The sequence below is a fragment of the Nicotiana tabacum genome, chromosome 8 (genome assembly GCF_000715075.1).
Source record: "Nicotiana tabacum cultivar K326 chromosome 8, ASM71507v2, whole genome shotgun sequence".
Classification (NCBI taxonomy): Eukaryota; Viridiplantae; Streptophyta; class Magnoliopsida; order Solanales; family Solanaceae; genus Nicotiana; species Nicotiana tabacum.
The window spans coordinates 8983607-9119359 of NC_134087.1; the positions used below are offsets into that span (position 1 = coordinate 8983607).

General features: G+C 39.2%; 1 protein-coding gene and 1 pseudogene across 1 annotated transcript; both read left to right on the forward strand.

Annotated features, from left to right (window-relative positions):
• The first annotated feature begins 12630 nt into the window (after positions 1-12630).
• On the forward strand, positions 12631-71784 carry LOC142162962 (cytochrome P450 734A1-like; annotated as a pseudogene).
• A 7934-nt stretch (positions 71785-79718) lies between these two features.
• LOC107781147 (putative cytochrome c oxidase subunit 5b-like) lies at positions 79719-83737 on the forward strand. Its single transcript, XM_016601791.2, has 6 exons — positions 79719-80146; positions 80278-80360; positions 80502-80552; positions 82830-82896; positions 82993-83072; positions 83461-83737. The coding sequence occupies exons 1-6, from the start codon at positions 79984-79986 to the stop codon at positions 83521-83523; spliced, it is 507 nt and encodes a 168-aa protein (XP_016457277.1). The 5' UTR covers positions 79719-79983; the 3' UTR covers positions 83524-83737.
• The last annotated feature ends 52016 nt before the right edge of the window (positions 83738-135753 follow it).

The following is a 135753-nucleotide window of genomic DNA, read 5'->3' on the forward strand; positions in this document are numbered from 1 at the left end:
GAACAAAAACTTAAATCCCCACCGCACCCCATCCCGCCCCGTGTTATTTTTTTTAACTAAAAAAATTAAATTCGCCCCGTAACCGCAAACTCTCAAATCCGCACTGTCCCGCTAATGTTCAAACTCGCCTCGCCCTGCACCCACATCGCCCCATTGCCATCCCTATTAATACCTCTATCGTGATCAAAAGTGCTCGTTTTTACCCTCCATTACTAACAGATACAAATTTCAAAATGTTTAAATTTAAATAATCTTTTCCTCCAATTTAAAATGTCACGAGAAATTAAAAAAACACTCTTCCCCCTCTTTGTTTATACAAACCTCCTCCCCTATCTTCTCCTTCATCAAAGTAACTCTACCACCGGTCCACCATCTTATTTTGCCAACAACCAAAAATAACCAAAAGCATCCAGCATTTATCTCCACCAAACTAAGAGCTCGTTTGGACATAAGATTTTTTTTTCAATTTTTTTTTTATTTTTTTTCGAAATCAACTTTTGTTCATAAAATTTTCAATTTTCACTTAAAGATGCTTTTTGCAAATTTTCGAAAATTTGAAAAACTCCAAAAAATTATTTTTCAAAATTTTCACTCAAATCACTCACAAAACTTCAAAAATAACCAAAATTGCACTAAAAGTGGATGCTTCCGTTTAACGAGTGTTTGAATAAATAACCAAAATTGCACTAAAAGTGGATGCTTCCGTTTAACGAGTGTTTGAATAAATAACCAAAATTGCACTAAAAGTGGATGCTTCCGTTTAACGTGTGTTTGAATCTAAATCTCTCAAGGTGTTAAGTGCATTTGTGTTTTATTATTTTACAATCACTTAATGACTTTGAGTAGAGCTAGATCAATCAGAAGAAAGAAGCATTCAAATAGCAATTGAAAGTGATATTCATTTTATGGAGAACAAATATAATACTAGCAAAAGGCTCTTCACAATAAGATTTTATTTAATATTTTACTAATATAATAATATAACTATAAAAAATTTACATTTATAATTGATAGATAAAGATATATTTGTTATGATAAAAATCAAAATATGGTGGATGTCTACTCTTCCTCCATGATCTTTCTCTCAAATGGTTAATGACATATTCAATGACATATTTTCTATGTTCAATGACATATTCCATGACATATTTTCTTCACTTTTCGTGCCTATAAAAAGGCCTTGTAATAGATAGGAAAATACACCAAAGTGAAAGAAGAAAACACTTCTCCATTCTCTCTATCTCTTCTTGTTTACATTTTACTGCATTGCTTTTATTTTATAACACGTTATCAGCACGAAGCTCTAATTTTATTCTTAACTCCCGCTAAGTTGAGCCATATTTTATTAAGGTATGTATCATTATAATCATTTTATTTATGACAGTATATATCATATGCTCATTGTTTGCAGATTACTTGTGCGCTTGGGCATCTTAAATAGTTTAAGTACATTGCAGCGATAAAATAACTATTTCCTTCCGTGCTCAACTCTTAGAGGACCTCAAAGTCATCAAACTAGCTATGCACTAATGTCATACTTATAATATTCATGGACTCCCTAGATCAAAACATATCTTTAAAGCATTTTGAAGAACTGTGAGAAATAAATTGACAAGCAATAATTTTATAGTTTAATTACTTTATATTTATTGGAACATATAAATAATGTTAGTCACGTTCAGTTCTATTAACACATATATATCAATAATATAAAGTGAAATGAAACAAGTATGTAATTTCTACTTTATGGCAAGAATAAAATGAAATAGTAGATTGTTAACATGATATAGCTCTATTTTCATTTCTTTTACCTTAATCATTTTGTTTTCATTAATTGTTTATTATTATAATTATTTCTCTAACTTATTCATCTTTTATGATAGTTTTCACTATGTCAAATTTATCAAAACTTGAATTTGTGGCACTTGACATCACCGGGAGGAACTATTTATCATGGGTCCTTGATGCTGAAATTCACCTTGACGCTAAAGGTCTTGGAAATACTATTATACAAGGAAATGAAGCATCAAATCAGGATAAAGCGAAGGCCATGATTTTCCTTTGTCATCATCTACATGAAGGGTTAAAAACTGAATATTTAACCGTAAAAGATCCACTTGAATTATGGATTAATTTGAAGGATCGGTATGACCACCTAAAACTTACGGTATTACCGAAAGCTCGGTATGAGTGGATACATTTAAGGTTGCAAGACTTTAAAACCGTAAGTGAGTATAATTCTGCTATCTTTAAAGTAAGTTCTCTATTAAAATTATGTGGAGACACTATCACAGATGAGGACTTATTGGAAAAAACATTTTCTACTTTTCACGCTTCAAATGTGGTGCTACAACAACAATACCGTGAAAAAGGTTTTAAGAAATATTCTGAGTTAATCACATGCCTACTTGTGGTTGAGCAGAATAATACTCTATTAATGAAAAATCATGAAGCTCGTCCCACTGGGTCAGCTCCATTTCCGGAAGTGAATGCTGTAGCAACATATGATAAGTTTGAAAGAAAACAAAATAATTACCGTGGTCGTGGATATGGTCGTAAACGTGGACGTGGCATGGGCGAAACAATTATTGTCATTATGGTGGAAATAAATTAGAGAACAATAAGGGTTCTCAAATTAATCATTCAAAAGGTAAAGCTAGTATGTGTCACCGATGTGGTATGAGAGGTCATTGGGCACGCATTTGTCGTACGCCAGAACATTTTGTCAAACTTTATCAAGCCTCCCTCAAGAAAAAGAAAATAATGTGGAGGCACACTTGATCTTTCAAAATAATGATGATGAAGCAGGTCCCTCAAATAAATATGATTCTAAGGCACATCTTGCATATAAAGATGATGATTTTGAAGGCCTAACAAATATTACTCATTTAGAAGTTGAGGGCTTCTTTGAGGATATTGACTGAAGAACTAATCATCTTACTGGGGAATAAAGTTATAAAAGTTGTTATGTTTATGTTTGCAACTAGTTTATTTTTCTTGAGTGTATTTTCCTAATGCATCATGTGTTGCTAGTTTCTACATTTCTAATGTATTTCTTAATGTTTTTTTTCCTGCTTGTCTTTCATATTTCTTATGATGTATTATTTGTCTTTTTTTATGAAGAATATGAAAATTCCCCAGTCTTCAGTTGGACTCAAGATTAATAAAGATGATATATGTCTTCTGGATAGTGCTACAACACACACTATTTTAAAAGATAAGAGATATTTCTCTTATTTGGTAATGAAAGAAGCGAAAGTTAATACAATATCCGGTAGTACAAGATTAATTGAAGGTTCTGGAAGAGCCAATTTATTACTACCAGGAGGAACAAATTTGGCTATTGATGAAGCACTATATTGTAGTAAATCTCAAAGAAACTTATTAAGCTTCAAAGATATTCTCCAAAATGGCTATCATATTGAGACTACAAATGATGAAAAGATTGAATATCTTTATATTACTACAATAATGTCCGGTAAGAAATATGTGCTTGAAATGTTACCTGCTCTTTCCTCCGGCTTATACTACACAAGTATTAGCAGGATTGAAACACATGCCATAGTAAACGAGAAGTTTACTAATCAAGATAATTTTATTATTTGGCATGACCGGTTGGGCCATCCTGGCTCTAATATGATGCGTAAAATAATTGAGAATTCACATGGACATGCAATGAAGAATCAGAAGATTCTTCAATTTAAGAAATTCTCTTGTGTTGCGTGTTCTCAAGGAAAATTAATTATTAGACCATCAACTATTAAAGTTAGGATGGAATCCCCTGCATTTCTGGAACGTATACAGAGTGATATATGTGGGCCCATTCACCCTTCATGTGGACCATTCAAATATTATATGGTTTTAGTAGATGCATCTACAAGATGGTCACATGTGTGCTTACTATCAACTCGCAATATGGCATTTGCGAGATTGTTAGCTCAAATAATAAAGCTAAGAGCACAATTTCCAGATTATGCAATTAAGACAATTCGTCTTGAAAATGCCGGTGCGTTTACATCCCAAGCCTTTAATGATTATTGTATTTCAACTGGGATAACAATTGAGCATCCGGTTGCTTATGTTCATACACAAAATGGTCTAGCAGAATCATTGATCAAACGCCTCCAATTAATTGCTAGACCAATGCTTATGAGAACAAAACTTCCCATTTCAGTATGGGGTCATGCTATTTTGCACGCAGCAACACTTGTGCGGATAAGGCCCACAAGTTATCATAAAGTCTCTCCATTGCAATTGGCTTTTGGTCAGGAGCCAAATATTTCCCATCTTAGGATCTTTGGTTGTGCGATATATGTTCCAATTGCTCCACCACAACGCACAAAGATGGGTCCTCAAAGAAGGTTGGGGATATATGTTGGATATGAATCTCCTTCTATTATAAAATATCTAGAGCCGATGACTGGAGATTTATTTACGGCAAGATTTTCTGATTGCCATTTTAATGAATCAATATATCCAACATTAGGGGGAGAAAATAAGCAGCTGAAAAAGAAGATAGATTGGAATGCATTATCACTGTCTCATTTAGATCCTCGAACAAATCAATGTGAACAAGAGGTTCAAAAGATTATTCATTTACAAAATATTACAAATCAATTGCGAGATGCATTCACTAACCTACCAAGGGTGACTAAGTCACATATTCCAGCTGCTAATGCTCCAATTCGAGTTGATATCCCGACAGAACAATTAATTAAAGCAAATGAGTCTAATCCATGCTTGAAACGTGGTAGACCAATCGGTTCTAAAGATAAAAATCCTCGAAGAAGAAAATGAGCAAGTGATCAAAGTGAACATAACATAGAGGTAGTGGCTCAAGAAGAGCCCCAAGACGTAACAAATAATAAGACCTTAGGGGAGGTCCAGGTACCTAAAAATAATGAAAATGAAGAGATATCAATAAGTTACGTCTCAACCGGGAAAAGATGGAACCGAAATAATATTGTTATCGATAACATTTTTGCTTATAATGTTGCTGTTGAAATAATGCAACAAGATGAGGATCTTGAACCAAAATCTGTCAACGAATGTAGACAAAGAAATGATTGGCCAAAATGGAAAGACACTATCCAGGCAGACTTAACTTCACTTGGAAAACGTGAAGTCTTCGGACCCATAGTTCGAACACCTGAAGGCATAAAGCCAGTAGGGTATAAATGGGTTTTTGTGCGAAAACGAAATGATAAAAATGAAGTCGTTAGATATAAAGCACGACTTGTGGCACAAGGGTTTTCCCAAAGGCCTGGAATTGATTATATGGAGACATTCTCCTGTAGTGGATGTTATCACCTTCAGGTATCTCATAAATATGACAGTACAAGAAAAACTTGATATGCATCTAATGGATGTTGTTACAGCCTATTTGTATGGATCATTAGACAATGAATTTTTTATGAAAGTACCTGAGGGATTTAAAGTGCCAGAAGCATATAAAAATTTTCGAGAAACTTGTTCAATAAAGCTTCAGAAATCTTTATACGGATTGAAACAATCAGGACGTATGTGGTACAATCGCCTGAGTGAATATCTGTTGAAAGAATGGTACAAGAATGATCCAATTTGTCCCTGTGTCTTTATAAAAAGGTCTGGATCTGAATTTGTTATAATCGCTGTGTATGTTGATGATTTAAATATCATTGGAACTCCTGGGGAGCTTCCAAAAACAGTAGACTGTTTGAAGAAAGAATTTGAAATGAAAGATCTTGGAAAGACAAAATTTTGTCTTGGTCTACAAATTGAGTATATGAAAGATGGAATATTTGTCCATCAATCGACATACACCGAAAAGTTTTTAAAGCGATTCTATATGGATAAAGCACATCCATTGAGTACCCCGATGGTTGTGAGATCACTTGATATAAAGAAAGATCCATTCTGACCTCATGAAAATGATGAAGAGCTTCTTGGTGCCGAAGTACCATATCTTAGTGCAATTGGGGCATTAATGTATCTTGCCAATAATTCCCGACCAGATATAGCTTTCTCAGTAAGCTTATTGGCAAGATTTAGTACTTCGCCAACACAAAGACACTGGAATGGTATTAAACATATATTCAGATACCTCCAAGGGACCATTGATATGGGTTTATTTTATTCAAATGAATCCAAACCATCATTGATTGGTTATGCAGATGCAAGATATTTGTCTGATCCACACAAAGGTCGATCTCAGATAGGTTATTTATTTACAAGTGGAGGTACAGCCATATCATGGCGTTCGACAAAACAAATTATGGTTGCTACTTCTTCAAATCATGCAGAGATAATAGCCATTCACGAAGCAAGTCGAGAATGTGTTTGGTTAAGATCTATAACTCAACACATTCAACAAATATGTGGTCTTTCTTCGAAAGAGAATATTCCAACAATATTGTATGAAGACAATGTTGCATGCATAACTCAATTGAAAGGAGGATATATCAAAGGAGATAGAACAAAACACATTTCACCGAAATTCTTTTTCACTCATGATCTTCACAAGAATGGTGAAATAGATGTACAACAAGTTCGTTCAAGTAATAATTTGGCTGATCTGTTCACTAAGGCATTATCAACCTCAATATTTGAAAAGCTGATATATAAGATTGGAATGCGCCGTCTTCGAGACATTAAGTGATTTCTCATCAGGGGGAGTTAATACGCGTTGTACTCTTTTTCCCTTACAAGGTTTTGTTCCATTGGAATTTCCCTGCAATGTTTTTAACGAGGCAACCAAAAGGTGTATTTCTAAATATGTGTACTTTTTTCCTAATAAGGTTTTAACGAGACACATTATTTATGGACATCCAAGGGGGAGTGTTATGATAAAAATCAAAATATGGTGGATGTCTACTCTTCCTCCATGATCTTTCTCTCAAATGGTTAATGACATATTCAATGACATATTTTCTATGTTCAATGACATATTCCATGACATATTTTCTTCACTTTTCATGCCTATATAAAGGCCTTGTAATAGATAGGAAAATACACCAAAGTGAAAGAAGAAAACACTTCTCCATTCTCTCTATCTCTTCTTGTTTATATTTTACTGCATTGCTTTTTTTTATAACAATATTGTATATATATTCAGATGTTTGAATCAAATATTTTAATCTTAAAATAAAAAAAATATAACAAACGGGTCCCTAGCTTTGATCGTGGGCACCACTAACAAGATAATGCAATTTGGGCCAACAACATGTTTCAAACCACAAACAAAATTTAGAAAAAATGATATTGTATAGCAGCTCTCAAAATAATAGTCAAAAATATTATTTGTTGTATATATAAACATTTTGTAATTGTATGTTATATATAAAAATTATATAAATTTTATACACTTTCCTTGGGTTGTGGACTGTGGAGGTTTGCACCGTTTATGATGGGTATTCTTGTGAGTTATGAGAAGAAGGGGTTATTATGAACCCTTGAAAGTCTATTAGCTTAGTACAATGCGATTAGAATCGGCTTGAGGTCTGTGAATGAATTTAAATATGAACATGGGCTCTATGTCAGGCCAAGTGTGTTCATTTCACCATGGAGCTCCTCCTGAAGGAGTATTCGGACGTTGGATGTTGTTTCGTCGTCGGCTATTTTATGTAATATTATATTATATTATGTCGTGTGAGTTGTGAGGTAGCTTGATAAATTTCGTATGCGTTAAGGTTCCGCGTAGCGATGGTGTTGTGTGAGCAGGATGGCTCTCGAGATTCAGATCATATATTGCACCTTAGTCATGCTTAAGTTTTGTAGAGTATGGCGTTATCTGTCTCCCCAAGGATGGTATTATGCACTTGGCGTTCTTGTGACCGATATTCGAATTTTTTGCAAGTATGAGCGTTTTTGCTCGGTAAGTATATAGATTATGTTATATGGACCGGGTTGCACGCCGCAACAGTATGATGTTGAGTACAATTTTCTATAGCGATTTTTGTGTGCCTTGTTTTCCATATTCCGAGGAAGGTTCATAACACCTTATCGGTGGTCTAATTAGTTACATGGGTTGTGTAGTTTCTTTTAGAGTTCGTTTTCCTTATGTATCACGTTCGAGTTTATAGCTTACTGGCACATTGTGGCGTCACATGAGACTTTTGGGCAGCGTCTGAGGTGGCTTATTGTCTGAATAGCTTATAGTAGGTAAGACGAGATTATTGAATCTATGATCAATGTTATTGGATTATATGAAGTATATTGAAGAGAAAACACCATTGTTTGGTTCATAATGGGGTGATGATTCTAGTCAAGGGGAAAGATTCAATGAGTTGTTGACTCGATAGTTGGTTATAAGTTTCTACATGTCTCTTCTGTCGTGGTGGTATTGCAAGAGTTGGAACAAGAATTATGTATGTCATGAGGTGCATTGTGAGCATCAGATTCGGGGAATGTCAGTTATTATGATTATAGAACGTTATTATGGTCTTGTGAATGATGTGGTGCATGGTGAGAATTCAACAAAGGTATGCAGTCATGTTCTGGTACATCGTGTAGTGATTGATACGGTGTTCGCATGTTGGAAGCATGCCTGGAAGAGAATTCCGGATGCTGGAATTGGGCTTTAAAGCTTATTTGCCTAAATAAAAGAGAATATCTTTAGATTTGCTCGAGCTAATATGCTCAGTTGATCGTGGTAGCACAGGTAGGTGCACGAGGTGTTAAAATAGTAATTTCGGACAACTCCAACGCAGTTCTTAGCACGTTCGAGGACGAACATATGTTTAAGTGGAAGAGAATGTAACGACCCGACTAATCGTTTTGAGCTCTAACGCGTCGTTCAGCGGTTTGAGACCATGAGCAGCTTCACTTAAGGTATTATGACTTACGCACATGATCGGAATCGAATTTCGGGAAGTTCAGAGTTGATTTAGAAAGAAAATTCTCATTTCGAAAGCTTTAAGTTACAAGAATTGATTCATATTGGATTTTTGAGTCAACAAGCTTGGAATCGGGATTTGAAGGTTTCATCAAGTTCATATAATGATTTCAGACTTGGGCGTATGTCCGGATCGAGTTTTGGATGACCTAGGAGCATTTCGACGCGTATTGTGGAAGTTAGTATTTTGGAAGAATTTCATAAATTTGGGTTGCAGTGCATTTTAGTATTATCGATGTCTGTTTGGAATTCGAGTTAGGGAATAGCTCTGTATGGTGATCCTGGTATTGGGGCGCGTCCTAAGTAGATCTGGAGGTCCGTAGGTCATTTTGGAGTCATTTGGCTAAAATTAGAAATTTGAAGGTTTTTGAGAAGTTTGATCGGGAGTGGACTTTCTGATATCGGGGTTGGAAGTCGATTCCGGAAGTTGAAGTAAGTCCGTGATGTTGAATATTACTTGTGTGCAAAATTTGAGGTCAATCGGACAGGCTTTGATAGGTTTCGGCATCGAATTGAAGTTCTAAAGTTCATTAAGCTTGAATTGGGTTGTGATTCATGGTTTTTGCATTGTTTGGTGTGATTTGAGGCCTCGAGCAGGTCCGTGTTATGTTATGGGACTGGTTGGTGTGATTGGATGGGGTCCCGAGGGCCTCAGGTTGATTTCGGATGGTTAACAGATCAAGGTTTGAAGTTGAAGAGCTGCTGAAGTTGAGGACTGCCGGTGTAATCACACCTGCGGAGTGGGCCCCGCAGGTGCGAGCCCGTATAAGCGTAAAGAAGCCGTAGAAGCGAAATTGTACTGGCTTGGCTGGGGCGCAGGTGTGATGCAGCTCCGACAGAAGCAAGACCGCAGGAGCGGTCGGGGCTCTGCAGAAGCGAACCCAGGAGTGGATTCAGCCCGCAGAAGCGGACATGGCTGAGTTTAGTTGAGACCGCACGTGAGACGGAAATTGGCCATTTTTCTCCATTTTTATTTGGTTTGGGTTATTTTGGAGAGCTTCAAGGGGAGATATTCTTCAAGTATCACAAGGTAAGTTGTTCCCACTCATTATAAGTTAAAGACATGATTTAGATACAGATTAAAGTATGGAAATTAGTAGAAATTTGGGGTTTTGGTGGAAAAACCTAGAATCTTGTATATTTGGATTTTGACTACGAATTTGGGCATAAAATTGGAAACAAATTATATATTTAAGTTCATGGGGTTATGGATAAAGTTTATCTTCGAAAAAATTTCGGAATCCGGGCACGTGGGCCCAAGGGTGATTTTTATTGACTTTTCGATCGGAGTTAGAAATTGTTATGAATTGAATTATAATGAGTATTCAAGCGTATATTAATGGGTTTGCATAATTATTGGCTAGTTTTGGAGCGTTGTGCATAGGTTTGAGTCGTCGGAAGGGCTTGGGAGCCAATTATGGAACTTCGGAGTGAGGTAAGTCTCCTTTCTAACCTTGTAAGAGGGAATTAACCCCATAGGTGAACTAAATTATTATGTAGTCCGTACGTAGTTACTAGCTATGCCTATTTCTAGGTAGTTTTAGGCTTACATCATGCCTTGTTAATATTGTTGTTGATTTATATTTATTGTTTGCCTTGAGAAGAAGCGAGATTGAGTTAGCTTATTAAATATTTTTGAAAGGAGTTGAAATTGAGGAAAAGTTGCAAACTTAAAAGTTTTCATTTGAAATTTGTAATTTAAAAAGAATTGAGGAATACCTTAATAACTTAAGAAGTGTAACTGCTACACGTATGATCCGCGAGCGGAGTAATTCCTTAAACTTATATTTGACCGCGTCGCAAGTATGATTCGCGAGCGTAGAAATCACTTAAACTTATATTTGACCGCGTCGCAAATATGATTCGCGAGCAGGGTCTTTCCTTCAACTACTCTCATGGGAGCGGGCCGATCGCCTCGACAGGTTAATAGATGCATCTATGGTTCGCGCCGTTCGACCCTCAGCAGTGCACAATTTACTTTTATATTGGATCGGGCCGTACGCCTCGACATTTCCTATATATATATTATCCACATAGAATCGTGCGTAATATTTGGCTAGAAGACAGTGCATCTGGGTTTTTTTCTCTGGTTTGAATTATGACAACTCCCTTAATGAAATTCACTATATCTATATATATGCTCCGGTTGCGGGGGGAACTTGCTAGCTGAGAGCTTGAGTAAAATTATAAAGAGGGGAATTGTATCACGTATTTTATCATTATTTATTTTATATATTTACTTTGTTTTATGTTTATTCACTTCATTACTGTACCTGACATTGGACCACTAGTAAATATCGAAGTCAACCCCTCATCGCTACTTCTTCGAGGTTAGACTGGATACTTACTGGGTACGTGTTGTTTTCGTACTCATACTACACTTGCTGTGCATTTTAGTTGTACAAGCACATACATCTCTAGTAGCCTAATGGGCGCAACGACATGGTTGATACAGAGACTTAGGTGAGCTGCATCTCTCGAGACAACCCGCAGCCAGCAGAGTCTCTTTCAGAGTATTGTATTATCTTTTCTGTCCAATTTGTTTTCCGAACCGTTATTGTATTGTATTTTATCTCCTAGAAATTGCTCATGCACTAGTGACACCAGGTTCTGGGATGTATATGGGATTATTTTCAGTATTGAAAATTTGTTAAAGACATCATTATTTACTCGGTGAAGTTCATTATTTATTGTTTAATGTAAGGAAAAAAAATGACTTTAGAAATGCTAAAATGAGAATTTAATTAACTTCTTGGTGTTGGCTTGCCTGACAATGATGTCCGGCCGCATCGCGACCCTTAATAAATTTTGGGTCGTGACAACAAGCCTTTTGGGAAGACCTTAATTGCGGAAACACGTGTCGTCATTAAATATGCCAGGCTATGCGAAAATCGTGGATTATTGCAATCAAAATTAAATACTCTCTCAGTTCACTTTTACTTGGTATATTTGGACTTTTCACGCCTCTTAAGAAAGAATAAATAAAGTACATAATTTACCATGATACCCATATTAATTGATGCATATTTTATTGAATTTGAGAAAATGATTTGAAATGAGTAATAAATAATGTGGGTATAACACGAAAAAAAGTTTATCTTCTCTTGATATGCGTAAAGTGATAAGTAAAAAGTAAAATCTATTTTTAGTATACATGTCAAGTAAAAGTGCACGGAGGGAGTATTATGTTGAGATAAAATTAGCTTATAGGAGGAAGCGAAAACATCTGGATTAGGCCGTGAGAATTTCTAAAGCATAATAATAAATTTTTGTTTGACAACTATAAAGCATAAATATTGTGATGTGAAAATCAATGTGTATAGAGCGCTTGGATTTAAGAATTTCCAATCGGCATACTGTAATGTCTCTAATGGGTAAAGGTTGTGGTTTAAAAGAAAATGAAATATCTTGGTCAATCGGTGGGATAAGTTTGCGTTGGCTAATTGAGAGTTATTTATAGCACTTAATTTTTTTAAAATTAAATATTAAATTGTTTAGAGGGGTATTTAAGTAACTTCACTTTAAAATTTATGAGTTCATACTTGTAATATAATATAGATATAGATTATTATAATAACACATATATAGTGTAATAGATTTTGAGATATGGTCAACCATTTATTTTATTTCATTATTAAGATAGTTTAATTACTTAGAATTACTTAGAAGTACTCTGAGATATATATAAATAAAGCAAATATATGAAACCATTTCTGCTAGAAGGGAATTTTGCTGTTAATTGTACGGTAGTAGTGCATATGGAAAACTGTAGTTACTGGTTATGTCTTCTTATACTATTTTCTTTCGTGTTACTGTTAATTGCAGAGAAAGTGGTGGTTAATCTCTGTTGGAAACCAAGAAAAATCCAACATCATTTCTTGAAGCAAGGGATTAAGGGTCCTAATTAAATACCATTTCCTCTTGGGTAATCTCAAAGAAATTGCAAGTTTCAAACCTTCAACTCAGTTCTTTCCTTTTTCCCATGACATTCTTCCTAGAGTTTTCTCCTTCTATCATCATTGGAAGAAACTCTATGGTAAGTTCACATTCTATGCACTTAGGTTATAAAAAAATATTTACACAATCCAGTCATTTATTAGATAATTACAAGTAATTCTATTGATAAGTACGAGTTTTAGTTAGTATAACAACAATAATAACAACATACGAGTATATTTTTATAATAGGGTATAAAAAACGTAATATGTATGTAGAGCTTACCCTACCTTGAGAAGGACGAGCTTTAATTAGTTAGTAATATGATAAAAATGACAACTAATTACCTGCTAAAATAAATTAGAATTCATTTATAATGATTTTTTTTACAGTTTAATTGTATATAACTTAAATCCATTTGTTATAAGGTATGAAACTACATGTATTTGATAGTGAAAAAATATTTGCACTTTAATTTCAGCATATAAAACTTTAAATCCATTTGCATTAACTGTGATTGTATCATTTATATTAGCCTCTTGAAGGAGCTATATTCTGTTTATTACATATAGGGGCAGATCCAGTGCATTAGTTACGAGTTTTCGTAAATTCAGTAACTTTTGTCTAGATTTTATATTTGTATTGAAAAAGTCATTAAATGTATAAGAATATTTAGCTTGGAACGCAATCCACTAATCCAGTTATTATTGTATATTAACTTGAGATTTATATAGGAATCAATAAACTTAAAATCCTGGATCCACACGCTAATTAATGTCTTGCGATTGTAATTAATTGCAGGTGCAGTATTTCTTGTGTGGTTTGGCCCAACAGCTCCTGTCACCATATCTGATCCAGCTCTTATTAGAGATATCATCATACTAAAATCAGACTGCTTTGAGAAAACTGAAACACCTTCATTTGTCAAGAAGCTTGAAGGCGATGGTTTGTTGAATCTCAAAGGACAAAAATGGGCTTACCACAGAAAGATATTAACTCAAATATTTTACACACAAAATCTTAAGGCAAGTTAGTGAATACATATACAGTTTTTGTCGTCTCTTTCTTTTTGAAATGAGTTTAACTTTTATACACAAACATCTTTGTACTATTCTGAAGTATGACTAGTTTACAAGGGTGGTAAAAATTCATCATTTTATTACTGTGACGACCCGGCCAGTCTTCTTAAGAATTTACGCCCCGATTTCCAATTAACCGCTTTCCCCAAGTTTATTTCTGCTAATGTGATTGGCCGGGATGTTCGGTTTTCAGTTTCGGGGAATTTTGGGACAATTAGTCCCTAAATAAGAGCTTAAGTGTTGGAAAGTTGACCGTAGTCGGAACAGTGTGAAGACGGTCTCGGAACAGAAATCCGATGGTTCCGTTAGCTCCGTTGGGTGATTTTGGGGTTAGGTGCGTGTTCGGATTGTGTTTTGGAGGTCCGTAGCTAATTTAGGCTTGAAATGCCGAAAGTTGAAATTTTGGAAGTTTCCAGTTCGATAGTGAGATTTTGATCCGAGGGTCGGAATGGAACTTTGAGAGTTGCAGTAGTTCCGTTATGTCATTTGGGATGTGCGTGCAAAGTTTCAGGTCATTCGGACGAGGTTTGGTAAACTTTTTGATCGAAAATGTGTTTTTAGAGTTTTTGGAATTTTTAAGCTTGAATTCGATGAAAAGTAGATGTTTTGATGTTGTTTTGAGCGTTTCGAGGATTGGAACGAGTTTGAATGATGTTTTAGGATTGGTTGACAGTTTTGATTGAGGTCGCGGGGGCATCGGGTGTGTTTCGGATGCTCAACGGATCATTTTGAGTTGTTAAAAAGTTGCAGAAATTGCAGGTTCAACTGTTGCAGACTTTTCCTCATCGCGATCGCGAAGGCTTAGGCGAGGCTGGGGGAATTTTGCCTTTCGCGTTCGCGTGAAAGGGGATGCGAACGCGTAGTTATGAGGAAGGTTGAATCGCGAACGTGTGGGATAAGCCGCGTTCGCGAAGAAGGAATAAGGCAGCAGAGGTTTGCTCAATCGTTTCTCTACGCGGTCGCGTGGAGTCAACCGCAATCGCGTAGGTTGAGGGAGTTAAAACATCGCGTTCGCGGACGGGGTTCCGTTTTCGCATAGAGTAATATGAGGCGCGTGCCATTTTGTTCTTCGCGATCGCGACTGGCTTTATGCGATCGCGATTAAGGAAATCCCTGGGCAGAATTTAAAATCCAAAATCGAGGGTTTAGACCGTAATTCATATTTTGGACTTGGGAGCTCGGGAGATTTGCGATTTTTGAGGGATTTTCACCTGGGCAATTTGGGTAAATGATTCTTACTCGGTTTGGACTAATTTCCATGAATCTACACTTGAATCCATCTTTTAATTTCAGAATTTTGGTAGAAATTGGGAGAAAAGTTCTTAGACCAAGAGATTGAATTTTGATTGGATATTTGACATCGGATTGGGATAATTTTGATATGCTTAGACTCGTGAGAGTGAGAGGATTCTGAAAATATAAATTTTACCCGATTTCGAGACGTGGGCCCGAGGGGCGTTTTGGTTATTTTTTCTAATTTCGCGTATTAGCTAAGAATTTCTTCGTAGTATCAGTTACTTGAAGTGTTATTTACATTATGCAATTGAATTGAATAGATTTGGGCCATTTGGAGTCGAGTACTTGTGGCAAGAGCGTGGTTTCAGGTTGATTTTGAGCCGGTTCAAGGTAAGTGGCTTGTCTAACCTTGTGTGAGGGACCTTCCCCTTAGGATTGATATATTTGGTAATTGAAATGTCTTGTACGTGAGGTGACGAGTGCGTACTTGTGCTAATTGTTGGAAATCCGATTTTCTTTAAGTAGTTACTAGTATGTTTCCTTTCCTGTTTCTATTACTTACACTATTAAGCCTGTTGTTAGCTTAAGAAAACATGTCTAAGTGACTTAATTGCTTCATTTGGTTTAATCTGCCTTACTTGAATTATGTGCAGCATGCTAGGCTAGAATCACTTATTGCCTTAATATGAATTTTGCTATTTCTGTTCATCTTCCTACTGATGCTGTGTATTTATTTTGGGACTACGGATGTGGGATTTCGACAGCTCCCCCTTGTCTGTTTACTTTGGGACTACAGGTTAGATTTTCGGTAGATCCCCCTGCACATTTACTTTGGGACTATGGGTTAGATTCTCGGTCCCTCTGCACATTTACTTTGGGACTACGGGTTAAATTCCCGGTAGATCCCCCTGCACAGTTACTTTGGGACTATGGGTTAGATTCCCGGTAGATCCCCCTGCACAGTTATATGGAACTACGGGAATGCACCCGGTAGATTCCCCAAGTACTGGGTATTTACATTTGGGACTACGCATCGGGATTCCCCGCGCATTGATAGTTGGACTACGGGACGGGATTCCGGGAGATTATTCGGACATATATATGATGGACTACGGGATGGTATCCCGAGAGATCCACTGTGCATTGATAGTTGGACTACAGGACGAGATCCCGGGAGATCCTTTGGACATATATATGATGGACTATGGGACGGTATCCCGGGAGATCCACTGGACAGTTGTAATTGGGACTACAGGACGGTATCCTGGAAGGTGCCCCAGTTGTTATCTCTGTGTTGAGCTGTATTTCTTTCTGTAGCTTGTTTTGTCTCTGTTCTAGTTGTTGTTCTGTCAATTCTATGTTATTTCTTACTGTTGCACTTATTTATACTGTTTTTATTCCACATTGTTAACCTTTATATTGTATTTACCTTTAGTAGGGCCCTGACCTTCCTTGTCACTACCCCAACCGAGGTTAGGCTTGGCAGTTACTGAGTACCGCTATGGTGTACTTATGCCTCTTCTGCGCATGTTTTTCATGTGCAGATCCATGTACTTCTACTTAGGCCTACCATCCTTGAGGGAGGAGACTACTTAGAGACTTTGAGGTATATCTGCCGCGTCTGCAGACCGAAGAGTCCCTTTCTATTCCGGCCTTTTAGTATTTAGCCCTTCTGTACTTTCTGTTCTTATTAGACAAATTTCGGAGTTAGAGCTATGTAGTATTTCTCTTTTTCTTAGCTTGTGATTCATGGGTTTTCGGGTCTTGGATTTGGATATTGGTTTTGAGATTTATATATGGTGTATGCCGAGCGCCACATTTAAACACTGTTACTACTTTATTTCTGTTTTAAATTGTTTACTTTCGCAAATTTTGGTTTTTCTTCCGCAAATTAGGCTTACCTAGTCGTAGAGACTAAGTGTCGTCATGACGGTTCACGGAGGGCGAACCGGGGTCGTGACAAATTGGTATCAGAGCCCTAGGTCCATAAGAGTCATGGATCACAAGCCGGTTTATTAGAGTCTCGTTGATCGGTACGGAAATGTCTGTACTTATCTACGAGAGGCTATGTAAATGTTAGGAAAATTCCCCTTCATTTGATTTCCTTGTGGTGCGATATTTTTGACATCACAATTCTAAACTTGTATCTTCTATTCTCTCACAGATGGTGAAGACACGTGCTACTCGAGATGATCAGGCACCCGCGCCCCCTACTGCCGCCGCCAGAGGCCGAGGCCGGGGTAGAGGCCGAGGACGCGCATGTGGTACAGCCATAGAACTTATGCGAGCTGTCGCCGAGGTACCACCAACAGTTCCAACCGGAGTCCAGGCACCTGATACGCCTACTGCTACTACCACTCCAGCTCTTCAGGAGACTTTGGCACAGTTCATAAGCATGTACACCACTTTGGCTCAGACAGGGTTGCTTCCCCTTGAAGCAGCTACATCTCAGGCCGGGAGAGGACCACAGACTCCCGTCGCCCACACTCCTGAGCAGCGAGTGCATGTTGAGCAGGTCTCTGAGATTATTCTTGTACCGCATGCAGTGCCAGCTCAGCCCGAGGATAGGGTAGCTGCTTCCGAGGATGAGCAGTTGAGGCTTGAGAGGTTCAAGAAGTACAAGACTCCTGTATTTAGTGGTCTAGCATCGGAGGATGCTCTAGGATTCCTTGATGAGTGTTACGGCATTCTCCGTATCATGGGCATCTCAGGATCGAGCGGGGTTTCTTTCACTACCTTCCAGCTTCGAGGAGCCGCCTATGAGTGGTGGCGCACCTATGAGTTAGACAGTCTAGATGAGGCTACTTCACTGACTTGGGATCAGTTTTCAGATCTGTTCCTGAGGGAGTATGTTCCTAAGAGCCTTAGGGATGCATGGCGCGCAGAGTTTGAGCATTTGAGCTAGGGTGCTATGACTGTTTCAGAGTATGTTGTCAGTTTGGCTAGGCATGCACCAGCTTTGGTTTCTACTGTTCATGAGAGAGTTCGCCGATTTATTGAGGGCCTTATTCCAAGCATCAAATCTAGCATGACTCGTGAGTTGGAGATGGATATTTCTTATCAGCAGGTGGTGAGCATTGCTAGGAGGATTGAGGGAATGCATGCTAGGGAGAAAGAGGAGAGGGAGGCCAAGAGGTCTCGAGAGTCGGGCCATTATTCTGGTGCCCGTACCCCAGCTGCAGGTCGTCATGATGGGGGTTATATGAGTCGCCCTGTTCATTCAGCTCTTCCAGCAGCTAGTGGTATTCCAGCTCCTCCTAGACCTCAGGAACCTTATTATGCAACTCCGGTTTCTAGCGCGCCTCCTGCGCTGGGTGCTTTCAGAGGTCAGTCCAGCAAACCTGGCCCTAGCCAGTCACAACCACCATGTCCTCCCAGAGCTTATTTTGAGTGTGGTGACACACGCCATATGGTGAAGGATTGCCCCAGACTTAGGAGGGGTGCACCTCCACAGACTTCTCAGCCACAACGTGCCCCGCAGAGTTTTCAGGCTATGGTTACAGCTCCAGTTGCTACCCCACCTGCTCAGCCAGCCAGAGGTGGAGGTCGGGGAGGTAGAGGTCGCCCTAGAGGGGGAGGCCATGCAAGATACTATACCCTTCCTTCCCGTACCGAGGCTGTTGCCTTCGATTCTGTCATCACAAGTATTATATTGGTTTGCCACATAGATACATCGGTTCTATTCGATCCAGGCTCTACTTACTTTTATGTCTTTTCTTATTTTGCTCCACATTTGGGTGTATCTCGGGAATCTTTGAGTTCCCCTATTTATGTTTCTACTCATGTGGGAGATTCTCTCATTGTGGACCGTGTTTATCAGTCGTGTTTGGTTGCTCTTAGTGGTTTTGAGACCAGAGCCGATTTATTATTACTCAGTATGATTTACTTCAATATTATCTTGGTCATGGACTGGTTGTCTCCCCATTATGCTATTCTTGATTGTCACGCCAAAACCGCGACGATGGTAATGCCAGGTGTACCACGTGTTGAGTGGAGAGGTACCTTAGATTACACTCCCAATAGAGTTATTTCATTCCTTAAGGCTCAGCGTATGGTTGAAAAGGGGTGTGACGCGTATCTGTGAACACCTAATTTTGACCGTATTTGAATTTTTTCCCACTTATCTCTCCAATACCTCACTTCTCACCCATCTTTCCCACTTTCCCTTGTCCCCTCCACTGGTCCTCCCCACTCTCTTTTATTTCCTCGCATCCATCCCCTTTGTTCCCCACTTCTTGTCCCCCACTTTGTTCTCCACTCAAAATCCCACATCCCCACTCCATTCCACTCATAATTCCACTAAGCCAATTCCCATTTTCCTCCACTCAAAACCCACGTTCTCCACTCCAAATGGGAGGAACAAAAAATTACCAATTTTCTTCTCTATAAAGAGACAACAAAGACTTAGTAAAAGGGGGAGGGGGGGGAAAGAAAAACAATAATTCAAGTAAGAAGAAACGAGAGGAGAAGTTCAAAATATAGAGACGAAAAAAGGGATGACTTCTTCTTACGGAGACAGAGGGTATACACTCGATATATGGTCAGTATATATTCTATATACACTAGAGATACTCTCGATATACACTGGATATACAGAGGCAGCCAACGAAAAGAGGGTCTTCTTCCTCCTAAAATTCTACATCTAGAGCTTAACATCCACCATGAAAGATCCATGAGAGCTCATCTTTTCCGCCTGAAAAACACCCCATAAAGCACCCCAAAGTCCTAGCCAAAACCCAACTAAAATACAATGAAATTCTAGCGTGTAATCACAGTCGAAAAACCCATGTGAAACGTCACTGCTTCAGCAGCATACCCGCCAGATCTCTCACCAGTTTCGTCCGCACTGTCGTCGTTTCCCATCTCTCGTCCATTGCTGCTTCAACCTGAAGCTAGCTCCTAAACCACCCTTTAACGCCACGAAACAGCCCCAAGGTCTTTGAAAATCCAAGTCGTCGTTGAGGCGGTCGCCATCTGAGGTTCCGTCGATGAGATCGATAATGTTTGGTTATAGTTCTAATGATTTGTTGTATAGGTTGGAGGAGTATTGTTATCGTCATATCAAATAAGTACTTTGCTTTGCAATACTACAGGTTCTCTTCCTTTTGTTTATTTTATCTCATATTCATTTTACTTGTTTGGTGAAAGATCTTGATTATATTTTGCTTCTCGGTATTGGTTTTGTTCATGTAATTCGCATGGTATGGGTGTTTCATCTTTTATTTTATGTGTATGGTAGCTTTTAGGAGTGGACGAAATACTCCTAGCTAGGTTGAACAAACATAAAAGGGACTATCTCATGACTGCCATTCATTTTCGTACAGTTTTAGCACTAGTCAATAATTTTTACACTATAAGACTTCCTCGTTGAATGGATTTAACTATTTGTGTTAAGTTAGGAAATGAGTTCTTCTTTTTGGTTGAGTAATAGTAAGTACTACTGTTAGTGAATTATCTTTTTTCTAGTTTTAATCCTTTGTCCATTGTGGTAAATAAATCATCTTTGAAGGAAGTGTATAATTCATTTTACAAGGGGCAATTTTCACAGAGCTGTAGTATAAAGTTGGCTCGAGAATAAAAAGTATATTTTGCAGCCTTGTTTTGTGATTTAATCACTCTTTAATTTACTGTTGTTCTTGATATGTGTATATAAGTAATATAGAGTAAATAATGTTTTTAGTTTGCTTTAGGCACGTTAATTATATAATTATCATGGCTACTAAAATTCGGGAGTACATTTCATGTGGCCCGGTTCTAATTTCCAATAATGTTATATAAAATGTGTCGTGAACCATGGGTGCATTTTATGTAGCGTGGTTTACGATGTATTTTAAATAACTTTGAATTTTTTCCGGAAATATTAAAAGCGGCTAAAATATTAGTAGTATTTTTTGCTTTTTTTTTTTTTTTTGCTTTTTGCTTTTTTGCTTTTAGTACCAATTATGGGCCTGTATGATCCATTTTCACGTTAGGACCATTTTGAAAGATCACTAAATGAAAAAAAGTATTAGAATAAGATTTTAATTTAATCCCAACAATTCATCTCATATATTTTGTTTTAGTAGCCTCTTTGTTAATTAGTTTCACATTGAGACTTTGGTACAAAAGCATCTGCACTATGTTGATCCGTACTTGTTCATTATATTGTAGTAATTCATACGTGGGGATGTATATTTGTATGATCTCAAGAAAAAGAAAAGGAAAATAGTCATACTTAATTACTTACCTAATTGATACCACTACTACTACTGCTTGTAATTCAAAATAAGAAAAAGAAGATTAACGCAATATAAGGTTGATTAGTCATGAATATCGTTGGTTGATTTGTCCCTGTGGTTATCTAATTTAGGAATAATAATAATTCAAGAACATCGTAGTTTGCTTTAGGCTCGATTTAGACTAGTATTGTGATTATGTATACGTTCTCGTAACATAATTGCGATTTAAATTCTAAAAAGTAACTCGAGGGATGCGTTCGCGCAACTTCAACCAAACCTTTCTTAATATAAATAAACCAAGCGTTATTAATTGTGGACACGTTTGCGTGACATGATTTTTTGACGCGCCAAAAGAAAAGAGTATACGTACGCGTAACTCAATTCTTTAATTACAAACAAATCAAGTGATTAAAAGCGGTAAAAGGTAAATGCACATAGGTTTTAAAATAAATAATTAGGCAATTTTAGCCAAGTATAAATCATTAATAGACCGTGCTAGAACCACGGAACTCGGGAATGCCTAACACCTTCTCTCGGGTTAACAGAATTTCTTACCCGAATTTCTGTGTTCGTAGACTATTAAATAAGAGTCAACTTCCTCGATTCGGGATTTTAACCGGTTGTGAGCACGTGATTTTTGCCCTATATATGAATAATTCCCAAAATTCCAACAAAATAATTTTTCCTTATTTGTACAATTTTTTGTGCATTTTGGTATCATTTTCTGATAATGGTTGCATTTTATTTGTGCATGTTAATTCATATAAAACACAAAAATATGCATTTGCATTTAGGATATAATTTTATATTTTTAGGACCGATTAGGGGTTAGTTTGTTTTAGAACCGAACATGAAAAATTACAAAATAGCTCACTTTCGCATTTTAATTATTTTAACCGTAAATTTGGCGTAAAATAGGGTATTTTAATAATTTTAGAATTTAATTAGTCTAGTCTTGAAATATATTAGAACTTTATTTTAATTGTTACGATTTTATAAAATCAGAAAAAATAAGTACAAAATACAAATTGGATAAAAGAAATAAAAGAGAAAGAAAAATAGAGTGTGAAAGGGGTGGACTTTCAAAAGACCTCTGGGCCATTTTTTTGATCCAATGCCCTTAGCCCAATACCCGTTTCCACCGGCCAAACAACCCAGGCCCAATCCCTTACCCGGTCTTCCTCCCAGTCGATGAAACGACGTCGTTTCCCCAGCCCTCAGTCACGACCGTTGGATCTCATCAATCCAACGGTCCGGATCAAACTAGGATGTTTGGTATATAAGTGTCCGAAACGCCCCCCACCCCATTCGTATCGTCTCCTTCACCCTCACAAACCCTAATCCACGCCGCCCCCAAATCCCTCGCCGGCGGTGAACGTCAACTACACCAACGGTCACCCAATTAACATCATCAACTCCCCTCGTCCACCTCTTTCCAGTCCTGTATTTGCTTTTCCTCGAATCCGGCCAGAACTCGTCGAATATCGATTTTAATTTTCCGGCCAGTTCGCAAGTTTGTCCAAACCCGTCCAAAATCATACCACACTATCCCCAGACTTCCCTCAACCCAAATCCATGACTATTTTCCTTCGAATCCTGGTGAAGTAGCTCGGATTTCAAATCTGAAAATTTTGGTCAAAATCCTAACACAAAATCTTGCGATTTTGGACTGTACTATCCTTAACCATGTGTTTATGGTGAAAACACATGGTTAGAGATGTTACGAGTCAAAAATCTGGAAAGATTCGGATGATAGCAATCGGCTTGAATTTCTCGTGCTTCAGTGAGCTTTCTTGTTTCCTTTTTACTTGCATAGTTACAGTTTTTGATTTCATTAAGGTGTTCTGTTAATTTTACAATTTTATTTTGTGTGCATTAGTATAGTTTAAATTTTCTTTGTTCCTTGATCAAGTAAAGTATCTTAGCATTTGTGATTTAGATTGAGGCATGTGTCGTTTATTAGTTAATCATAATTTCAATTGTTAATTAGTTTGGATTCAGTACCATTTTTTTTCTTTCCCATTAATATTGACTGATCCTGTTTCTTTAAGTTGTTTGGGTTTGGTTATTTGAACAATTAGGATTGTTTAGTTCAATTGATTAATGCCTGACTTCTAATTAAGCAGTCCTGGTTAACTTTGAATTAATTCAGAGGATTGGTTAGCTGCTGAGAATATAGGTAGAATCAGTGATTTGGAGAAGCTTTCAGGGGTAGTTTAGGCATGGAAAACGGCAGTTTCTTTGGGAATAGTAATTTCAAAATAGGGGAAAGGGTAGTATAGGTAGTTTAGGGGTAGAAGAGCATCCTAGGGCCTTCTAGAAGGGTATTTTAGTGTAGATTTCCGCCAGCTTAGGATATTAGCCTGGGAAATAAGTCAAGAAATGAGGGACTAAACTGAAAATAGGGGAGGGACCATAAAGAAAACCAAAAATCTGATGAACCCTTTTGGGATCACCTATAAAAAGGCATGAAGTGCCTTGAGGGAGGGGATTGAATTTTCATCCCAAAAAGAATTCCACTAAACATGTTCTTCAGTTTCCTAGATCTGAAATTCTATTAGCAGAATTACAACAGTTTTCCTGGTTTAATTTCGAGTGGTTTTGAAAATCAAACAAGTCAAATTGGGAATCATTTATCTAGGATCTTAAATGGTTGGTATGTTTGAATGTGTTTTGGGTTGATTCATTGAGTTTGCCCTGCATTACAACTCATTTCTGCTGAACTGTTGAATCTGGGTGGGCTGAAATGCTCCTTCACTGACTATGACTGGGTTATTACCTTAGTTTCTGAGCTGCTGAACTGTTACTGCTGCTAATCTCCTCTTCTCTATTTACATTCCAATTTCCAGGTACATTTTCAAAATCCCCTTGATGTAATCACAATTTGGGATGAAATGCAATCATCTTGGTCAATCTGTGTTCGTTGGATGTATATAGATGTAATCAGTTGATTGATAAATGACTATATGTATTTGATTCGTTTGGATTGAGTTGTATTAAGGTTTATTAATTCAGACCATTTCTAGACTGTTCAGACTATGCATTCCATGTTTATGTAATTGTAGCTTTCAGTTTTGCTTAAGCTCCACAGTCTGCTGAAGTTAAATTTGCAAAGTTACAATTAATTTTGAGTTCAATACACGTGATTGGTTTCAATTTTGGTTTTAATCTGAATTGTATATTCAATAGCTTCGTACTGGGCCAATGTTCATTTGGGCCTGGGCGTATTAATAGGCAGCCCAGATCTGTTTTGGTTAGGTGATAACTTGAATTGGGCCTAGGTGCATTAAAACTTAGGCAATTAGTTAAACTAAAAGGTGCCCCCAAGGGCTCGATCCCCGGGCTTTACAAATGCCTATCTTTAGTTTAAAACTTTGACCTGCATTAGGCCTAATGCCTGGAGCTGTAAGATTTTTGAGCTCGCATCATATGAAACTACATGATTTGGGCCTTATGGGCTCAAGACCCATTTCTCTGCATTCCCCTTGGATATTTGAACTTGGATTCGAAAAGTATGACCTTAACCCATCAGGATTTTTAGGGACAAATTAAGTAGATAACAGTATAATTATTTAAATGACTAAGTTTGGAAAGGTTGTTAGCACATTCCAGTGCCTTCCCCCAGAATAATATTATGTTAGAACTTTTAAGCGCGATTTAATTAAATTACTTCTTTAAACTCAGGTGCGCATTGATGCGAAACAAATCCAAATCTCGACGAAGTCGAAATGTGTTGATGACCATGGGTGCATTGATTGTGACGTGGTTTGAAACGTGTTTTTACGACGTCAAAATTCTTTTAAAAAATAATTATAATAAAAGCGGTTCAAAATTAAATAAAAAGCACATAAGCTAGCATGTATTAAAATTAGATAAAATCAAATACAACAGTTAAGCGACCGTGCTAGAACCACGGAACCCGGGAATGCCTAACACCTTCTCCCGGGTTAACAGAATTCCTTACCCGGATTTCTGGTTCGCGGACTATTAAAAGAGTCATATTTTTCATCGGTTCGGGATTCAACCGGTGACTTGGGACGCCACTAATATCCCAAGTGGTGACTCTGAATAATTAATAATTAAATCCCGTTCTGATTGTCCTTTAAATGGAAAAACTCCTTTACGCCCTTGCGGGGGTGTAGGTGGTAAAAAATGAGGTGTGACAGCTCTGGAGACTCTGCTGGGGAACAAAACCAAGAATCTCTGGTTTAGGGTTCAGAATTCGAGCTTAGATAAATTGTTGTAATTTAATTGTATATGATTTTCTACATGTTTTATGCTGAATGTGCTAAATGTTACCGCTTTGATATTATCTGAAATGTATATAAACTGTGCCGATACCCTTCTCTCTTCACCTCCGGGGATGTGCTTACTGGTTGAGACTCCCTATTCTGTTAGTGTCATACCTTGAAATAAGAAAGAGGCCGGACAAGTTACGAAGCCGGATGGCTTTTTGGTTCCCGGTAAGTTGCCCCCTCCTCGATTCGAGTTGTCCGCTCGGGTACACAGTCTAGAACACCGACTCAGGTTTTGAACATAGAATAACGTGACTTTATGCCGGATCCCTAGTAGGAACGCTTATTTGCATCAAGTTGCATTTGACTTAGGGGACTCAACACAGGGGTTGGGTCCGTCTAGGACTAGCAACCTGAAATAAAAAGACCATCCTGATACATTCTCTTGTGCGTGCATTTATTTGTTCCGAACCTGCATGTTGACCGGTTTCTGAATCTCGGGAATGTTGGAAAATTGAGAAAAAAAGAGAAAAGAGAAAAAAAAAATATCAGTTAGGGAGTTAATTGATTATTTTAGAAATAAAAATCAATTACTGGCGAAACTCTGCCGAAATTTTGAAAAAAAAGGGAAATATTTTATTTTGTTTTACTAAAAAAAAGCAAAGAAAAAATAGAAAAAAAGAGTCTTTTATTTTTGGAAAGTTGGTTGTTGAAAAAGAAAAGGATAAGAAAAGTTTTTGTTTTAGTTTGAAAAACATAAGTTGTTTCATTATTTGTTGAAAAAGGAAAGGAAAAAAGAGTCTTTTATTTTTAGTTTGGAAAATAGGTTATTTTATTGTCTGTGGAGAATGAAAAAAGAAAAAAAGAGTCTGTTATTTTTAGCTTGGAAAAATAGGCTGTTTTATTTGTTGAAAAGAAAAAAGAAAAAGAGAGTCTTGTTTCTAAAAATAGTTTTTATTCGCTTATGAAATGCCAAAAATAAAAATGGAAAAGAGTCATGTTTTAAAATAGTTTGGTTAATTTGCCCGAACTACGCATGGTTTGATTCTCACAGGGCATGAGATACGTAGGCAACCCTCATCGGGTCCAACCTCCCCTTTACAAAAATAGCCCAAAAAATGTCAAAATTTTTATTTTCGTCGTAAATAAGTTGGGTGATGCCGTTTTGTCAAAAATAGCCAAATGTTCCCAAACGGAACGCCGGAAGGCTGACTTTGCAAAACGGACATCTTGGTCAATTTCTATTGTTGACCGGTTGACTCTTGCAGCCTTAAAATCTTTGTTCCCGAAGTACCGAAAGGCCGGGTTTGAGAATCGAGTCCTTCATTTTTAAAAAAATCTGAAAAAATATAGATAGTTTTTATTTTGAGTCGAATAAAAGTTTTTCTTTTGCTTAATCGCCTTAATAAATGTGCAGGATGAGCACGATGCTAAATGAACCCTTTTCAATAATGACCAAAATCCCTTTTGAGTTGCAATTATGGTGGAATGATTTAGGCAAAGAAGGGCAAGACGAAGTGAAAAGAAATATTTGAAAGATCTTCCGGATTTATTAGACATTCAGCCTCGGGGGATATTATCAGGGCATTGGTCGCTTATTGGGATTCGGCACATAATGTATTTCATTTCTCGGACTTTGAGCTCACCCCAACATTGGAAGAAATAGCGGGGTATATCGGAAGTGATCAAGCTCCATTGAGGTTCAAATACTTAATTGCTCCCAGGGCCATTACCATACACCGGTTCTTGGATTCCTTGAAAATACCCCGAACAGTTCATCATCCAGATTTTGCAAAGGGTTTCTGCAGTTTCCGCTTCATATATGATAGATATGGCCACGTGGGCGGGTTCAATAATCTAGACTTTAAGCTATGCAGTAGAAGTAACCGACAAAAATGGGAGGAACACAGACGGGTGGCTTTTATGATAGCCTTTTTGGGCCTCATAATATTCCCAAGGAAAGATGGTAATATTGATTTGAAAGTAGCGGGGGTCGTCAGTACCTTGCAAACCATGGGGAAAAGCACTTTAGCACCTATGATCGTGGCTGATATCTTCCGGGCTCTCACTGCGTGCAAAGCTGGGGGCAGATTTTTTGAGGGATGTAACCTGTTGTTACAAATGTGGATGACTGAGCATTTGTGCCCTCGCTCTCAGCTATTGAGTTATGGTTCGTTCGAGAAAACTTGTATAGGAGAATTTTACACAAGAATCAAAGGGGCTAGTCTACCTGAAGGAGTCACGGCCTGGATATCATTATTTCGGAACCTCACTGCCAGCCAGATACAGTGGGTGCTTGGATGGTTTCCTGTCGAAGAAGTCATATATATGCCAGCAGCCCGGCCGCATTTTCTGTTGATGGGACTCAAAAGCATCCAGCCCTATGCACCATATCGGGTTTTGAGGCAACTCGGGAGGTATCAAGTAGTACCGAGAGATGAAGATCTGAGTACCCAAGTGGTCGAAATTAGTCCTGACGGTCGGTTCCCCGAGGAAAAGGTTCGCCAAATCTAGAGTGAGTGTCAATATTTGATGGCGAATACTTGTGTGTCTGATAGGGTTAAACGGGAAGTTGCCCCAGGGTATCATGATTGGTTCAGAGGTAACGTGGCATGTGGGAGACCGGCTAAACGACCTCATCTCGAAGATTTTGCCAAGTCGTCCCAAGAGCAGTGGGACTGGTTAGCAAAGGAAGAAGGCTATCGAGTTGAGATTGGTAAACTGAAGCAGCAAGTTGAGAGTTTGAAATTCGAGAACAGTGTATAGGTTGCCGCGGATCAAGGTGAAAAGAACAGACTGGCTCGAGAAAATGAGGCGCTTAGGGACCAAATCAGGCAATTGAGGATAACCGTCGATAAGCAACCAAGGAGCCGATCAGACGAGCAATTGATAAAAAAGCTGGAAAACGAAGTCAGGGAATGGCGGGATGAATTAGAAAAATCTGAGAATATCATGGCAGAGCTTAAAGCGCAGTGGGCTACAAGAACAGAGGAGCGTCGCCAGTACTTGAATCAATTGAAAAGGGACCATGAGAAAATTGTTGCCAATTTAAAGAGAAAAGTGGTTGCCCTTGAGGGTAAAGCGGTTAGGCAGGCTAGAGATTTTGGAATTGAAAGTGGACACTGTTACGACTTGTTGGACCAAATGGAGGTAGAAGTGCAGCAGTTGCAAGATCAACACCTGCAGGACTCTCGAGCTTTAAAGATGTGTAGCGATCAGATAAGACGCTTGCTTATAGAAAAGAAGCAAACAAAAGACAGGATTAGAGCCATTGCTCATGCCATTTTCAGGAGATGTCGGGTTTGTGAAGACATGACCTATACTACTTTTGTCTCAGCAGTAATGATTTATGTGAAGCGAACCATGAATGAATTAGAGCAGCTTGAAAGGGATTTGGATCCTAGGCTCGCGGCGAGGCCGAACGACGTCCCGCGGACACATAAGTTTGAAGCACTAGAGTATGCATAGTCCGTGTCTGTAATTTTCTACCATTTTGAGTCAGTCTTTCGTATGTCCGTTATCTTTTCAGGTCAAGTATGTCTGCAATCTTAGAGTCTATGCTTGCTTTTAATTTGCGTCTGTTAGTTTCATTCCGAAAAGTGTTTAGTTTGTAATAGTTTGTTTTAGTAATGAAAATTGAAAATTGCAAAAAAAAATTCTTATTTCCATCCTTTATTTTTGCATTTATTTTCACGAACTACGCTTGGTCTGATTCGTGCGAGGTCACGATACGTAGGCAATCTCCATAGGATTCGACCATAATCGTAAGAAAAAGAAAAAAAAGAAGAAAAACCAAAGAAAGAGAGAGAGAAAGAAAAGAGCGGAAAAACAAAAAGAGAAAGCAAGAAATGAGCGAGAACACAAAAGAGAAAGAAATAAAAGAAAGAGAAGAGCACAAGAGAGGGATGAGGTGATGAAATTTGAAAGAAAGGTAAAAAGAAACAAGGAACGAAATGCCGGGATGACGCATGCAATCGAGCAAACGCATAATAGAAATGATTAACTGTATAAGTGCATTCATGCCAATGTGCGGTTGTCAAATCTGTTAAGACTTAATCGCTAACAAAGTGGTTGCTTAAATGTGTGAGTCCAGGCAGGTGGTTAGTTGATTGGCAATTCTGACAACTCACCCGTATAACACCCGGTCGAAAGATAAAGTAAAAATGACAGGGCAGGATTCGGAAATCAGCATCGTAGACCCTTCGAATGAAGTTGAGGTAACAGATGTGGGTGCTATGAAAGAAGAGATGAGGAAACTAAAAGCACAAATGGCTGAAATGCATCGGACATGGTCTTAGGGACATCCGGCACCACTATATCCCGCTAATCCATCTTACATCCCACCCCTGGCTCAGGCTCAGGAGCCTACTACTCCCCACGCATCTTCAGCCTTCCCCTATCATGCCCAGGGCTATGGTACCACTTCATATTCTCCCCCAGCTCCACCCCCAAAACAGAACCCTCCCCCACCCATGGTTCCCGTCTTTGTGGCACCTCCCCCAGCCCCATTACATAGATCGTCCAGTGAGCCGCTATTCCAAGCTCACGACACCCAATATTACCCTCCCGAACCCACTTTCAAAGCGCCTGAGCCATATTCCTATTCTCCCCATTTTGAAATCCCGGGAGAGGTTGAGAAACCAGTTAAGAATACAGAACAGGAGGAAGTGATTTGTAAAGTCAAAAGCCTGGAGCAATCCTTCAGGAACATGCATGGTTTAGGTAACCAAGTCAGCGTTGCATACAAAGATTTGTGCCCTTTACCTGATGTTCAGTTGCCTGCGGGGTTTAAAATGCCGAAGTTTGACTTGTATGAGGGGCACGGTGACCCAGTAGCCCATCTGCGTGGTTTTTGTAGCAAAATGAGAGGTGCTGGGGGGAAGGATGAATTGGTGATAGCATATTTCGGTCAAAGCCTGAGCGGATCCGCACTAGAATGGTACACGAGATAGGACCCCGGCCGCTGGTATACATGGGATGATTTGGCACAAGCATTCATTGGCCATTTTCAATATAACCTTGAGATAGTCCCCGACCGTCTGTCATTGTTGAAACTGAAAAAGAAGCCTGGGGAAAGTTTTAGAGAGTTTGGTTTCCGCTTGAGGGAACAAGCAGCAAGGGTTGATCCTCCAATGAGGGAGAGTGAAATGGTATATTACTTCTTGCAAACATTGGAGCCTACCTATTTTGGTCATCTGGTGACATCTATCAGAAAGTCGTTTAATGAAGTGGTAAAGATGGGAGCCATGATTGAAGAGGGATTGAAATCTAACAAGATCTTGAGCTACTCGGCATTGAAAGCAACCACTCAGGCCATCCAAAGCGGTACTGGTGGTGTGCTTGGAAAGAAGAAGAAGGAAGACGTTGCTACGGTTGAAGCTAGTGCTTGGTCCAGGCCCAATAACCCTCCACCTTACTACAACCAACCCAGACCCCACTACCCAAATTACCAATATACCCCATATGGCCCACCGCAACACTACTATCCACCACCAGAACCACACTTTTCTATCCACCACACCCAGACCTACACTCAGCCTCCGGTGCACTCGCGATGGCGTGCACCGAATCCCCAAAACACACATCCACCCCCACAAAACACCTATCCACCTCCCAGGGCAAACAGACCAGGAACCAACTTCCGCCCAAACCACGCTTTTAAAAGTAAGAAGGCCCCAAACAGAAAAAAATTTACTCCGCTAGGAGAATCTTACACCGCTTTCTTCCATAGATTGAAACAGTTGGGAATGTTGACCCCAATTGAGTCCAAAGCACCAAACCCCCTTCCCAGAAACCTGGACCATTCTGTTAGCTGTGAGTATTGTTTAGGGATGCCGGGGCACGATACTGAAAAATGTTGGAGTTGAAAAACACGATACAAGAACTCATTGATAATCGTCGTATTGAAGTACAAGCTCCAGAGGCCCCAAACATCAATCAAAATCCGTTACCAGCGCATTATGAAGCCAATATGATCGAACTGATACATAAGGGGACAGAGCCTAAAAAACCCTCGCAGGCGGTTATGGTGATTCGTTCTACGGAAGCCAAGGTCAAAGAAAAAACAGTTAGCGCAAGGCTAGTGGTTCAGCTAAAAGCAATAAAAGATAAGCCAGTGTTGGTAATGGAAAAAGGACCATTTGTTGTTGCAAAAAAGCCAGAGATAGTCAAGTTAGTGGTACCAGGGTCATCATCTGCACCCGTGGTTGTTGTGAAAGGGGCCTACATAGAACCAGTTGTCATAAAACCGGTAGTCCAATTACTCGTGGTTGATAGCAAAGTCGTACCGTGGAAATATGACAAGGTAGTGGTGACATACAAAGGAAAGGAAATTGAGGAAGAGAGTTGTGAAGCACAAGGACTAACTCGGTCGGGATGTTGTTTTGCTCCCGAAGAGTTGAGAAAGGCTAAGGGTGCTAAAGACAATCCAGTGCTAGTCAAAAAAGCTGTGACGGAAGAAGAGGCAGAAGAGTTTCTGAAAAAGATGAAAGTGCAAGATTATTCCATTGTTGAACAATTGAGAAAAACACCGGCCCAAATCTCGTTGTTGTCGTTATTGATCCATTCTGACGAGCATTGCCGAGCTTTGATGAAGATATTGAATGAAGCTCATGTGCCCGACAAAATTTCAGTAAAACATCTGGAGACAATTGCCAACAAGATCTTTGAAGTAAACAGGGTGGCATTTTCTGATGATGAATTGCCTATGGAAGGCACAGAGCACAATAAAGCTCTCTACTTGACGGTCAAGTGTGAAAGTTCAATGGTTACTCGGGCACTGATCGATAATGGGTCAAGTGCTAATATTTGTACGTTGTCCACATTGAACAAGTTGAAGATTGATGATGATAGAATCCGCAAAAATAGCATTTGTGTTCGAGGGTTCGACGGAGGGGGAACAAACACAGTAGGGGATATTATACTCGAATTGACTATTGGCCCAGTCGAGTTCACTATGGAATTTCAGGTGTTGGATGCTGCAGTGTCCTACAATCTTTTGTTGGGTCGACCATGGATCCACGCGGCCAAAGTAGTGCCTTCCACACTGCACCAAATGGTCAAGTTCGAGTGGGACAGACAAGAAATTGTATTATATGGGGAAGATCCCACATGCGCCATGAATGATGCCATTGTGCCCTTTATAGAAACTGAAGATGATAGGGGACCATAGGTTTATCAGGTCTTCGACACGGTCCCGGTGAGCAGAGTGCCCGAGGGTAAAAGCATTCCATGTCCCAGGGTGCCAGTTGCGACCGTCATGGTAGTATCAGAAATGCTGAGTAATGGGTTCGTGCCAGGAAAAGGTCTGGGGGCTGAACTTCATGGCATTGTTCAACCTGTTTCTCTGCCCAAAAATCTGGAAACCTTCGGATTGGGGTTCAAACCAACACCGTCAGATGTTAGAAGGGCTCGTAAATTGAAAAAGAAAGATTGGGTTCTTCCCAAACCGATTCCACGCTTGTCCAGGTCCTTCGTCAGGTCGGGTAGCAAGAAGCAGTCATTGGCAAAGGTGTAAGGTTCACTGATTGGGGCAGAGGGGAACTTGGATAAGGTGTTCGAGAGAGTATTTGCTGAAGTAAACATGGTTGAGGCCGGGGAAGGGTCAGGCGGAGCAGATATACAGTACATCGGACCACATGCTAACATCAACAATTGGGAAGCTACTCCTCTTCCAATTCGGAGGGAGTCGTGGTAGTGGGTTTTGTTTTCCTTTTGTCACCTGGATTATTCCAGGGTTTGTAATCCAGTTGCTATGTTCCGTCCGTTTGGATGAGTTAAAACCCTGTTATCTTTACATTCAGTGAAATGCAATTTTCTTCGTTCCTAATTTTGTTTCCATTTTTCTTTTCTTTTGTACAGTTCTTTTTATGCTGATATCAATGATATGACATGCATGAGGAATCTTCGACCTAGTTTTAAAAGCTAATCTAACTCAAAAATAATAATACAAGAAATCGAGTGTGATGATGGGGTGGGTTGTAACAACGATGAAGCTTATGAGGAAATTAGTAAAGAATTAAGTCATTCTGAAGAAAAACCCAAACCGAACCTAAATGACACAGAAGCAGTTAATCTAGGGGACCCAGACAATGTGCGGGAAACTAAAGTAAGTGTTCATCTGGAGCCACAACTCAAGGAGGAGATAATTAAAGTATTGCATGAGTACAAGGATGTTTTTGCATGGTCATATGATGATATGTCAGGTCTAAGCACTGACTTGGTGGTCCACAAATTGCCCACTGATCCGGCATTCCCTCCTGTCAAGTAGAAGTTGAGGAAATTCAAAACGGACATAAGTGTGAAGATCAAAGAGGAAGTTACCAAGTAGTTCGATGCGAAAGTCATTCGGGTCACCCGGTATCTCGCCTGGTTAGCCAATGTTATGCCTGTGCCGAAGAAGGATGGCAAGACCAGGGTGTGTGTTGACTATTGGGATCTTAACAAGGCAAGCCCAAAAGATAATTTCCCATTGCCGAACATCCATATTTTGATTAATAATTGTGCCAAGCATGAGATTGGTTCTTTCGTGGATTGTTATGCGGGTTATCATCAGATTTTAATGGACGAGGAAGATGCAGAAAAGACGGCATTCATCACTCCGTGGCGAACGTACTGCTATCGTGTCATGCCATTTGGTTTGAAAAACGCTGGGGCAACTTATATGAGGTCCATGACAACAATATTCCATGATATGATACATAAGGAAATCGAGGTATACGTGGATGATGTGATCGTGAAGTCTAGATAGCAGTCCGACCATGTCAGAGATTTGAGAAAGTTCTTTCAAAGGCTTCGCAGGTACAATCTTAAGCTCAATTCTGCAAAGTGTGCTTTCGGGGTGCCATCTGGGAAGTTGTTGGGGTTTATAGTCAGCCGGCGGGGTATTGAATTAGACTTGTCAAAAATCAAAGCTATTCAGGAATTGCCACCTCCAAGAAATAAAACTGAGGTGATGAGTTTGTTAGGTAGATTGAATTATATCAGTAGGTTCATTGCTCAGCTCACGACAACTTGTGAGCCGATTTTCAAATTGTTGAAGAAAGACGCTACGATCAAATGGACTGATGAATGTCAGGAGGTTTTTGATAAGATAAAGGGGTATTTGTCGAACCCACCCGTGTTGGTCCCGCCAGAACCAGGGAGGCCTTTAATCCTATATCTGACGGTTTTGGATAATTCATTCGGCTGTGTACTGGGGCAGCATGATGTCACGGGTAGAAAGGAGCAAGCTATCTATTATCTCAGCAAGAAGTTCACATCTTACGAGGTTAAGTATACTCATCTGGAGAGGACATGTTGTGCCCTAACTTGGGTGGCACAGAAATTGAAACATTATTTGTCATCCTACAGCACCTACCTCATATCTCGCTTGGACCCGTTGAAGTATATTTTTCAGAAGCCCATGCCCACAGGGAGGCTTGCAAAGTGGCAGATCCTGCTCACAGAGTTTGACATTATCTATGTGACACGGACTGCGATGAAAGCACAGGCACTAGCCGATCATTTGGCTGAGAACCCCGTCGATGAAGATTATGAACCTTTGAAAACTTATTTCCCTAATGAAGAGGTGATGCACATTGATGAATTAGAACAAGCCGAGAAGCCGGGATGGAAACTTTTCTTTGATGGGTCTGCAAATATGAAAGGCGTGGGAATAGGAGCAGTACTTATTTCTGAAACAGGTCAGCATTACCCTGTTACAGCTCGGCTTCGTTTCTACTGTACGAACAACATGGCAGAATATGAGGCGTGTATATTGGGATTGAGATTAGCTGTAGATATGGGTGTACGTGAAGTCTTGGTCATGGGTGACTCGGACCTACTGGTACACCAAATTCAAGGAGAATGGGAAACACGGGATTTGAAGCTTATACCGTACCGGCAATGTCTGCATGAGCTTTGCCAACGGTTTCAGGCCATAGAATTCAGGCACATTTCAAGGATTCATAATGAGGTTGCCGACGCTTTGGCTACTTTGGCGTCGATGTTGCATCATCCAGACAAGGCTTATAATGATCCGTTGCAGATTCAGGTCCGTGATCAGCATGCTTATTATAATATGATAGAAGAGGAAATCGACGGTGAGCCTTGGTTCCATGATATCAAAGAGTACATCAGGATGGGAGTATATCCGGTACAAGCCAACAGGGATCAGAAAAGAATGATTCGGCGATTAGCAAGCAGGTTTTTCCTTAGTGGAGGAGTGTTGTATAAAGAACTCCAGACCTCGGGTTGTTGAGATGCATGGATGCAAGACAGGCCACATCTATCATGACTGAGGTACATTCCGGAGTTTGTGGACCGCATATGAGTGGGTACGTTCTAGCAAAGAAGATTCTCCGAGCAGGTTATTATTGACTCACTATGAAGCGGGATTGTATCAGTTTTGTGCGTAAATGTCATCAGTGCCAAGTGCATGGAGATTTGATTCATTCTCCACCATCAGAACTACACACGATGTCCGCACCATGGCCTTTTGTTGCATGGGGCATGAATGTTATTGGGCCAATTGATCCAGCAACGTCAAATGGGCACAGGTTTATTCTGGTAGCTATAGACTATTTTACTAAATGGGTGGAAGCTAAGACGTTTAAGTCTGTGACTAAGAAAGCTGTAGTCGATTTTGTGCACTCAAATATCATCTGTCGGTTTGGGATTCCGAAGGTAATCATCACGGATAATGGAGCTAATCTTAATAGCCATTTGATGAAAGAGACATGTGATCAGTTTAAGATTACCCATAGGCATTCTACTCCATACCGTCCCAAGGCAAATGGTGCGGTTGAAGCAGCCAATAAGAATATAAAGAAAATACCCCGGAAGATGGTTGAAGGGTCTAGACAGTGGCATGCGAAATTACCTTTTGCATTGTTAGGATACCGCACCATTGTTCGTACTTCGGTGGGGGCGACTCCTTATTCATTGGTGTATGGCACCGAGACAGTAATACCAGCAGAGGTGGAAATCCCGTCTCTGCGAATCGTTGCGGAGGCTGAGATCGATGATGATGAATGGGTGAAAAGTCGTCTTGAGCAGTTGAGTTTGATTGACGAGAAGAGATTGGCATTAGTGTGTCATGGTCAACTGTACCAAAGAAGAATGGAAAGAGCATACAACAAGAAAGTGCGTCCAAGGAAATTCGAAGTCGGACAGTTAGTACTGAGGCGGGTTTTGCCTTATTGGGCTGAAGCAAAAGGAAAATTTGCCCCAAACTGGCATGGACCATTTGTAGTAACCAGAGTGTTGTCCAATGGGGCATTGTATTTGATAGATGTAGAAGGAAAATGTATAGAAATGGCCATCAATTCCGATGCAGTCAAGAGATATTATGTATGATTTCTTTATTTCTGAATATATCTGTTTGTATTTGGCATATCTTAAAGATTGAAATGACGAAGGCGTTTTGTCCTGCTATCCAAACACTTTTATCCCTTGTCACCCCCTTTGAGCCTTACTTATTTTTCATACCCATCTTTCGGAATCAATGACACTATCAAGGAACACAGGTGCCGAACATAAAAAAAAATGAAAAGTGAAGGAAAAGAGAAAGAAAAGGAGAAGAAAAGAAAGAAAAGAAAAAAAACACACAACCACAAAGGTAACTATGATACAGTGAACTACGTTTGACTTGATCCCGAAAGGGTACGTAGACAGCCTTACTCCGAGGTTCAGTCATACCAAAACAAAAATCCAAAAAAAAAAATCCCCAAGCAAGAAATTGGGGCAGAAGTTGTGTTTTTTTGTGAAAAATTGGATTCCGAAAGTTGTAATTTAAACCCATTTGAATTGTTTTGAGCTTTTTATACCTTTCTTTCTAACCCAATCCAAAAGCCTACACTACGGTCCAAAGAAAGATCTTCTGATCAATTTCTAAGAAATTCCAGGTCGAGCAGGTAGCGGTAATTCGTAGCAGTGGCAACACTCTGGTTCAAGCAAGAAAGAACAAAAGTAAAAAATGAGAGAGTCTTATTGGTGAAAACCTTCACGGGCTCCGTAAGGCGACGGGAGCTGAGAGAAAATAAAATGAGAGAGTCTTAGTGGTGAAAACTTTCACGGGCACCTCAAGGCGAAAGTAAAAAAAGTCTGTTGATGGAAACCGTTGCGTGGTACTGCAGGAAAACAAGGTTAAGGTCTGGGTAATTCAAACAATTGATGGAAGTTCTGAGCAACAAAGTATGGCAATTGAAAGTTGGTTAATTGGACAGATTGGACCGATTAATCAAAAATGCATGTCATGACCATTGGTACCAGTTGTCTCGCTCAGATAAGTTTCTTTTCCTTCTCTTTTTAAACAGCCATCTGGTTTTGGATTCTTCTTATCCTTAACACAAAAAATCATTGCATCTCATTTTCTTTTGAGGGTCTTATCTAGATAAGATGTTTCAGTGCCAGTTTTGTTCAATGCAAGCAAAAAGGACTTCAAAGCTCACTACCATCTTCCGAAAATGGTAAAGCTTAATGTTGTTAGAGCATGGCAACAACAACATGATGTAAAATGGAATATGGGAAGTCGCAGGAAGTTTCATCGGTGGAAGAATTGGGAAATGTTTCGGGAAATGTAAAGGTTCAGACAAAGGGGTCGAGGGTATGGAACAACATCACGGGTACAAAACATTCGGTTTGTCAGAGGTTGGGGAATTCGAAAGCCAGTCAGAAAGTCGGGCGGTTCAGGGTCAGTTCAAAGAAGTCAGTCAACGCAAAGCAAGGCAGTTGAAGGATTTTTTAGCAAGAATGACATCAACTAACCACCGTTTTAAACTAACGACATTTTCTTTGATTGAAACAGGGAAAGAAAAGTTAGTTGTCGAGGAGGAATTCTCCGTGAGGGAAGAGTAGATATTAACCCAGTTTAGTCGCAAGTGTGGCATGGTTAAAATACAAGAAAATAAAGAGTAGCATAGAGAGATGTAAGTTGTTTCAGGTCTGCATTTTAGAGCAAAATGCACAGTGTTGAGGTGGGGAGCCCGCCCCTATAACAGAGGAATACATCTCAGTCTGTAACTTTTAAAAGCATGCAAGTTTTAGTTTTTAACCCTTGTTAGTAGGTGGTAACAAGCCCCAGTTTCCCCAAACTGGGGCAGGAAGTTTTCTTGGTTCGTTTATTTTTGAAATCAAGAGTCCGCCTGGAGAATAGAGACATTCAATTTCAAATTCAGAAATCAGGAGTCTGCCTGGAGAATAGAGACATACCATTCAAATTTTAAGCAATTAGGAGCCCGCCTGAAGAACGGAGGTGATATAATTCAAGTTTTTAGCTTCCCATCAATCTCTTTGTTTATTTTGAAGTCAGGAACCTGCCTGGAGAACAGAGGTACAGAATTCAAAATTCAGAAGTCAGGAGTCCGCCTGGAGAACAGAGATATACAATCAGGGGCCCGCCTGAAGAACAGAGGTGATACAATTTGAATTTTAGTTTTCAATCAAATCTCTTGTCTAATTTGAAAGCAGGAGTCCGCCTGAAGAACGGAGACATACAGTTTAAATTTTAAAAGTCATGAGTCCGCCTGGAGAACAGAGACACATATTTTGAATTTTAGCAATCAGGAGTCCACCTGGAGAATAGAGACATACAATTTAATTTTAGCAATCAGGAGCCCGCCTGAAGAACAGAGGTCACACAATTCAGATTTTAGTTTTCAATCAATTTCTTGGTGTGTTCGAAGTCAGGAGCCCGCCTGGAGAATGGAGGTGTTAAATATTTTAAGCAGTCAAAGTCAGGAGCCCGCCTGAAGCATGGAGGTGTTAAATTTTTAAGTAGTCGAAGTCAGGAGCCCGCCTGGATAATAGAGGAGTAGTTTCAATTTTAAGTTCAGCAGTCAGGAGCCCGGCTGGATAACAGAGGAATACATTCGAGTTCGAGTTTATTCAAGTTCAACAGTTTGGAGAGAGGGAATAACATCTCAATTAACCAGGGGAAATAGCATCAGAGAATTTTATCGAGAAAGCACAAGACAATGAGGCAATAAGACAACACAAGACAACAAGGAAGTATAAGAGCAAGTTTGAAGAATCTAGATAGGACTTTTTGTAATTCATAGAGCATAAATAGTTTAGCTTCTTTTATTTTTACACGGTGTAATAAGGGAAGTCAGCAAGCAACAACAACAGCAATCGTAGTGAAATCACAGCTCCTGGTAGTCCCAGCTACCAACCATTCCCGAACTACACTGACCTGATTCCTGTTTAGCCCAGGATATGTAGGCAACCTCTGAAGCAGGGTGCGGTCAAACTTTTCAAAAATGCTTCAACGGAATATTTGAACGGGCAAAAATCGCTCGTATTTGCTCACTTATCATTGCCGAAAACCTTTCGTGTTTCCGAGCAAAGAGGGGCAGCTGTGAGCACATGATTTTTGCCCTATATATGAATAATTCCCAAAATTCCAACAAAATAATTTTTCCTTATTTGTACAATTTTTTGTGCATTTTGGTATCATTTTCTGATAGTGGTTGCATTTTATTTGTGCATGTTAATTCATATAAAACAGAAAAATATGCATTTGCATTTAGGATATAATTTTATATTTTTAGGACTGATTAGGGGTTAGTTTGTTTTAGAACCGAACATGAAAAATTACAAAATAGCTCACTTTCGCATTTTAATTGTTTTAACCGTAAATTTAGCGTAAAATAGGGTTTTAATAATTTTAGAATTTAATTAGTCTAGTCTTGAAATATATTAGGACTTTATTTTAATTGTTACGATTTTATAAAATCAGAAAAAATAAGTACAAAATACAAATTGGATAAAAGAAATAAAAGAGAAAGAAAAATAGAGTGTGAAAGGGGTGGACTTTCAAAAGACCTCTGGGCCATTTTTTTGATCCAATGCCCTTAGCCCAATACCCGTTTCCACCGGCCAAACAACCCAGGCCCAATCCCTTACCCGGTCTTCCTCCCAGTCGATGAAACGACGTCGTTTCCCCAGCCCTCAGTCACGACCGTTGGATTTCATCAATCCAACGGTCCGGATCTAACTAGGATGTTTGGTATATAAGTGTCTGAAACGCCCCCCACCCCATTCGTATCGTCTCCTTCACCCTCACAAACCCTAATCCACGCCGCCCCCAAATCCCTCGCCGGCGGTGAACGTCAACTACACCAACGGTCACCCAATTAACACCATCAACTCCCCTCTTCCACCTCTTTCCAGTCCTGTATTTGCTTTTCCTCGAATCCGGCCAGAACTCGTCGAATATCGATTTTAATTTTCCGGCCAGTTCGCAAGTTTGTCCAAACCCGTCCAAAATCATACCACACTATCCCCATACTTCCCTCAACCCAAATCCATGACTATTTTCCTTCGAATCCCGGTGAAGTAGCTTGGATTTCAAATCTGAAAATTTTGGTCAAAACCCTAACACAAAATCTTGCGATTTTGGACTGTACTATCCTTAACCATGTGTTTATGGTGAAAACACATGGTTAGGGATGTTACGAGTCAAAAATCTGGAAAGATTCGGATGATAGCAATCGGCTTGAATTTCTCGTGCTTCAGTGAGCTTTCTTGTTTCCTTTTTACTTGCATAGTTACAGTTTTTGATTTCATTAAGGTGTTCTGTTAATTTTACAATTTTATTTTGTGTGCATTAGTATAGTTTAAATTTTCTTTGTTCCTTGATCAAGTAAAGTATCTTAGCATTTGTGATTTAGATTGAGGCATGTGTCGTTTATTAGTTAATCATAATTTCAATTGTTAATTAGTTTGGATTCAGTACCATTTTTTTCTTTCCCATTAATATTGACTGATCCTGTTTCTTTAAGTTGTTTGGGTTTGGTTATTTGAACAATTAGGATTGTTTAGTTCAATTGGTTAATGTCTGACTTCTAATTAAGCAGTCCTGGTTAACTTTGAATTAATTCAGAGGATTGGTTAGCTGCTGAGAATATAGGTAGAATCAGTGATTTGGAGAAGCTTTCAGGGGTAGTTTAGGCATGGAAAAGGGCAGTTTGTTTGGGAATAGTAATTTCAAAATAGGAGAAATGGTAGTATAGGTAGTTTAGGGGTAGAAGAGCATCCTAGGGCCTTCTAGAAGGGTATTTTAGTGTAGATTTCCGCCAGCTTAGGATATTAGCCTGGGAAACAAGTCAAGAAATGAGGGACTAAACTGAAAATAGGGGAGGGACCATAAAGAAAACCAAAAATCTGATGAACCCTTTTGGGATCACCTATAAAAAGGCATGAAGTGCCTTGAGGGAGGGGATTGAATTTTCAGCCCAAAAAGAATTCCACTAAACATGTTCTTCAGTTTCCCAGATCTGAAATTCTATTAGCAGAATTACAACAGTTTTCCTGGTTTAATTTCGAGTGGTTTTGAAAATCAAACAAGTCAAATTGGGAATCATTTATCTAGGATCTTAAATGGTTGGTATGTCTGAATGTGTTTTGGGTTGATTCATTGAGTTTGCCCTGCATTACAACTCATTTCTGCTGAACTGTTGAATCTGGGTGGGCTGAAATGCTCCTTCACTGACTATGACTGGGTTATTACCTTAGTTTCTGAGCTGCTGAACTGTTACTGCTGCTAATCTCCTTTTCTCTATTTACATTCCAATTTCCAGGTACATTTTCAAAATCCCCTTGATGTAATCACAATTTGGGATGAAATGCAATCATCTTGGTCAATCTGTGTTCGTTGGATGTATATAGATGTAATCAGTTGATTGATAAATGACTATATGTATTTGATTCGTTTGGATTGAGTTGTATTAAGGTTTATTAATTCAGACCATTTCTAGACTGTTCAGACTATGCATTCCATGTTTATGTAATTGTAGCTTTCAGTTTTGCTTAAGCTCCACAGTCTGCTGAAGTTAAATTTGCAAAGTTACAATTAATTTTGAGTTCAATACACGTGATTGGTTTCAATTTTGGTTTTAATCTGAATTGTATATTCAATAGCTTCGTATTGGGCCAGTGTTCATTTGGGCCTGAGCGTATTAATAGGCAGCCCAGATCTGTTTTGGTTAGGTGATAACTTGAATTGGGCCTAGGTGCATTAAAACTTAGGCAATTAGTTAAACCAAAAGGTGCCCCCAAGGGCTCGATCCCCGGGCTTTACAAATGCCTATCTTTAGTTTAAAACTTTGACCTGCATTAGGCCTAATGCCTGGAGCTGTAAGATTTTTGAGCTTGCATCATATGAAACTACATGATTTGGGCCTTATGGGCTCAAGACCCATTTCTCTGCATTCCCCTTGGATATTTGAACTTGGATTCGAAAAGTATGACCTTAACCCATCAGGATTTTTAGGGACAAATTAAGTAGATAACAGTATAATTATTTAAATGACTAAGTTTGGAAAGGTTGTTTAGTACATTCCACCGCCTTCCCCCAGAATAATATTTCGTTAGAACTTTTAAGCGCGATTTAATTAAATTACTTCTTTAAACTCGGGTGCGCATTGATGCGACCCAAATCCAAATCTCGACGAAGTCGAAATGTATTGACGACCATGGGTGCATTGATTGTGACGTGGTTTGAAACGTGTTTTCACGACGTCGCAATTCTTTTAAAAAATAATTATAATAAAAGCGGTTCAAAATTAAATAAAAGGCATATAAGCTAGCATGTATTAAAATTAGATAAAATCAAATACAACAGTTAAGCGACCGTGCTAGAACCACGGAACCCGGGAATGCCTAACACCTTCTCCCGGGTTAACAGAATTCCTTACCCGGATTTCTGGTTCGCGAACTGTTAAAAGAGTCATATTTTTCCTTGGTTCGGGATTCAACCGGTGACTTGGGATGCCATTAATATCCCAAGTGGCGACTCTGAATAATTAATAATTAAATCTCGTTCTGATTGTCCTTTAAATGGAAAAACTCCTTTACGCCCTTGCGGGGGTGTAGGTGGTAAAAAAGGAGGTGTGACACCGGTGACTTGGGATACCATAAATTATCCCAGGTGGCGACTCTGAAATAATTAAATAATTCCATTTCGAATAATGACACTTTATTTGAAAAAATTCCCTTATATACCTTCGGGTGTAGGAAAAAGGAGGTGTGACAGCTCTGGCGACTCTACTGGGGATCTAACCCAGAATCTCTGGTTCAGGGTTCAAGAATTTGAGCTTAGAATAATTGTTATATTTGGCTTTATTTATTATCTGGTTTATTCACATGTTTGGGCTTAATGTGCTAAATGTTGCGTTTTACCGCTTTGATTTTATTTGAACTGTATATATAAACTGTTACGAAATCCTTCTTCTTTCTGAGTCTTCTGAATTTATGGTGCACACGTGCGCGTGACCCACTTTTTTGTTAGAAGTCATACCAAGTAGAACGAGGTTGGGTCAAGTAACTAGACCGGGTAGACTTTCGTGCTCCCGGTATGTTGCCTTCGCTTCGGCTCGAGTTGTCTGCTCAGGTAAGCCAGGTCTAGAACAATAAATCCAAGTTTTCAAACATAGTATAACATAGCCTCATATTGGATCCCTAATAGGAGCGCTTGCTTGCATCATGTGCATTTTGACTCTGGGGACTCAACACAGGGGTTGGGTCCGTCTAGGACAGGTGCACCCAAAATAACAGACCATCTTGATGCATCCTATGTGCTACATGTTGCATTTATTCAAGGGTAAAAGGGTCATTTGGCGGACCAATAATAGTTGAGGGCAAATGAAAAATGAAAAAGAAAAAAAGAAAAAAAAAGAGAGAGTGAAGTGTGGAGATAAAGCGAGTTGGCCCAATTATGTTGTTTAAAAAAAGGAGTTTGAAAATTCAGAAAAAAAAAAAGATTTTGCACTATCATTTTCCGAAAATCAGAAAAAAAAAAAAAAAAAAAAATCCTAAAAGATTTGCATGTTTCATCATTTTTAAAGAAAAAGCAAAAAATATGTTTTCTCTAATTTAGTTTTTTTTTAAATTATCGCATGTATCCAAGCTGCCCGAACTACGCATACCTGATTCTCGTCTTTCGGGGCGTGATACGTAGGCAACCCACATAGGGTCCGGTATTCCTAGTAAATCTTAGGTTCTTGACTTTGCGGGGTCTTAGCCAAACTTTGCACTTCTAGACACCTTTTGGCTAAATAAGTCATTTTGCAAAAGTAGCCTCAATCATGTCTTGCAAGTTTCCAGTAGGGAGTGTTATTGTCTCACATAGTGTTAGTTTAAAGTTTTCTCATACAGGTGTGGCTTTACTTACCGGAGTTTGAGCAGGACAGAGCCCAGGACATCTAGTCAGGATCGCCCATTCAGGAGTAGATTAAAAGAAGATTTTCTTTTCTTCTTATGTTTTGAGTCCGTTTTTCTTTTTATGTCATTTTTTTACCTTTTAGTTTTGTATAGTAATGTCGAGTTTTATTATTATTATTGTACTTTTTATTTTGTATTTGAAAAGGTGTGTAATAAATCAAAATCCAAAAAAAAAAAGATTTTGCGTTTCATATTTCCGTTATTCCTTTAGGCAATTAAAAAGTTTTCTTTAAGATATTAATTTCAAAAATCCAAAAAGATTTTCTTTTGAGGTTCGTCTTTGGGAAATTAACAAAAAATGAAAAAAAATTCTTTTTATTTCTACTAAAATGTTAGGATATTGTACATAGAAGAAAGAAAAAATAACGTATTTTATCTTTGGTTTATTTCAAAGTTTCTCCCTTAGGTAATCAAGTTAAAATCCAAAAATATTTTATTTTATCTTTCTCATTGCGTGTTTCGAAATCTTGCGTCAGGTTATCAAATGAAAATTTGAAATATTATTCTTTGGTTTATTGTTTGGACTTCATTTCAGAAAAAGAAAAGAATCAAAAAATATTTTTCTCTTGTAGAATTTTTCCTTAATAATTTCCCATAGAGTGTTTGTTTCAAAAAAGAAAAAAAGAAAAAAATATATTCTCGTTAAGCTTGAGTTTAAGATAGGTTATAGAACATTGAGTCTAGAAAATTCAAAAAAAAAAAGAAGAAGATTTGCTTCTTTTATTTCTCTTTTTTCACCAGAGTAGTCATTAAGATAAAAAAGAAAAAAGGGGAGAATGTCAGTTTGTTTACTTTATTCCCGTTTTTCCAGAACTACGAAAAGATCTGATTCATGCGGCGTCATGAGACGCAGGCAACCTACATAGGGTTCGATCGAATCATTTTATTTTTTTAAAAGAAAAAAAAGAAGGAAAAAAAAAGGGAAAAAAGAAAAGAAAAAAGGGTGAAATTATGGGACGTGAGAAATGAGAGAAAAGAAAAAAGTGATAATTAGAAGAAAAAAAGAGGAAGGAAAATGATCAAGCAAGTGCTAGAAAATCAAAGAAAAGGGAGGTTGAAATGAACAAATTGAGATGATGCCAAGTGACCTTATGACCCTCGAAGTCATTCTAGAACCGTTAATTGTGGCTAGGTGCATTGCACGCAATGTGATATTTTTGCTGTTAAATGCCCTAACGCTAACGTGATGGCCTCATTTTGTTATATTCATAGCAGAAGGGTGGTTGGTTTGTGATTTTTAAAGTGGTAACTCTTCTCTACAACACAAAGTCAAAAGGCAATGACAGACAACAACAAAACTGAGTTGGTTGATACTGGTGCCCGAAAGCAGTTGTTTGAACAGGACAATGAGTTGGTTGAAGAGGTAAAGATGTTAAGACAACACATGACAGACATGTATCAGGCTTGGATGACTGGGAAGACACCACCCCCGCCACCACCTAGCTTCCTAGATGTCGCCCTTACCCAAACTCCGGGCACAATGCCAGATGATCCTCCATACTCTCCAGATCCACCCTCTTATCACAAATTTCCCAACCTTCCTAGTAGCTCCTTCATTCATCCTCCAATTACCTCTCCCCAAAATGGCCTTCCTGTCACATCCACTATCCTCGATAATGAACACCCACTCAAAGCTCATAATGCCCAATATTATCCCTCAAAGGCTGCCTACAAGATTCTTGACTCATACAAGAAGAGCCCTCAGGACGAGCTTCATGTTGAAAATGAAAAATTCACAGGAAGAGAAGGGCGAGATGAGAAACCCAGGAGGCCGAAAGACATAGAACAATCCTTGAAGAACAAACAAGGAAGGGAATACCAGGGTAGCATGGCTTACAAAGAACTGTTTGTGTCCCCTGACGTTCGCCTGCCTGCGGGGTTCAAAATGCCAAAATTTAACTTGTATGATGGATATGGAGATCCGGTAGCCCACCTGAGGTTCTATTGCAGTGAAATGATAAGCGTTGGAGATAAAGATGACCTGTTGATGGCATATTTCAGTAAGAGCCTGACTGGGGCAGCTTTGGACTGGCATATTCGTCAAGATGTTGGTAAGTGGCCTACATTGGGTGACATGGCTCAAGATTTTGTTTGATACTTTCAATACAGATCGGGCGTTACCCCAGACCGCTCCTCCCTATCCAGAATGGAAAAGAAGCCGGAGGAAAGCTTTAGAGAATTTGGACTCAGATGGAGGGAGCAGGCTGCTCGAGTCAATACCCCGATTGGTGAAGAAGAAATGGTTGAGCTTTTCCTACAAGCCCAGGGACCCACCTACTTCAGTCACTTGATCCCGGCCTTGAGAAAACCTTTCAAAGATGTGTTAAAAATAGGGGAGCTAGTAGAAGAGGGAATCAAGTCAGGCAAAATCATGAGTTGTTCGAAAGACATTCAAAACATCCTAGTAAGCTTGGGTGGAAGAAAGAGAAACAGAAAAGATGATCCGATGGGCTTTCCCGATCAACACTTCCAGTCTCGACATCGTCCTCGGGGATATCCTGACACACCAGATGATCCTCCCCAATGCCACTTCTCTCCACGGAACTCCCAAAATCATACATCGCTCTCTCAGTACCCAGCTCCACGAAATGCCTATCCACTCCTATGAGCCTACCAAAAACCCCCTGGATCAGGTTTCCGGCCCAATCAAGCATTTAAGAATGAGAGGTTGCTGAAAAAAGAAAAGGCTTTCACCCCATTGGGAGTGTCATACACCAGTTTGTTCCAAAAGTTGAAGCAATTGGACATGTTAAAGCCTATCCAGATAAAAATGCCAAATCCTCTTCCAAAGAAGTTTGATTTTTCTCAAAGGTGCGCATATTGATCAGATGCCCCGGGGTATGACATAGAGAAGTGTTGGAATCTGAAGAAAGCAATTCAGAATCTTATTGATGTAGGCGACATTGTCATACAAAATCCAGATGCAGCAAACACTAACCAAAGTCCATCGCATGTGCATAATGAGACGCATCTGGTGAGTATGATTTGTTTTGAAAAGGAATATGAAAATTCTTTTGAGATCCTCGAAGGTCCACGTGCTGCAAAGTTTTCAGTGCTATCAGAGGTTGATCTTAAGAATGAGCCAGCAAAGGGAACCCAAAAGCAATTTGTTAAGAACAATGTGATAGGAGTTTATGAAGATCCTAGTAATATTAATGCAGAATTCAGTGGCTAAGATGTCGAGCTTGGCAATTGGAAAAACGCTCCTGTCTTGGTTAGCCAGTGATGAGTTTTGGTGGTTTATTTTGTTGTCATTTCTGTTGTCCGGGTTATTTCAGGGTTGTAATCCAGACATTGTCTCGTGGCTCAAACTCTTCTATCCTTTTATTTTGCCTAGTTTGTTTAGTCATGGTAGCCTGTCTAGTGTTGTCTAGGTTTGTTCTAGGTTTGTGACCCCAATTTAGTTTGTTTGTTTTGTTCAAACCCTTTCACCATCTGTCTAATGCAATTTTCTGTTTTCTGTAATTTCTAGTCATTTTCATTTAGTTCTCTTTTCTTTTATAGTTCTTTTCCTGATTGACTCTAGTGACATGACATGCATGCATAATTCTCGGCCTGGTTTAAAAGTTAGTTTAATCATGAAGCAATGAAACAATGTTGAAGATGTAGGGACATTTGAGGGAAATAAGTAAAGGCATTTTGAGATCACTTCAAGCCCCAATTGTGTAAAACTGGGGCAGATAGGGCATAAAGAAACCTTATTGAAATGTATCATACCGTATCGGATTGAAGCTAAAGGCAAGTTTGCCCAAATTGACAGGAGCCGTTCGTGGTAATGAGAGTGAAAGTGTTGTCCAATGGTGCTTTGTATATAACAGATGTAGAAGGCGAATGTGTGGATATGGTCATCAAGTCTGGCACAATCAAAAGATGTTACGAATGTTTTCTTTGGTTTGTTTAATTGGGTTGTTTGTACTTGGCATATTTTGAAGATTGGAATGACGAAAGCATTTTGTTCTACTATCTAAACACCTTATCCTTCATTACCCCTTTGAGCCTTGTTTATTTTCTTTCATACCCCTCTTTCGGGATCAGTAGCAAAGATCAGAAACACAAGCGTGAAAGATAAGTAAAGGAAAAGGAGAAAACAATAGAACGAAAAGGGAGAGAAGAAAAATGAAAATTGAACAAACAAAAAAAAGAAGAGAAAAGAAGAAAAAGAAAAAAAGAGGAAAAAGAAGAAAGAAAAAACAACAAAACAACAAAAAGAGAAAAAGGAAGAAAGAAAAGAAAGGAAAAGAAAAGAAAAATCACAAAAACAGAGCAATTCCTATGTCATGAACTACGTTCGACCTGATTCCTTTTAAGGATACGTAGGCAGCCTCACGGTTCGGTCTCATCAAAATAAAAATCCAAAAGTCCCCAAGCAAGAAACTAGGGCAGAAATTGTGTTTGTTGTAAGGAATCTGGTTCCGAAAGTTGTAATTTTGAACCCATGATGAGTTGTTTTGAGCCTTTTGATACCCTTTCTTTCTAACCCCATCCAAAAGCCCATGTTACGGTCCAAAGAAAGACTTTCCGATTAGTCTTCGAGAGATGCCAAGTCGAGCAAATAGAGGTGATTCATATCAGGGGCAACACTATGGTCCAAGCAAAAAAATAATAATAATGAAAATGAGAGAGTCTTTTCGGTGAAAACACTCACAGGCACCGTAAGGCGACGGGAGTTGAGAGAAATAAAAATGAGAGAGTCTTACTGGTAAAAACCTTCACGGGCACCTTGAGGCGACTGAAAGTTGAGAGAAAGAATCAAATGAGAGAGGCTTGATGGTGAAAAACCCTTCGAGCACTACAAGTCGAATAAGGATTGTGAATCAGATTGGATAATCGGAGCATTGAAGCCCAGTTTCATGGTTCAGAGGTATAACAAGAGTTGAACATCAAATTTATTTGACAGAATAGGCCACAGGTGCATGTCATGGTCATTAGAGTTGGCATCCACATCTGATAGGTTTCTACTTTGTAGTTTTCTTGTTAGGAATCACCTCTTTCCCTTGTCCTTTACTCTGTTCCTTGTGTCTTGTTTACTTCCTCTTCCTGAGTCAGTTTGGTCAGAACAAGTGAGAAATGACTTCAAAATTTGCCACCAGCTTTCAAATTGCACAAAACGAGATCTGGCTAGCACGCCACAGTGTCATAGGTCAGGAAAGAGCAACAAACGCACTGAGTTGGTAACAATCAACATGCTTTGGCGTCCATCATAAACACAAAGATTTGGTATATTTCAATTCGTGAACAGTGCAACAGATAGAGGATGTTGGGTGAACGAGTCAAAGGTATTCTCTGTGATGAGACAAAGAAAGTGGTTAACCAGTGACAAGCGAGGTCTTCCAAGCAGAAATCAAAGTTATCGTGACAAGTGAGGGAATAGTAGACTTCAAGGCCAAGTCCAATGACTTAAGTCAGGAAAAAACAGCATGCACACTAAGTGGATGGCAATTAATGTGCTTTGGAATTCATGAGAAACACAAAGGTGCAGTACACGCCAACACAAGAGCATGATGCAACAGATGGAGGGTGTTAGGTGGACGGATCAAAGGTATTTTCGGTGAAACACAGAAGTTGGTAAATGTCGGTTCATGAGCAATGCAACAGATAGAAGGTATTGGGTCTGAATGGATCAAAGGTATTTTTTGTGATAAAGGTGACATAGAAAGTGGTCAGTCAATAAACAGGAAAGGTCTTTCAAGTTGAAACCAAAGTTATCATAGGAAGTGAAGGAGCAATCGCCTTCAAAGTCAAGGCCACAAACCAACCACCATATTTATAAACTCACACGTTTTCTTTGTTTGAAACAGGGACGAAAATTGTTTCCAAATCAAAGCTTGAAAGTTTGATTTTTCTTTTCAAGTGTCATGCCCAAATTTTGTCAGCACAAAGCCGGTTGGAGAAGGGGAAAGGAAAATTTGTTCGATCTGTAGGAACTCTCAATAAGGAAAAGCATGGTTCAGAGGCAATGAATTTTATCCGTTCTGCAGAGATCCTCCAGAAAGAAAGCATGGCTCAAGTAAGTTCATTCTCGGCTCTTCAGGACCCTCATGGATAATGGGATTTAGTTTTAAGTGTTTAGGACCCTCCTGAAAAATGGGACTTAGTTTAAAGTTCAAAACAATCATGAGTAGTAAGATATAGCATAAATGTACCCCAAAAGAATATAAGTTGGTTTCAAAATTTTTGTTCTGGAGATAGGATTTAGTTTTAAGTGCTTAGGACCCTCCTGGAAAATGGGACTTAGTTTAAAATTCAAAACAATCATCAGTAGCAAGATCTGGCATAAATGTATTACAAAAGAATATAAGTTGGTTTCAAAATTTTCATTCTGGAGATAGAATTCAGTTAGGAGTTGTCAGGACCCTCCTGGAAAATGGGACCTAGTTTAAAATTTAAAACAGTCATGAGTAGTAAAATCTAGCATAAATGTACCCCAAGAAATATTAGATAATTTTAAAGTTCGCATGTGGGAGATAGGATTCAATTAGGAGTTTTCAGGACCCTCCTGAATAATGGGACCTAGTTTTAAGATTGTTGTTAGATAACAAGATGTAGCGGAAGTAATACCTTTAGAAGATATAATTTAGATAAAAAATTATCGTTTAATTAAGAGTTGTCAGGACCCTCCTGAATAATGGGACCTAGTTTTAATATTGCCATTAGATAACGAGATTTAGCGTAAGTTATGTTATAGGGTAATATAATTCAGCCGTAAAGAAATGTCACTCTTAGGATAAAACTTGACTTTTGATTTTCAGGACCCTCATGGATAATGGGGAATAGTTTAAGACCCTCTTAGATAACAAGATTTAGCAGAAGTCATACCTTTAAAACATATAGCTTAGATTTAAAACTGTCGTTTAGTTAAGAGTTGTCAGGCACCCCCCTGGAGAGAAAGGAAATACATTCAAATTTAGCAATCAGGCGCCCACCTGGAGAGCAAGGGAATACATTCAAGTTCAGCAATCAGGTGCCCACCTGGAGAGCATGGGAACACATTCAAGCACAGCAGTCAGGAGCCCGCCTGGAGAACAAGGGAGTACAATTTAAGTTTTAGCTTTCAAATTCTTGGTTTGTCTATTTTGAAGTCAGGAGACCGCCTGGAGAGCATGGGAATACTTTCAAGTTCAGCAATCAGGAGCCCACCTGGAGAGCATGGGAACACATTCAAGCGCAGCAGTCAAGAGCCCGCCTGGAGAACAAGGGAGTACAATTTAAGTTTTAGCTTTCAAATTCTTGGTTTGTCTATTTTGAAGTCAGGAGCCCGCCTGGAGAGCATGAGAATACTTTCAAGTTCATCAATCAGGAGCCCACATGGAGAGCATAGGAATACTTTCAAGCACAGCAGTCAGGATCCCGCCTGGAGAATAAGGGAGTACAATTCAAGTTTTAGATTTCAAATGCTTATTGATATTTGGTAATGTGGTTCGTTTTACACTTACATATGTGCCCAGATACCCAAACTGGGGCAGAAAATTTTCTTTGTTTTGTCTATTTTGAAGTCAGGAGCCCGCCTGGAGAGCATGAGAATACATTTCAAGTTTAGTAGTCAGGAGCCCGCCTGGAGAGCATGGGAATACATTCAAGTTTAGCAGTCAGGAGCCCGCCTAGAGAGCAAGGGAATACAATCCAAATTTTGGTAATCAGGCATCCACCTGAAAAGGGAAAGCATCTCAGATTGCAATTGAAGTCAGCAACAAAAGAAGCTCGTGGCAAGAACGCGAGTCAACAGTTCGAGGCGATCAACAGAAGTTAGTCACAGTAAAGAAAAAAGAGAGAAAGGCAAAAAGTTAATCCAAATGCAGAAGTTGATGAAAGATGTGGGCTACTCAAGACATGGCTGAGGTCACAAGTACTGCATGCCCAGTTTGATCCGAAAAGCTGAAGAAGAACGAGCTAGCGCCTGTAGCTAACGAGCGCCAAGGTTCAAATCTAAAGTCTGCATGAAGAACCATTCAAGACTCAAGATCAAGCTTCAGAAGACTTATAGATAGGAATCTTGTAACTCGTAGTTGAAAGGCTTAGTTAGTCTTTTTCATTTGATTTTGATGTAATAACAGGAACCGCGGACCGGAATCTCGACGGCACCTCAATCGACTCTCGAACTCATCACTCCATCACTTCATCCACTTCTGAACTACACGCGACCTGATTCCCTTATAACCCGGGATATGTAGGTTGTCCAAAACCAGGACTCGGTTGCACCTTTTCTTTTTATTTTATTCCACTTTTGAATAACGATATGGTCAAAAATTAGGCACATGGTTCACTTTATCTTTAGGCAAAGAGGGGCAGCTGTGAACACCTAATTTTGACCGTATTTGAATTTTTTCCCACTTATCTCTCCAGTACCTCACTTCTCACCCATCTTTCCCACTTTCCCTTGTCCCCTATGCTGGTCCCCACACTCTCTTTTATTTCCTCACATCCATCCCCTTTGTTCTCCACTCACAATCCCACATCCCCACTCCATTCCACTCATAATTATACTAAGCCAATTCCCATTTTCCTCCACTCAAAACCCACGTTCTCCACTCCAAATGGGAAGAACAAAAAATTACCAATTTTCTTCTATATAAAGAGACAACAAAGACTTAGTGGGGGGGAGAAAAACAATAATTCAAGTAAAAAGAAACGAGAGGAGAAGTTCAAAATACAGAGACAAAAAAAAAGGGATGACTTCTTCTTAACGGAGAAAGAGGGTATACACTCGATATACGGTCAGTATACATTCTATATACACTAGAGATACTCTCGATATACACTAGATATACAAAGGAAGCCAACGAAAAGAGGGTCTTCTTCCTCCTAAAAATTCTACATCTAGAACTTAACATACACCATGAAAGAGCCATGAGAGCTCATCTTTTCCACCTGAATAACACCCCATAAAACACCCCAAAGTCCTAGCCAAAACCCAACTAAAATACAATGAAATTCTAGTGTGTAATCACAGTCGAAAAACCCATGTGAAACGTCACTGCTTCAGCCGCATACCCGCCAGATCTCTCACCAGTTTCGTCCGCACTGTCGTCGTTTCCCATCTCTCATCCATTGCTGATTCAACCTGAAGCTAGCTCCTAAACCACCCTTTAACGCCACAAAACAGCCCCAAGGTCTTTGAAAATCCAAGCCGTCGTTGAGGCGGTCGTCGTCTGAGGTTTCGTCGATGAGATCGACGATGTTTGGTTATAGCGATTTGCTGTATAGGTTGGAGGAGGATTGTTATCATCATATCAAATAAGTACTTTGCTTTGCAATACTACAGGTTCTCTTCCTTGTGTTTATTTTATCTCATATTCATTTTACTTGTTTGGTAAAAGATCTTGATTATATTTTGCTTCTCTGTATTGGTTTTGTTCATGTAATTCACATGGTATGGGTGTTTCATCTTTTATTTTGTGTGTATGGTAGCTTTTAGGAGTGGACAAAATACTCCTAGCTAGGTTGAACAAACATAAAAGGGACTATCTCATGGCTGCCATTCATTTTCGTACAGTTTTAGCACTAGTCAATAATTTTTACACTATAAGACTTCCTCGTTGAATGGATTTAACTATTTGTGTTAAGTTAGGAAATGAGTTCTTCTTTTTGGTTGAGTAATAGTAAGTACTATTGTTAGTGAATTATCTTTTTTTTAGCTTTAATCCTTTGTCCATTGTGGTAAATAAATCATCTTTGAAGGAAGTGTATAATTCATTTTACAAGGGGCAATTTTCACAGAGCTGTAGTACAAAGTTAGCTCGAGAATAAAAAGTATATTTTGCAGCCTTGTTTTGTGATTTAATCACTCTTTAATTTACTGTTGTTCTTGATATGTGTATATAAGTAATATAGAGTAAATAATGTTTTTAGTTTGCTTTAGGCACGTTAATTATATAATTATCATGGCTACTAAAATTCGGGAGTACATTTCATGTGGCCCGGTTCTAATTTCCAACAATGTTATATAAAATATGTCATGAACCAAGGGTGCATTTTATGTAGCGTGGTTTATGATGTGTTTTAAATAACTTTGAATTTTTTCCGAAAATATTAAAAGTGGCTAAAATATTAGTAGTATTTTTTGCTTTTTGCTTTTTGCTTTTTTGCTTTTTGCTTTTGCTTTTTGCTTTTAGTACCAATTATGGGTCTGTATGATCCATTTCACGTTAGGACCATTTTGAAAGATCACTAAATGAAAAAAAGTGTTAGAATAAGATTTTAATTTAATCCCAACAATTCATCTCATATATTTTGTTTTAGTAGCCTCTTTGTTAATTAATTTCACATTGAGACTTTGGTACAAAAGCATCTGCACTATGTTGATTCGTACTTGTTCATTATATTGTAGTAATTCATATGTGGGGATGTATATTTGTATGATCTCAAGAAAAAGAAAAGGAAAATAGTCATACTTAATTACTTATCTAATTGATACCACTACTACTGCTGCTTGTAATTCAAAATAAGAAAAAGAAGATTAACGCAATAGATGGTTGATTAGTCATGAATATCGTTGGTTGATTTGTCCATGTGGTTATCTAATTTAGGAATAATAATAATTCAAGAACATCGTAGTTTGCTTTAGGCTCGATTTAGACTAGTATTGTGATTATGTATACGTTCCCGTAACATAATTGCGATTTTAATTCCAAAAAGTAACTCGAGGGATGTGTTCATGCAACTTCAACCAAACCTTTCTTAATATAAATAAACCAAGCGTTATTAATTGTGGACACGTTTGCGTGACATGATTTTTTGACGCGCCAAAAGAAAAGAGTATACGTATGCGTAACTCAATTCTTTAATTACAAACAAATCAAGTGATTAAAAGCGGTAAAAGGTAAATGCACATAGGTTTTAAAATAAGTAATTAGGCAATTTTAGCCAAGTATAAATCATTAAGCGACCGTGCCAGAACCACGGAACTCGAGAATGCCTAACACCTTCTCTCGGGTTAACAGAATTCCTTACCCGGATTTTTGTGTTCGTAGACCATTAAATAAGATTCGACTTCCTCGATTCGGGATTTTAACCGGTGACTTGGGATACCATAAATTATTCCAGGTGGCGACTCTGAAATTATTAAATAATCCCATTTTGAATAATGTTACTTTAATTGGAAAAACTCCCTTATATACCTTCGGGTGTAGGAAAAAGGAGGTGTGACAGTATCTAGCTTATGTGAGAGATGTCAATATTGATACCCCTTCTATTGACTCAGTCCCTGTAGTACGGGATTATCCTGATGTGTTTCCAGCTGATCTTCCAGGCATGCCGCCTGATAGAGATATTGATTTTGGCATTGATCTGTTGCCGGGCACTCAACCTATTTATATTCCTCTGTATCGTATGGCTCCTCCTGAGTTGAAGGATCAGTTACAGGAATTGTTGGATAAGGGTTTTATTCGGCCTAGTGTATCACCTTGGGGTGCTCTTGTCTTGTTTGTGAAGAAAAAGGATGGTTCTATGCGTATGTGTATTGATTATTGCTAGTTGAACAAGGTTACAGTGAAGAACCGTTATCCTTTGCCTTGTATTGATGATCTGTTTGACCAGCTTTAGGGCGTACGGGTGTTTTCTAAGATTGACTTGCGCTCAGGGTACCATCAGTTGAAGATTCGGGAGCCAGATATCTCAAAGACTGCTTTCAGGACTCAGTATGGTCATTACGAGTTCCTTGTTATGTCATTTGGGCTGACCAATGCCCCAACAACCTTTATGCATTTGATGAACAGTGTGTTTCGGTCGTATCTTGACTCGTTCGTCATTGTCTTTATTGATGATATTCTGGTGTATTCCCGGAGTCGGGAAGATCATGAGCAACACCTGAGGACTGTGCTTCAGACTTTGAGAGAGAAGAATTTATATGCTAAGTTCTCGAAATGCGAGTTTTGGTTGGATTCAGTGGCATTCTTAGGCCATGTTGTATCGAGTGAGGGTATTCAGATGGATCCGAAGAAGATAGAGGCCATGTAGCCCAGACCATCCTCAGCTACCAAGATCCGTAGTTTCCTTTATTTTTCTGGTTACTACCATCGTTTTGTAGAAGGGTTTTCATCGATTGTAGCCCCTATGACCAGGTTGACCCAGAAGGGTGATCCGTTTCAGTGGACGGAGGAGTATGAGGCAAGCTTTCAGAAGCTCAAGACAGCTTTGACCACAACCCCTACCTACAGGTTCGGGGTCTTATACGGTCTATTGTGATGCCTCGAGGGTTGGCCTCCGTGCGGTGTTGATGCAGGACGGTGGGGTAATTGCCTACGCGTCCATACAATTGAAGATACATGAGAAGAACTACCCTGTTCACGACCTTGAGTTAGCTGCCATTGTTCACGCCCTAAAGATTTGGCTCTATTACTTATACGGTGTTCCCTGTGAGATTTATACTGACCATTGGAGCTTGCAGCACTTGTTCAAGCAAAAGGATCTAAATTTGCGCTAGAGGAGGTGGTTAGAGTTGCTAAAGGACTACGATATCACTATTTTGTATCACCCGGGCAAGGCCAATGTGGTGGCCGATTCTTTGAGTCACCGGGCAGAGAGTTTGGGGAGTTTGACTTATTTACCAGGATCGGAGAGGCCTATGGAGATGGATGTTCAGGCCTTAGCCGGTCAGTTTGTGAGATTAGATCTTTTGGAGCCCAGTCGGATTCTAGCCTGCGTGGTTTCTCGGTTTTCCTTATTTGATCGTATCAGGGAGCGAGAGTATGATGACCCTCATTTGTTTGTCCTCAAGGACAAGGTTCAGCACGGTGATGCTAGGGATGTGGCTATTGGTGATGATGGGGTATTGAGGATGTAGGGTCGGATTTGTGTACCCAATGTTGATGGCTTCGGGAGTTGATTCTGGAGGAGGCCCATAGCTCGCAGTATTTCATTCATCCGGGTGTTGCGAAGATGTATCAAGATTTGAGGCAGCACTACTGGTGGAGGCTGATGAAGAATGATATAGTTGGATTTGTAGCACGATGCCTCAACTGTCAACAGGTGAAGTATGAGCACCAGAGACTGGGTGGGTTGCTTCAGCAGATAAAGATCCCGGAGTGGAAGTAGGAGCGAATCACCATGGACTTTGTAGTTGGGCTCCCACGGACTTTGAAGAAGTTTGATACTATTTGGGTGATTGTGGATCAGCTGACCAAGTCCGCTCATTTAATTCCTATGTCTACTACTTACTCTTCGGAGCGGTTGACGGAGATTTATATCCGAGAGATTGTTTTTCTGCATGGTATTCTAGTTTCCATCATTTTAGATAGAGGTACTCAGTTCACATCACGGTTTTGGAGGGCCGTTCAACATGAGTTGGGTACTCGGGTAGAGTTGAGTACAATATTTCACCCTCAGACGGACGGATGGACATTCCGAGCGCGCTATTCAAATTCTTGAGGATATGCTCCGTGTGTGTGTGATTGAGTTTGGAGGGTCTTGGGATCAGTTTTTGCCATTGGCAGAGTTTGCTTACAACAACAGCTATTAGTCCAACATTCAAATGGCACCGTATGAGGCTTTATATGGTAGGCGGTACAGATCTCCGGTGGGTTGGTTTGAGCTGGGTGAGGCCAGACTATTGGGCACAAACTTACTTCAGGATGCTTTGGAGAAGGTTAAGGTGATTCAGGATAGGCTCCGTACAGCCCAGTCCAGACAGAAGAGTTACGCGGACCAGAAGGTTCGTGATGTTTCCTATATGGTTGGAGAGCGGGTTCTGCTTCGGGTATCTCCTATGAAGGGCGTTATGAGATTTGGGAAGAAAGGGAAGTTGAGTCCGAGGTTTATTGACCCTTTTGAGATATTGAGGCGTGTGGGGGAGGTTGCTTATGAGCTTTCCTTACCTCCCAGCTTGGCAGGAGTTCCTACGGTGTTTCTTGTTTCAATGCTCCGGAGGTATCATGGCGATCCGTCGCACGTGTTGAATTTCAGTTCAGTCCAGTTGGACAAGGATCTATCTTATGTTGAGGAGCCAGTGGCAATATTGGACAGGCAGGTCACAAAACTGAGGTCAAAGAACATTGCATCGGTGAAAGTTCAATGGCGGGGCCAGCCGGTCGAGGAGGCGACCTGGGAGACCGAGCAGGCTATGCGTAGCCACTACCCTCATCTTTTTTCTACTTCAGGTATGTCTCTATGCTCGTTCGAGGAAGAACGAATGTTTAAGTATAGGAGGATGTGACGACCCGGCCGGTCATCTTAAGAATTTACGCCCCGATCCCCTATTAACTTCTTTCCCCAAGTTTATTTCTGCTAATGTGATTTGCCGGGATTTTCGATTTTGAGTTTCAGAGAGTTTTGGGACACTTAGTCCCTAAATGAGAGTTTAAGTGTTGGAAAGTTGACCATAATCGGAACAGTGTGAAGACTGAATCGGAATAGAAATCCGATGGTTCCATTAGCTCCGTTGGATTATTTTGGGGCTAGGTGCGTGTTCGGATTGTGTTTTGGAGGTCCGTAGCTAATTTAGGCTTGAAATGCCGAAGGTTGGAATTTTGGAAGTTTCTGGTTTGATAGTGAGATTTTGATCCGAGGGTCGGAATGGAACTCCGAGAGTTGCAGTAGTTCCGTTATGTCATTTGAGATGTGCGTGCAAAGTTTCAGATCATTCAGATGAGGTTTGGTAGACTTTTTGATCGAAAATGTGTTTTTAGAGTTTTTTGGGAATTTTTAAGCTTGAATTCGATGAAAAATAGGTGTTTTGATGTTGTTTTGAGCGTTCCGAGGGTTGGAATAAGTTTGAATAATATTTTAGGATTGGTTGGCAGTTGGTTGAGGTCACGAGGGACTCGGGTGTGTTTCGGATGCTCAACAGATCATTTTGAGTTGTTAAAAAGTTGCAGTAATTTGTAGGTTCAGCTGTTGCAGACTTTTCCTCATCGCGATCGCGTGGAGAGTATCTCGATCGCGAAGGCTTAGGCCAGGCTGGGGGAATTTTGCCTTTCGTGTTCGCGTGAAAAGGGATGCGAACACGTAGTTATGAGGAAGGTTGAATCGTGAACGCGTGGGCTAAGCCGCGTTCGCGAAGAAGGAATAAGGCGGCAGAGGTTTGGTCAATAGTTTCTCTACGCGGTCGCATGGAGTCAACCACGATCGCGTAGGTTGAGGGAGTTAAAGCATCGCGTTCGTGGACGGGGTTCCGCATTCGCATAGAGTAATCTGAGGCGCGTGCCATTTTGTTCTTCGCGATCGCGATTAAGGAAATCCTTGGGCAGAATTTAAAACCCAAAATCGAGGGTTTAGACCGTAATTCATATTTTGGACTTGGGAGCTCAGGAGATTTGCGATTTTTGAAGGGATTTTCACCTGGGAAATTTGGGTAAGTGATTCTTACTCGGTTTGGACTAATTTCCATGAATCTACACTTGAATCCATCTTTTAATTTCGGAATTTTGGTAGAAATTGGGGGAAAAGTTCTTAGACCAAGAGATTGAGTTTTGATTGGGTATTTAACATCGGATTGAGATAATTTTGATATGCTTAGACTCGTGAGAGTGAGAGGATTCTGAAAATATAAATTTTACCCGATTCCGAAACGTGGGCCCGAGAGGCGTTTTGGTCATTTTATCTAATTTCGCGTATTAGCTTAGAATTTATTCGTAGTATCAGTTACTTGAAGTGTTATTTACATTATACAATTGAATTGAATAGATTTGGGCCATTTGGAGTCGAGTACTCGTGGCAAGAGCGTGGTTTCAGGTTGATTTTGAGCCGGTTCGAGGTAAGTGGCTTGTCTAACCTTGTGTGGGCGACCTTCCCCTTACGATTGATATATTTGGTAATTGAAATGCCTTGTACGTGAGGTGACGAGTACGTACTTGTGCTAATTGTTGGAAATCCGATTTTCTTTAAGTACTTACTAGTATGTTTCCTTTCCTGTTTCTATTACTTACACTATTAAGCCTATTGTTAGCTTAGGAAAGCATGTCTAAGTGACTTAATTGCTTCATTTGGTTTAACCTGCCTTACTTGAATTATGTGCAGCATGCTAGGCTAGAATCACTTATTGCCTTAATATGAATTTTGCTATTTCTGTTCATCTTCCTGCTGCTGTTGTGTATTTATTTTGAGACTACGGATGTGGGATTCCGGTAGCTCCCCTTTGTCTGTTTACTTTGGGACTACGGGTTAGATTTCCGGTAGATCCCCCTGCACATTTACTTTGGGACTACGGGTTAGATTCCCGGTAGATCTCCCTGCACATTACTTTGGGACTACGGGTTAGATTCCCGGTAGATCCCCCTGCACATTTACTTTGGGACTACGGGTTAGATTCCCGGTAGATTCCCCTGCACAGTTATATGGAACTACGGGAATGCACCCAGTAGATTCCCCCAGTACTGGGTTTACATTTGGGATTACGGATCGGGATTCCGGTAGATCCCCGCGCATTGATAGTTGGACTATGGGACGAGATCCCGAGAGATCCTTCGGACATATATATGATGGACTACGGGACGGTATCCCGGGAGATCCACTGGATAGTTGTAATTGGGACTACATAACGGTATCCTAGAAGGTGCCCCGGTTGTTATCTCTGTGTTGAGCTGTATTTCTTTCCGTGGCTTGGTTTGTCTTTGTTCTAGTTATTGTTGTTCCGTCAATTCTATGTTATTTCTTATTGTTGCACTTATTTATATTGTTTTATTCTACACTGTTAACCCTTATATTGTATTTAACCTCAGTAGGGCCCTGATCTTCCTCGTCACTGCCCCACCGAGGTTAGGCTTGGCACTTACTGAGTACCGCTGTGGTGTACTCATGCCTCTTCTGCGCATGTTTTTCATGTGTCAATCCGGGTACTTCTACTCAGGCCTACCATCCTTGAGGGAGGTGACTACATAGAGACTTCGAGGTACATCTGCCGCGTCCGTTGACCGAGGAGTCCCTTTCTATTCCAGCCTTTTTAGTATTTAACCCTTCTGTACTTTCTGTTCTTATTAGTCAAATTCCGGAGTTAGAGCTATGTAGTATTTCTTTTTTCTTAGCTTGTGATTCATGGGTTTCCGGGTCTTGGATTTGGATATTGGTTTTGAGATTTATATATGGTGTATGCCGAGCGCCACATTTAAACACTGTTACTACTTTATTTCTGTTTTAAATTGTTTCTTCCGCAAATTTTGGTTTTCTTCCGCTAATTAGGCTTACCTAGTCATAGAGACTAAGTGCCGTCATGACGGTTCACGGAGGACGAACCGGGATCGTGATAATTACTGCATTTGTTATTATTTTTTTCTTTTTCATATCTTAAACAGCTAATGATTCCTACGATGGGGAGGAGCATGAGCGATATGTTAGCCAAATGGTCGAAAATGTCGAACGGTGGCAAGGTGGAAATTGAAGTTTCAGAATGGTTTCAGACCTTGTCAGAAGATGTTATAACGCATATGGTGTTTGGAAAAAGCTATGAAAATGGGAAAGCCATTTTTGAGTTGCAAGCTCGACAATTGGTTTATGCTATTGAATCTTTTCAACAAGTTTTCATCCCCGGATACAGGTATTCCTCGTAAATTAAACTTACATGCACTAATAGCGTAAAATTTGGTGAAAAGAATTGAGGGAATGCTATGAAAATGGGAATGCTATCGTTTAGTAATTTCTCCTCCGATCAGGATAAAAGATCCCATTAAAGCGGCTAATCCCATGCATATTGTATAGATATCTGGTCGCACAAATTGTATAGTATCATAAATAGCCACCCCAAGTATTACCCAGCCCCCAGAATAGTTTATAAACAAATACAGATCTTTGGTCTCATTCTTGATACTGAGATATACCACAAGATGAGTAAGTTGATTCGAAATCTCGCTATCAACCTCTTGGCCTAAAAAAAGTACTTCCTCCGTTCCGCAATAAGTGACCAATTTGCTTTGGGCACACCCATTAAGGAAATACTAGATTCTAGACAAAAGTAGTTAGTATAACTAAATTACCCTTAATTAAATATTGCAATATAGTTAATTTGAGGAGTAAAAGGTTTTTTAGGGATACACACATGAGAGTAATTTTGATAAAACAAATTAAATTATTTCTTGGTTATATAAATGGACACTTTTTTTGGACCAAAATAAAAAAGCAAATTAGTCACTTATTGTGAACCGGAAGGAATAATCTTTCTCGATAAAGTCGGTTGATTAGGGTAAAATTGTATCCCTTAGGAACCGTATATTCGTCTTTTGATGCTACATAGTAATTATGTTGCAATTGACAAGAGGGGTTGCTCTGATGGTAAGCAACCCCCACTTCCAACCAAGAGGTTGCGAGTTCGAGTCTCCCCAAGAGCAAGGTGAGAAGTTCTTGGAGGGGAGGATGTCGATGGTCTATTGGAAACAGCCTCTCTACCCTAGGGTAGGGGTAAGGTCTGCGTACACACTACCCTCCCCAGACCCCACTAAATGGAATTATACTAGGTTGTTGTTGTTGTTGCAGTAGTAGTAATTCTGTTGCAAAATGGCAATTTTGGTATATATAACTCAAACTAAAAAGAGTGTGTATATATACTAAAAAGGTGGGATTATTCAAGTTTATGATATTGTTGAGGAATGCAAGACTATGCTTTTTGCTGGCAAATATACAACGTATAATTTGCTAATGTGGACGACCATTTTATTGGCCATGCATCCTACGTGGCAAGAACTTGCACGTGACGAGGTCTTGAGGGTCTGCGGAGCACGTGATACCCCATCGACGGACGATATTGCAAAGCTTAAGACGGTAAGCATAAAATTTTAATTACAACATCATTTTTGTTTATTTAATTTACCATAGCAATGCATACTTTTGTAAGCCAAGCTCGTGATGATGTAATGATCGCATAAGTTAATTAATTTATTTTCACTCATAGTACAAATGAATAGTTACACTGTTGATGTACAGATTAACTTTTATAAAATTTAATCTGTTATAAAAAAATTATTTGTCTTATTTTTCAAGTTCTATTTGCATAAAAAATTAAACCTTTTCTTTGCTATTTGTACGTCAAGAGTGTAGAGAATTTATTATTATTATTATTAATTAATTAATTATTGGTCTAATTTTAACCTGTTGTAGCTAGCTAGCAGATACCTTGGCCCATTCATTTTTGGATTAACCATTCGGTATTCAGTATCTGTTGATCCGACTAATCCGAATTTGTTGTAAGATTCATTTATTGGAAAACGTTTCATACCATGAATTTTTTCATTCTCAAGACTCGAATCCGAACTTGTCTTAGTTTCTAGGTGATTAGTCCTATTTTCTATAGACGATTAAATTTTACATTATCAGAGTATAGAAGTCAACTTACCAACATGCTCCTACTGTTCTTATGTTCCTATGTCCACAATATGGAGCTCCAATTATCTTCAAGAAATTGCAGTAGCAGACATAAAACTTACCATCTAAATGCGAATACATCAAATAGTTTTCCATATTACAGATTTCCTGTCTCCTATTCAAACCCCTTTAATCTATTTTAGTTATTATCATACTTAATTATAATGTTCTATGATAACTTTTTATAATGCCCTTGATCAAATTTGCGAGACTTGTCATGTTGTTACCTAGAACAATGACAATTAGGTTTGTGAGAATTTTGATCCAAATTTTCCAGTTATGATTCTAATCAGTAAATATGTAGTGATCTTTGTTATATATGTGTGTGTGTGAAGAATGTGATACCGTTTTATTTGACTTGAAATTGTCAAAGTAATTAACAAGTTAATTAGTTTATACTTTAGTTCCAAACACACCTAACACTAGGGCAATAGTGGAATCAGAAATGAATGTTGGTTTGATTCATTAATATATGGACTTCCACGGTGGTAATGGAGTAAACTGTCATACATAAATTAATACAATAACTGAATTAATACCTTGGCAGAACATTTTAAATGAGCGAAGAAATTTGTTTCTTAAATCATTCGACTTTGTTGTAAGTGGTATGAAGACACAGTTCGTAGATACCCAGGGTTAATAAGAGTTGTAATGATAAAAGGAACATTATATTATTTTGCTTGTTTTCTTAATTAAATATTTGAGATATTCGAAAATGATGAAAAAAGGTAACATAATAGATTTTAAAAATATCTATCACAGATACTTTCATCTATGCATGTTCGAAGTAATAAGTGCGTGATATATTGCTATGTGGTAAGATTTTTCACTTAATTGATGAAAAAAGGTGACATAATAGATTTTTATAAGATCTATCACAAATACTTACTTGCATCTATGCATGTTCAAAGTAATAAGTGCTTGACGAATTGCTATGTAGTAAGATTTTTCACTCAACTTATGTGTATATATACACTAGTTTTTGTTGGGGTTTTAAGATATTAATGCCTTATTAATGCTTAAAATAGAGTGAATGGGAAATGGATGGTAAAATAAAATATTTGAGTAATATTTGAGTTTCCTCCTTGATTTTCCCACATAGGAAGAGGAAAAGGTTTTTGATGGGTATATAAGCAATTGCTCTTCTTCTAGCTCTTAAAGAGTTGAGAAGAAGACAAGCCTCACGCCGTCGTCGTCGTTGCTCGGCTCGACCTCGGATTTGAATTAATTTTTGGACCAAATTTATTTGTTAATAGTAAATATTAACAGAAATGTTATTAAATATTTGTTTTAATAACAAAATATTAATATTAATATTAAATACATTTTAGTTATCCAATATTTAGTTTTTTGTTTTGTAACAGAAAATTAACTACCTTTCAATTTTCCCTCTTTATTGTTGAGTAAATAGCCAATTATTTTATGACATTTATTCTATGACCGTTTTGCAAAAACAGCCATTCTGAAGAGTTGCACCTCTTTAGATTTTAGCCCAACTTTGGCTATAAATACAATTCCATTCTCTCAGATTTTAGATACTAATTTTTGAGTTCTCCTCCTTCTTTCTGCATACTTTTAACTTCAAAGAAAGCATCAATAAGTGTGATTTGCTACCGAACTTTGAGTTTGCTGAAACACTGAGGTTTGAATTACCACTACACCAGTGTGTAATTCGTTCTATCCTGGGAGGAAATAATCCATAACCTTGGGTAATAGGAGGGGATTAAATTCCTTAAGGAAATACAATGAATTCAGTGGGCTCGAATTGGTTTTGTTATTTCATTTACATTTATGTTTATGTTATTTAATTTTTTCCAGAATTGTTTTACAAATACAGATTACTAGCAGTTTTTGGACACGTGTGTTGCACGAGTATCCATATCATATAATACGTATCTTATTCAAGTAAAATACAACAACAACAACAACAATTATCCAGTAAAGTTCCACAAAGTGCGGTCTGGGGAGGGTAATCTGTACGCAGGCCTTACCCCCACCCCGAAAAGGCAGGGAGACTCTTTCCAATAGACCCTCGGCTTAGGAGGACGGAAAGAAATACGAAAAGACAATTCATTAGTAACTTTAATAGAAAACATGAAAGTAGTAGCATAAACATAAAAACTATCAGATAAGTGACATGCAATACCATTAACCAGTATCTAAGAGAAGTGAGCGCTCAACATAGACCGCAAGCCCTCTAAGATCAATCCTATCCAAACTTGCCCCACCCCGGGACTGAAGAATGAAAAGCTCTACTAAGGTCCTACAACCCTGATGCTTGACCTCCAGGCCTTCCTATCAAGAGCCATGTCCTCGGAAACCTGCAGTCTCGTCATGTCTTGCCTAATCACATCTCCCCAATACTTCTTCAGTCGCCCTCTACCTCTCCTCGAACCCACCACTTCCAACCACTCACACCTCCTTACCAGGGCATCAAGGTTCCTTCTTTGCACGTGCCCGAACCATCTGAGCCTCGCTTCCCGCATTTTATCGTCCACCGATGTCACGCCCACCTTCTCCCAAATATCTTCATTCCTAATCCTATCTATCATAGTGTGCCCGTACATCCACCTAAGCATTCTCATCTCTTCTACCTTACTCCTCTGAATATGAGAGTTCTTAACCGGCCAACACTATGCCCTATACAATATGGCCGGTCTAACCACAGCTCTATAAACCTTACCTTTAAGTTTTAGTGGAAATTTCTTGTCATACAAGATCTAGATACAAGCCTCCACTTCATCCAACCCACCCCTATATGATTGGTGACGTCCTCATCAATCTCCCTGCCCCCCTGAATCACCGACTCGAGGTACTTAAAGCTATCTCTCTTGGGGATAATATGAGATCCAAGCCTCACGTCCCCACCTACCTCACTCGCATCAGCGCTAAACTTGCACTCCAGATATTCAGTCTTAGACCTGCTCAATTTGAAACCCTTAGACTCGAGGGTTTGTCTCCAGGCCTCCAGCCTCTCGTTAACATCGACCCTCGTCTCATCAATCAGAACTATGTCATCAGCGAATAACCTACACCATGTCACATCCCCTTGGATATGGTGTGTCAATGCATCCATCACTAAGGCAAATAGGAATGGGCTAAGAGTGTAACCCCATAACAATCGGGAAATGCTCTAAGCCGCCTCCCACAGTCCTAACATTAGTCTTAGAGGGCTCGGATGCGAGTTCCGATGGTTCGGTTAGCTTCGGGAGGTGATTTACGGCTTAGGAGTGTGATCAGAATGGGTTTTGGAGGTTCGGAGTAGAATTAGGCCTGAATTGGCGAAGTTGAGATTTTGGCGATTTCCGATTGATAGGCGAGATTTTGATATATGGGACGGAATGAAATTTCTAGAGTTGTCATAGCTACGTCGTGTCATTTGGGACGTGTGTGCAAAATTTCATGTCATTCGGACGTGGTTTGGTTGGGTTTTTTATCAAAAGCGTATTTCGGAAGATTTTAGAAATTTAGGCTTGAATCCGATGTGTTTTGGTTGATTTGATGTTGTTGGAAGTGTTTTAATGGTTGGAACAAGTTTGAATAAGGTATTGAGATAAGTTTGTGCTTTTGGTTGAGGTCCCGGGGGCCTCGGGGTGATTCCTGATGGTTAACGGAGAGGTTGGAACCTTGTTGCAGCAGTTGATATTGCTGCTTCTGGTATTTCCGCACCTGCGGATTAGGGACCGCAGAAGCGGATTTGGGAAGAATAGTCAGGCACCGCAGATGCGGTATACGGACCGCAACTGCGGAGTCGCAGATGCAGCACGTGGACCGCAGATGCAGAATCTGGTCCCTTAAGTGATTTCCGCAGAAGCGGATGCTAGACCGCAAATGCGGTACCGCAGAAGCGGTTGGTGAGTCATAGATACGACAATGTCTGGGAAGAATGTATATAAGTTTGCCTTCGCGATTTTTGAAGGTTTTCACCATTTTTGACTTCGGCTTGGGAGCTTTTGGACGATTTGGAAGGGAGATTTCAAGGGAACTTCGTTAAGGTAAGGATTTTGGACCTAAAACACATTTTTATGGTAGTATTTTATGGATTAAGGCTGTAATTAAAGGAATTAAAGGGCTAAAAATGGAGGATTAGGGCTTGAGTTTAGGAGGCCTCAAAATGAGGATTTGAGGGGTCATTTGAACTCCGATTTTGGTATTTTTGATATGTATGAACTCGTGGAAAGATGAGGAATCTATTGATATAAAAATTTCTGAGTTTCAAGAAGTGGGCCAGGGGCTCAGGTTTTGGTAATTTCGGGATTTGTGCCCTTTGTTGATTGTTTTCGCTTGAGCTTTGTTCCCTTAGCATATATTGACGTACTCGTTCTGATTTTGGATAGATTCGACGCGCATGGATGCCGATTCGAGGGGCAAAGGCATCGCGAGCTAGAGATTTAGCCGGTTTGAGGTGAGTAATGTTTGTAAATGATGTTTTGAGGGTTTGAAACCCCGGATTGCATATCGTAGTGCTATATTGAGGTGAGGCACACGCTCGATGACGAGCGTGGGGTCGTACACTATTGGGGATGGTGACTTGGTCCGTCCCAATTGATGATTTTACCGCGTAATTGATTGAAAACTATTTGCTATCATTTTAATTTGGGCTGAATGTCATATTTGGTCTTAGTGCCGACTATTTGAACCCTTCGGGAATTTTTATTACTATTTACTCACTGTTTTGACTTATTACTTGAACTTAGTCATGTTATTTTTCCCTGTTTTACTACTTAGCCATTTTTACTCCATTTTGAGATTTAAATGATGTTTTGGGATGAGAAAGACTGTTTTACTATTGCCCGAGGGGCTTGTAATGATTTTCGGACTGAGTAAGGCCGAGGGCCTAGTTGTGAGGATACACTGATACTGATATGAGGTCGAGGGCCTAGATTTGATACAACGAGATGACTTGTTATTACGCTTGGGCCGTAAGGGGCCGCTCCCGGAGTCTGTACACCCCTAGTGAGCGCGGGTACCCATTGTGATGTGAGATTAAACCCAAGGGGCTGGTATTGTTCTATGTGATAGCCCGAGGGGCTGGTACTGTTCAAAAATGTTGCTCGAGGGGCAGATTCCTTGATACTGTGCCGAGGGGAGAACATCTATTTGTTTACTTTATCTTAATTATCTGTCAATTTACCTGTTAATTGGTTGAAAGAGGATTTTACTTGATTTTTACTGGTTTTACTGATTTTAAGTGATTTTACTACTTCATTATAGAATGTTTTGTGCCTTGTGTGATTTCTTACCTTCAGTTATTATTTACATTTGTTACTCACTGAGTTGGAGTACTCACTTTACTCCTGTACCCCTGTGCAGATTCAAGCGTTATTGGTTCTGCTCCTGAGTGCTAATTCCTCCAGTTCCAGGCGGTTCTTCGGAGATTACGAGGTAGTTGTTGACGTCCGCATCCCCGTATCTCTACTCCTCTATCATCTCTGTTCATTTCCAAACGTTGTAGTAGTTTATGTTTTCAGCAGACTGGTATTATGGTTCATAGATGTTCGTGACTTGTGACACCCCGGTTAGGGCTGTGTCAGGTTGGACTTTTCCGCATTGTTATCGATATTTCCGCTATTCAATATTATTAAATCATGTTTAGACTATTTTTGTGTTGATTAACTGCTTTAAAGAATGAACTGGGTTAAACTGGCTGGCCTTGTCTTCACGAGAGACGCCATCACAACCGAGATTGGGGTTAGGGTCATGACAAATAAACACCATGTGCAAATCCTTCTTCTTATCTCTGAACTGTTCTACCAACCTCCTAATAAGGTGGATAGCTTCCGTGGTGGATCGACTCGGCATGAACCCAATTTCATGAAAATTAAAAAATGTGTGACAGAAAACTTGAAAAGAAAGAATATATGCTCAGTTTGATTAATGGTGAACTTATTAAGCTGGTTTAATATATGGAAAAAAGGAATAAGCTCAAATTAGTAACATGACATTTTTAAAAGGAAGAATATAAGCTCATATCAATAAACGTCGAACCTATTTGATAAATGATGAAAAATGCATATTTTTGTATATATTTGCATATTAATTCTTGTATGAGTCGCGAGAGTTTATGTAGTTTTTGAAGTGAAATATACTCATTATAAGTTTCTTATGTGTAGGAACGAGTTTGGATGATAAATGATAAAAAGATGACAATTCGACACAAAAAGAAGAAATTGAAGGATTGGGAGCTCGTCTATTCTTGTGCGTGGCATGAAGACGAGTGCAAAAAAGGAGAAAAGTGAAGGCACAAAACAGTGAATCGAAGCAAAGCGACGGATCACTTCACGAAATGGAAGAATTTCAAAAGCTGAATCAGCATCAAAGTTCGCGCGCTACGCGAAGTCAGACGCGAATTCCAGCTTCTCCCATCCCAAAGATGGATTGAAAAATTCTGCCCTCATAAACCCTAAGTGATATAAATACATCTTAAAACACAAATTTGAAAGAGGAGACACCACTTTAGGGGAAGATAACACCCAAGGAAGCAAGAATACGCTAGGAGTAAGGAGAAAGATTTAACCACAAGTTTTTCCTTCTTCTTCTTATTTTCATTGTTGGTTATGACTTTTAGTATTGTATTTGTACATACTATTATGAGTAACTAATTTATTATCTAGAGTTTTGATGGAACCTCTTGGAGGATGAATTCTTGTTATATTTTAATATAATTTAACCTTTGAATTTGTCTATTTGTTCAACTACGTGCTTATTTCAGTTGATTGAATGACCATCGATTGACTGTGCTATTTATTATGTTTTTCCTGAGAAAGGATACATATTTAGGTGGTTGTTGAACAACATCACTCCTAATGTAAGCGAGTTTAAGGGTAGGTTTCGAAATAACAAAGCCTTGACGTGGTCATAATGAGTGGTTAGATAAAGCCAACTAGCGTAGTTCGAGAGAATATGTCTAGTAAATTGTTGTAGTTGCTCGAGAGAGAATTATGACACCTAAAGTGCTCACGATCAGTAGAGAATTATTAGGCAAAATTATAGGAGACGTAGCGGGAAGGATTCTAATAATTGAGAAAATCATAACTCTAGACCTCCTTAATTTAATATCCAATGAACTTAGAAATTGTTCGAACTTGTCTTCTTGGTGATAGTGAACAATTGTAGCTAAACCTTAGTTCTCTATGGGATTCGACTCCAGAATTTTACACCGGATTATATTTGCAGCGACCGCTTACCCTTTTTAGGACTAGAGTTGGGCATGATCAAATTTTGGCGCCATTGCCGGGGAACTAACGGTGTAGTTGTAGTTGTACATATTGCTAGGCTTCAAGTTTAAACTTTTTTTTTTGTATTTCTTTTTTATTATAACTGTTGATTTGAGAAACATGACATCTTGGAATTATGGGAATTTAGGTGTAGATAATTCTACTATTGATCCTCATACATATTGTGAAGGAAACCACCTGTATCAAAATTCTCAAAATATTCCCGAGAGCGAGTTATGTGCATCAACTTAATCTTACTTTGTGGAATGTGTGTGATGTGTGTGGTGGTAAAAATGGTCACTTTTATGGTTGTGCTTATATTTCTTATCTTCCCCCAACCCCTTACTATGGTAATTCTACCTTTTTTGTGAAGTTAACAGGAACAAAGAACCTAGGGATGCGGACCTGAAGGAGATCAAAGATATGTTAAAGTGCCTTCCGGAAAAAAATAATGAAAAACAATTGCAAATAGAAAGACAAGAGGCAACTATTCGCAACTTGGAGGCTTAAGTGAGTCAAGTGGTTGAAGCTTTTAATGCTCAGCAAGCCAATTTTGGGGATATGAGCCAAGAAGAGCGTGAATTTGAGGTACTAATTGACGAGGTCAGAGTAGAACATCAACAACCTAGCCAACTACAATTTGAAGATGTCGATATTGAAGAAGTGAGACTAAAGTCAGCCAAGGACACTGAGGATATAAATTTTATTCACTCTAGTACCGTTGAGGAAGTTGAAAGTCCTAAAGTTCATGTGTTTGTGCGCATTGGGCCTCACTCCAAATATTTTTCTACATTGTGCTTGGATGACGATATGGAAATAGAATCATCCAAGCCAATTGAGGAGTCAAGGAATGAGGAACAAAGTGCCTACATTCTGGAATTATTCTTGCCAGAAAGACAAGACTACATACCTCATCTAAAAGCCAAGAAGTGTAGAATAGTACAATGGTTGCTTGGGCCAATTAGATTTGTTCCACTACCCCTGGAGCATAACCGAAAACTTAAATCCAAATTGGGGGTTCAATTTATAAGCTCGCGGTGGAGGCAAAAAGTAATTCGCGTCGTGCCGCGACGTTAAGTTAGGTGCTTGTTGGGAGGCAACCCAACTTTACTTCTTTTTATTTTTTATTTTTTTATTTGTTTCTTTTGGTTTAATTGTATTTTTTTAGTGTAGATTTTTTATTGTTGTAGGGCATGGAAAGGAAAGCCATTGGAAGAAAGCAAAAGTAAACAAGATGGTTGGAACTAAGTGTGAGGTACTCGCACGAAGGATCAAGCTTGGGAGAAGTCTGAGTATCCCATGAGTTGCTGATACTTCGGCCTTTGGCCTACCAGGAAGTTTCTATCACTGTCTTGTTATTTATGTTATGCATTGGGGACAATGCACAATTTTAAGTGTGAGGTGAAGAGACTGTTTGGGTAGTTTTCTATGTTAGTTGTATTATTTTATGCGCTTTAAAAAGAAGGAATAAATAAATAAATAATAATTAGGTAGAAATAATCCCTCTTGGGTTTTCTAATGGCCGCTGTTCTTTTCCAAGGGATGGCATTTGAACCGGGTAGTAGTTTTTTTTTCAAGTAGAATTTTCAAAAAGTTTTGGACTTTTTCCAACGATGGATTTCCTAGACAGTTTTCTTGAGGGTTTAAAGTCTAAAGAAAAAATAAAAAAAGAATTTTTTTCAACTGATAATGGAATGGGAAGAACTTGAGTATGTATGCTTTTTGACATGTTTTATGTTGGGGCTTAGAGCTGCAACATTTGCACTGAGTACTTTCTTCTTTATTCTTGTGACTATATGCCTTGAGAGTATATGTATTTCTTTTGACGTTTGGGTTCGTCTATTGACTCCTCTTGTTACTTCCTAGTGTTTGGATTATTTCATGACTGTGCTAGTTGCTTTAACTTGAGAGTGAGGTCTAAGCCATCCTGAGTAAGTCATGTGCATTGTGTGAGGTGAGATTTTGTTGTACTCTATGTCCCTTGTTAGTCTAGAACTTGCCCCGTGTGTGAGTCGAAGTGAAATAAAGTCTTGTGAGTTTAGGAAATGATATAGGCGTTTCTTTGATTGATCCTTCAGTCTATTTGCCTACCAGTGATAAAATATTATCCTTTATTAGCCCATTTGAGCCTGTAAACCTTTTCTTTGGTACCCACATTACAAGACGAATCCCTTTTGTTCTTAATGAAATTTTGTAGAACCTTTACCCCTGAAAGCACTTAAGTCGGTAGAAGTGAAGGAAAAGAGATTGGGTAGTTTTTGGGTGGAACCATAGAAAGGCCAAAAGGTGCATGTGTATATTAAGAGAGCCACTAGCTAGAAATACTAACTTATGGAGGGTGTTGAAAAGATTTTGAAAAGAAAAGAAAAAAAAAATTAAAAAAAAATGTCTCCAGTTCACTTTGATATGTGCTAGTGCTAGGGCTGGGCATATATCAGATATAACCGATAGTCCGAACCGAAAAAAGCTTATTGAGGTATCAGTATTGGGTTATTTGGCTAACAGTTCAGTAGCGGTTTAGTATTTTTTACTATTGGGTTATCGGTTCGGGCCTCGGTTTGCCAATTTTCTTAACGGGTTAACCGATAATCCAATAAGATTTAATAAAATTACAATTTTGCCCTAAGTATATAAATACATCTAGAGCTACATTCTCTCTTTTTCTTTCAATTTTTCCAGCCGCATTCAAGATATTAAGTTTTCTGGTTCACTCCTCAGAGTTCAGTCATCAATTGATTCAATTCTTCATCCGTTCTTCTTCAAAATTCAAAGTACAACCACATTCATAGAATCTTAGCGTAAGTTTTGCTTTCCAAAATTTAAAATTTAATTAACTCTTTTTTAAGAACAAGTTTCGTTCCTTCATCAATTTAGTGTAAGTTTATGATTCTCTTCATCACTTCACGATTCTCATTTTCCTTATTATTTTTTATGTCACTCTTTTTGGATTTCCTAACTTATTGTTTGAGGTTGTTTTGGATTTAATTCGAGATAAGAACTAAAATTATGAGAAAATTCTTGTGTGTTGGTCTTCGAAGTTCTGTATTTAATTCATTTAATTAGAGTTAAAGCATTTGGTTGTTTGATAACATCTTTTGATAACTGGACAGTGGATATATTCCTTTGTTGTTGCCAAATTCAATAATTAAAGTTTAGTTCATGTGCATTATATACTATGCTTCTTACCTCTAGATTGAGTTATCTTATCGGGTAAATCGATAACTGAACCGATAATGGTCGATAGACAAAATATGAGAGAAAGAAAAAGAAAAAATGCAAAAAAAAAAGAAGAAAAAAATAATAGTTCAAATAATGTAGAAAAACACACACCCCCAATCTTACTAATTTGTGCTAGAGGGAGTATAGAAGTGCTTAATGGAAAAAGAGGGCTATGTTGTATATGGTTTGTGGCGAGAGAATTGGTTGAGAAGAATATGTGTTTGAATTATGAGTGTAGTGTATTAAAGTGCTTAGTAGGGTTAGTCACTATTTCTAAATGTATCATACCCGTCCCTTAGCCTACATTACAACCTATGAAAATCTAATTGATCCTAGACTTTGTGAGCTTAAATTAGTAGAAACTTACATTATGGGCAAGCCTATGGTACGAGCTTTGAGGACACATGAGTTTCTTTGCGAGAGTGAGTGAATTCTTTCATTCTCTGAGTCCTTAAATTATACTTGAATTCATGAGTGTGCGGACTAATTACTCTCTTTATTTTGCTACTGAGGGCACATGCTTTACAATGGATTGGTAAGGAACTCATATCTTTAGTTTGCACAAGAAGCGAGTCACAAAGAAGAATGTAGTGGAGTCAATTTTTTTAGGCTAGGATGTTAGAAGAGTCACACAAATATTTCAAATAGTTTTGACATTGGTCTAAAAATAAGGAGAGTATGAAGAGTTCTTATGTCAGGTTCTAAGCATTGATATAAACTATTATCATCTGTGTGATGCTTGAGTATGTTTTGAAAGGTATTTCTTGCCTATGCGCTTAATTTTAAGTTGCTCGAGGACGAGCAAGAGTTTAAGTGTGGGGTGGTGATAAATGATGAAAAGTGCATATTTTTGTATATATTTGCATATTAATTCTTGTATGAGTTGCGAGATTTTATGTGATTTTTGAAGTGAAATATACTCATTATATGTTTCTTATGTGTAGGAACGAGTTTGGATGATAAATGATCAAAAAATGACAATTCGACACAAAAAGAAGAAATTGAAGGATTGGAAGCTCGTCTAATATCGTGCGTGGCACGAAGTTGGACGCAAAAAAGGAGAAAAGTGAAGGCACAAAACAGCGAAGCGAAGCAAAGGCACGGATCGCTTCGCAAAATGGAAGAATTTCAAAAGCTGAATCCGCGTTAAAGTTCGCACGCTGCGCGAAGTCAGACGCGGATTCCAACTTCTCCCATCCGAAGTTGGATTGAAAAATTCCGCCCCTCATCAACCCTAAGTGATATAATTACATCTTAAAACACAAATTTGAAAGATGAGACACCACTTTAGTGGAAGAGAATACCCAAGGAGACAAGAATACGCTAGGAGTAAGGAGGAAGATTTAACCACAAGTTTTTCCTTCTTCTTCCTATTTTCATTGTTGGTTATGACTTTTAGTATTGTAATTTTACATACTATTATGAGTAACTAATTTATTATTTAGAGTTTCGATGGAACCTCTTGGAGGATGAATTCTTGTTATGTTTTATAATTTAACACTTTGAATTTGTCTATTTGTTCAACTACGTGCTTATTTCACTTGATTGAATGACCATCGATTGGATGTGCCTATTTATTAGGTGTTACTTGAGAAAGGATACATATTTAGGTGGTTATTGAACAACGTCACTCCTAACGTATGTGAGAAATCAATACAGCCAACTAGTGTAGTTCGAGAGAATATGTCTAGTAAATTGTTGTAGTTGCTCGAGAGACAATTAAGGCACCTAATGTGCTCACGATCACTAGAGAATAATTAGGCGAAATTATAGGAGACGTAGCGGGAAGAATTCCGACAATTGGGGAAATCATAACTCTAGACCTCCTTAATTTAATCTCCGACGCTTAGTATCTTTAGTTGTTAATTTTCTATTTCAATTTGTTAGTTATTTATACATAAGAATCTTAATATTTGAACTTAGAAATTGTTCGAACTATCTTTTTGGTTATAGTGAACAGTTATAGATAAACCTTAGTTCTCTATGGGATTTGACTCCGGACTTTTATACTAGATTATATTTGCAGCAATCGCTTATTCTTTTTAGGACTAGAGTTGGGAGTGATCACTATTCGACAGATATAATAATCTATCAAAGAAGGAATAAGATTTCAGTTCAATTATGAGAATGAGAACTGTTAACCTTAACACATTATGAATACTTGGTATATTGATTGTTGAAATTCACTTGAAATTTATTTATTTATTTTTGTCTAAATTAAATTTATAAATATGACTATAAAATGAAATAAGTTAATAGTCATATGATTGCGTAAAAGGCTAAAACATTTGAAAATTCATATATAATAATTATGAACGAAGATTTCTTCATCGAATTTTTCTTTTGGTAGAAAAAATCGCTGAGAACTAATTACCAATGAATATTTTTGTATAGCTCCCAGGAAAGTTTTCATGGATTTTGTACTTTTCTTGTAATGATAAAAAAAAGTTTAAGAAAGAAAGAAAGAAGGGGTGACTGTTCAATGCCATAAACATTCTGAATACTTAGTAATTGACTATGACAATTCTGCTTGGTGAATGACTTATTATTCTCCCTTTTGTCTAAGATAATTCATAAAAATGTCTGTAAAGTGAAAGAATAAGATGAAGAATAGATATCTAAAGAACCATACCATTAATCTAGAATGCATAATAAACATTAATTAACACATTATTAGAACATTACTTCAAAAAAGAATTTACTAAAGGTTATTGTCGACTAGAATGTCAAGCTGATCACTAACTTTTTCCCTAAGAGCTTAATGGCATATATATTCACATGAAATATACCATATGTATAAATTTACGAAAAAGTAATTAAATGCAAATTCATGCAAATAAGTGATGTATCCATGCATCTCAAACAGAGGCAGAGTTAGATCACGAAGACCAGGTTCATCGGAACTCAATAGCTTTTGTTCATACTTTATATATATACTAGGTGATTCATTAAATATTTAGAATTATTATGTTGTGAATCCATAAACTATTGTATATTAATTCGTTGTAGGAGCCCATTAATTATAAATTTTGGATCCGCCTCTGATCTCAAAGAGTAACAAAACAATGCTACAGACATCAAAACATATAACGAAAAATAAAAAGACAAAAAAAGGAAAGAGAAAGAAATAGAATTTGAATAATATTACGGAAAAAATAGAAGAAAAGCAATAGAATGCACCACAAACAATTTAAATTTTTTGATGGAGCATCTTTTGTTGGTTTCTCAAAACTTTCTTTTATACATTAAATTATCCAAAAACTTTTACACTGAAGGCAATAAGGAAAAATACCGTTAAATATCTATTGAACTAGTAAATTTACTCGCGCTTCACGCGATTGTAAATGATATTTGTTAATTTATGAATCGATTGTACACTAATAACGAACTTAAAATACCATTTTTTTTCTATGGAAAAGTAAATTGTTATAAACAACATATATATATATATATATATATATATATATATATATATATATCTTTTTGGAACGGACCAAAAAGAAAATAGGTTCAGATAAACTGGAACGGAGTGAGTACTTTTAAGGGAAGACGAAGACCAAAGAAGAAAGCCCTCATTCACAATTATTCACGTTTTTGTATTTTTTTTCCTCCACGATTATGCAGTTATAAGGTTTTTAACAATGTTAAAAAATATAGAAAAGAAACTGAACGAAAAAACAGAAACAACAGCTTTTACTGTATATGTATAGCGATAGTCATTATTCAAAAGTCAACAGGAAAGGAAAGGAAACGAAAATCTCTTACTTGGTTGGGTTCAGATGATCAATTCCAATCTTTCTACGGTGCAACTCAAGTTTCTGTTGAGTCTAGTCTCTGCAGGTATGAAATGTTGCTACTTATTATTAACCCAATAGGACATATATAGGAAAAAACAATTGACCTCATGATAAAAAGATCGAGTACAAGTTGTCAACATTCATGTGAACTTGCTGACTAGATGTAGAAAATAACAATCTTGGGGCGAGGCTTCTGGCACTGGCAGTGGAGATTTAGAGGAGAATGCAAGAGATCTTTGTTCCTCACTATATAGTATCAAACATATAGTACTAACAATCTTGGCATGCGGCTTCTACCGGCCACTGACGTACGTTGCTTATTTGTCTCTTTGTACTTCACGAACCTCTGTATCTACATGCGTCCATTTACTTGATTGCCAAATCTCATAGAATACAAAATGATCAAGTAATATATAACGGGTAAGCACATTGATGAACTATAAAAAAGAATTAAATGTTTAAATGCTTATTTAAAATAGAAAGAATGGAATTGCAGTAACGGGTTACCACATTTATGAATAATGAGAGAATGGAAGGAGTAAGACGTAACCACATCGATGTATAAATTACGTAAACAAAGAGAAAGGTTTGGTTGGTTTTACTTGTTATAAACTGCTAGGCTTCGTTATTTTCAATATGATGGAAGAAACAGTTAAGTTTCTTCAACAGGAACCTTTTCAATGAAGATGTTTGGTTTTTGGTACTTAATTAATGAAGTAAAGGGGGAAAAGTAGTAGGAAATCTCAAAAAATAGAGGAAAAAGATAAATGCATTCCTTGGCCAAAGAAGCATGCCACATCACCTAACCAAGAGCCCTCAATTATATATATACTAGTAAATTTATTCGCGCAAAGTAAAGAAAAATAAAATATGACTAAATAGTTAATGTCATATTGGATTTATGTGTTGCAGATGATGAGTAAATATGCTAAATTTGCAGAACAATTTTTTAAAAATTGATAACTACTTGACAGAAGGAACAATTGCCCGATTAACTTAGTTTCTCACTTTTATCTGTGAATATGATTTAATAAATAAATAAGGGATGAGAAGGGTTGATATACATTGCATATGCATAGTTACTTCATCTTTCCAAATAATATTTAATTCAATTTTATAATTATTGTAGAAAGCCAAAAGAACTTCAAAATATTAAATTGGTAGTCTAAAAGTTGCAATAACCATTGGGAATATGAAAGAAATTCCAACGCCTTAAATAATATGTAGTAACTGAATGTTGTAGCCGGCCAAGTATGAATTGATTTATCTTATTTTATTTTAATTACATCATATTTTATTGAAAGGTAGATTTACTTTTTAATGCCAAAAATTATAGTAATAGTATTAAATTGAAGGGCAAATTGGTCACAAAAAAAATAAAATAAAAAAATACTATACATAGAAATGTAAATTGTGTAAGGGTTAGTTAAAATTAGAAATTTGAGGAAACAGCTATCCACATTCCACACACCGTAGGAGAAATTGTCGCACGAGCGAGTCAACCCTTGGGCTTCGGGCCTGTGCCACCCTTACGGTCTCTCATTCCATTTCATTTCATTTTCTACGCCCAAAAAGCTTCTAAAAAAGCACAACAACGAGAAAGAGACTGATAAAAGAACTCTTGATCTCATCCAAAAGGAGCCTCTATACCTGACCTGAGAGCGAATCGAAACCCTAACTCTTGAAGAAAACCATGTGGAGAAGACTTAATACGCAGTTTCGGATTTTAAGCCAACTCCGATCTGCCCCTAAATCCAATCGGTTTTCCGCCGCCGCCGCCACCTCCTTATCGCCGTCTCCGGCGGCTTTCCAACCCGCGGTTCCTTACTCCTCTCGCCACTTCAGTACTGCTTCAGGTAACGCTAATTTCATCAGATCTTAAGCATTTACACACACATATATATGCGTTTATTCATATATAATTTATATATATATGTATTGTATATTTGATTTGTTTTTGTTGTGAATTCGTTGTTTTGTGGAGCAGAAAATGTTGTGAAGAAGAGTGTGGAGGATGTAATGCCAATTGCGACCGGTCACGAGCGCGAAGAGCTTGAAGCTGAACTTCAAGTGAGTGATTTTTAATCGTTTAGGATTTTGATGTTATATGTTTGCTTCTACTAATAGTCTAATTGAAATATATTGATTCAAGCATACTTGTTATTTGTGACTGTAACTTATACTTGATATGTGTGTTTGTTTGGTGCTTAGGGAAAGGAACTTCTTGACATCAACTTTCCTGAAGGTCCTTTTGGCACAAAGGTCAGTGTGCATATTCTTTTTGTGTTTAAATTGGCAAAACGTGGTTATTGCTTCTTGTTTTTGTTACCTTTGTTGTCAGTTAATGAAGTTTTTTTTATCTTATCCCATGGGTATCATTGTATTAGATAAAGCCAGTAGCTTGCATTTGTGATGATTTTTAGCTCTTTCTATCATGGATAGTGTGCATCACTCATGAATAGGTATTGTTGGAACAGCCGTTTGTTTAGGTATTTGACTGAGTTTCTCTATTTACTGATATGTATGAGTACGGTTTCTATTAGGTCATATTGCGTATAACAAAACTGAAGTTTCGTCCAGCATTCAGTATTGATTTTGTAGTGTATATACATTACAAGTGTCTGAAAGAAGATGCCCATGTTCACCTTGTAAAGATTCCAATTTCTGTTCCTTCACATTTATCTAGTTCTGAAATGTTCGTATATTTTGTATAGCCACTGCGACTTTCTTAAGTAAAGTACTCCCTCCTGTTCCCTTATATGTGTCACCATTTCTTTTTTATTCCATTCAAAAAAGAATGATTTCTATTTTTGAAAACAATTTAACATTAAACTTCCTGTTTTACCCTTAGTGGCATGCTTTTATAGCAACAAAAATCTCATGGCATGTTTAAGACTACAAGTTTCAAGAGCTTTTTCCCTTTCTTAAACTCCATAGCTAGCCAAATTATGTCACAAATTGAAACGGAGGAGTAATAAATTGTAGGTAGGTGCTGCTTTCCCTCTTTCAAGTGCAGTGGTAATCAGTTGATCCATAATATTTAGCAAGACTTCTATTACTGTTTTTGAACTTGGATAGTAAACGTTAAACATGATGCTGTGTTTCATATAAGGAGGGGAGGGGCATCAGAGCTAGTTTATTCTTGCCCCATGTTTTCTGGCACTAGTGAAGTAGAAGTAGATGAGCTTCACCTCCCGTCTTATGTGCAATTTTGAAAGGTTGTAAAAGATGAGTGACGACTGTGAGCTCTCTGTGCTTTCACTTTCTAACCGAATAGGGAATCAAAACGCGTTCCACACTTCCACTTCTTCTCCTCTCTATTCTTGCTTCAAGTGAAAAAAAATCAAATTTGGATAAGAATAAATCTGTATAATTGAAGTGCAGTGCTGCTTACTTCTTTGTCTTTGTGTTTGCTGTGGAATATTGAATAGTCAATACTATCTCCTTCTATGGATCATGCTCAGTAATCTAATGATGTGCCAGCTGTTCGTTGGCATGCGAGCTAATGGCTAGTGTTATTATCACTCAAATATTGCCCCTAGTTCACGTGCTTATGTTCTTTTTGCTTTGCTCTTTCACAAGATATGTTAGCTTGTACATGGAAACAAAAGTGATCATTTTGGATTGCATCTTCCATTAACACTTGTACATGGCTATAAAATATTGTCAGCTTAGATGGATTGTATCTTGAAAGCAATGCGGTTTCTAAGTATTTAACCTTTCATCATCATTTTTATTCATAAGGCATAAACATTCACCTACAAGAAAGACATGTACATGTGTGAATAAGTGCACATGCATGCAAGTATGTAAACTTGCGCAGCTTAGCATTTTCTTTGCTATGAGAAGCTTAAACAGATCAGTTCAAGTTCTCAGACTGTTACAAAGTCTTCCTTTCTGCTTGAGAATGGATACTTTGACTAGATCTTTCAGAATTCACTAGGAACTTATCAAGCTTTGAAATACTCATGTCAAACTCATACCTTAATCGAATTCTCTCACGTCTTTCAGCGTTCCAATGTTCAATTTGTTGTGTGAGTTGGCTAAAATCTTTGTTATATTTTTTTGTGTGTAAACATTTTAAAAAACACAAATGTAATTATCACGTCGCCCTTGGGCTTTGGTCTAGTGGCAAGGGCGCGGCAAATGTGTGTGGGTTTGGTACACGCCGTGAGGTTCGAACTTTGCTGCAAAGGGGTTTAAGTGGAGAAAGGGTAGAGAGGCGACCCGTTATCCACCGAGTTTCAAACCGTCTCAGGAATTTCTCGATTATAAACTAGTGTAATTATCTTGTTATTGTCAACAATGAGGTCTGCGAAAGTAAAACATTGTGTGCTTATGAGTCCTCAAACAAATCTAATTCGGACGTTCACTGCTATTCCTTCTTATGTATAGGTTCGGGATAATGAATTATTTCTCAACAAAAACAAAAGGATTATGTGTAAATAGATTGTTTAGATTGATAAACTACTATTGTAATTTTTCTTTCCATTAGATATGTAGGAGTGTGATCAAACAATTGAATATGTTTAAATGTAGGAAGCACCAGCTGTTGTTAAATCCTACTATGACAGAAGAATTGTAGGATGTCCAGGAAGTGAAGGCGGTAAGTCTCCGTAACATCAGAGAAAAAAAGTCTCCACTACAGATTTTCCCTTTAGCCAGTTCACTCTGTCTTCTGAGTTTTTTTCTAATTTAACAGAAGATGAGCATGATGTTGTTTGGTTCTGGCTCGAGAAGGGCAAGCCACATGAATGCCCAGTATGCACACAATATTTTGTGGTAAGTACAAAATTCTATCTTGGGCCATATTATTAAGTTCTAGGCTGTTAAGGAATTTTTAGGTACATGAATGCATATCCGTCTTTGTGTGAACGGCTGCTGCTTTCGTTAATCAGCTGAAATTTCAGATTCCTTCCAGCAATAGGGGTGATATTTTGCGTCTTCTTTTTTTTTTTTTTTCAAATATTGAGAGGGGTAGGTGGGAGGGAGGGAATATGAGCTGTAAAGTTCTACTTCTAGCCAACAATTGTCCAAGTATGGTAATGGTATGCCATGTCTCAGCATCAATAATGCCAGTCCAAATAATGAGCTGATCCATGCTGACTTTAATTTCTTAAGCTTGTACTCATTATGAAGCTCATACTGGGAATGATTTAATTCTATGCAGTTGGAGGTGGTTGGCCCTGGAGGACCTCCAGATGGACATGGTGATGACGATGAGCATCACTGATAGTGGCTTGCAATTTTTCTGCCGGAATAAATCTGGTTGAGATGATGAGAGATTTAGTTGCTCTATAAACTCAGGATTCAAAAGTTTTTTGGTTTTGTTTGCTTTTTGTGGATCAGTTGTTCTTATAGCTGCTGTGTCAGTTAAGGTTTTCCTTTTAGAATTTAATCACAGACTTGACATACTCTATTGGAATTATACACCTAGTTTCTCCAAATGCCGAGTTCAATAATCGATAGCCACATACTGGATTTTTTTTTATTTCTTCCTTTGGACTTTGACTTGAACCAAATGATTTTTTGTTGCGCTACTGAACTGCTGCAACATGCTTTCATAACACTTTACTTTATAAACTGGTAAACTGATAAAGCGACAACAGGTGGCTCCTCGGAAAAGATCGATGTTAAATGGAGATGTTACCTGTGCAGGTCTACTTAAATCTTTTGAGTGCTAGTATTAGCTTAAAAATTAAAATGAACTACTTGCCATTGTGAAGTTGCTTATGGAATTAGGTTGTATGGTTTCATTTTATCTGATAAGATGTGAATACTCCAAATTATCGGAAAAATTGAATTTGACTGCTATACCTTAGGCCTCAATTAGCAGTTATAAGGCTAACATGTCATCATCTCGAAATGAGTATATGCGGAATCTCGTCTGTTCGAAAGGTTACTCAAATTAGCAGTCGGACTGTGAACTATCGTTACTCGTTAGGCCTTCCCATAGCGTCCCGCTCCCACAGTTCCCCTATTGTACAGCTTCATGTTTCGTCGTCATACAAAGTAATAAATATACAGCCCTTCGTCTAACCAGTGAGTACTTGATACTGAAGATTGGGGAATGTATCTGTGCTTAGAAAATTGTGAATTGAGCTGCTACAAGTCCCCTCTTTGTTATAAATTGGACCAGGCCCAACTGAGATAAATGGCTCAGCTCGTCCTAACCGAGTAGAGAAAGCATCACAGAGGTCGGGCTTCAAGGGTGTGTTTGGTATAACGGAAAATGTTTTCTTGGAAAACAAGTAGTAATCTTATTTATTTTTCGATGTTTGGTATGCAAATTAAGGAAAATATTTTCTCAAGAGTATTCAAAAATAATTTTGATGTAATAAACATGAAACCATAAACTTTCGAATCAACAACCTTCCGAACCCACAAATTTCATAAACTTCTGAATCGCAAAACTTTCGAAACCGCGAAATTTCGAACTCGTAAACTTCGAAACACTAAACCTCCGAACTCTTAACTTTGGAACTTGTAAAATTTTGAACCTGTAAACCGAAAGATAAAAAATGTAAAAACTCTAAATACATACAAAAAATATATATATTTTTTCGGGTGGGGTGGGGGGCAGTTCGGTGGGTGGTGGTGGGATGCAGAAAAAAAAAACAGAAATTTGAAAATTATAAAAAAAAAGTAAAAAAAAAAAAATTGTGCGGTGTGTTGGGGGAGGGGGGTTTCAAAAAACGGAAAACAGAAATTTAAAATTACAAAAAAAAAAATGCAGGGTGGGGGTGGGTGGGTAGTGACGGAAAAAAGCCTTTTTTGGAGAGAGGGCATGGGGTGGGGTTAGGTGGGTGGGTGTGGGGTGGGTTGGTGAGGGTATAGAATAGGGTGGGGAAGGTTGAGAAGGAGTTTTGGAAAATGTTTTCACTTCTCTTGATAGGAAAAACATTTTCCTCCAATTGGAGGAAAATGAATTGATGAGGAAAATGTTTTCCAAAACATTTAAGCCAACCAAACATGAAAAAATTGAAAAATATTTTCCGAAAAATATTTTCGTTCATACCAAACACACCCCAAGTCTAATTAAGTAAGCTGACATTTCAGCTAAGGAACAGTTCATCCGAATACAGATATTTCATACCTCTTTTTTTCTTTAATGCAATGATGAATACAAAAATGTCGTCGCTCGCTCAACTTCGGATTTGGATTTGGTCAAAGATTGATTGATTAATCTTTTTGGACAAAATTCCTTTTAAATTATTTAATTAATTAATTAACGAAAATTCAATCCGGAATAACCCATGACCCGCGAGCCAGTCTGGTCCGGTTCGTTTTTTTTTCCTGATTATTTTAAATCCGTTTTTAATTTTTCCGCAATATTCACACATGTTCAAACAGCTATGGCTGTTCTGAAAGGATTCACACATGTTCCAATAGTTATGGCTGTTCTAAAAGGTTGCAAAACCTTTTCAGAAACAGTATGAAATTGGCTATAAATATGCCTTGAATCCTAGAATTTTTACTTACTAAATTTTCTAATCTTCTTCTTCTTCTTCTTCTTCTTCTTCTGCACAAAATATTCCAGTGTGTTTTACGACCATCGAGTGGTTCGCCGATCACCAGAGTTTTAGGTACCGATACACTGATGAGTTAAATCGTTCTATCCTGGGAGGATATATTTCAAAACCTCGTGTACTTGAAGGGAATAATTTCCTTAAGGACACACTGTGTATTCAGTGGGTTCGATTTATTCCTATAATGTTTTTAGAATTTATATTGATGTTCTAAGTTCTACTAACTTTCTATTTCTGTATTTTCAGAAAGTTTACTGTTTTATTTATTTTACAGTAATACAGATTACTAATAATTTTAAGGAAATTAAATTTTTATTATATTCTGTATTCTGTTTGTGGAGATTAAAACCTTTGTGTTTTCTACTCCGACTAAATTTTATTATTCTGATTTGAAGATATAAAAACTTCATCAGAGTTTTGAAATTCAGAAAAAACAATTTGAAGAACATAAAAACTTCATCGTTTTCTGTGCAACAGTATATAAAAACTTTGGTTTTTACTTATTACACATAATGTTTATCGTTAATTACAGTATTATTTACTGTTCTGATTTTGTCATTGATTGAATTCTTCTGTTGTTGACAGTGAAAAATGACAGTTGATAACGGAAATTCTTTTGCGACTACTGCGGCAACGACGATAGCCTCGTCAAGCCGGACTGTTGTTCCACCGGCAAAAAAACCGGGAAAATTTTCTGGAGCCAACTTCAAAGGATGGCAGCAAAGGGTGTTCTTCTGGCTTACCACACTTGGTATGCATAAATTCACTGGCGAAGAGCCTCCAGTGCCTGCTGCGGAAATGCCATACAATAAAAAGTTCATGATTGCTGAAGCGTGGAAGCCGGCAGATTTTCTTTGCAAAGGTTATATTTTAAGTGCTTTAGAGGATGACTTGTACAATGTGTACAATGCGATGAATACTTCGAAAGAATTATGGGACGCACTTGAGAAGAAATACAAGACAGAAGATGCATGCTTGAAAAAGTTCGTGGTTGCCAAGTTTCTAGACTATAAAATGATAGACAACAAAACTGTGGGAACCCAAGTTCAGGAACTTCAACTTATTTTTCACAACCTTATTGCTGAAGGTATGGTCGTGAATGAAGCATTTCAAGTGGCTGCAACGATTGAAAAGTTGCCTCCTTCGTGGAGAGATTTCAAGAACCATCACAAACACAAGCGCAAGGAAATGAAGTTGGAAGATCTTGTGATTCGTCTCAAGATTGAGGAAGACAACAAAACAGCCGAAAAGAAGTCTCGTGGAAATTCAACGATCATGGGAGCTAATATCGCTGAGGAGACTGCTCCAAAAATTAAGAAGAAGAAGAGATCTTCTGGATAAACTAAGGAGCAAAACAAAAAGAAATTTAAGGGCAACTGCCACAATTGTGGAAGAGTTGGTCACAAAGCCCCTGATTGGCATCTCCCGAAAAAGGATAAGAAGAAGGGACACGCCAACATAGTGGAGAAGAATAATGACATTGATGATCTTTGTGCAATGCCTTCGAAATGCAACTTAGTTGGAAATCCGAAGGAGTGGTGGATTGACTCCGGAGCCACTCGACATATTTGTGCTGTCAAAAAAGCATTTGCGACTTTCCCTACTGATGGTCCCGAAGAAGAGATTTACATGGGAAATAATTCAACAGCCAAAATTGAAGGTTATGGGAAGATATTCCTAAAGATGACTTCTGGCAAGGTGTTAACGCTCAACAACGTTCTTTATGTTCCTACTATTATGAAGAATTTAGTTTCTACATCTTTACTTGTGATGAATGGATTCAAATGTGTATTTGTTTATGATAAAGTTGTTGTAAGTAAGAGTGAAATGTATATTGCGAAAGGCTACCTCACGGAGGTCCTTTTCAAACTAAATGTAATGGTTGTTGACAATATGAATAAAATTTCAGCTTCTTCTTATTTATTGGAGTCAAATGATTTATGGCATAATCGTTTAGGACATGTCAATTATAAAACCTTGCGAAAGTTAATTAATTTAGAAGTGTTGCCTAAATTCGAGTGTAATAAATCGAAATGTCAAATATGTGTTGAATCTAAGTTTGTAAAACATCCTTATAAGTCTGTTGAAATAAATTCAAATCCTTTAGACTTAATTCATACTGACATTTGCAATATGAAGTCGACACCATCTCGAGGTGGGAAAAAGTATTTTATTACTTTTATTGACGATTACACTCGATATTGTTATGTTTGTTTGCTTAATAGTAAGGATGAAACAATTGAAGCATTTAAGCAATACAAGAATGAAGTGGAGAATCAATTGAATAAAAAGATCAAAATGATTAGAAGTGATAGAGGTGGATAATATGAATCTTCGTTTGCAGAAATATGTTCGGAATATGGAATTATTCATCAAATTACTACACCTTACACACCTCAATCCAACGAAATTGAGGAAAGGAAAAATCGGACATTAAAGAAAATAATGAATTCTTTATTAATAAGTTCCGGATTACCGCAGAGTTTGTGGGGGGAAGCTATCCTTACAGCTAACCTAATATTCAACAGAGTACCCCACAGTAAAACGCAATCTATTCCATATGAAAAATGGAAAGAAAGAAAACCCAACTTGAAATATTTCAATGTGTGGGGGTGTATAGTAAAGGTACAAGTTCTTTTACCTAAAAGGGTTAAAATCGGACCAAAAACAGTAGATTGCGTTTTCATTGGATATGCTACAAATAGTAAAGCATGTCAATTTTTGGTCCATAAGTCCGATAATCCCGAGATTCATGTTAATACGGTAATGGAATCAGATAATGCTGAATTCTTTGAAAGCATTTATCCGTATACAACTGAATGCGAGTCGTTAAGTGAAATACCTAAACGACCTCGGGAAGAACCAAAGGAAAATACTCCAAGTGTGGAAGATCCAAGGTGTAGCAAACGTCAAAGAACATCTACTTCCTTTGGACCAGATTTTGTGACATTCTTGCTTGAAAATAAACCTCAAACTTTTAAAGCAGTTATGTCGTCTTTTGATTCAGCGTTTTGGAAAGAGGCAGTCAATAGTGAGATTCAATCAATTTTGGATAACCATACATAAGAATTGGTTGATCTTCCTCCTAGAAATAAGCCTTTAGGTTCTAAATGGATCTTTAAACGGAAAATGAAATATGATGGCACTATTGACAAATATAAGGCAAGACTTGTTGTCAAAGGTTATAGGCAAAAGGAAGTCCTTGATTACTTTGACACTTACTCGCCAGTAACGAGGATAACATCTATTAGGATGTTAGTGGCATTAGCGGCCGTGTAAGGTCTTGAAATCCATCAAATGGATGCTAAAACAACTTTCTTAAATGGAGAATTGGAGGAAGAGATTTACATGGAACAACCTGAGGGTTTTGTGGTTCCTAGTAAAGAAAAGAAAGTGTGCAAACTTTTTAAGTCGCTTTATGGACTCAAACAAGCACCCAAACAATGGCATGCCAAATTTGACCAAACAATGTTGGCAAATGAGTTTAAAATCAACGAGTGCGGCAAATGTGTTTACATTAAAAACACTCCAGGTCATGAAATCATTGTTTGTTTATATGTTGATAACATGTTGATAATGAGCAAAAGTATGGCAGATATAAATACTACAAAGCGCATGTTGGCAAGCAAATTCGACATGAAAGACTTGGGAGTTGCTGATGTGATCTTAGGAATCAGAATTCATAAGACTCCACAAGGTCTAGCATTATCACAATCTCACTACATAGAAAAAGTACTTGACAAGTTCAAATATTTGGATTTCAAAATTGCTAAGACTCCAATTGACGTGAGTTATGCACTTCAAAAGAATAAAAGTGAAAGTGAATCACAAATGGACTAAGCAAGAGTATTGAGAAGTTTGATGTTGTACGCAATCAGATATAACATGTGCTATTAGCAAACTAAGTAGGTTTACAAGTAATCCCAATCATATACATTGGATGGCAATGAAACAAGTTTTGGGGTATCTGAAACATACCCAAAATTATGAGTTGCATTATAACAAATATCCCTCAGTGATCGAGGGATATAGTGATGCAAATTGGATCACCGGATCATCTGAAGTTAAATCCATGAGTGGATATGTTTTCACAATTGGGGTGGGAGCAGTGTCTTGGAAATCATCCAAACAAACGTGCATCGCCCGTTCTACAATGGAATTTGAATTCATAGCTTTAGATAAGGCCGGTGAAGAAGCTGAAAGGCTCCGAAATTTCTTGGAAGATTCCATTTTGTCCCAAACCTTTGGAACCTATTTGTATACATTGTGATAGTCAAGCGGCAACAAGCAGGGCAGGGAGCGTTATGTATAACAAAAAATCTCGTCATATAAGACAGAGATATTATACTGTTAAACAACTACTCTCTAGTGGTATTATCACAATTAACTACGTAAAGTCAAGAGATAACGTGTTATATCCACTTACAAAAGGCCTATCTAGAGAGGCAGTTGAAAGATCATCAAAGGTAATGGGGTTAAGGCTTAGGACAAGTCATCATGGCGGTAACTCTACCTAGCAGACCGGAGATCCCAAGAGCTAGGTTCAAAAAGATCAAACAAAGTTATGAATGACGGTTCAACATTGTCAAAGAACTCAACCCATTCTCGTGATGAAGACAATGTTCAGAAATCAAGGTAATGTATTAAGGCGTTTTGATGAGTCAATAAAGCTTAAAGTTTTTTAATGATTTGCTAAGTCTGACAAGATATGACCAGATAGTGTGTCTTTAAGATTACACGTTTAGGAATCACCTATGTGAGTGTGGAGTGTAATCCGCTTCAAGGGGAATGAAAGTAAAGGCACATTCTCTAAGCACTCATGAAATCAGGCGATGTTCATGGCTGAAATGAACACAACTGTGAGAACTATAGATGGTTAAGGATTGATTGTATGACTTATTTTGTCTAGGTATACAACAAAGTTCGACGGTTCAAATATATCAAATCTACCGGTTGACCGAGTATATCCGATATAAGTTCACTACAGAAAGTTTAAAGGGAAACTTACTTATCCAGATGCAATTAATTCTTGCATGTAAAACACACACACGTCCGTGCATTCATTTATTTTATAGCCATTCCCCACTCATGTGGGGGATTGTTGGTCTTTAAGCTTACTTTAGCTTAATTCTAACCTTAGTGTAGCTTAATTTTAAGCTTGGTGTAGCTTAAAGAGAGTGAATGAAAAATGGTGGGAAAAGAAATGGAGAAAGTGAAATTTTGAATTAGTGCACTTTCTCCCTCATTGGAAGAAGGAAAGAAAATATCTATGTGTATATATAGAGAAACTCTTCTTCTAGCTCTTAAAGAGTTGAGAAGAAGGCAAGTCTCGCGCCACCGTCGCTCACTCACTCGGCTTCAGATTTGGATTTGGTCAAAGATTAATTGATTAATCGTTTTGGACAAAATTCCTTTCAAATTATTTAATTAATTAATTAACAAAAATTTAATTCAGAATAACCCATGACCCGCGACCCGGTCCGGTCCAGTTTGTTTTTCTTTCCCGGATTATTTTAAATCCATTTTTAATTTTCCCGCAATATTCACACGTGTTCAAACAGCTATGGCTGTTTTGAAAGGATTCACACATGTTCCAACAGCTATGGCTGTTCTGAAAGGTTGAAAACCTTTTAAGAAACAATACGAAATTGGCTATAAATATGTCTTGAATCCCAAAATTTTACTTACTAAATTTTCTAATCTTCTTCTTCTTCTGCACAAAATATTTCAATGTGTTTTACGACCATCGAATGGTTCGCCGATCACCAGAGTTTTAGGTACCGATACGCTGCTGAGTTAGATCGTTCTATCCTTGGAGGATATATTCCAAAACCTCGGGTACTTGAGGGGAATAATTTCCTTAAGGACACATTGTGTATTCAGTGGGCTCGATTTATTTCTATACTGTTTTCAGAATTTATGTTGACATTCTAAGTTCTACTAACTTTCTGTTTCTGTATTTTCAGAAAGTTTACTGTTTTATTTATTTTACAACAATACATATTACTAAAAGTTTTTTGTTTGATGCATATATATATTATAAGCTGAAATCACTTGGCTTCTTGTGTGCTTAATTTTTTTTATTTTGATATCTGCGCCACTGAGCGTACGTGTTACTTTGATAGCTGCCCATGTTCGGGTTCGCGGTAAGCAACCTCCACTTCCAACCAAGAGGTTGTGAGTTTGAGTCTCGCCAAGAGGAGGGTGGGAAATTCTTGGAGAGAAGGATGTCGATGGTCTATTTGGAAATAACCTTTCTACCCTGGAGTAGGGGTAAGGTTTGCCTACACACTATCCTCCCCAGATCCCACTAAGTGGGATTATACTGGGTTGTTGTTGTTGGTGTTGTTGAAGTTTTGCTTCGCAGAGGTTCAAGCATGGAATAACAAACAACTATCAAACTCCAAATTATAGAATAAGACAAAACGGAATATTAAGTGAAGTATACCTTTCTATACAATAGCCTTGTTTGTTCCGAATATTTTTGGATATCATATCGAAGCTAATATAGAGAACATATATTATAACATAACATAAAAATTGGTTCCGTCTAAGTTTTACTTTTATAGTAAAGTGATTTATGTAGGAATGTTGTTATAAATAAGTTACACTGCAATTAGTAAGAAAGACATAAGAAGTTCACGAGAAATTTTATATTGAGTGAGATTTGCCATGTAATAGTTGAGTGAGGGCATTGATTGCTTGCCAAATGGCACCTGTGGGACCCGCATTTAATAAAAAAATCCCCTCTCTCCTTTTACCTTTGTCGTTCCCCAGCCCCACCCTCTCTCTCTCTCTTCCACTTTTTCCTTCTTCCTCCATAATTTTTAAAGTTGACTAGGATTTATTTTTAATATGTTACATTGATTTACATGATATATTAATAATTATGTAACAAAATATTAAAGTACTAGTTTAAAAGAGAGAAAACATCACATTAAAGCTAATGTGTGAACAATTAAATAAACTTAAATTCTTTAAAATTGTGAAAGTTGTATTATAAAATAGACTGAAAGGTGAAATTTTCTTAGTCCAAATTTTTGTTCAAGCTAAATTTAAAAATATGAATTAGCCAAAAAACTTTTTTCACGTTGTTTTTCTTCCAAAGGATCAAAAGCAAGTATTTTGAGACGTGTTAAAATAAAAATAAAAACCAGAAAAAATATTAAGAGGAAAAAAGATAAAAAGGAAAAGAAAGGGGAAAACAAGGACCCCTCTTCTTCGTAGCTGGTCTCATCGTCGACAAGAAAAGATCCAGCTTCATCGGAACCCTAAATTTTCTCCTCTCTTCAATCCGCTCTTCTCTTTAAAATTTTCAGTTTAGCTACTAGCTAGTTGGATCTGTTAAAGGATATGCATAATATACACGATTTCTATACTTTTAATAAAATATACAAGTTAGGTTGCTCATTGCTTTAATGTTTTATGAATCTGATTTCACGTTACGGAATGATTGATGAATATTAAGTGGTTTTTTGTGACACTTTTTTTTTGCTTGTGAGATTTTCTTGATAGGCTTAAAGCTTTATGCTATGAAGTTATGGAGGAAGAAGAAGAAAGTGGGAGAGAGAGAGAGAGAAACGGCTGGGGAACGATAAAAGTGAAAGGAGACAGGGGGATTTTTCATTAAATGCGGGCCCCACAGGTACCATTTGGCAAGAAATCACTACCCTCACTCAACTATTACATGGCATATCTCACTCAAAATAAAATTTCTCATGTATAAGAGAACTGCGGAAGTGTACATGTGAACAATATTTTTTCGTCCGACATGCGGGTTGGGCCTAACTAAATCTGAATTCACTTCGGGAAGTTCCACATTAAAGGTAAAGCGCTCAGGGGCATATTTAGAGTACAGTGTATGGGTTCCCAGGAATCCAGTAACTTTTACGTAGACCCTATATTTTTATTAAAAAGTTTGCTAAATATCTAAATGTGAACCTAGTTATTATGGTATATTAATTTGAGATTGCAACAGGAACCCATAAATTTCAAATTCTGGATCCGCCTTCTTACTATTAAATGTAACTCCACACCTCAGAGTTTGAATCATGTTTTACCAAAAAAGTGTTAAACCTTTTCTTAAAACGAATTAATAAGATGAATAGTAGTTAAATATAATATCTACTAGATCTGAAGGCTTAATGTATCAATGATGTAGGGCCGTGTCCGATAATATTAAAGGCCGATTACAAGTGTTCAATGATTGTCAATGAATGCAATAGAGAAAGCATGCAATGAATGTAGATAATGACAATAAATGTAATAAGAGGGAATTTGTCACCCAAATGTTTAGATGACTTGGATGATTCTCATTCCTAACAACAACGTGGGACAATATAAAATGAAGGTGGACAAGAAATCCTTGGATCTTGTGAGTAAAAAATATATATAGAACAATGGAATCAACGGACAAGACAAGCTTTGTATATTCTTTATAGTCAACCTTTACAATGTGTTCTTATTAGAGAAGTGAAGCTTTCTTTTTGTTCTTTATCTCTTCCTATTTATAAGGTAAATTCCTAAGAAACCCTAAAAAGTGCAACTAAAGGAATATCTAACGGAATATTCCTTCTCTCTATCTAAACTTATTATACCAATGCTTTCGTACATTCTTTCACTCGACCTCGGCACTAATCCTTCTTTAGATGACTCCTTGCCATTGAGCCATGGTCGGCTTAATCCTCGACCACGTCCATTTGCAGTCATTAAGTTCAGTCCAAATTTTGACCAATACAGTTAGTCCCTGCATTTGTTGAGGTCATGATCTTGGATGTTTGTGCGGATTCTATTTGCGATTGTTCAGAGGAAATTTGGCCATGATGATTGAATCGAATCGGCCGAGGTCGGACTGGCGGCGGTTGTCAGTAGGGTTGCGGTTGGTGTGGCTATAGTAGGATGGCGTTATGGCCACGTGCGTCATCATTACGTGTCTTCCCAATGCAGTGTCTGTGCTTCTGTCTCTTCGATTTTGGCACCATTGACGACTCTTTGCCTCGATTCTGGTGCCACCCAGCCCTATAAATAGAGGAGGGGGTTTCACTTTCGAAACTTTTAGCACCTTCCATTTTGTATGCATTTTGTTCCTCTTTGATCTTCTTATCTAATCTCCATTTCCAATTTCTTACGGCTCCTTTAATTTTAGTCTCTGGTTTCCTTCCCGGTTGACACTTTCTTTATCTGACTTCATTGTACACACTTTACTATGCAAATATGTCAAACTCTTCTCATATTCACGACGGAGTCTCCGATTCCACTCCTTTATCGGTGGCCATTCCTCCGGGCGGTGAGGAACCCATGGTTGAGGAGGAAGAAATCTTCCCCACCGTGGAGGAAGTGGTTCCTAAAAACCCTTCAGTATGAAATGATTTCCCAAAGGAGCCTACTCCCACTTAAGCACTTTCTGAGACAGTGCCGAGTCAAATAGCCGACCTCTGGTCCAAATATCGTATTCTCCCTCCCGCCAAAATTGTTCTAGAGGGAGGTGACATAGTACAGGCTCACCGGCCGAGATATTGTGCTTTCTATGTTTATCCATTCCTAGTTGGTTATTCTCTTCCTATCCTCCCATTAGCATAGGAGTTTTACCACTTTTACAATGTGTGCCTAGCACAGCTCTCCCCTTATTTATATTAGGTTTTTCTGATGATGGCGAAGTACGCAGAGTTGGCTGACTAAGAGGTCAATATCCGCCATCTTCTGCATCTATTCTCGCCCAGTTTCTATAGAGGCACGTTGATACATTTACGACATCGTGGGACCAAAGGGTTGGTGGATGGGATGTATGATAAGGTGAACTGGCGGATCTGGCACAAATACTTCTTCATCCAGTCTGAGCATCTTGTGGCGAATCCGACCGGGTTCCCCGAGAAATGGAACTATAATCGTAAGTATCTTTCCATATGTTCATTATTTTCTCTTTTCTTCCTTTTTTTATTTCGTCCTTGACCCACTCACGACTTACCTGTTTTCAGCTGAGAGGCATCCACGTTTTCTCATCTTTGATATTGAAGATTGGGTGGCTCACGTGTTACCCCACACATGGGAATTCGCGATTGGGCATCCTTCCACAAGCTTTGGACCCAAGACTTCATCTAGTAAGTGTTATTTCTACCATTTGACTTATCGACGTTCACTATCATCCTTTGATGCGATCCTCTTTTGGTGCTAGGTCGGCGAGCTTCCAAGAAGGCGAAGGCTCCAGTGCTTGCATTTTGTCAAGTAGTAACGTCGTCCTAGATGCAATTTGCTCTAGCTGAGTCTGCACTAGGTCAGACTCAAGCTCCATCGATGAGGGACTCCGCCCCTCAAACTGTTGATGTGCCGGATGAGATCTCTTCTCGGCCTATCTTTCACCTGTTTGACGAGTCATCTCACAACGAGGAGGCATCGCCGAGGAAAAGATGAAGGGTGGAGACTGGGAAGGCCATTGTCGCTGTCGTTGAACCAAAAAGATTCATTGCTTCGGAGGCGGAATCAGTGCCTTCACCAGATGTCGAGGCCGTTTCTGCTGCGAGTGTCGTCATGGAGAAGAGGCCCTCTGAGGTTGAGGGGGTCCATGGTAGCGGAGAGCCTACACGGGTTGCAAGTGGCTCCTCATCAGTTGCTGGAAGAGGTAGAGTCGGTCATGTAGAGGACGATGACTCTGGCTCATACATCGACCTTGAGGAGGTACGAACCTTCTTGGAGAGGGCTACTTGCGTAGAGATAAGGACGAAAGGTCCTAATCGACATATAGTCATTCCCGTGAGCTATAGCCTTCTGGTCGACTCAGAACAGGCAACATCGTCCATATCTCCTTTGTGTGCGGAGGCAAAAAATAGGACGTTGCTGACGCTAAAGGATGCGAACCTGCATTTAGGTATATCGGGCATGGCCTTGCGAGTAAGTTTTTACTTCTTTACTCCTAAGTTTATTCATTTCATAAGTGTTGTTTTACGTTGGCTGACTTGCTTTCCTTTGCATGTCAGACTCTCATCTTGGAGATTGAGCGTGACTGGGGAGAGGAGGAGATGATGACTCTTTACAAGAGGATGGAATCCAAGTATAGATAGTACCGCTCCAAGTATAAGAAGATGGTCAAAATTGTTGGTGAGGATGGCCAATTCGAAGCATTGCGCGATGAGATTAAGTAGAAGGACGAGGAACTGATGGAGAAAAATGAGGAGATTATGAGGGCCATCGGCTAATGCAGCGTGTTGGAAGAAACACTGAGGTCTAAGGAGGATGAGCTCGAAGTGAGAAAAGGGGTAATGGTCGAGAATGCAGATCTCTAGGTGCAGGTGGCGTCCTTAAAGGTCGAGTTTGAACAAAGTGAGTCCAGGGTCATCGACTTGTGGGCGGAATTGAGCACTAGGGCCCCAGATATGAACCTGGCGAGAGGACTAGGATGACTGTCATGGCGGAGGCAGCAGCTTAGAGGGTACCCTACGTGTTTGTAGGTCTGAACGAGCTAGCAAGGCGGAGACTTCGACGCTTAAGGTGGCGAGGTTAGAGGAGCGGGTCGAGAGTTTTGAGGTAGAGCTATCTGGGATGAATAAGCAGGTTATCATCTTAAAGGCCGAAAAGGAGCAACAACAAGCCCAGCCGTCTACTTCGCATACTTCTACCGATCCTAGTGTATCATGAGATTTGTACGAGATATGGGTTCACATTGAGGCTCAACTTGATGTGTACAAGTCTTTGAAGGCGACCAGTAATTCGAGGTGGAGCTTGAGATCGTCTGTGTCAAGGCACATGCAACTCGTGAAACTTGTGGTTATGACCCTGGTACGCCCGGTGGGGATGATGATGATGATGTCGTGGATGGGCTTGCCTCTGATACTTGGTATGATGATGAGTATGATGATGTGGATGGTGTGGCGTGAAACCTTTGTACTTAGTTTTTTTGCTTTGCTATTTTTGTGAGAGCGTCCTCGAGCCCTTTGTAAAATGTACTGTAATTAAACAATTGAAATGGAAAAATTGCCTTTTTGCTATGTATTTTCGGATTATCTTTCCCTTTTTCCTCTTGTTGGCATTTTCTCTTGTGGGAAAGTCCCTGATATTTTGGCTGTTTGTATGTAATGTTGATTTCTTGTTGGTATTTTTTCGAGCGAGGTCGAGGTTTGATTCGAGCGAGGTCGAATGACAAATAATTCAAGTGAAGTCGAATGTAGAGTAATTCGAGCGAGGTCGAGTGTCAAATAATTATAGCGAGGACAAATGTAGAGTAATTTGAGCGAGGTCGAATGTGACATAGTTCGAGCGAGTCGAATGTAAATTAATTCGAGCGAGTCGACTGTAAAATAATTCGAGCAAGTCAAATGTAAAATAATTCCAGCGAGTCGAATGTAAAGTAATTTGAGCAAGGTCGAATGTAAGATAATTCGAGCGATTCGAATGTAAAATAATTCGAGCGAGTTGAATGTAAACTAATTCGAGTGAGGTCGAATGTAAGATAATTCAAGCGAGTCGAATGTTAAATAATTCGAGTGAGTCGAATGTAAAGTAATTCGAGCGAGTCGAATGTAGAATGTAGGATGCAGAATGATTTGGTGGAGTTGTGCAAAAATGTTACATAATGCTTTGTTTATTCATTCATTGGAGAATATTAGATGTTTCTGTTTGTTCCATACATACATTTGAGAAGTTCCAATCTACCCAGTCCCTTCAGCACTCAGCCTAGAGAAGTAGTCGCTAGGCAGGGCTATGAATTCTACACTTGAACTTCGAGATGTCCCCTTCGTCGCCTCATTAAAATCCTCCGAGATAAAACCCAATTGGGATAAAACCTGGGTGAGGGAAAAAGAGTACTACTTGGAGGATGTCCGTTCTCAGAAGTTGAAGTATTTGAGGTGGGGAACATTCCAATTGTTTGGTAGTAGCTTTCCCTCCATTGTTTCTAGTTGGAATGATCCCTTATTTGTTGTTGTCGTGATTTTGTATGGCCCGTCCCAATTGGTTCCTAGTTTACCTACTCTTGGGTCTTTACTCTCCTATGTTTTGGCCTTGAGTACATAGTCCCCGATTTTGAGTGGTCTTACATTGGCCTTTTTGTTGTAATACCGTTCTGCTTATTGTTTTTGGGCTATCATTCTTATGTAAGCCATGTCTCTTCGCTCCTCCGCTTCGTCGAGGTCTTGCTTTCTGTTCTCATCGTTGATTGGTCCGCTCTCATTGGAGTATCTCAAACTTGGTTCCACGACCTCGACTGGTATCACTGCGTCAGTCCCATAGACTAGTGAATATGGCGTTTCTCTTGTGCTCGTTTTTTGCATGGTGCGGTATGCCCACATCACTTCTGGTAGTAGTTCTAGCCATAGTCCCTTGGCATCTTCGAGTTTCTTCTTCATGATGTTCAGTATTGTTTTGTTGGAGGATTCGGTTTGGCCGTTGCCTGCAGGGCGATATGGCGTGGAGAGTATTCGCTTGATGTGCCTTTTCTTGAAGAATTCGACAGTCTTTTTTCCAGTGAACTGGGGTCCGTTGTCACAGCTTATTTTTTTGGGGATGCCGAAGCGGCATATGATGTTCCTCCATATGAATGTGATAACTTCATGTTCGCGTACCTGCTTTTATCCATTTAGAAACGTAGTCAGTTAAAACTAAAAGAAAACGCACATTACCTTGTCTCGCTGTAAGTGATCCAACCATGTCCATTCCTAATTTGATGAATGGCTATGGCAATATGACCGGGTGGAGGTGATCGCCCGCTTCGTGTATCATAGGAGCGTATTTCTGGCACTTCTCGCACTTCTTGACAAAGTCGGCGACTTCCTTTTTCATGGTGGGCCAATAATAGCCTGCTCGTATGAGGCATCTGACGAGGGCTCGGTTTCCAGTATGGGCCCCACAGTGGCCTTAGTGTACTTCCTCGAGGACGCGTCTTGTTTGTTTTGGCCCTATGCATTTTGCCAAGGGACCACCAAACATGTTTTGTATAGGTCATGGTTGATGATGTTGTATCTGGTCGTCTACATTCGAAGGTTTTTGGCTTCTTTTTTGTCTAATGGGAGTATTCCCTCTTGCAAATATGTTATAATACGGTTGCGCTAGTCCCAATTTAAATTTACAAAGTGTACCTCAATTTGGTCTATTAACGAGTGGAGGAGGGTAACCACGTTTTTTTTTTTGCTTATATTTTTTGTTGCTGCTGCTGATTTGGCGAGTCTATCTGCCTCGATGTTTTGTGCTCCAGGTATCTGATCGAGTTGACATTCGTCGAATTCCGACAGTAGTTTATGATTTTTTGTCTGGTACTTTTGTAGCCTCTGCTCTTTGATTTGGAAAGTCCCTGTGACTGGTTGACAACGAGTTGTGAGTCGCATCATAGGATGACTCGTCGCGCTCCATACTTGAGAGCTAGCTTTAGTCCTGGAATTACGACCTCGTACTCGGCCTCATTGTTAGTCATATCAGGGCACCATATGGACTGGCGGATGACTTCGCCTGTTGGGACCTCAAGTACGAGTACCAGTCCATATCTTGATGCATCGGAAGCTCCATCGGTGTATAGGACCCATAGGTCGGGTAACTTGGGAGAGGTACGAGAAGTTTCCTGCTCGACCTCAGGCATTATTTTGGCAGAGAAATCGGCGACGATATCAGTGAGTACCTGCAACTTTATCATTGTTCGTGGTTGATATGTTATATCGTGCTCGCTCAATTCTATGTCCCACTTAGCCAGTCTCCCCAACAGCTCGGGTTTATGTAGGTTGCTTCTTAAGGGAAAGGTCGTGACCATCGATATTGGGTGATATTGAAAATAGGGTCTAAGCTTTCGTGAAGCTATGACCAATGCCACAACCAACTTTTCGAGGTGGGGATACCTTGTTTCAGCGTCTACCAGGGTTTTGCTAAGATAATAAATTGAAGATTGCGTACCTTTATTTTCGCGGACCAGCACTACATTTACCGCGACTTCTGATACGGCCAAGTATATCAGGAGACGCTCGCCGAGCTCTTCTTTGGCGAGTAAAGGAGGCAAAAACAGGTATGCCATTAGTTTTCTTAGGGCCTCAATGCACTCTGAATTCCACTGGAGTCCATTGTCCTTTTTAGCATGTTGAAGAACTTATGGCATCTATCAGAGGGTCATGAGATGAACCTCGACATTGCAGATATACGACCGGTCAATTTCTATACTTGTTTCTTACTGGTCAATACTTCAGGTATTCCCTTGATGGCTTTGATCTGGTCGGGGTTGACCTTGATGCCTCTTTGCGACACCGATAAATTGAGGAACTTTCTAGAGGTGACACTGTAAACATATTTTTCGGGGTTCAACTTCATGTCGTATCACCTTAGTATATCAAAGGCTTCCTTCAGATGGTCAATGTGGTCCTCCTTTCTTTTTGATTTGACTAACATATCATCTATATAAACTTCCACTATTTTGCTGAGTTAGTCTTTGAACATCTTGGTGACCAGCCTTTGATAAATCGCCCTTGCATTCTTCAACCTGAATGGCATAACTCTGTAGTAGTACGTCCCCTGGTGGGTAATGAAAGTGGTCTTTTCTTGGTCCTCCTCCTCTATGAGGATTTGGTTGTAATCTAAGTAGGCGTCCAAGAAACTTAACAACTCGTGACATGATGTTGTATCGATGAGTTGATCGATGTGAGGCAACGGAAAGGAGTCTTTTGGGCATGCTTCGTTTAGGTGCGTGAAATCCATGCACATGAACCACTTCCCATTTTTCTTCTTTACCATGACCATGTTAGAGACCTATTGGGGTATTTTCACACTCGGATGGAGCAGTTGGCGAGTAGTTTTTCCACTTCATCGCGGACGGCCTCATTGATTATGGTGTTGAATTTTCTTTTTATTTGTTGTACCGGCAGGTAGAGTGGATCGACATTCAGTTTGTGCGTGGAAATATCTTTCAGGATACCTGGTATATATGCATGGGAGAAAACAAACAGATTGGCGTTGTCAATTGAAAATTTTTGAAATTTATCTGGTTCTGAGAGTTTATGGTCGTGTAAGCTTTTTTGTTGTGGTCTTTGTTGTCTAGTTGGATGGGGTTGAGGTCTTCTACTGTTGACCCTGTGGCTTCCACGACATCGGGGTACTTGATGACGTCTCTTTGTTCGTCGAGTTTGGGCCCCAACTTTGGTGATTTCTATGCTCCCAAGCCTATTCCTTTTATTAAGTGTATATACAATCTTGGGCAATGTGGTAGCACTCTTGGGCTGTGCGTTGTTCACCGCGGATGCTGAATATTCCCCACGGCATAGGAAACTTGATTACTTGATATAAAATGGATGGGATGGCCCTCATGGCGCATATCTAGGGTCTCTCTATGATGGCGTTATAGGATGTTCCTACTTTATGAAATGGAATGTTGTTTCTAGGGTGACGCCCCTGGCTAGAACGGGTATCGTTATCTTTCTTGAGGTTTGCTCAACTGCATAAAACTTGTTAGTGTTATGCAGCGTGGTACTATCTTGTCCTCGAGTTTCATTTGTGCGAGGACTCGGGGGTGGATAATACACGTACCGCTCCCATCGTCTACCATTATTACATCAGTATATAAAATACATAAAGTAATGACAAGAGCATCGAAGTGAGGAAAGGTCAAATCGTGGGTATCTGACTTATCGAAGATGATACTTTCTTCGAGGTCATCATACCGTTCATGGTTGATCGACCGCTTCATTTTTTATGTGGTGGTGAACTTCACATGATTGACTGCTGCTTCGTCGCCTCCGCCGATGATCATTTGGATGGTGCGGGCGGTGGAGGGTGGCTTTGGAGGGCCTTGGTGTTTTTCTCGTCCGCGACCGAAGTTGGCTATTCCTCGATCGCTCATCAGCTCCCTTAGATGTCCTTGGTGAAGCATGTTCACCACTTTTTGCCATAGGGCTATGCAGTCATCGATCTTATGACCCCTCTCCTGGTGAAACTCACAGAGGGCATTCGGCTTTTTGGCATTTGGGTCGGACTTTATCGTTTGCGGCCACTTTACCTTAGGGCCGAGCTTGTCTAGTGCATACACCATTTCTGAAGGGGAAACACAAAAATTGTGAGCGGATAAGAGTGGGGGCATACCTCTTTCGTTTCGTTGAGTCCCCGTATGTGGCCTGGACGGCCAAACTATATGGTGAGAAGATGGTGGGATGGTCGTTCTGATGTATTGTTGGTGCATGTCTCGGTTAAGGCGTGGACCTGAATGATCTCTTCGACCATCATTATGGCGGTCTTTTCTCGACTTCGTTTGGACTGATGTTAGCCGTTAGGTTGGACTATTAAGGTCGTCCTTGTCTACTATCACCTCGGCACAATAGGCATTGTGAATTTCTTCCCATGTGGTGGAAGGGTATTTCATGAGTCTGCTTAACAACTTCCTGGTAGCCTTCGACCCATTCCTGTTCAACCCATTTTGGAAGGCTGCAACCGCCATCCCTTCTGATATATTTGGCAAGCTCACTCTTACTCTATTGAACTAGTCAAGGAAGTCCCTGAGTCCCTCTCCAGGTAATTGTCTGACGGCGAATATGTCATTCACCCTGGCCTCCGCTTTCTTAGCTCTGGCATGGGTGATGACAAACTTGTCGGCCATTTCCTCGAATGTTGTCATTGAACGTGCTGGTAATTGTGAGTACCATGTTAAAGCTCCCCTTGCTAGGGTTTCGCCGAACTTCTTCCGCAGCACTGATGGTACCTGCTCTTTTGACAGCTCATTGCCTGACGTAATGAATGATGTGATCTTTAGGGTCTATTGTGTCGTCATATATTTTCAAAAATGGTGTAACTTTGAAGGTCTTGGATATGGCATGTGGGGCTGCCTCTTCGTTATATGGTTGTTCGACGACGTCTCGTTTTGGTAGAAGTTTTAGGGCACCTGGTATCTTATCAATCCTTTCTTGGTGCTCCCTCATTTGATCGCGGAGCGCTTTATTCTCATTCTCCATTTCTTCCATTTTCTTAAGAATGACCGCAAATATGTTATTATTTGCATCAACAAAGGTGTGAGTGTTACCTGTTGGGAGAGGAGCGGGTTGTTCGTTGACGGTTGCTGCAGTATCCACTCATGTGGTTCTCCTACTCGCCTCCTGAGCGGTTTTGTCAAGTATGTTGTTTAGGGTATTTGTCAACCACGCCTCCAGTAGTTTTTCACTACTGGTGGCGCTTCCTCAATTGTGGACGTGGAGGACCCCCTTTCGCGTGAAGCGGTTATACTCCCATGAGGGGGAGGTGAGTCACTTTGCATAGGTGTGGCATTCGGCGTCACATTCTCCTCGTCTTCTCTATCAACCTCGTTGATGGTATTCAAGAGGTTGGCAGTGACATCCACTACTGCTTTCAGTCTTTCATCTCTTTTTCCTGCCATTGTTAGTTCGTGCAAATGAGAAAAAGATGGTTATTGTCATTTTTTTAAGATCTAGAAAAAACTAAAATTTGGACTAGAAACTCCCCACAAACGACGCCAAATTATTTTACCACAAACGGATTGATAAGAAAATAGGGGATGAATCGTAGTTAAATATAATATCTACTAGATCTGAAGGTTTAATGTATTAATGATGTAGGGCTATGTCTGATAATATTGAATGTTGATTACAAGTGTTCAATGATTGACAATGAATGCAATAGAGAAAGCATGCAATTAATGTAGATATTGGCAATAAATGTAATAAGAAGAAATTTGTCACCCAAATGTATAGATGACATGGATGATTCTCCTTCCTGACAACAACAACAATATAAAATGAAGGTGGACAAGAAATCCTCCTGTAGATTGAGGATTGGGTCGTGGAACATAGGCACGCTGACGGGTAAGTCGAAAGAGTTGGTGAAGATTCTCCAGAAGAGGAGGGTCAACATAGCTTATGTCCAGAAGACTAGGTGGGTAGGGTCGAAGGCGAGGAATGTAGACAGGTATAAGTTGTGGTACTCTGGGGCCGTGAGGGGTAAGAATGGAGTGGGCATATTGGTGGATAGGGAGCTTAGGGAGTATGTGGTTGAGGTTAGGCAAGTGAATGGCAGGTTGATGTTTATTAAGTTGGTGATTGGTGAGTGTACCCTTAATGTCGTTAGAGCCTATGCGTCGTAAACAAACTTGGATGAGGAGGTTAAAAGGCACTTCTGGGAGGGTCTGGACGAAACTGTGCGTAGCGTTCCTCCTTCTGAGATGTTATTTATCGGAGGGGACTTTAATAGCCGTATTGGGTCAGCCGCTGGTAGCTATGGCGAGGTGCATGGTGGCTTTGGTCTTGGGGACAGGAACGGAGGAGGAACTTCGCTGTTAGATTTAGTGAGGGCTTTCGAGTTGGTGATTGCGAACTCGATTTTCCTGAAGAGAGAAGAGCATCTGGTTACTTTTCAAAGTTCGGAGGGGAGGACTCAAATTGATTACCTCCTCCTCAGAAGGTGTGATAGATGGTTGTGCAAGGATTGCAAGGTTATCCCGGGAGAGTCTCTCGCGACTCAGCATAGGCTCTTAGTGTTGGACGTCGGTATTTTGTTAAAGAGGAAGATGAGGTGTGCCCGGGGATGATCAAGGATTAGGTGGGGAGCTTTGACTAAGGAAAATGCCCAAGAGCTGGAGAAGAGGTTATTCGCTATGGGGGCTTGGAGGAGTAGTGGGGATGCGAGCTCTATGTGGTCCGCGACGGTGACCTTTGTGAGGGAGGCGGCGAGGGAAGTGATAGGGGTATCAAAGTGTTATGCTGGAAGGCATCAAGGCGACTGGTGGTAGAATGATATAGTCCAAGGTAAAGTGGAGGCAAAGAAGGTAGCGCATGCGAGGTTGGCAGGGAGCGCCAGTGAGGAGGAGAGGAGAGAGAATAGAGAGAGGTACAAGGTGGCGAGGAAGGAGGCGAAGCTGGCGGTCACGGAGGCCAAGAATGCGGCGTTTGTTCGTCTGTATGAGGAATTGGGGGAAAAAGGTGGAGAGAGGAAGTTATTTCAGCTGGTTAAAGCGAGGGAGAGGGAAGCACGAGACCTAGAACAAGTAAGGTGCATCAAGGACGAGGAGGGTCGGGTATTGATAGGGGAGTCTTAGATTAAGAAAAGATGGTTGTCATACTTCTGAGGTCTTCTTAACGAGAAGGGGGATCGAGAAATAGAGCTGGGAGTCTTGGGGCATTCGGAGAGTCTCCGAGACTTTGGGTTTTGCAGGCACATTAGGGTGGATGAGGTAGTGGGGGCTTTGCGTAAGATGAGTAGGGGTAGAGCGATCGGGCCGGACGAAATTCCGGTTGAGTTATGGAAGTTTGTGGGGAGAGCAGGACTGGAGTGGTTGACGGGGTTGTTCAATGTTATTTTTAGGACGAAGAAGATGCCGAAGGAGTGGAGATGGAGCATAGTAGTGTCGTTGTACAAGAACAAAGACGACATCCAGTGTTGTAACAACTATAGGGGTATCAAGTTACTAAGCCATACTATGAAAGTCTAGGAAAGGGTGGTTGAGGCGAGGGTGAGGAGGACGGTGTCGATATCCGACAACCAGTTTGGGTTCATGCCAGGTCGATCCACCACGGAAGCAATCCACCTTATTAGAAGGCTGGTGGAGCAGTTCAGGGATAAAAAAAGGACCGGCACATGATGTTTATCGACTTAGAGAAGGCATATGATAAGGTCCCTAGGGAGGTGCTCTGGAGATGTCTCGAGGCTAAGGGTGTGTCAGTCGCCTACATAAGAGCGATCAAGGACATGTATGTTGGAGATAAGTCTAACGTTAGGACTGTGGGAGGCGACTCAGATCATTTCCCGGTTGTTATGGGTTTACACCAATGCTCCGCACTTAGCCCATTCCTATTTGCCTTGGTGATGGATGCACTAACACACCATATCCAAGGGGATGTGTCATAGTGTATGTTATTTGCGGATGACATAGTCCTGATCGATAAAATGAGGGACGGTGTTAACTCGAGGCTGGAGGTCTGGAGACAAACCATTGAGTCTAAGGGTTTCAAATTGAGCAGGTCTAAGACTGAGTATCTGGAGTGCAAGTTTAGCGCTGAGGCGAGTGAGGTAGGTGGGGATGTGAGGCTTAGATCCCAGGTCATCCCCAAGAGAGATAGCTTCAAGTATCTCAGGTCGGTGATTCAGGGGGGTGGGGAGATTGATGAGGACGTCACCAGTCGTATAGGGGCGAGTTGGACGAAGTGGAGGCTTGCATCTGGAGTTTTGTGTGACAAGAAAATGCCACCGAAACTTAAATGTAAGCTTTATAGAGTTGTGGTTAGACCGACCATGTTGTATGGGGCAGAGTGTTGGCCGGTTAAGAACTTCCACGTCCAGAGGATGAAGGTAGCAGAGATAAGAATGCTTAGGTGGATGTGCGGGCACACTATGATAGATAGGATTAGGAATGAAGATATTCGGGAGAAAGTAGGCGTGGCGCCAGTGGATGATAAGATGCGGGAAGTGAGGCTCAGATGTTTCGGGCACGTGCGGAGGAGGAGCCTTGATGCCCCGTGTAGACACTTGATTTTTGACCATCCCCGAGAATTTTCACATTTTTAGCATAAATATGTAATTTAGGTCTAATATAGCTATTTTGACTAATTTGCTTTATTTCGTCGCAAAAGAGGAAAATTACAAAAATATGTATATAAATTTTAGTTTATGTATTTCTCATAAACTTGAAAAAAAATATACAAAAAATGTACTTTATTTTTGTACTTTATATAATTTCGAAAATTACCGAAAATATAGTTCTATTAATGTTTTATAGTCATTTTAATTTTGAAAAATACAAAAAATGTTACTTTATATTTTATCTTTATATTAAAAACGAAAATTACAAAAAAAATAGTTTTATTAGTATTTTGTAGTTATTTTAATCTTGAAAAAAAATATATTAAAAAAAAAATCTAGTTTTGTGTTAATTATTAGTCTTATTTTTGTAGTTATTTTGCTTACATAATCAGTTGAGCAACGTCGTGTTTCTATTTCTTGGGTCCGGGCAAAAGAATAATATTCGGGTTCAAACTACCCGGTTTTAGGACTAATTTCGGACCTAGCCCATAATAATTCGAGTCCACCACACGTGAGGGGACACGCGTGGGGAACACGGACGGAACACCGTACACGGGGAACCCCACCACGCGTGGGAGACACAAGTCTCGAACCCCACCACGTGTGGGGCTCATTTTTCTTGGCAGAAGCATACAAATGCACGGGCAAAGCTACACAAAGGGGGGACTTGAAAAATTTTTGCTGGGGAACTACTGTTCATCTTTCTTCTTTAGAAAGAAGAAAGAAAAAACCCTACTGCTGCATTAACCAGCTCCCTCCACCTCGTCCAGCTTCGCCAGTCCGTCACCCATAACCATCGACCACTCCTCCTCCTCCTAGCTCCATCCAACCAGTCCGGCGATCCTCCATTAAACCCGGCGATCACTGTTCATCTTCTTCCTCAAGAAAAGAAGAAGAACGAACGGAAACCCTACCCAAAAACCCACCTTGCGACCACCACCATTCGACGACCCAACGACGCCGAAACCACCATAAACGACCCTCCACAGCTGCTCCCCCACGTCCAAACCACCAGCTCAGTCCTCGACCACTGCCCCGACGACACTGTTGTTCGTCGTCCCCATGTCCAGCGACGCCTCCAGCCAGTAAACACTGCCCGTCGACCCCACAGTCGTCGACCAAACAATCCATCAGCTTCACGCCAAGCAGCCCTGTGGCTGTTTCCCTCATCCTCACGCCCACTAGCTGAACCGGAGTTCATGGAGGTGAGTTGCTCGACCTTGTGTTGAAGTCGAGTTCCAGTCCAAAGTCCAAAAGCTGAGTCGAGGTCCGGTTCGAGGTGTTTGTCCGAGGTTTCGTCATTGTTCCTCGTCGAGTAAGGTCAGGTTCGAGTTCCGTAGGAGGCACTGTTTGTCGTTCTAGGATTGTCAAGGTTCAAAGGTTAGTGTTCTTCGTCCTTGGTTTCATTTCATTCGTTTTGCATATTATGGTTCAAGGCAAAAAATGAGAATATTCGATATTGATGAATGTCAACAATCCAATTTTTTGTTGTTATGTTAAAAATGTTTATTCTATGTTTAGTTACTGCATGCTTAAGTAAATGTGAGCATATGAACGGTTTGTGTATCGTCTTTGTTAAATTGCTTCTTTTTTTTTTCATTTTTACCACGGATTTTATTACCTGTTAGAATCGTTGTTTTTTTGTTTAACCTTGGATGACTTCATTGGTAGAAGATCGTAGTTGCTTTAAGTTTGCCCTCAAATAATAAAAACGAGACGAGCTTCGCCACATAAAAATGTACAAATTACGGGGCCCTCACAAAATATACGTATTAAATACTTAGATTCCGGGACGAGCCGTTTAGCAAATTTCACGGCCTTACCCAAAATAATAATGCGCTAGTTGCTTTAGGCGCGCCTTTAATAGTGTTATCTCCATAAACTCGGGTGCACATTTATGTGACCCAAATCCAAATCTCAACGGAGTCGAAATGTGTCTATAATCGCGGGTACATTGATTGTGACGTGGTTTGAGATGCATTTCCATGACGTTGCGAATTCCTTTAAAAAAAATATAATAATGAAAGAGACGAGCCTCGACAAACAAAAAATGCACAACTTGCGGGGCCCTCTAAATGTGTATATATTAAAACACTTAGAATTCGGGACATGCCGTTTAGCGAATTTTACGGAGGTGTCAGATAGTGCCGAAAGACGAGGATCTAAGCACCTAGGTGATTGAGATCAGTCCCGACGGCCAGTTTCCTGAAGCAAGGGTTCGCCAAATTTGGAGCCAATGTCAATACTTAGAAGCAAATACTTGTGTAATGAATCGGGCAAAAGGGGAAGTTTCGCCCGGGTATCAGGCCTGGTACAAAGGGGAGACATCATCTGGAAGGCTGACCAAAAGACCTCACCTGCAAGAATTTGCCAAATTCTCACAAGAGCAGTGGGGCTGGTTGGCCAAAGAGCGGGAATATCTTGCCGAAAACGGCAAACTGAAGCAACAAGTTCAGGATATGAAGTTTGAATGCCAATTACAGTCTGCTGCCCACAAGGGAGAAAAGAACAGATTAATCAGAGAAGGCGAGATCCTCAAAGCTCAGATCCGGAAAATGAAAAAGGAGGCCGATAACCAGCTGAGAAGCCGGCCAGATAAAAGATTGATAGCGGGGTTAAAGGATCAGGTTGCGGAATGCCAGGAAGATTTGGAAAGATCCAAGGCTAGCACAGCAAGATTGCGGACCAAGTGGGCAAAAGGTACAATTGCCCGGAGGCAGCGCCTGCAACAAGTCATAAGGGATTATGAACTGAGCATCGGGACATTAAGGGAAATGAATTCCACTCTTCAAGAGCGGATCTTCAAGCAAACACGAGATGTCCAAGCCGACAGAAGGCGATGTTACGATGCAATGACCAGAATGGAAAGACAAATGGAGATGTTCCAGGATCAACTTGCCAACAATGCGCAAACACTAGGATTGAAGAACCGACAGATAAGGCAGTTGTTCACAGAAAGGGACAACATTCGAGGAAGGATCGACGAGATTGGGCATTACATCTACATGAGATGCCTGGCATGCGAGCAAATGCCTCGGAAGACCCTCCTTTTTTCCATCATGGGCTGCGTCCACCGAATCATGAATGAGTTGAAAAGTCTGCAGAGGGACCTCACACCAAGGGCCGCGGAAAGGCCGAATGATGCCTCGCGGGCCCCTAAGTTGGAAAATTAATCTTTGGTTGAGTCTTGTTTATTTGGCTTTGTTGCTTTTCCATATGTTGTTTTCTTTTCATTTAGTCAAAACGGGTTAAGAACTGTGGAGTCTGTACTATTGCTATTCCTTGTTTGAAGTAATTTGTAATAGCAAAATTTTGAGAATGAATTTAATGATTTCACAAGAATTTTGTGTTTCTTTACTTTAAGGCAGAACTATGCCTGGTCTGATTCGCGCGGGGACGTGATACGTAGGCAATCCCCATAAGATTCGACCGCTTTTAATAAAGAAAGAAAAGAAAATACAAAAATAAAAAAAAATAACAAGAAAAGGGGCCAAATGAGCAAACCGGGATGACGCATGTTGTTTGAAGCAAAGCATGTAGAAACGGTTAACTGCCTAGGAGCATTGCATCCTCTATGTGTTGAGATCAAATCCGTTAAACTCTAACGCTAACAAAGTTTGTTGTTGTCTGATCAAGACAGTTAGTTGTTAAAGAATTCTGGCAACACACCCTTACCAAACTAGATCCAAAGGACCGGTAGCAATAAGCATGACTACTTCAGAGAATAGTAACGAGGAAGAAAGGCCGATGAGCCAGTTGTTAAAAGAAGCGATGGAAAAGATTGAAAGGATGGGACTAGAGATGAATGCAATGCAGCTAGCTTTAGCCAAAGCACAAAAGAGTCCTGAGCCACTGGGGCGCATGCCGGAATACCCTCATTCCGGCCCTTCCACAAGCCTCCCAAATCCCCGTTATCATCAAGAAAGAAGCCCTCATGATTCCCAAGCTCCACCACCCCATCAACCTCTCCCAACACCAAATATTCCCACTTTTGTGGGACCCACATCAGCCACCTTGCAAAGAACGACCAGTGAGCCATTGTTTCAGGCCCACGATACGCAGTACTACCCCCCTGAGCCTACATTCCATGCCCCCGAGCCCCAGGCCTACAATCCGCACTTGGAGGTACCGGCAGAGATTGAAAAGCCGGTTAAAGCCCCTGAACAGGATGAGATATTGAGAAAGTTCAAAAGCCTGGAGCAGTCCTTCAGGAACCTGCACGGTTTGGGCAACCAAGTCAGCGTAGCATACAAAGATCTATGCCCTTTCCCGGACGTCCAACTCCCGGCTGGGTTCAAGATGCCTAAGTTTGATTTATATGAAGGGTACGGCGATCCCATGGCACATTTGCGGGGATTCTGTAGCAAAATGAGAGGGGCAGGTGGCAAAGATGAGCTGCTGATAGCTTATTTCGGCCAAAGTCTGAGCGGATCTGCACTAGAATGGTATACCAGGCAGGATTCCAGTAGGTGGTACACTTGGGATGATCTGGCACAGGCTTTCGCAGGTCATTTCCAGTACAATCTCGAGATAGTCCCTGACCGTCTCACGTTGTTGAGGACTGGGAAGAAACCCGGGGAAAGTTTTCGCGAGTTCGGTTTCCGCTGGAGAGAGCAAGCGGCCAGAGTCGATCCTCCCATGAGAGAGGGAGAGATGGTGGACTATTTCTTACAAACATTGGATCCAACCTACTTTGGTCACTTGGTGACAACGGTTGGAAAATCCTTCAACGAGGTGGTCAAGATAGGGATCATGATAGAAGAGGTCTGAGGTCTGACAAAATCCTGAACTACTCGGCACTCAAGGCAACGACCCAGGCTATTCAGAACGACATGGGAGGTGCGCTGAGAAGAAAGAAAGAAGAAGTTGTCTCGATCGAGGCAGGCAGTTGGTCCGGATCTGGCAGGCCACACTACAACCAACCCAGACCTCACAGGACAAATTACCCATACAACCCACCACATCACTACTATCCACCCCAAGAACCGCATTTCACCGTCCATCAAGCCCAGACATACGCCCAACCTCCGGTTCGCCCACAATGGCGTGTGCCGGCTCCCCACAACACATACCCAGCTCCACATAATACCTACCCACCACCACAAAATACCTACCCTCCGCCCAGAGCATACAGGAACCCTCCAGGGACAGGTTTTCGAGGGAGTCAAGCAGCTAAAAATGATAGGCTACAGAAACATAGAGCCTTTACTGAGCTGGGAGAGTTCTATACCGCAGTATTCCACAAATTGAGACGGTTGGGTTTGGTAAGTCATGTCGAACCTCGAGAGCAAAACCCCCCGCCTCAAAATGTGAACAGGACGATAAGCTGTGAATATTGCTCAGGGATGCTGGGACATGAAACTGAAAAATGTTGGAGGCTGAAGCAGGCGATACAAGACCTCATTGACACTAACAAAATTGAGGTCCAGACACCGGAGGCTCCTAACATCAATCAGAACCCACTGCCAGCGCACCACGAGACGCATATGATCGAGTTGGTGTATGGGGGAGGAGAGTTGAGAAAGCCCTCGCAAACAGTGATGATGATCCAGGCTGCTCCGAAAGAAGGATCAACCAGTGGAGGAGTGGGGGTACAGTCGCAGGGGGAAGGCGACAAGCCAGTAGTAATATGGGGAAAGAGCCCGTCCGCCAAGACAAGCAAATCTGAGCCAAACCAATTGGGGACTAAGCCCACACCCGCCGTTGTGCTGAAGGGGGTATACAGAGATCTGGTCACCATAAAGCCCGTAGTCCAGCTGCCAATGATTGATAGCAAGGCTGTGCCTTGGAAATACGAGAAGGCAGTAGTGATGTACAAAGGAAACAGGTGGAGGAAGTTAGTTGCGAAGCGCAAGGGTTGACTCGATCAGGTCGGTGTTTTGCTCCGGTGGAATTAAGAAGAACCAACCCAACTGCAACCAAGAAACCTGTAAACAGTCTCTCTACCCTTCGGGGTAGGGGTAAGGTCTGCGTACATATTACCCTCCCCAGACCCCACTTGTGGGATAATACTGGATCGTTGTTGTTGTTGTCGTTTCAAAAAGATTATATTAGTTTGATTTGATACAAATTTTAATAAAGAAGGAAAAACTTTTAATATTTATAATTTTAAATAAGTCATTTGTGTGACCGTAAAATTTTTAAAATTTATAATATTAAATTTGTCATAGCATTTGAGTGACTATAAAACCTGCCTATTAAAAAAAATAGTAAGACACCAATCTTTTTTAAACAAACTAATGGAGAATAATATCTATCTTTTCTAAACGAATGGAGTAGTTTTTATCACTTACGGTTACGTGTTGATCAGTGAAGTGTTCAGTTGAAACATATGTCGAACAACTAGAAGTATCTAAATTGTCACCACAAAAGTTTCACTGATAGTTTGTGCCAAATTAAGGGGCTATCTAGTATTTTAGCTCCGAATAATTGTAGTGTTTTGAAATTTGAAAAAGGGAAATTTACGCGGTATACCCATTAGAAATATCAGTTAACTTTATATGCATTTAAAATATTTATTTTACCTTATATACTTATTTTATAATATTTTATTTACTTTTTTAAATCTTGAATATTATCATATACCATTAAACAAATCTTACCTTTTAAGGAACTAAATTATCTCTCACTACAACTTAATAAATCCCTTGAAGTACTCCATCATCCACGTTTTAAGGAATTGAGATTATACGTACCTTCTCACCAAAAAGTCCAAACCACATAAATTTCTCTATGTCCTTCATCGTTTTTTCTTTACTTCCATCTAAATCAAAAGAAAAACAAAAATAAGGTAAAAATATTTTAATTTGGAATATACTCTCAAACCAATACACCACCAACATCATAATGAAAAATATAATGTTCAAATCAAACAAACTATAGTATTCTAATTTAGAATACACTACTCAAATCGAACATACCACAATATTTTAATTTGAAATACAATATTTAAATCAAACATACTATAATATTCTAATTTTAAATGTAGTATTCAAATCAAATATACCACAATATTCAAACCAATTATACCAAATTACAATAGTGTAATGAAGAATATTATATAATTCAAACCAACATACCAAAATATTGTAAAAAAAATACAATATTTAAACCAAATACACCACAGTATTCTAATTTAAAATCCATATTCAAACCCAACATTACATATTCAAACAAAACATACCACAATATTCTAATTTGGAATATAGTATTCAAATCAAATATAGCTTTATTTTTATTTATTGTGTGTATTTTATTTTACTTACAATATTAACATGCTATATATAATACTAGTATACAATGAATAGTTTACTGAATAATTGTTTATTGTATAAAAGAAAATACAGACAAAGGTTCTCATAAGAAAAGGCTTTGTTTAAAAGAAAATCTTTATTTTATTCTTTAATTTTGGTCCAAAGTTTAAACGGATGGAGTTAATTTGCTTCGTATGAACTTATAAATGAAACTTTCCGTTAATTAGGGGGCAAATTTATATGATAGTTATTGTTCTTTTGACTAAATGGATATGTAGGGTAACTATTGAATGTAATTTCATAATTGAAGTATACTATGTTAAGGGATTTTAAAGGTAAAGTATACTATGTGAGGGGGTGGGGCTGGGGAACGGTAAAAGTAAAAGGAGAGAGGGGATTTTTTATTAAATGTGGGTCCCACAGGTGCTATTTGGCAAGCAATCAATGCCCTCACTCAACTATTACATGGGAAATCTCACTCAAAATAAAATTTCTCGGGAGAGAGAGAGAGAGAAACGGCTGGGGAACGATAAAGGTGAAAGGAGAGAGGGGATTTTTCATTAAATGTGGGTCCCACAAGTGCCAGGAAGAAGAAAAAAGTGGAAGAGAGAGAGGGGGTGGGGTGGGGAACGGTAAAGGTAAAAGGAGAGAGGGGATTCTTTTATTAAATGTGGTTCTCACATTTGCCATTTGGCAAGTAATCAATGCCCTCACTCAACTATTACATAGCAAATCTCACTCAAAATAAAAATTTTCGGGAGAGAGAAAAACGGCTGGGGAACGATAAATGTGAAAGGAGAGAGGGGAATTTTTCATTAAATGCGGGTCCCACAAGTGCCAGGAAGAAGAAAGGTGGGGGTGGGGTTGGGGAACAGTAAAGGTAAAAGGAGAGAGGGGATTTTTTATTAAATGCGGGTCCCACAGGTGACATTTGGCAGGCAATCAATGCCCTCACTCAACTATTACATGGGAAATCTCACTCAAAATAAAATTTCTCGGGAGAGAGAGAGAGAGAAACGGCTGGGGAACGATAAAGGTGAAAGGAGAGAGGGGGATTTTTCATTAAATGTGGGTCCCACAAGTGCCAGGAAGAAGAAAAAAGTGGAAGAGAGAGATGGGGTGGGGTGGGGAACGGTAAAGGTAAAAGGAGAGAGAGGATTCTTTTATTAAATGCGGTTCTCACATTTGCCATTTGGCAAGTAATCAATGCCCTCACTCAACTATTACATAGCAAATCTCACTCAAAATAAAATTTCTCGGGAGAGAGAGAAACGGCTGGGGAACGATAAATGTGAAAGGAGAGAGGGGAATTTTTCATTAAATGCGGGTCCCACAAGTGCCAGGAAGAAGAAAGGTGCGGGTGGGGCTGGGGAACAGTAAAGGTAAAAGGAGAGAGGGAATTTTTTATTAAATGCGGGTCCCACAGGTGACATTTGGCAGGCAATCAATGCCCTCACTCAACTATTACATGGGAAATCTCACTCAAAATAAAATTTCTCGGGAGAGAGAGAGAGAGAAACGGCTGGGGAACGATAAAGGTGAAAGGAGAGAGGGGATTTTTCATTAAATGTGGGTCCCACAAGTGCCAGGAAGAAGAAAAAAGTGGAAGAGAGAGAGGGGGTGGGGTGGGGAACGGTAAAGGTAAAAGGAGAGAGGGGATTCTTTTATTAAATGTGGTTCTCACATTTGCCATTTGGCAAGTAATCAATGCCCTCACTCAACTATTACATAGCAAATCTCAGTCAAAATAAAATTTCTCGGGAGAGAGAGAAACGGCTGGGGAACGATAAATGTGAAAGGAGAGAGGGGAATTTTTCATTAAATGCGGGTCCCACAAGTGCCAGGAAGAAGAAAGGTGGGGGTGGGGCTGGGGAACAGTAAAGGTAAAAGGCGAGAGGGGTTTTTTTATTAAATGTGGGTCCCACAGGTGACATTTGGCAGGCAATCAATGCCCTCACTCAACTATTACATGGGAAATCTCACTCAAAATAAAATTTCTCGGGAGAGAGAGAGAGAGAGAAACGGCTGGGGAACGATAAAGGTGAAAGGAGAGAGGGGGATTTTTCATTAAATGTGGGTCCCACAAGTGCCAGGAAGAAGAAAAAAGTGGAAGAGAGAGATGGGGTGGGGTGGGGAACGGTAAAGGTAAAAGGAGAGAGAGGATTCTTTTATTAAATGCGGTTCTCACATTTGCCATTTGGCAAGTAATCAATGCCCTCACTCAACTATTACATAGCAAATCTCACTCAAAATAAAATTTCTCGGGAGAGAGAGAAACGACGGGGGAACGATAAATGTGAAAGGAGAGAGGGGAATTTTTCATTAAATGCGGGTCCCACAAGTGCCAGGAAGAAGAAAGGTGGGGGTGGGGCTGGGGAACAGTAAAGGTAAAAGGAGAGAGGTGATTTTTTACTAAATGCGGGTCCCACAGGTGACATTTGGCAGGCAATCAATGCCCTCACTCAACTATTACATGGGAAATCTCACTCAAAATAAAATTTCTCGGGAGAGAAAGAGAGAGAAACGGATGGGGAACAATAAAGGTGAAAGGAGAGGGGGATTTTTCATTAAATGCGGGTCCCACAAGTGCCAGGAAGAAGAAAAAAGTGGAAGAGAGAGAGGGGGTAGGGCTAGTGAACGGTAAAGGTAAAAGGAGAGAGGAGATTTTTTTATTAAATACGGGTTCCACAAACAATCAATGCCCTCACTCAACTATTATATGGCAAATCTCACTCAAAATAAAATTTCTCCTTATACATGCATTGATATGGACTTTTATTCCATTCAACGTGTCAAAAATCAAAATCTGGCTTCTTCAGTGTATTTACCTGACTTCTAATTAATTAATCGAGCAAGTGCATTTCCACCTGTACAAATTCAAGGAGCTAGGAATTGGATTTATTCAATCTATTTTGATCTAAACAAATTTTATGTCTTAGATCATTTTACTCGATCTTTTTAATCCACTCAAATTTCTCTATGTGCTATCTGTTTGATACATAATATTGGCGCATACAAATTATGTAACGCGTTTATCTTAAGTTGTGAGTTAAATCGTGATGTGTTTCTACTTTCTACATCTATTAGGTCCACACATTTTGTCTTAGACAAACTTTTAAGAGAAACTTTCAGAAATTACTATGTTTTAGTGGTTATTAGCTAATAATAGCTATTATTTACTATATTACTTCCTATAATTATGTCTTCAAATTTTTTAGAGTGTATTCGATGTATTTAAACTATTGTATTCATGAATACATCAACATTTCTAGGCGTGAAACAAGGGATTATAGCTAGAAAGATTTTTGTATTCGAGTGTATTCGACTATATTCATGGCGTGAAATATGGGATTAAAGCTGGACAGATTATTGTATTCGACTGTATTCACGGCGTGAAACAGGGGATTACACTGTTTTTAAACGGAAAGTGAATTAATTAACATAATAGACTCTTAATATAGCTCAATAAACTCAATTATAACACACAAATTTTTTATTTTCAGTTATAAAAAAAATTCTCAACCGAAAAATACCCCAAAAAGATAGCAATCTTCAGAGAAATTATATAATACATATGAATACATAAATTATATTAATTAAAAAAAACATATGAATACATTCATGGCATATAGCGAGACAATGAATATAATGAAATACATAGAATACAACGGGATACATTGAAATACAATGAAAAAAAGACAATGAATACAATGAAATACAGCGAGATACATTGAAATATATTAACAGAAAATACAAGTTCCATTACAACGAGAAAATATCTGTCAAAATTTTTCCTTCTTCCATTGCTTTTTCAAGAGCAATTGTCTGTAAATGGCGACAATTTCACTGTCTTTTGTTTGGCTGTGTCGACTTTGTGTACTCTTTTAGCAAATAAGAATATTAGACCCGAGGGAGAAATATCACGACTTCTTCTCCTTCTCTAGCGAGATTGAAATTCGACTCTGAATGAGATTGGGAGGCTGAGGGAGGCGGTATGAGGGAGAATAGATATAGGGTAGGACATAGAAGAAATTTGAGAGGATATGAGAGAGAAAAATAATACAAAGTTTATTTTATAGCTTAAGAATATGAGGTAACCATAAATAGATATTTGACTATAAAAAAATCAAAAAGTAACTATGAAATATAATTTTTTTTAAAAATATTTATTTAAAATAAATAAAGTAACTTTTGTTGTAGGAGGTAACTATTAGTCATATTAATATTGCTAGTCCTAGCATTAGTAATAATTTTCTATAGGGATTCAGACTCCAATTTCTTGCGGGTTCATTGAAGTCAGACATTCTTGTGAAATAAGTAAGGCGAGGTCAGCCGTCAACTTGAAGCTATGCAAGCAAACAGATTTAGAGCCCGTTTGGATATACAAAATTTTTGCTTTTTTTCAAAAAAAAAAATTTGAAAACAATGTTTTGTTATACATTTCAACCCGTTTTTTTCCAATTTCACTTGAAAATGCATTTTTAAATTTGAAAAACTAGTTCTTACCAGTTTTTCAATTGAAAATGCATTTTTACTAATTTTAAATTTTTATAAACTTACCCTATAACTTTTAAAAGTTAAACAATAGCATGTTAAACAATAACATTTTCACTTGAAAATGCATGCCCATCTGCATCTTCTGTGTAGTGAAGTAAAACAGAATATGACAACAGCTAAACAATAGAATATTTGATTATTTATTTCAAGTAGGATAATTAAAATATGGCGGTTTTGATATTTTTTAAAAGTTATAGGGTATCAATCATATTTCATAATTTTGCAAAAAAAAAAAAAAGTGATCCACCTGGCAGTTTCCTGCCCACATCTGATGCAGCATAAACACGCCAAGCTCCATATTTTGATCGGCCATGACCTGATTTAACAGTTATGTTTTCCCATTTTGGAGCAAGCCCAACACAGAAAGCCAGGTATGTTTTCCTTACCTTACAACAACAACTACCCAATAAATTCCTACAAAGTAGGGTTTAGGGAGGGTAATACGTACGCAGACCTTACCCTTACCCTGATAGGGCAGAAGCTATTTCCAATCGACCTCCGGCTCAGAAAAAATAAAAAAAAATAAAAAAAACGACAATTCATTAGTAACTTCAACAGAAATCGTAGAAATAGTAACCTAAGCATAAAAACAGTAAAATACATGACATGTAATGATATCAGCCACAATCTACCTTCCGGGACTAAAATCAACAGCAATCTTAGTGAAGCTAAATAAAATCCGTACGCCATCTATGACAAACCCTATCCAACCCCACCCACCCCGGGAATGAAGTAAGAAAAGCTCTAGTACCCCCTGCCCTACAATCCTTATGCTTGACCTCTAGACTTTCCTATCAAGGGTCATGTCCTCGGAAATCCGCAGTCTAGCCATGTCTTGCCTAATCACCTCTCCCCAATACTTCTTAGGCCGCCCTCTACCTTTTTTCGAACCCACAGCTACCAGCCGCTCGCAAATGCTTTTACAAACTTAGCTGCTACTTTGTGCAACTTAGTAATCAACATTACACCACTTGTATCACGATCAAGTCTATTAGCTAAATGAAGCTCGGAAACATTAGCCCCTGAAGATATTAAAAGTGGTGGTTAAAACGTAAGAAAACCTCACAAGTACCCAAGTGGTATTTGTCAATTTATTTCTTCACTTAAACATAAGATGATTAAAATGTCTGTTTCACAGAACAACTTACGGACATCCATAAGTCCCCGAAGGACCATGAACTTCATTCCTATTCTCTCCCAAAACCATCTTTAGGCATTTAAAAGCCTGTATTTGATTATACATGAGGAATAAACAGAAAAAGAACAAAGGTTAGACCTATCAAGCAAGATTTAGCCCATTTGCAGATGTATATCATTCATCAGAAAAAGAACTAGATCATCTGTTTTTCTTCCTTCTTGGATAAGAAAGGACAGGGTAATTTATTTCACTACCTATTTTTTGAACTGGTAGTGTATTTCACTACTTGTTGACACACTAAATGCCTAGTACCTTCATATAATGAGCTACAGCACATTGTTCTCCTGTACCGTGTGTGATAACACTAGATAGGATAGGACTAGAGGCAGCGAAACTAATTCTATCAGAAAGGTGGTTCTTATTTTATCCTTCCAGAGTGGGAGTAGGTGGAGACTCTTAGGGGCCATTTGGTTCATGGATTAGTTACAGGGAGATCATAATACATAATACAAGGGTTATTATATGATTAAATAATAATATAAGGATCATTATATAGAAATACATGGATTGTCGGGCGGTGAATAATAATACATGGATTGCTATGCGATATCTAAGAATGCATGTATTGTTATGTGGAGATCACGATATACGTGCATTCCTTTCCTAAGGAACATTATACATGCATTCTTATTCTACGTTCTAACAACAACAACAACCCAGTGAAATCTCATAAGTGAGGTTTGAGGAGGGTAGTGTGTACGCAGACCATATTCCTACTCCGAAAAGTAGAGAGATTATTTCCGATAGACGCTCGACATAATAAGATGTAAACGAGACAATGTAGCAGTAACAACAAAGGAATCCAGAAAGATAACACCACCAACGTAATAACCGAAAAATAGAGAAAAAAATAATAACATTAAGCAGTAACAATGGCACAGTACTATAGACGCAATGGAATAATATAGACACAACAAGAGCCACTAGCATCCTAATCAAAACACTTCCAGACTAGTTTCCTACCAACCTAACCTACAATCCTGACTAAGGACACAACTGGAGCCACTAGCGGCCTAACACAAAACACTATCAGACTAGCCTCATTATCTCCTAATCTATGACTCTAATGCTCAATCTCCATAACTTCCTATCAGTCATGTCCTGGGAATTCTACAGTCGTACCATGTCCTGCCTGATTACCTCTCCCTAATATTTCTTAAGGCATCCTCTACTTCTCCTCGTACCATCAAGTCCAGTCGTTCACACCTCCTAACCGGGGCATCCGGGCTTCTCCTCTGCACGTACTCAAACCATCTAAGCTTAGCTTCCCGCATCTTGTCTTCAATGGGAGTCACGCCCACCTTCACTCAGATATCTTCATTCCTAATCTTATCCAACTAAGTGTGCCCGAACATACATCTCAACATCCTCATTTCTGTAACTTCCATCTTCTGGATATGGGAATTCTAAATTGGCCAACACTTCACGCCATACATCATGGCCGGCCTAACCACCGCTCTATAGAACTTACCTTTAAGTTCCAAAGACACCTTCTTGTCGCACAAGACGCCAGATGCTAGCCTCCATTTCATCCATCTCACTCCTATACGGTGCGTGACATCCTCATCAATCTCCTCATCCCCTGGATAACCGACCCCATGTACTTGAAGCTCCCTTTCTTGGGGATGACTTGAGATGCAAGCCTCATGTCCATGTCCGCTTCTCCTGACACGCTGCTGAACTTGCACTCCACACGCTGCTGAACTTGCACTCCACGTATTCTGTCTTGGTCCTGCTCATCTTGAAACTTTTAGACTCAAGGGTCCATCTCCAAACCTCCCACCTCCTATTAACACCGCCTCGCATCTCATCAATCAAAACTATATCATCAGCGAATAACATACACCATGGCACCTCCTTTGAATATGGTGTGCCAGTGTGTCTATCGCTAGGGCAAATAAGAACGAGCTGAGCGCAGATCCTTGGTGTAACCCCATAATAACCGAAATATGCTCCGAGTCGTACCCCACTATCCTAACCCGAGTCTTAGCTCCATTATACATGTCCTTAATCACCCTAATATAAGCCACCAGAACACCTTTCGCCTCCAGACATCTGCAAAGAACTTCCCTAGCGACCTTGTCATATGTCACCATATGCAAATCCTTCTTCCTATCCCTGTATAGTTCAACCAACTTCCGAATAAGATGGATAGCTTTCGTGGTAAAACAACCAATCATGAACCCAAACTGGCTCCCAGATATCGACACCGCTCTCCTCACCCTCACTTCCAATACCCTCTCCTGCACTTTCATGGTATGACTCAATAACTTGATGCCCCTATAGTTGTTACAATTCTGGATATTTTCTTTGTTCTTGTATAGCGGAATCATCATACTCCATCTCCATTCATCTGGCATCTCCTTCGTCCTCAAAATAATATTAAACAGCCCAGTAACCACTCTTATCCTGCTCTACCCACATACCTCCAAAATTCTACCAGAATTTCGTCTGGCCCGGTCAATCTGCCCACATTCATCTTATGCATAGCCCCCACGACCTTAGGCATAGCCCCCACGACCTCCTCAACCTTAATGCATCTACAGTAGCTAAAATCTCGGTGACTCTCGAAGTGTTCCAATTCACCTAGCACAATGTCTCTGTCCCCTTCGTCATTCAAAAGCTTATGAAAGTACATCTGCCATCTCCGCTTAATTTGAGCGTCTTCCGTCAACACTCTGTCTTCCTCGCCCTTGATGCACCTCACTTGGTCTAAATCACGAGCCGTCTTCTCTCTCTCCTTGGCTAGCCGGAATATCTTCTTGTCCTCGGCTTTGTCTCCCATTCTTCATACAGGCGGTCAAACGCCGCACTCTTAGTTTCTGTGACCGCTAACTTCGCCACCTTCCTAGCTTCCTTATAGCAATCTTTGTTCCTCCGCCTCCTCTTCTCCTCGTCTGTACTCTCCACTAACCTCCGGTACGCCGCTTTCTTTTCTTACACCTTTCCCTAGACCTCAACATTCCACCACCAATCGCCCCTGTGACCGCCCCAGTAACCCTTCGACTTATTCTACGTTCTATCTTGTGTAAAACAACAAATTCCCACTTATTCTACGTTCTATCTTGTGTAAAACAACAAATTCCCAAATTTAGTTATACGAAGCTTTACATTAGAGACCAAAAGCGTATTAAATATTTGCAGATGCAGAGTTTTATACTGAAAACCAATGTTTCATAAAGCTTTATGGCCAGATTAGTATCTATTATATGACAAACCAAACAAGTCCTGAGGTTTTAATTCGATTCTAGCCTATGTGATTAAACATGGTGTAGTGATTACAACAATCCCACAATCAATATATACTCTAAATCATCTTTATCAAAGCCGCACATGCGTCAGTGTTATCAAACCTCTCTTGTAAGACCTTGAAAGTTGAAACTAGGTGAAGCTCAAGTTCGACACTTCGTCTTGCTTAGATAGCGCTTTACTGCGCTAAACAAAGGCGTTGAAGTCATACGCCACTTCACCGCGGAATCGTTCTTTAATAAAGAATAACTAAACAATAAATATGTTAGTAAATTGCAAATTTTTTATCCGTGAGTTAATGTACTCCACTTCAAACACCAGATATTACAAAAAACAACCAAATATTAGTCGCAGCGTAAAATAAAAAAAAAATAAAAAAAAAAAGATGAAAGAAACCTCACCAGTGTCAGTAAGTAAAGCAGGGAGTGAAGACAAAACAGTCTCACAGTAAATTCCTTGGGGCTTATTAACCGCAATGAGCCATTCGTCTTCAAAGATAACATGGCTTCTCGAAAGAGTAAAAAGAGAGGATTTTAAAGAAGCAGTTAAGGCTCTGTGCGGCTCTATTTCCTTAGATATGTCAGGCATTGGCGGAGATAATGGAATTGGATAATCTGTGGCTGAATCAATGTAGTGTAGCTGCTTTGGTTCGCCATGATGGAGATGAATCGAGGGTGTCGGAAGATTCTGCCAGATGAACTGAGCAAAGGTATTTGACCGAGAGGGAGCTTTACTGTCATTTTCGCCCCTAGCATTTACCTATACTGCCCTAAAGTTTTACACCTCGTTTGGCCAAGCTGCAAAAATCAGCTTATTTTGAGAAGTATTTTTTTCCAAAAGTACTTACTTTTGGTGGAAAACAGTTTGTATTTGGCTAATTAGTTTGAAAAGCACTTCTGAGCCGCAATTAGTATTTGGTCAAGCTTTAAAAAAATGCTTCTAAATGTATTTTTCTCAAAAGTGCTTCTCAAAAAAGTACTTTCGGAGAGAAGCTACTTTTTTCTGCTTCTCCAAAACTACTTCTGCTTCTTCTCAAAAGCACTTTTTTTCTTTGCAGAAGTTTGGTCAAACACCTCATTTTTTGGCCAAAAGCACTTTTGGCCGAAAAGAAGTTTGAACAAACAGGCTATTAGTCTGCTACGAGCGTAAGTTCAATATGGAAGGAAAGGAAAAATAAAAAAGTAATCCTCATAAAGTTTTAAAAAAATTATTCTTAAACTCTATAATCTTAAATAGGATATTTGTGCTATGAAAATTATACTATTGTATTAATAATATAATTTAAATTTATATAAAAATATAATATTATTCTTTTTGAAACAAACTAAAAGTAACTAATTCACATGAGACATAGGATAACATAATTATTTACTGCAGCAATAGGATAACATAATTATTTACTGCAGCAAAATACACATACGAGAAGGAAGTACGATAAATCAACTCTCTTGTTAGCGGGTGGATGTGACATAATTGATATCTCTACCCCTTTAAATAAAATTCGGGTTTAAGTTAAAACAAAATATAATTATAAATTAATAGTCTCAGGAATTTACTTTATACGAATTTAACTAGTTGAGCGAGTGAATATATGGTTAAGGAAAACAAGGAGAGTACTAGATTTAAAGTTACACAAATCATTGATGCTTATTTCAATGTTCAAAATACCTTTACTTGGATATTCGTGATATTTATAACTATTTATCAACTATCTATAAATGATTTCAACGATACTCTTGATTCCATCAATCAAATTTCGCGATTTTCACGAAAATGTTATCTGTACCCCTTGATATTTTTTGGAATTTTTAAGTTTTCTAATAAGATAAAGCAGAATTTATGGGCAAAATCAGATCTGCAGAGGAGAAGAAGTTTTATCAAATGTAGCGTTCTGCTACTGGTAGGATTAAAGGCAGCTCTGAAAAATATCGAGAGAAGGAAAGAAAGGATAAAAATGCTAAGAAGGAAAAGATAAAATTTGGATTTCAATTTTGCATATCTTTCTTTCAAGACTGACTAGGTACATATAGAAAATACTAGAAAACAGCTGTCAAATGCTCAGCAAATGCTAACAAACTGTACTACCTTGACACATGTCCTTAATTAGCTGTTCATAGGATTAAGGAGGGGAAAATGACTAAACTTAGGGACTTTTAAATAGCCCCTACTAAGTAACATAAACGACACAAACACCTACTTTTCTAATTAGCATTGTTTTTCCTAATTACTCATCCAAGTCACGACCAAATCATGACATTCCATCCCTCTTCCAGCGAAGCTGCTACTTTAGGGATCAAAATCAGGAAATTGGGACTTCAGAAAGGAGTAATCTTCCCAGGTTGCCTCTTCCTTAGACAAATTTGCCCATTAAGCTAGAACTTGAACAACAGCCTTGTTCCCCTTCTTTGCCATGCGTCGTTCCAAAATTGCAAGCGACTCTGTTAAGATCTGCCCTTCATCAGTGCAATGCGATGGCTCCTTCGACACTACTACTTGACCACCCACCACTTTCTTCAACTGAGACACATGAAAAATTGGTGTATTTTTGAACCTGGTGGTAGCTGAAGCTCATAAGTCACTTGTCCTATTCTGCGAATTATCTCGAATGGCCCATAAAATTTGGCTGCTAACTTCAAGTTTCTTCGAATCGCTACTGACATTTATCGGTAAGGTTGTAGCTTTAAGAAAACTCTGTCCCCTACTTCAAATGTTCTTTCACTCCTCCTTCTGTCAGCATATTGCTTCATACGATTTTGAGCAATTGTCAGGTTATCCTTCAAAATCTTGTTAATTAACTGCCTTTCCCTTAAGAGTTGATCAACTAACTCTAGCTTTGTTCGTGACACAAGCTCAAATGGAGGTAGAGGTGGATCGTAGCCGTAAAGTGCCTTAAAGGGAGTCATTCTGATGGCTGACTGATAATTTGTGTTGCACCACAATTCTGCCATAGGGATCCACCTGCTCCAATCTCGTGGTTTATGCACGGTCATACACCTAAGGTATGTCTCAACACATTGGTTCAACCTTTCGGACAGTCCATCGGTTTGAGGATGATAGGATGTACTCAACCTCTGTTCCACCTGTAGTCCTTTGAATAGCTCCTTCCAAAACAAACTAGTAAAAATTGGATCCCTATCCGAAAAGATAGAATTGGGAACTCCGTGTAATTTACATATGTTGTCCAGAAAAATTCGAGCTACCCGTGGTGCATCATAAAGATGGGATAATATGAACAAATGAGCATATTTCGTGAACCTGTCGATGACAACCAGAATGGTGTCATTTCCATGTGATCTAGGTAATCCTTCAATGAAATCCACTGTCAGGTGTTCCCACGCCCGAGACGGAATGGGCAATGGCTGCAACAACCCCGGATAACGGACATGTTCTCCTTTGTTTCTTTGACAAATAACACAAGCTTGCACCATCTCTTTGACATATTTCAGTAATGTAGGCCAGTAAAAAATGGATCTTGCTCTTTTTTGAGTTGCAATGATTCCTGAGTCCACCCCATGGGGTTGAATGCATTTGTTCCATTACCTTCTTTCTTAGTTCCCCATTTTTACCAATCCAAACTTGCCCATTGAATCTGATCACTCCATGTTGTAGTGTTGTATTTGGAATAGACCCAGCATCCATGCTTAATTGTTCAATAATGTTTTGAGCTTCTGCATCCCCATCATAACTTTCAACCACTTTTTGGACCCATTTGGGCTAGACAATAGTAAGCGCATTGCATTCTTCCTGGCCCTCAAATCTAAAGACAAAGCATCTGCAACAACATTATCAGCCCCTTTCTTGTAATGTATCTTATAACTTAGGCCATAAGTTTAGAGATCCCCTTGTGTTGTAGCGCTGAAGTAACTCGTTGATCCTTTAAGAACTTTAGGCTGAAGTGGTTAGTTCTAATTATAAAATGGTTGGGCTGCAAATAATGTCTTCATTTATCAACTACTATTAATAAAGCTATAAGCTCTTTCTCATAAGTTGACCTGCCCAGATGTTTAGGACTCAAGGCTTGACTGATGAAAGCAATAGCCCTATGATTCTGCATAAGGACTGCCCCTACTCCCACGCCACTAGCATCAACTTCCACCATAAATGGAATGGAAAAATCGGGCAAAGCTAACACTGGGGCATGCACCATTGCATTCTTCAATTCATCGAATGCTGTTGTAGCCTTGTCATTTCACGAAAAAGCCCCATTTTTAAGCAACTCAGTCAACGGTTTACTTATCAAGGCAAAAATTTTAATGAAGTGTCGGTAGTAACCAGTGAGTCCCAAGAATCCCCTCAAGCCTTTAATGTTAACAGGGCAGGGCCAATTCACCATTGCCTCGACTTTTGGACAAATCAGTACTTACACCCGAGCCTGAAATAATGTGACCCAAGTATTCAACTTGATTTTTTGCAAAGCTACACTTCGATTGTTGGGCAAACAACTGATTGTTTTGCAACACTTCAAACACCACCCTTAAATGCTCAATATGGTTTTCGAGTGACACACTGTAAATTAGTATATTATCAAAAAACACCAAGACAAACTTCTGGAGGTAAGGACTGGAAATTTTATGCATTAACGCCTGAAAAGTTGTCGGGGCGTTAGTCAGACCGAAGGGCATTACTCTAAACTTCCACAGTTTGTGGTGAGTTTTGAAAGCTGTTTTGAACTCGTCCCCCTTTTTTCATCCGTATTTGATGGTACCCGGATTGAAGATCGATTTTGGAAAAGAATTGGGCTCTATGTAATTCATCAAGCAAGTCCTCCAGCACTGGAACTGGGTATTTGTTCTTCACTGTTATCTCATTCAACTTGCGATAGTCAATACAGAATCGCCAAGTTGAATCCTTCTTTTTCACCAAAATTACAGGTGAAGAAAACGGTGATATGCTTGTTGTCACAGTCTGGGCCTCCAACATATCCCTCACCATCTTCTCAGTGATGTTCTTCTGCTCATAAGAGTATCTATATGGCCTTTGGTTAACTGGTTTAGAACCCGGTATGAGTTCAATGGTGTGGTCACAAGTCCTCGAAAGAGGAAGGTCTTTAGGTTCTTGGAAGATATTCACAAATTGTCGAAGCAACTTGCGAATTTGGGTCGGGCTCTTCTGAGGCTCTTCTTTTGTTGTTACTGCTACTAATTGGGTTGACAAGCAGCAGTGGCCCATGCCCAGTAATTTTTCAATGGATTTGACATCTCCTTCCTTTAATTCTCCCATTCCCTCAATCCTCATTATAGTAACCAATTTATCACCTCTAAAAAATGATATACTGCGAGGGCGTGTGTGCAATGCAATAGGAGTTACAATATCAATCCAATCCATGCCAAGAATTATGTCACTGCCCCCAGCTTTCAACAAGGATAAATCAAAAAAGAAAGCTTCATCACCCATGGTCTAAGAGAACCTTGGGCATTTGTAATTGCAAGGCATCAACTGATCATTTGCCACTCTAACCTTCATGGGCCTGCCAATAGGTTCCGTTAGAAGGTGTAGTTGTTTGACGATATGGGGATCCACAAAGCTGTGGGTTGCTCCGCTATCAATGAGTATCGCCACAGGGAACTTCTTGACCAGCCCTTGGATTCTGATTGTGGTTGATGATTGGCTTCCTCCTAACATCATTGCCAATGTCACCTCCCCCTATACTTCCTCTTCACCAATTGCTTCTTCGAAGACTTCATCCTCTTCTACCCTTTCCTCATGTTGTTCTTCCCCTTCTATTGTATTCAGTGCTTTGTTTTTGCATTAATGGCCAGGAAAATAGCGATCATGACATTTGTAGCACAGATTATGCTCCCTTAAAGTCTCAATACTGGGGTTCTTTGGTCCTGGAACTTTAGGATTTATTGCTGAGGTAATTTTACTGAAGGAAGGTAGTGAAGGTTTAGAGCTATAGCTGAAGTGATTGCGTCTGTTGGGTACTTTGGAAATATTGTTTTTAGACTGGGCACTTAAGGACTGTTCATAAAGCTTATCCATGGCATAAGTTTTCACAAGGGTTGGGGGATTGGCTACTTTCACCATTGGGCCCAAATCTGGCTTTAGCCCACCTATAAAACAAGTAATAAAATAAGTTTCATCGAAATGAGGCCTAGCTAACAGGACAGGGCCTCTTAGTTTTCAATTTTTTTTTGATAAGTCTCCACATCTATCACTTGCTGGAGCTTATTGAATTCAATCACCACAACTAAAGGCTCGACCTGGCCATAACGTTGACAAATATCAAAAGAAAACTGAGCCCAAGATACCTGACCCCCATTATCAATCATGTAAGGATCATACCAATAGTCAATTTGATCCCTAATATTGATTGCAATATAAGTCATCTTCTCTGCCTCTGACACCTTGTATAAATTAGAAAAGTTATTTACAACGTCTAATTCAACCACGTGGATTATTACTATCAAATTGTGGAAAAGCGAGTTTGGCTTTAGGCATGCGAAGGGGAGGCTGGGTATCAACAGGGTAGGAAAAGTTTTGGGGGGAAAATGATTTGTGGGGGGAAACTGATGGGATAAATGGCCTGAAGTGGTATAATGTGGGGAAAAAAGGTTAGGTTTGTGTAATGTGATGGCAAGTGGGTGGTATATGGTGTCTGAGCAAACGAGGGTGCATAAGTAGATGGGTACATGTGTGATGAGTGGAGCCAGGAGTGAAAAGCCCATAGGTCATAGGTATTTCTATCGTGGGCGGTGTAAGGGTAGTGTGAACATTATACAAAGGCCCCATAGGGGTTGAAGGCCCAAGTAACTGCCGAGAAAGTCCAAAAGCAGGTGCTGGCTAGGGTACTTGAATATTGTATGAAAAGTAAGGGTTCATCGGGGCAAAAGAAAATGATTCATTCCCAGGTGAGGCCATGCCGATACGGTGAATATTTTGAGTGGTAGAGGAAAAATCAAATTTTGACTGACACTAGAGTTTATTGGGGTTACTGGAGTCGAAGCCACTGAATATGCAGACAAAGGCAAGTTGGTGGTGGTAGCATGTACCGGAGTAAACGGTGTCGAACTTGACCTGAAAGCTCCTCCAACAGAAGATTGACCATTTTCAACGTAAGAGCTCCCCTGAGCAACTGCCATGTAAGATCTACTCATGTTCCAACCTTCCTCTCGCCTATTCATGTCCATAACCGAGTTTGAGCACTCTTGAAGACATGCGTCTATATTTCTTTGTATATCCTCCATTGTCTCCATACGCCTATTAGAGGTATCGATAAATGCTTGAATTTGAAGTTCCAAATTCCTAGAACCTCCTTCGTTGTCGCCGGCTTTTTGTTTATCGACCATCGTGGCACGAGAACTGTGGCTCTAGATACCAAATGTAGCGTTCTGCTACTGGTTGGATTAAAGGCAGCTCTGAAAAATATCGAGAGAAGGAAAGAAAGGATAAAAATGCTAAGAAGAAAAAGATAAAATTTGGATTTAAATTTTGCATATCTTTCTTTCAAGACTGACTAGGTACATATAGGAAATACTAGAAAACAACTGTCAAATGCTCAGCAAATGCTAACAAACTGTACTACCTGGACACATGTCCTTAATTAGCTGTTCATAGGATTAAGGAGTGAAAAATGACTAAACTTAAAGGGACTTGTAAATAGCCCCTACTAAGTAACATAAACGACACAAACACCTACTTTTCTAATTAGCATTGCTTTTCCTAATTATTCATCCAAGTCACGACCAAATCATGACAAAAGGTAGTGAATTTTAACTCGTATATCCAAGAACTGGGTTAAGGCAATTTTGTCCAGTGTTCTTGTACTTTTCATCACGTCGGCTCTAGGGTTTGTAGAAGAACCTCGATTTTTTTGCGATTCAATCAATTTTTTCCTATTGTAACGCGCCAAATCGATCCAAAATCTGAACGCTACCCATCTATTTCTTATAATTTGTTTTTTTGTTTTCAAGAGGATGGGGGCGTCCTTTGGAGGTGTCTGGAGGTGAAAGGTGTGATGGTGGCTTACATTAGTGCGATACAGGATTTGTATGATAGAGCTATGAATCGGATTAGGATTGTGGGCGGTGACTCAGAGCCTTTTCCTGTGGTTATGAGGTTACACCAAGGATCTGCGCTCAACCCGTTCTTATTTTCCCCTGGCGATGGACGCACTGACACACCATATCCAAGGAGAGGTGCCACAATGTATGTTGTTCGCTGATGATATAGTTCTGATTGATGAGACACATGGCGGCGTTAATGGGATACTGGAGGTATAGAGGCAGGCGTTGGAGTCTAAAGGTTTCAAGTTGAGTAGGACTAATACGGAGTATGTGGAATGTAAGTTTAGCGACGTGACGGGGGACGGGGATGTGGAAGTCAGGATTGACTCTGATGTTATCCTCAAGAGAGAAAGTTTTAAATTCTTAGGGTCAATTATCTAGGGAGATGGGGAGATCGACGGAGATGATACGCACCGTATTGGGGTGGGATGGATGAAATGGAGGTTAGTGTCTGGAGTCCTGTGTGACAAGAATGTGCGACCGAAACTCAAAGGTAAGTTCTATAGAGCAGTGGTTAGACCGGCCATGTTGAATGGGACTGAGTGTTGGCCAGTAAAGAATTCACAAATCCAGAAGATAAAAGTAGCAGAATGAGGATGTTGAGATGAATGTATGAGCACACTAGGCTGGATAAGATTGAGAAAGAAAATATTCGGGAGAAGGGGGCGTGGCTTCGGTGGACGACAAGATGCGGGAAGCGCGGCTTAGATAGTTCAGACACGTGCAGAGGAGAAGCCTAGATGTCCCGGTTATGAGGTATGAGCGGTTGGCTTTGGCAGGTACAAGAAGAGGTAGAAGGCGGCCTAAGAAGTACTGGCGTGAGGTGATGAGACAGGACATGGCGCGACTCCAGATTTTCGAGGACATGACTCTTGATAGGAAGGTGGATTTGAAATCACTGCTTATATACCCGGTATTGGCCATAATTTACAAGAACATTCTGTAGTCTTAGTAAGAGGGGGAAGGGTTAAGGATTTACCCGGTGTGAGATATCACATTGTTCGAGGAACCCTAGATGCTGTCGGAGTAAAGGATCGTCAACAAGGGCGTTCTAGTGTGTTGTAGATTCTTATCCAAGACTTGTATCATTTGATGATGCCATGTGAATCGCTAGAAACATGTGAAGTGTATGGCTAACCCAATAACGAAAGTTTCGTAAGGGGACTGGAGCAGGCTACCATGAGACAAAAGATCTTCTTTCTAAAGAGATTCGATTCGGAACTCTTATAAAATGAATGGGAATTGATCTGACAACAGCTGGGCAAAATCCATCTCTTTCCATCTCTATGTTCGCTAAACTTGCTTCCTTTCTTGCTTTCATGAAGCCGACCTTAACAGACATCTCTTCCATTTTCGTAGATGGAAGATCCGGTGAATCAATTCAATTAGATGCCGCTTACCTAGATGCGGTGCTTGTCCCTCGAAGCGAAGGTAAAGACCAAGACATTGGGGATTCTGAATCTGACCGCACTTTCCTCAGGTCGAACGGCTATCGATCCTGGCCCGATGAGAAAAGGGTTGAACTCATACTTGCCTTAACCTAATCTACTTGGATCCCGGATTCCATTCCATTTCCATTAAGGCATTCATTCCCTTCATGTAAAGGAAGAGTTCAAGATCGCCTTTTCTTGCTGCCATGGGGTCGACCTGTGAACAAGGTAAACCCAATGGGAACCAAAAAACGGGGGGTACCGCATTGGGCAGAAGACGATCCAAAAAGCGAAGGCTCACCCAGCTGAAGGAAGGAGGTGAGATAGGCAAGAGGTAGCTTGCTTCCAAGCCGGCCCTGCCGCGAGGAATCAAGAGATCTTTGCCGGTGCTGACTTGGATCTCGGGTGACGGAATAAGGAACCTTTTCTTTGATTTGAAAAGAAGGTGAGAGCCTTAACCCTCTGGTCTGTGGGTAAACCCTTCAAAGATAGAAAGCCAGTGTCCTCTTTGAAGAGTTCTTCGGTGAAAAGATCGCTAGCATCCAAGGATGATCTGAGCTGAGGTCTAGCCCCAAAGGGATAAGGAGCAGAGCAACTGGCGTAAAAAGAAGGGATAGGGGCCATACTACATAGCCTCCTTTTCGTACGAAATTTCCTAATTTTTAACTCTTATTACATTCAATTCAGTTTGAGATGAAAGGACATCAGATAGTCTCATTCAAACAAAGAAAGATAGGTAATGGACTCTATCCAAGACTGAGACAACATAGGCTAAAGAAAGGGGCTTAGCTTAGGGGGCAGCTAGACGATCAAAGATCAAGCAAGCGGATGCAATCAAAGAGCATCACCACTTTCTCCGTCTTAGACTTTTTCGACTACTTCGAATGGAATGCTGCGGGAAAGGGGTTATACTAACTATCGGAACAAGCAAATTGAGCATTAGGGTGGTAGGTTAAAGGGTAGTTGAGCGATTTTCTTCTTTGTCCCGATTTTCCTCTTTGTACCGATGAGTATGATAATGTTGTGTCTAGCACTGCTAACGATTTATATTGTGTTTCACACTTTTGCATAATATTTGTGTTATTGTTTTTCCATTTATTTGTTGTCTCTCACGTTGTTGATATTATTTTTTCGGATTTTGTTATCAAAGATCTATTGTCGGTCTCCCGGAAACATCCCATCTATTGTTGGTATTTTTGTATCAACTTTCTATAATTGATTTCTTGTCATGTTTCACTAATTGTTACTATATTTTAAATTGATTTTCTATTAAAAGTTACTGTAAAAATTGCGCGGGCGCCCTATTTGATCGCCTCCCATTTAACCTATGCTCATATTTTTAAAATTATTTAACCTATACCCTAATTTTTACAACTTCAGGCGCCTCCTTCTTCCTGTCACCTGTACAAATTTCAGCTTATTTAGTGCTGAAGTTTTTACAAATGAACTAAACAATTTCAGCATCTTCTGCTGAAGTTTTTGGAAAAGCTTTATGACAAAACTAAACTTCGGATTATTTAGTGCTAAAGTTTTTTTAAAAGAACTAAATAATTTCAGCATCTTCTGCTAAAGTTTTTGAAAAAGCTTTATGACAAAACTAATGGATCCAGGTTGAAATTTCAGCTTATTTAGTGCTAAAGTTTTTTACAAATGAACTAAATAACTTCAGCAGCTTTCGCTGAAGTTTTTGAAAAGCTTTATGACAAACTAATGAATCCAGGACAAACTTCAGCTTATTTAGTGCTGAAATTTTTACAAATGAACTAAATAATTTCAGAATCTGTTGCTTAAATTTTACGTGATTAATGTAGTTGAAACAACATAAACTTAGAAACATTCAATAATCACGCCGCATCAAGCAATATTTGGCATCCAAGCGTTAATAAGTGCAATTTATTACGTGTCGGGCACAAGTCGTAATCGGAGCTCCAGATCCATTTCATTCAATTGAGTCGGGTACAAGAAAGAAAGCTTCCAACACAACTTGTCATCTTCAATTCGTCCACGAATCCATATCGTTTGCTTCCAGAACCATCGACGAGTTTGGCAATCTCATTTTCTTCTGTAGATGACAAAGTTGTAGGCTATGGCATCGTCGTCGAGTTCTCTGATTCGTCGAATTGTTCCCTTTTTCACCACTCGGATTCGCCAAAATTACCGCCTTTTGAATTCTTATGCTTCTTCTGCTCTATCTCAACCCCAATCCCAATCCCAAGTCGAAGCTCCCGATTCTGTTTTAATGGCCGAGAGCTGCGTTCGTGTAAGTTTAGTATATCTCGCCATCCGAAGTTTAGTTTATGTTAAGAAAAATAATATTTTTTATATAAAAATAATTTAACTTTAACTTCTTACTTTACTGTTAATAAGATAATTTATAGCTACACACAAATGATTTGATTTAGACCACAGATTTTAAAAATTTACTTTTCTTTTTAAACTTGTGACAAATCAACATAAATTAATCGGAAGGAAGTGAGTAATTATGGGAATATTGCATATTTAACGTCCCTAATGACAAAATATAGGTTGTTCGCTATTACATTTAGTCATGATTTCTTGCATCCAACTCAACAGATCTAAGTAGGGGTGTACATAAGCCGGATTGGTTCGAATTTTACAATTACCAAATCAAATCAATTGTGTCCGATTTTTATATCTAAAGATCAAACCAAACCAATAAAACTCGAATTTTTTAATCTCGGGTTTTCGGGTTTTTTTCGGTAAAATCTTCGTAGAACAAAACATATAACGTATGCTCAAAATATTTCTT

What these genes read in the sequence shown, in the direction of transcription:
- LOC107781147 (XM_016601791.2), top strand. Translation starts at nt 79,984, where the DNA reads ATGTGGAGAAGACTTAATACGCAGTTTCGGATTTTAAGCCAACTCCGA. An exon ending in AGCTTGAAGCTGAACTTCAA is followed by an intron (nt 80,361 to 80,501) that starts GTGAGTGATTTT and finishes TTTGGTGCTTAG; the next exon opens with GGAAAGGAACTTCTTGACAT. An exon ending in AAGGTCCTTTTGGCACAAAG is followed by an intron (nt 80,553 to 82,829) that starts GTCAGTGTGCAT and finishes GTTTAAATGTAG; the next exon opens with GAAGCACCAGCTGTTGTTAA.